Source organism: Salmo trutta, chromosome 5 (assembly GCF_901001165.1).
Source record: "Salmo trutta chromosome 5, fSalTru1.1, whole genome shotgun sequence".
In the NCBI taxonomy this organism is placed as follows: Eukaryota; Metazoa; Chordata; class Actinopteri; order Salmoniformes; family Salmonidae; genus Salmo; species Salmo trutta.
The window spans coordinates 30783325-30906697 of record NC_042961.1 but is presented as its reverse complement, the minus strand read 5'-3'; the positions used below and the strand labels follow the sequence as shown (position 1 = coordinate 30906697).

Sequence of the window (123373 nt, the reverse complement as noted above, 5' to 3'; positions counted from 1 at the left end):
AGACTTCTTCTCCGGTTGTGCTGTACAGTTTATAACTATCGCAATAAATAATACAAAGTCCACCTTTTTTAACATGTAGCATTTCACTATCCCTCGGTTGATGAGAAACCTTCGCTGGTCGTGGTGGCTGTACTTACCATTGCTTGTTCCCCACCACACGTTCCTTTACATTTTCTCACCGCCTCCAGATAAGACACGCTGGACACTCCTTACCCTTGCCACCTCATTCTCCTTCACCCTTCATAGGGCACTCCAAGAATTCAGGCGCATGTTCACCACCACAATTGCAGCATTTCTTCCATTCTGCGCACACTTGACACATGACCAAATATTTTACATTTATGACACTGAAGGGGCTTGTGCACAAAAGCTCTTACTGGGTATCTCATGAATCCTAAGTTTATATGAGAAGGGAGTTGTGGAGGCCCACATCTTTTTTGTGGGGGGCTTGCCTGTTTTGCGTGTTATTTTAGCATTAATACGTGTCACATATCAGTTTGCAACAATGTAAAAAAATATATACATAATTGAGTTACTAAAGCCGCATTGTCTCTTTTTTGTTTTCTTGAGTAAGGCAGCTCCAAAATGCAGGTGTTTCAGCCAAGCTCAGTGCTTTTTGTGGTGGTGGTGGGGCAAGCCAGCAGAAAATACGGAGCATTGCGCTGTGATTGGCTCAGTGTTTTGCCACTCATTGGGACACTACTTCACCACCAAGTCTAAGGGTAGACCTCAAAAATGTTTGCCCTTTGGATGCTGCCATAGAGTTACATTAGAAGTGCCCAGCCAAGAATGCTCAAGGTCATTGGCCACAGATAAAATTACATCAAATCACATTATATATACAGTAGCTTTGATTGGACTGATTGTGTAAACATCATACTTTCACAATCTTAGCTAGCAGTCATCATGAATCAAGTTGACAATCTACTGGCAAATCATTTTTAATCCATGTCATATGAAGATTAAAAATTAAGAGAAATTATGGATAAAACGTATCGGTTCTCATCGGCCATTGGACAATAACATTGCACAACAAGTTGGAAATTGCAAATTCAACATTTGAGTGGTTTGGAAGAATCAGTGACAGTGGCTGTGTGGTCCCAAATCTGGAATTAAGGGGCTCTTTTACAAGTTTAAAATGCAATGCTGTCAATGAAGCATGATTTGTGCCGCGCTCAAAACTGTTAACTCGGAACTGTGAAAACTTGACTTCAGTGAGTTCAAGTGAAATGGGAAGTGAGGAATAAACGATTTCCAACTGGGAAAATACGCTTTGAACAGTCATCCAACTCGGAATTTGTAAATCTGTCCTCTTTCTAGAGCTATGACCTGAAGACCAATGATGTCATCATGATTCAACATTGTTTTTTTCAGAGTTCCCAGTTGTGTTGAAAGTATCATAAATCCAGAGAATGCCAGACTTGATCAAATTTGCCCACGAAGGACCGCCGTGCCACCTTTCTGTTCAAGTGAGCACAGCACAACAAGGTGAGTCCAAAAATGTATTGTATGCTGCTGCATAAATCATGTAATATGTCGGGAGATGTGTATTCTGTAGCTAAGAAAGCGATACTACGTGTATTTTGTGTAGTAAAATGTTAGTAGCCCATGTGCCTCACCCTAATCATTTGGTCTATTTACCCCTCTTAATTTTTCCTACTCTTTTGACTTGGTGGTGCACATGTAGCCTATAACCTGTTTTAGAGAAATGTAATCATCGAATATTGTAAGAGCTTTCATTGTCTGCTTATATGCCACTTTTATTTATCCTACGGTTCTGACTTGGTGTACAGGGAGAACACTGTCAGACCGGCCCATGTTCTGAATTCTGTCGCTGTACATTTCAAAAGTGCTAAACAAATAGTTATATTGACTACGTCCGCCCTAGCTCGCTCATTAATGTTTTAATCAAAATGACGGATTGTCGTCCCCTTTAGTTTGTACATCTCAATTCTCATTAGAAACCACATTTGTTTAAGAAAGTCAGCCATATCAACTATGTTTTTTTTATAGGCAGTAAATGAGGCTGAATGAACTGTTTCGCTGCCAGACAAGGCTCCGCTGATAGCCAGGTGTAGCGGTGGTAGGATAGTCTTGAACGGAGATCATCCAGTTTATTCTCCAGTGATTGCACGTTGGCCACTCTCCAGTGATTTCACTTTGGCCTTATGTATAAAATAAGGTACAAACAATGCGGGAAAAAAACACACAAAATAGCACAGTTAGAAGCCCATAAAATGTCAGCCATCCTCTTCGGGCGCCATTATAATAAATAATGACTATTCCACTGCTCTTGCCGTCTCTGCACCACCAATGTCCACATCAGGCTTTTTGCCTCTGCCTTGCTCATACACTATACAGCCATAGTCAATTACAGATCGGATCAATGCAACATACACGGTCCTCCGGATTGGTACTACGACTGCCTCCTTCCATCTTCCTGGTTGTTTCCCCTCCTCCCACACTCTGTTGTACAACACCAATACCTTATCCAGTGCCTCATCAATAAGATAGGCCAACATAACATAGCACACTTCCTCTGCCCCTCATCTGACATGTTTGCCGAGCTATGCACTTGGACAAACGCTTTGGCCATAATCTCTGCCTTCTCACCTGTTACTGCCATATACTCCCCACTCGTCAACACTGGATAATCCCTCTCATCCTCTTAATCATCCCCCACAGGTGTCACCCTTCCAATGGTGTCACAGAACCAACGCCAACATGACCTCTTTGCCTGACAGATAGTTTTCTTCACAGGGCCTGCTTAACCTGAAAAAAATAAATAAATAAAATAAAATAAAATAATAATAATAATATTCAATTTGAATTACCCTACCAATTAACCCTATATTCATTAAATGATATCACTACTTTAACCCTATCTGATCTTTTCCCAGGCCAATGGCCTGAGAGGACGGGACACTACCACTCAACACAAGCTGTAACTCTTCTGAAGTCAAATCTTGTACCCCCAAGTACTTCTCTGCAGCTGCCACCACAACATATATTTTCTGTGATTATGTTACATTTCTGCAGTACAGTTGATAACCATTGCTATGAACACCAAGAAGCCAATCTTACTGAAGCATATATCACTCATTGGCCTATCCCTCGGTGCTGGCACAGATCTACTACTCACAGGGATCCTCTCAGAATCCCTCACCCTTGACTCATCCTCCTCTACTTTCTTCACTGCCTCAGCATACAACACCTTCTGCACTACTCTGACTCTACCCACCTCAACCTGCCTCTCTCGCACCGGAAACTTCCAATCCCCAGCAACATGTGCACCCCTACAGACGCATACAACTTTATCCAGCAAAACTACACAATCCTCTATCCCATGCCCTCCTACACCCTTCACACACCTTGGAATCTCCCTCCTACGCACTGCTGTGATATGACCATAAACGTTGCACGTAATGACAGTATGCGTTCTTCTTCTTCTTTAAGTTTTATTGGCGAATCGCAACCGGCTGACAGGTGCATACACCGCCACCTACTATACTGGAGTGTGAGGCCGGCACGATCTATCTATATCACTATACTTTCTTAACTAACCCTAATTTCTAATAAAACCTCACTACTCCCATAACCCCCTCCCAGAATACCACCCACTCCCGTCTAACCTCTCTGACCCTATTAAACAACCTCTCCCTTTCTACATCATACATTTTGCAAAACAACCGTTTCCTCTACCATACAGCCTTTACACATTCCAGTGCCATGTTTCCCTATCAAATTCAAAAATGAATTCAGTGCCGTATGCCCTAATCTCATCCTACACAACATAACCTCCTCCCTTCTGTTCCCATTATATGACAGCATCTCCCGTACAGATTTCCTTGCACATGTACGATAAAAATGTGACGGGATTACTACGTTCATTCCATTGTCTCTGACAGCAATCTAACCCATTTTTCCTAACCAATGTTTTAATTTCCCCTCTACCCAACTGCACATCCACAATACTATTTTTCACTTTTTTTGTTGTTGTTGCTATTATATAATTTCAATAAGCACCTGTATGAGCCGGAATCCAAAATAACTGAATTTCAATAATATTTTTTTGTAACCCCAACAGCAGCATCATTATTTCTAACCATAAATCCTCACGTTCTGACTTTCCAGATCTTAAACTACACAAAACTGATGCAGAGTCCAAACATATTACTACTCTTCTTGGTTGCACCTCCTCTATCCACTGCAATCCAACAATTATCGCAACCATTTCTGTTGAATATACAGATAAATCGTTTGTTAGTCTCTTACATAGATTAATATCGAATTCAGGAATAAATTCACCTGCTCCTGTCTTCCAATTTATGGGATCCTTTGAACCATTTGTATACACTGCAAAACAAGAATAAAACTGATTACTTGTCACGTCCTGATCTGTTTCACCTGTTCCTGTGATTGTCTCCACCTCCTCCAGGTGTCGCTTATTTTCCCCAGTGTATTTATCCCAGTGTTTCCTGTATCTCTGTGCCAGTTCGTCTTGTATGTTCCCGTGCTCCTGTTTTCTATTATCTTTTTCTAGTCTTCCCGGTTTTGACCCTTCCCTGTTTTTTTCTGGACTCCGTACCCGCCTGCCTGACCCTTCTGCCTGCCCTGACATCGAGCCTGTCTGCCACTCTTTACCTCTTGGACTCAGAATCTGGTTTTGACCTTTTGCCTGTCCACGAACATTCTCTTGCCGACTCCTTTTGGATTATAAATAAACTAAATAAACTCTAACCATCTGCCTCCTGTGTCTGCATCTGGGTCTCGCCTTGTTCCCTTATATTACTAATATATTGATCCACTATTGTTCCTACATTAACTTCACACCACTGTTTATTTTCTTCAGACTAAGATCAACATATGGTCTTGTATAAAACTATGGTGGCACATTTCTTAATGTCACAGATGGCCATATAACAATATCCATATTCCATATTCTTCAACCCTTTTTCCAATCTCTGGGCCAAAATCCCTCTTGATATCGTTCTTATTCCCAGCAGTCTTCCAATACTGTCAATGCAGGATGATATACTGTACTACCCTTCAGTCTTGCCCATTCTGCCAGGGCTAGCTTAAAACCTCTCTGGGATTAGTGGGACGCTAGCGTCCCACCTCGACAACAGCCAGTGAAATTGCAGGGCGCCAAATTCAAACAACAAAAATCTCATAATTAAAATTCCTCAAACATACAAGCATTATACACCATTTTAAAGATAAACTTCTTGTTAATCCAACCACAGTGTCCGATTTCAAAAAGGCTTTACAGCGAAAGCACACCATGCGATTATGTTAGGACAGCGCCTAGCCCAAAAAAACATACAGACATTTTCCAGCCAAGGAGAGGACTCACATAAGTCAGAAATAGCGATTCAATTAGTCACTAACCTTTGATGATCTTCATCTGGTGGCACTCCCAGGACTCCATGTTACACAATAAATGTTCGTTTTGTTCAATAAAGTCCCTCTTTATGTCCAAAAACCTCAGTTTAAATTGGCGCATTTAGTTCAGTAATCCAAAGGCACATTGCGCGCTCACAACATCCAGACTAAAAGTCAAAAAAGTTCCATTAAAGTTCGTAGAAACATGTCAAACGATGTTAATAATCAAGCCTTAGGATCTTTTTTATCATAAACATTCAATAATATTTCAACCGGACAATACTGTTTTCATTAGAAAGGAAAGAGAACGAACGGCGCGCTCACGGCCACGCGCGATAAACAACTCATGGCTTTCAGCTGAGCCACTTGCTCTGAGTGGTCTTATTCTCTCCCCTTTCACAATAGAAGCCTGAAACAACTTCTAAAGACTGTTGACATCTACTGGAAGCCTTAGGAAGTGCAGTCTGACCCCACAGACACTGGATACTTGATAGGCATTCACTTAAACTACAAACTTTAGAATTCCCACCTCCTGGTTGGATTTTTCTCAGGTTTCAGCGTGCCATATGAGTTCTCTTATACCCACAGACATTATTTTAACCGTTTTGGAAACTTTAGAATGTTTTCTATCCAAATCTACCAATTATATACATATCCTAGCTTCTGGGCCTGAGTAACAGGCAGTGTACTCTGGACACGCTTTTCATCCAAACTTCCCAATGCTGCCCCCTATCCCAATGAAGTTTTTAACTCTTCTAAGGGATAGTGGCATTTCCCCAGTATCTAATTGTAAAGCCTCAACCGGTGTAGTTTTAAATGCAAAACGCAACAGCGATGTAAAAGCCGCAAAACCATATACACAGCACACATTATCTATGGACGATATCATCAAAGTACAATAAATATTCAGTAAAGAGTGCCTATTTGACCCCCAATCATGCCCAACTATTGTCCTCATAAGATGCAATACTTTCTTACAATTAGTCTTAATACTTGTAATGTGACATCTCCATGTAAGCTTTCATCAAACTATAGCCCCAAATAATACAATTATGTTACCCTTTCCATTCGTTCCCCATATAATTAAACAATAACATCTTCCTTAATATTTTTGTTAGGGAGCAACATGTGGCAAGATTTAGATAAAGATATCATGAGGTTTCAAGAACCTGTTGAGGATCTTATCCCGATCTTATCCCGGTATTGGGATTCATTGTCATGTGACCATGGCGGGGAATTCAAAACTGCAAGAGTAATCATTTCAAAAAATCAAATAATCAACTATTTTCCTCCATTTGAAAGATATATCTCCTAAATCTAACCACGCTGTCCGATTTTCAGAGGCATTACGGAGAATGCATAAAGTTAGGTTATGTGAGGAGAGTACATTGACAATAGCTGCGTGTAATGTTTAGCCAATTCAAAGAAGGGCATCAACAGACAGAAAACTAGCTAGAATTATGCACTTACCTTTGACAATCTGCATCAGATGACACTCATAGGACATTATGTTATACAATACATGCATTTTTAGTTCCATCAAGTTCATATTTATATCCAAAAACAGCATTTACAGTCGCGGTGAAATTCAGAATTTTTTTCGGCTCGAATGCACCCAGTGAATCCAGCATTACAAATCACGGAATTACTATTCGAAAACATTGGTAAATTATAATATTGTCATTCAAAGAATAATATATTATCATCTCGTAATTGCTACCGAATGGCCAGATCTCAAAATAACTTTACTGGGAAATCACATTTTGCATAAACTGGGTACTATGCTAACAACAATAAGCTATATGCTAAGCTAAGCTAAGCTATACCGTTAGCATTAGCATCATCTAATATCGATAATAACATTCTAAATATCCCCTTACCTTTGATTATCTCCATCAGAAGGCGCTGCCAGAGATCCCAGGTCCAGAACAAATGTGGTTTCTTTTGACAAAGTTCATAATTTATGTCCAAATAGTTAGCGTTCAGTAGGCTCCCACAAAATGAGGTGGGCAGTGTAAAGTCACGTCGAAAAGCTAAAGAAAACCTAGTAAATAATCTATTTACGTTTGTTTAAACATGTCAAACGTTGTTTAGCACTAATCTTTTGTTCCATTTTTAACGTGAAACATCAGTAAACATCAGTAATATTTTCACACAACCTATCAAGTGTCTAGAATAAACGATAATGACAAAGGCACTCTTCTCAGATTCATGCGCAGGCGCAAAAAATGAAGTGATGACGTGTCAACTTGTAAGCTTTCTAATTCGGTCTGTATTAATCACAGATGCTTCAAACAACTTTCTAAAGATCGTTGACATCTAGTGGAAGCAGTAGGAGTTGCGAACTGAATCCTTTCTCACTGTGGTATCTTTAAAACAATGACACTAAATAGTACAGTCACAAAATTCTCTTTTTTTTATCTATTTTTCACAGGTTTTTGCCTGCAATATGAGTTTTGTTATACTTACAGACACCATTCAAACTGTTTTAGAAAATTCAGAGTGTTTTCTATCCGAATGTGTTAATAATATGCATATCCTAGCTTCTGAGTTGGTGTAGGAGGCAGTTAAAAATGGGCACATATTTCTTTCAAAATTCTCAATACTGCCCCCGTGGCCCGTAGAGGTTAAGGACCATTCCTCTACTGCTACAACAGCACCTTGCATTTTCTCTATTACATAAGGAATATTCATTCCCCTTTTCCAAATGGCACCATCATCTGCATGTAACGCTGCCCCTATACCCTTTCCGATATCCCCAAAGATATCATCAATCATCAACGTGAATAAGATAGGACTAATAGCACTACCCTGTGGAGTTCCATTTTCCACCTCATATTCTCGTGATAACTCCAATCCCAGCCTAACCTGGAAGATTCGGTCAAACAAGAAATCCATAATCCAGTTATATGGGGTAGATGGGGTACTTGAGAAGACTCATGAGACCATAGGCCTACTGGTAAAATGCACATGAGTGGGTACTTTAGGGGTACTTCGGGCAGAGCAAATTTCATATGGTGGTACAGTAACCGAAAAGGGTTGGGAACAACTGTTCTAGACAATACGTCAATCTTCCTACAATCAACTTTTCCATTCATTTACAGAGATTTGATGTACATGCAATAGGTCTATAACTAGCAGGACTGGATGGATCTTTACCAGGCTTGACAAAAGGCAAAACCACAGCACGTTTCCATCCTGATGGTAGCACTCCTGTCCTCCATATTTTGTTAAATAAACTCAAAATCTTTCCCAAAACGTATGTTTAAACATAATGTTGCATAATCAATCCTCACCTGGAGCAGTGCAACCACACCCCTCTAAAGCCCTTTCAAACATGGCGAATTCAGCATCCAATGACTCTCCAGAATCACACTTCTTACGGTTTACATCTTGATATTTTAGTATATTTTAAATGCTATATTGATATTAAATGTAGCAATTTCATGACAAGGGAACAACATTCCCAACACAGCAATGCGGACCATATTTTGCTTTTATGAGAGATTTGATACTCCTGTGTAAGGGTCTGCAGCAAATCACAGCCAGCCACCAGAGAGAAGCAAATGTAACCAGAGGACATGTGACAGAGTTTATGGACACCCTATGTTCATCAATGGACAGAAAGTTCAACAGAATGGAATATAATCACGTGCTATCAGAAACCGCTGCACTTGACCCCAAGTTTAAGAAGTTAGCCTTTAGTGATGACAGAGCGATTGATGAGGCTCTTCAAAGAATAACCTCAGCAGCAGGGAGGGACAGCCCCAGCAGTCAGCTGGCTCAGGCACCAGGGCAACAGGAAGAAGAGGGAGCAGATGGAGCAGAAGCACCAGCAGTAGTGCCACAAACATCTGCTGTTTGGATGCTGTTTGACAAGAGAGCAACTGGGGATGCAACACAAAGGAATCCCTCAGCAGATGCCATAATGGAGGTCCGATCTTATTTGGAGGATTTTGTTTTGGCAAATTCTACACTGTGCTCTAACATTGTCTACATTATTAAAATGCATCCAAATGCTACTGTGCTTCCGACTCATTTTCCAGCTATTGTTTTCACAGCTGTCCTTCCTTTGTCTCCTCGGCTGCTAAGTGTGTGACTGTGAGTGAGTTGGCTCGGCCCTCCCTCATGCATCTTAGGTTCATTGATTGACACTGTGTCTGTTTGACAGGAACAACAGGTGAGACTGTTAGTCTGAGCAGACAGTCAGAACGAATGGGTGTGCGCTTGAGCATTTAGGCCTATATTATTTGATTTCTTTTTTCGTTCTTTGAATTAGTTAATTCTATTCATTTAAATATTTTGATTATTCATGTCTTAATTTTTGTATATTTTTATAAATAGATTCGGCTCTTCTGATATGCGAGCCGGCTCTTAGAGCCAACTGGTTTCCGAACAACCCATCACTATTAATGAGGAGTATTTCTGTCTATAATAAAGCCCTTTTGTAGAGAAAAAATAATTGGCTAGGTCTGGCTCCCCAGTGGGTGGGCCTATGCCCTCCCACGCTGACTAATGGCTGCGCCCTTGCCCAGTCATGTGAAATCCATAATTAGGGCCTAGAGAATATATTTCAATTGACTGATTTCCTTATATGAACTCTAACTCAGTAAAATATTTGAAATTGTTGCATGTTGCATTTATATTTGTGTTCAGTTGTAACGCCCTGGCCATAGAGAGGGGTTTTTGTTCTTTATTTTGGTTAGGCCAGGGTATTACATTGGGTGGGCGTTCTATGTTCTTTTTTCTAGGTTGGTTTGTTTCGTTGATTTTGGCCGTGTGGCTTCCAATCAGGCACAGCTGTAGTTTGTTGTTGCTGATTGGGAGTCACACATAAGTAGCCTGTTTTTCCTTTGGGGTTTTGTGGGTGATTGTTTCTGTTTAGTGCTTTCGGTTTCGTTGTTAGTACCTGACAGATCTGTCGGCTGTCATTTTGTTTATTTTGTCAAGTGTTCTCTTTTTGTATTAAAATTCATTCAAGATGAACACATCCTCCGCTGCACCTCGGTCTTTCTCTAACGACGGCTATTACAGAATCACCCACCAAGAAACGGACCAAGCAGCGGAGGAAGGAGAGGCACCAGGAGAGGAGCTATCGGAAGTCGTGGAACTGGGAGGAATTGCTGGACGGTAAAGGACCATGGGCTCAGGCTGGGGAGTATCGCCGCCCGCAGTGGGAGATCGAGGCGGCGATAGCTGAGAGGCGCTGGTATGAAGCGAGGGAGCGCAGCAGACATGAGAGGCAGCCCCCAATTTTTTTGGGGGGGGGCACACGGGGAGATTGGCTGAGTCAGGCGGTAGACCTGAGCCAACTCCCTGTACTTACCGGAAGCAGCGTGGTACTGGTAAGGCACCGTGTTATGCTGTGAAGCGCACGGTGTCTCCAGTGCGCGTTCATAGCCCGGTGCGCTATAGGCCAGCCCCCCGCAAGTGCCATGCGAATGCAGGCATTGAGCCAGGACGGATTGTGCCAGCTCAGCGCGTCTGGTCTCCGGTGCGCCTTTTCGGTCCAGGTTATCCTGCACTGGCTCTGCGCACTGTGTCTCCAGGGCGCTGGGAGGGCCCAGTTCGCCCAATGCCTGCGTTCCACCCATGCCGGGCCAAAGTGGGCATTCAGCCTGGAGTGTGGGTAAAGAGCCTACGTACCAGAACTCCAGTGCTCCCCCACAGCCCGGTTTATCCTGTGCCTCCTCCTCGGACCAGGCCTCCAGTGGGTCTCCCCATCCTGGTCAGTCCTGTGCCTCCTCCACGGACCAGGCCTCCAGTGGGTCTCCCCATCCTGGTCAGTCCTGTGCCTCCTCCACGGACCAGGCCTCCAGTGGGTCTCCCCAGCCTGGTGAGTCCAGTGCCTGCGCCCAGAGCCAGGCCTCCTTCATGTCTCCCCAGCCTGGTGAGTCCTGGGCCAGAGCCGCCAGAGCCGCCCGCCAGTCCGGAGCCGCCAGAGCCGCCCGCCAATCCGGAGCCGTCAGAGCCGCCCGCCAGTCTGGAGCCACCAGAGCCGCCCGCCAGTCCGGAGCTGCCAGAGCCGCCCGCCAGTCCGGAGCCACCAGAGCCGCCCGCCAGTCCGGAGCCGTCAGAGCCGCCCGCCTGTCCGGAGCCGCCAGAGCCGCCTGCCTGCCCGGAGCCGCCAGAGCCGCCCGCCTGCCCAGAGCCACCTGCCTGCCCGGAGCCGCCAGAGCCGCCCGCCTGTCCGGAGCCGCCAGAGCCGCCCGCCTGTCCGGAGCCGCCAGAGCCGCCCGCCTGTCCAGAGCCGCCAGAGGCGCCCGCCTGTCCGGAGCCGCCAGAGCCGCCCGCCTGTCCAGAGCCGCCAGAGCCGCCTGCCAGCCCGGTGAGTCCTGTGCCTGCGCCCAGGGCCAGGCCTCCTTCATGTCTCCCCAGCCTGGTGAATCCTGGGTCAGTGCCACCGGAGCCGCCCGCCAGCCCGGAGCCGCCGGAGCCGCCAGGGTCACCCGCCAGCCGGGCGCAGCCAGGGTCGCCTGCCAGCCGGGCGCAGCCAGGGTCGCCCGCCAACCGGGCGCAGCCAGGGTCGCCCTTCAGTTCTCCGGCGCGGCCAGGGGCGCCACCTAAGTGGACGACGCCAAGGGTGGAGTGAAGGCCACGTCCCGCACCTGAGCCGCCGCCGTAAGAAGGCCCACCCGGACCCTCCCCTTCAGAGTCAGGTTTTGCGGCCGGAGTCCGCACCTTTGGGGGGGGGTACTGTAACGCCCTGGCCATAGAGAGGGGTTTTTGTTCTTTATTTTGGTTAGGCCAGGGTGTTACATTGGGTGGGCGTTTTATGTTCATTTTTTCTATGTTTTTGTATGTCTTTGTTTTGGGCCGTGTGTGGCTCCCAATCAGGCACAGCTGTAGTTCGTTGTTGCTGATTGGGAGTCACACATAAGTAGCCTGTTTTTCCTTTGGGTTTTTGTGGGTGATTGTTTTCTGTTTCGTTCATTTTTGACCAGACAGGACTGTTTGCTGTCGTTGCTATCGAGTATGTTTCATTAACTCCCCAAACTGAACTATAGTATAAATCCATTACAGTTTGTGATACAACATTGGAAAATGGGCAATGGGAAAAAATTTATTAAAAGTATATTTTGAATTACCCTACCAACTAACCCTGAACTCATTAAAACCCATCTTTTGTCAAATTTACATAAAAAGTATGTTTTGGGATTTTAGCTAACCCTAACCCTTTTCCTAACCTTAACCTAATTCTCCGAACCTGCTATGTTATTTATCCTAACCTGCTGTGTAAGTTCTCCTAACCTGCTACGAAAAGTCACATCTGACAAAATCTGTATCCCATCTAGTCACAACCTACGGAGAGGCTGACGTCAGAGGGAACAAAAAGACTTCCACGACAGCTGACTGACACTGGACCGTCTCAAAGATGATCTATTATATCAGAGATCTGTATGTAATGACGAAATGCTCATGTCTCCGCTCTGACAATGGGAGTCGTTGTTCCAAAGGCAGGAAGACAGGCGACAAGTTTAGGTTCAAAATAAGCCGTTAGAAACGCATTGGGTTTATTTTGGACAGATTTTGTCGAGAGTGAAACCTCTTGCTTTGCCTCTTCCTCTGATTATATAGAGTACCACAGTATGAGTCATAATACACATAAAACCTAGCGGTCAAACAGGGAAATGGTTACAATCGTTTTTCCACCATGAATTTTTCCCATTGGGGATTTTATTGACACTTAAAATAAGGTCTGTGTTTCGTGTAGGCTTACCCTGGCATGACATTTTGATAACGTTGTGACACACTTTTAGTAATCCTAATGGATCCTATAAAATTGTGTCACCTCTATCAGAATCCTATTTGACTACTTTTTTACTATTGGAATTCAAAAGTCATCCTACTGGATCCTATTCTTGTAGGATTTTGTCACCCCAATCAGAATCCTATTTTTCAGAAATGTACCCATTCAGTTATAGTTTGTTCTCATTTGTTTTAGTACAAACATTAATTACAACGTTTTTGTTGATCGGAAATATTAATTTAGGTTTTAATCACTACCACAATATGGGAGTGATTCAAGGCTGAATTCAAGGTTTTCCACTTTACATTGCTTATATGCAAATACAAATTAGAAGGAACATACATTTTTAGTTACAGTTACACAAAGATATTAGTATTTCTTTCATTTAATATATAATAGTCAGCTATGCCTACAAAAAATGGAATGTTCCCTTTACCCTCTTTATGTTGGGACAAGGTGAGGAAAATAAAAACCTGTACCACCCCCTCTCGCTCCCTACCTGCCTCCCTCCTTTCTGTCCTTCCCTCCCCCCAGTGCTCTTCCCCCATCCCTTCCTTCCATCCCTAGAAGGTGCTCCCTCCCCATCTTCCTTATCTCCCTCTTGGATGTAACTACCAGTGCTCATCTAGTGACCTCTTTGCACACCTGATCCTGGTATTGCAAAAATATACATAATACATGAACATCAGCAGCCAAGTTAACTATAGTGCATAGCTACGTTTTGAGGATAAATGATAATGTAATGTAAATATCTATATAATTCCCATCTACAATTTATAGAAATCCTATAGGAGAAAAAAAACATTGAAATCGTATAGCATCCTACAGAACAAACAATTAGAATCCATTAGAAAAATGATGTCAGACTTTGGAACCAGTCCTATTGGACTTTTATAGGATTCTATCCTATAGGATTTTATATACAAGAATCAAATAGAAATATCCTGTCATCGGCTGGAGTCTGGTGTAGTGGTCTAAGCTCCGGACTTTGGCCCATAACGTATATGCCCTCTCTGCGACGTGGTTCGAGCCTTGGCTCAGCTGACTGTGTGTGCTCTTAACCACTTTCTGTACCCCTTTCTATATTGGTCTCCTGATCTGTACTTACATCTGACCTGTCAAAACAACTCCAATCTCCATATTTTTTTTTTTACCCTAGTCAAAAAATCCTATGGGATTCCAATTAAAACATCTTATTAGAATCCAAAAGAAAATCCTATCAGATTTTGGAACCAGTCCTATTCTAGATACAATTGTATAGGGTAGGTTCTATCCTATAGGATAGGATAAAATCCTATAGGAATGGTTCCAAAATCTGATAGGATTTTTAAAATTATAATCCTATAGGATTTGTTGACTAGGTCATAGAGATAGATAGAGCCATTATTGAATCTGTGACAGAATGGGAAGTGCCATTGAGGCTATCTCCATTTTAAAGTAAGACTTTTTCGTCTTCTTCATTTGCTGATTGCTCCCAACTCATAGGAATCCCACCCAGTTGACAACTTTAAAATGGTGGAAGCCCTCAATGGCAATGTCCATGCTAAAACTGGTTAAATCCATGATGAGGCATCTGTCTATCTCTATGATAAGAGGCACAATTCCTGCATGTGGGAATTTCTGCATCCGCAGGAACACCTCTTTATACTTCTGTTGGTCCATTTTTAAACTAGGAGTCGGGGGCACTCTAGTACAGTAGCTTGCAGTAATGCACCATAACGTTGGATGTTAACCGCCGATAAATCCTACAGAAGAAGAAGAGGCGGTGGCAACGACAGTAGCACAGATAGAACAAGGAGCAGATAAGGTTAGTTATAAATATCTTTGATGGTAGCTAGGACAGGGGCGAAGGACAGATTTTGGGCCGAGTAAAACCTTGTGGACAGATTTATTTCTCTCTCAGACTGTCAATGGGGTCAGGAGAAGTGTGACGATAATTCCGATATATCAGGCCTATCGCGCAGTCATCAATAATTAAATGTGTCTTGTTGATTTCTGACTACTCTACTTTCCCCAAACACTGAATATGGTGACTGTATGTGGATACTTCTATTTACTATATTCTATTATATTCTTCAAATACAACGTTAATTTGGCACCAGACCACACTACTGTTTAATACTAAATGCAGAAAAATAGTATAATAACAATATGTAGCATAATAATACATTACTGTAATTTTCAGTGAAGTGCTTTTTCACCAGATCCACTATAACAGGGGGGCAGTGTGAAATCTGAAACAGAATGTGATCTCGCAAGATAAGGATGGTTGAACAAGGGTGCTGGTCATCTACACTAGAGTAAACCCTGCAGCTTCCTTGAGCTGCCGCTGCTAAATATGACAACACTTTTTAATTATCTGTTTTTTTCGTGTCTCCATTGTGTGATGAAACAGTGAAAAGGGAATCCAAACTGTCATATTTTTAAAACTGTATATAATTGCAAACTTAAACTCTCCTGTCTTTTTCACATACAGTGAAATGCTTTGTGTTTGTGGTAATATCTAGTATCCCCACTCCCCTGCTGTATAACCCCGATGGGCTAGTCAATACTTTCTCTCTAACACACACACACACACACACACACACACACAGTGGTTGGCAGGAGTCCAAGTCCTATTAGAGTTACAGTATTTATTAGAACAGAATGGAACAAAACCTCTAACCTCTTTGATGAGAGAGACATACAACCCTGGAAACAACTCTACCCCTTTCTGTGGGAGAACAATGAGGTGTGTTTGTGTGTTTGTGTGTGTTTTATCTGTGTGGTAAAATACAGTATGGGCTGATCAAGTCTGCTAACCCTGAAGAAACCTGTAGCACAGTTATGAGAACACAAGTTTAGGTCAGGGTTTCCAACTCTGGTGCTGGAGATGTGTGTAGCTGTAAAAAAAAGCCTGCACGCCCTGTAGCTCTCTTATAATCTGTTACAGAGTGGCTAAATTAGAAACTGGCCTTGACAGAAATGTTGCCTTTCGAGGAATGCTCAGTTTTAGAAGACCTTGACCTCTAAGACACACAGGAATCAGTATTTTACCAAAGATAGTAAACAGCAAGATCAATGGAAAGTACTCAATCATAGACAATACAGTAGCAGAAAAGTTGCAAATTCTATGAATACAGTTCATTTGCGAAGTGACAAACATTAATGCAAGATATGGCAGTATTGCATTCTTATTGCTGTTTAAATTACATTCACTACTGTAGAAAGCTTTCAACATGTCTGTAGTTTTCATTACTAGAAAAAGCTATATAAGCTATAGTTCAACTGTAGTACTACATGAAGAAAGGTCTCAGTGCTCAAACACTCCGCTTGACTTCCTCTCACTGTAACAGTGTAATGGTCCTGTGAACACGCACGCTCACACACACACTCAGACTCGGTCAGTAGTGTCAGTGATGCCCTCCAGCTGCTGTAGAATCATGGACTTCAGTGCGCTGTACCTATGGACACACACACACGGTATGGTGGTGAATGGTAGTGGCCTTATTACACTTTGACAAAAACTGATTTCCTGTTTACAGTGAGGGAAAAAAGTATTTGATCCCCTGCTGATTTTGTATGTTTGCCCACTGACAAAGAAATGATCAGTCTATAATTTTAATGGTAGGTATATTGAGAGAGTGAGAGACAGAAAAACAACAAAAAAATTCAGAAAAACGCATGTCAAAAATTTTATAAAATGATTTGCATTTTAATGAGGGAAATAAGTATTTGACCCCTCTGCAAAACATGACTTAGTACTTGGTGGCAAAACCCTTGTTGGCAATCACAGAGCTCAGACGCTTCTTGTAGTTGGCCACCAGGTTTGCACACATCTCAGGAGGGATTTTGTCCCACTCTTTGCAGATCTTCTCCAAGTCATTAAGGTTTCGAGGCTGACGTTTGGCAACTCGAACCTTCAGCTCCCTCCACAGATTTTCTATGGGATTAAGGTCTGGAGACTGGCTAGGCCACTCCAGGAACTTAATGTGCTTCTTCTTGAGCCACTCCTTTGTTGCCTTGGCCGTGTGTTTTGGGTCATTGTCATGCTGGAATACCCATCCACGACCCATTTTCAATGCCCTGGCTGAGGGAAGGAGGTTCTCACCCAAGATTTGATGGTACATGGCCCCGACCATCGTCCCTTTGATGCGGTGAAGTTGTCCTGTACCCTTAGCAGAAAAACACCCCCAAAGCATAATGTTTCCACCTCCATGTTTGACGGTGGGGATGGTGTTCTTGGGGTCATAGGCAGTATTCCTCCTCCTCCAAACATGGCGAGTTGAGTTGATGCAAAAGAGCTCCATTTTGGTCTCATCTGACCGCAACACTTTCACCCAGTAGTCCTCTGAATCATTCAGATGTTCATTGGCAAACTTCAGACGGGCATGTATATGTGCTTTCTTGAGCAGGGGGACCTTGCGGGCGCTGCAGGATTTCAGTCCTTCATGGCGTAGTGTGTTACCAATTGTTTTCTTGGTGACTACGGTCCCAGCTACCTTGAGATCATTGACAAGATCCTCCCGTGTAGTTCTGGGCTGATTCCTCACCGTTCTCATGATCATTGCAACTCCACGAGGTGAGATCTTGCATGGAGCCCCAGGCCGAGGGTGATTGACAGTTCTTTTGTGTTTCTTCCATTTGCGAATAATCGCACCAACTGTTGTCACCTTCTCACCAAGCTGCTTGGCGATGGTCTTGTAGCCCATTCCAGCCTTGTGTAGGTCTACAATCTTGTCCCTGACATCCTTGGAGAGCTCTTTAGTCTTGGCCATGGTGGAAAGTTTGGAATCTGATTGATTGATTGCTTCTGTGGACAGGTGTATTTTATACAGGTAACAAACTGAGATTAGGAGCACTCCCTTTAAGAGTGTGCTCCTAATCTCAGCTTGTTACCTGTATAAAAGACACCTGGGAGCCAGAAATCTTTCTGATTGAGAGGGGGTCAAATACTCATTTCCCTCATTAAAATGCAAATCAATTTATAACATTTTTGACATGCATTTTTCTGTATTATTTTGTTGTTATTCTGTCTCTCACTGTTCAAATAAACCTACCATTAAAATTATAGACTGATCATTTCTTTGTCAGTGGGCAAACGTACAAAATCAGCAGGGGATCAAATACTTTTTCCCTCACTGTATATTCTGCTAAAGGCATCTACAAATAAAAGCTTATTGGTTGTGTACAGAGTTTAGCAGATGTTATAGTGGGTGCAGCGAAATGCATGTGTTACTAGCTCCTGTGTTACAGTTCAGTAAAAAAGTACACAAATAATAATCAAAAACTAGAATCAAGAAATAACGAATGTCAGGACAAATCCAGTTGAAAACCCAACACTGTACCAGTTTTCCAAAATGCAATCTATGCAAATATACACCAAAAATACCTACTAAGATTGATATGTACAGCAGTATAAATATTACAGTGAGCTATGTCAAGAATCCAGTATATAAATACACGGTGTGTATAAACAGTGTAACAAAAATGCAATTATGTACAGTGGTAGATATATTAGAATGAGCTATGTGAAGAATACAGTATATTAATAAGTATCCGGTATATAATCCAGTATATAAATAAGAATCCAGTATATAAATATCGGCCCCTGAGTGGCGCCGCGGTCAAAGGCACTGCATCTCAGTGCTCGAGGCGTCACTACAGACACCCTGGTTCAATTCCAGGCTGTATCACAGCCGGCCGTGATTGGGAGTCCCATAGGGCGACAGATACAATTGGCCCAGCGTCATCTGGATTTGGTCGGTGTAGGCCGCCATTGTAAATAAGAATTTGTTCTTAACTGACTTGCCTAGTTAAATAAAGGTTCAATAAATGTTTTTAATAATAATTAGAATAATAATAAATATGCAGTGTGTATAAACAAACAAAAATGCAATTATGTACAATAGTGAAATATATTAGAATAAAGTCTCATACATGGGACAGCAGCGTTGGCTGTGTGTGTTTGTGTATGGGCGTATGCGTGTGTGTCTACGGAGACTGCATGTGTATAAGGTGTCTGTGTGTGTTTTGTGTAAGTGAGTCTATCTTTGTCTCATACTACTTACTACTCTCACTAACTACAGGATGGCTGTTCAGCAGTCTGATGGCCTGACTCTCTCCCTCTCTCTCTCTTTACCGCACCTGCTGTCTGAACCCCTGAATGCTCGGCTATGAAAAGCCAGCTGACATTTACTCCTGAGGTGCTGACCTGTTGCATCCTCTACAACCACTCTGATAATCAGTTGACCATGTTCGTCATCTATGAATGTTTGAACATCTTTTAAAAATTGTATTTATTTATTTATTTATTTATTTATTTATTTCACCTTTATTTAACCAGGTATGCCAGTTGAGAACAAGTTCTCATTTACAACTGCGACCTGGCCAAGATAAATCAAAGCAGTGCGACAAAAACAACAACACAGAGTTACACATGGGATAAACAAACGTACAGTCAATAACACCATACAACAATCTGTATACAGTGTGCGCAAATTAAGTAAGGAAGTAAGGCAATAAATAGTAATTACAATTTAGCAATTTACTGGAGTGATATATGTGCAGATGAGGATGTGAAAGTAGAAATACTTGTATGCAAAAGAACAGAAAAACAAAAACAAATATGGGGATGAGGTAGGTAGTTGGTTGGATGGGCTATTTATGGATGGGCTATTTACAGATGGGCTGTGTACAGCTGCAGCGATTCGTAAACTTCTCTGACAGCTGACGCTTAAAGTTAGTTGCCCACTGACAAAGAGGGAGATATAAGTCTCCAACTTCAGTGATTTTTGCAATTTTTTCCGGTCATTGGCAGCAGAGAACTGGAAGGAAAGGTGGCCAAAGAGGTGTTGGCTTTGGGGATGACCAGTGAAATATACCTGCTGGAGTGCGTGCTATGGGTAGGTGTTGCTATGGTGACCATTGAGCTGAGATAAGGCGGAGCTATACCTAGCAAAGACTTATAGATGACCTGGAGCCAATGGGTTTGGCGACGAATATGAAGCGAGGACCAGCCAACGAGAGCATACATGTCGCAGTGGTGGGTAGTATATGGGGCTTTGGTGACAAAACGGCTGGCACTGTGATAGACTGCATCCAATTTGCTGAGTACAGTGTTGGAGGCTAATTAGTAAATGACATCGCCGAAGTCAAGGATCGGGAGGATAGTCAGTTTTATGAGAGTAAGTTTGGCAGCATGAGTGAAGGAAGCTGTGTTGCGAAATAGGAAGCCAATTCTAGATTTAACTTTGGATTGGAGATGCTTAATGTGAGACTGGAAGGAGAGCTTACAGTCTAGCCAGTCACCTAGGTATTTATAGTTGTCCACATATTCTTAGTCAGAACCGTCCAGAGTAGTCATGCTAGTCGGGCGGGCAGGTGCGGGCAGTGATCGGTTGAAAAGCATGCATTTCGTTTTTCCAACTGCATTTAAGAGCAGTTGGAGGCCACGGAAGGAGTGTTGTGTGGTGTTGAAGCTTGTTTGGAGGTTTGTTAACACAGTGCCCAAAGAAGGTCCAGATGTATACAGAATGGTGTCGTCTGCGTAGAGGTGGATCATAGAATCACCAGCAGCAAGAGCGACATCATTGATATATACAGAGAAAAGAGTCGGCCCGAGAATTGAACCCTGTGGCACCCCCATAGAGACTGCCAGAGGTCCGGACAACAGGCCCTCCGATTTGACACACTGAACTCTATCTGAGAAGTAGTTAGTGAATCAGGCGAGGCAGTCATTAGAGAAACCAAGGCTGTTGAGTTTGCCGATAAGAATACGGTGATTGACAGAGTCGAAAGGCTTGGCCAGTTCGATGAAGACGGCTGCACAGTACTGTCTTTTATCGATGGCGGTTATGATATCGTTTAGGACCTTGAGCGTGGCTGAGGTGCACCCATGACCAGCTTGGAAACCAGATTGTATACCGGAGAAGGTACGGTGGGATTCAAAATGGTCGGTGACCTGTTTGTTCACTTGGCTTTCGAAGACTTTAGAAAGGCAGGGCAGGATGGATCTAGGTCTGTAACAGTTTGGGTCTAGAGTGTCTCCCCCTTTGAAGAGGGGGATGACCGCGGCCGCTTTCCAATCTTTAGGAATCTCAGACGATACGAAAGAGAGGTGAACAGACTAGTAATAGGGGTTGCAACAATGGCAGCGGATAATTTTAGGAAGAGAGGGTCCAGATTGTCTTGCCCAGCTGATTTGTAGGGATCCAGATTTTGCAGCTCTTTCAGAACATCAGCTGTCTGGATTTGGGTGAAGGAGAAGCCGGAGGGGCTTGGGCCAGTTGCTGCGGGGGGTGCAGAGCTGTTGGCCGGGGTTGGGATAGCCAGGTGCCAAGCATGGCCAGCCGTAGAGAAATGCTTATTGAAATATCGTGGATTTATCAGTGGTGACAGTGTTTCCTAGTCTCAGTGCAGTGGGCAGCTGGACTTTACAGTGTCCCCAAAACTTTAATGGAATTAGTGCTGCAGGATGCAAATTTCTGTTTAAAAAAGCTAGCCTTTGCTTTCTTAACTGACTGTGTGGATTGGTTCCTGACTTTCCTGAAAAGTTGCATATCGCGGGGACTATTTGATGCTAGTGCAGTACGCACAGGGTGTTTTTGTGCTGGTCAAGGGCATTCAAGTCTGGAGTGTTCTTAGTTCTACATTTTTTTGAAAGAGGCATGCTTATTTAAATTGGTGAGGAAAGCACTTTTAAAGACAAACCAGGCATCCTCTACTGACGGGATGAGGTCAGTATCCTTCCAGGATACCCGGGCCAGGTCGATTAGAAAGAACTGCTCGCAGAAGTGTCTTGAAGAACGATCTAGCCTTAATGGCTATGTACTCTTATAATCTCCACCGGCACAGTCAGAAGACGACTGGCCACCCCTCAGAGCCTGGTTCCTCTCTAGGTTTCTTCCTATGTTCCAACCTTTCAAGGGAGTTTTTCCTAGCTTGCTCTTTGGGGTTTTATGCTGGGTTTCTGTATACGCACTTTGTGACATCTGCTGATGTAAAAAAGGCTTTATAAATAAATTGTATTGATTGGCTTTATAAATAAATTTGATTGATTGAAGCTACAGACAGAATTACATAAGCATTTTAGTCATTTAGCAGACTCTCTTATCCAAAGCCACCTACAGTAGTGAGTGCAGACATTTTTCATACTGGTCTCCCTCGGGAAACAAACCCACAACCCTGCATTGCAAGTGCCATGCCTTAACAACTGAACCACAGAGGTGTGTGTGTGTGTCTGTGTGTGTGCGTGCGTGCGTGCGTGTGTGCGTGCGTGTGTGCTGCAGTTTATATCCTCCTTAAGGTATCCTGTCAACACAGAGTAATATTGTTCAGTACGACATAACATTTTGTTGGTGGGTAAAAGTCATTCTATTCAGCACAATGTTTACAGAAATAACACACTAATAACACACTAAAAGACAAACCATGGACAGACCATAGAAACAATATACAGCAGTACAATAATGACAAGATGAACATTCAACTCTTACAAGACATCTTCCTGTCACCAAACTAACTGTATCAATGGCACAGCACATTATCCAAGGCAAGTTCTGAATACTGCAGCTAGCCATTGCGTCACGTTCTGCAATGTTTACTTCCTTTGAATGAAAGTTACAACAGAAATTGTGATGTACAGTACTTTTTGCACAGTTCAGAATTGTTTTGCGAGAGGAAATGTTGCTCAAGAACACTAAAAACACGTAAAACATGTAAAAACCACCCAAACCCCTTAATTAAGTAAACTTGTGTGTTGTAAAGAGTGACATACTTACTTTCTGGTCAGTTTAGAAATCTCTCTCTCCTCTTCCTCTTTCAGTTTCTCTACAAAGCTATCCAGGACTGGCATCTCAAAATTAATGTACTGCGCCACCTGAGGAGAAACAGAAGTATTGTCATATAACACCTGCAATATTTTCTCATAACATGAAGTAGGCCTATCATTTTATTACACGTGAGTAGAAGAAGCCAAAACGAGAGTAGAATGGTTGGACTCTTGCACACTATGTACTTGCAAATAAACATTTATCAAAGTACAAATGTTCTGTCAAGAATATGTGACTGAAATGTTTCACTTGAAAGTTTTACTGCAGTGGTCACACAGTGTTCCTTGGTAGTCTTAAACAAATCTACTTTGAAACAAAAGTATATACCTCACACACATAGTTATGGGATAAAAAAAGGAAGACACCTCTACCATGTCAGATATAGAGTTCAAATGTATTTCATTTTGAGTTTGCATCCCAAAATTACACTGTATATAAACTCAGCAAAATAAGACACGTCCCTTTTTCAGCACCCTGTCTTTCAAAGATAATTCGTAAAAAAAACAGCACTTCTGGGAGACGGGACGGACAGCTGATCATCCTCGCAGTAGCAGACCACATGTAACAACACCTGCACAGGATCGGTACATCCGAACATCAGACCTGCGGGACAGATACAGGATGGCAACAACTGCCCAAGTTACACCAGGAATGCACAATCCCTCCATCAGTGCTCTGACTGTCCGCAATAGGCTGAGAGAGGCTGGACTGAGGGCTTGTTGTAAGGCAGGTCCTCACCAGACATCACTGGCAACAACGTCGCCTATGGTCACAAACCCACCGTCGCTGGACCAGACAGAACTGGCAAAAAGTGCTCTTATCTGACGAGTCACGGTTTTGTCTCACCAGGGGTGATGATTGGATTCACGTTTATCGTCGAAGGAATGAGCGTTACACCGATGCCTGTACTCTGGAGCGGGATCGATTGGAGGTGGAGGGTCCGTCATGGTCTGGGGCAGTGTGTCACAGCATCATCGGACTGAGCTTGTTGTAATTGCAGGCAATCTCAAAGCTGTGCGTTACAGGGAAGACATCCTCCTCCTTCATGTTGTACCCTTCCTGCAGGCTCATCCTGACATGACCCCCAAGCATGACGATGCCACCAGCCATACTGCTCGTTCTGTGCGTGATTTCCTGCAAGACAGGAATGTCAGTGTTCTGCCATGGCCGGCGAAGAGCCCGGATCTCAATCTCATTGAGCACATCTGGGACCTTTTGGATCGGAGGGTGAGGGCTAAGGCCATTCCCCCCCACAAATGTCAGGGAACTTGCAGGTGCCTTGGTGGAAGAGTGGGGTAACATCTCACAGCAAGAGCTGGCAAATCCGGTGCAGTCCATGAGGAGGAGACGCACTGCAGTACTTAATGCAGCTGGTGACCACACCAGATACTGACTGTTACTTTTGACCCCCCCTTTGTTCAGGGACACATTATTCCATTTCCGTTAGTCACATGTCTGTGGAACTTGTTCAGTTTATGTCTCAGTTGATGAATATTGTTATGTTCATACAAATATTTACACATGTTAAGTTTGCTGAAAATAAATGCAGTTGACAGTGAGTGGACGTTTCTTTTTTTGCTGAGTTTACATCACAGAAGACTGAAATATAACAAAACCGCTTGACATAGAAACACCGGAGTTTCTGAAATAATAACAACAGAGTTTCTGGTTTTTGAAATAATGTTGATTAATTATCAAATTCTGAAAAATATGAATAACATTCCACCTATGAGGCCACTAGGGCATTTAACTGCAGGAAAGAGCTACTACATGTTTATTTGCAAGTCCACACAGTGCACCAGAGTCCCATTAAGCTGAACATAAATACAATGCAGCCACATAACTATCATGACCCAGCTGTATTGGAAAAACAACAATAAAAGTATTTTCCTTTGAGCCTAACATTATGCTGAACAGAAGGATATATTCACTGTCAACAATACTATAGCAGCTGCAATAACAGTCTGCAATTAAACAGCTACTGCCCCAATTGTTAATACAGTCCTAACAGGGAAGTCTATCATCAGCATTCCATTAGATCAAATACCACTGATTATGTCACTGGGATATTACTATGGGTCTGTATTTGGAGGGCCACCACAACATGGAGGTCCAACCTCTTAGAATACACATACAGTATGAAAGAGAGAGAGAAAGAGATAGAGAATGCAGGCTCACGTCATGTGTGACCTCCTCCCCTAGATCTGTCTCCATAATAAAGATCTTGGAGATCTTCTCACAGGGTCCATGAAGCACACGGTACACCAGAGGATACTCACTGTCCTTCAATGGGGTTCTCTCTGCAACACACACACACCCGTACACATACACATAAATATACTTTTCCATACATACCCACGCATAAACACACACATGGCACAAAAGAACAAGATGTGGTCACTTACCACCAGACTCGTGGACCATGTAGAGAACAAACTCATCTGCTTTATTTTCAACCTGGAGACACAGACAGTCAGAAACATGACAATCACATCTGAGAAACTAGTGTGTGTGTATTGTGTGAGTGTGTGTAAAAACATGTGTGTATAACTCACTCTGAACTTTTGTAGCAGCAGGTTGAGGACCTGTAGTGTTGTCATGGAGCTGTTGACTCGGACGTTAGTGACCGACCCGAACGCTGGAGTAAATACTGATGTCTGGAGAGAACACATGCACGAGCGTACACACGCACACACAAACACACACACATACATAGCAAATATATACAGTGAAAGGGCAGTGCACCCAAAACTGATCTTTGAGGAACAATATAATTTACATTTACATTTCAGTAATTTAGCAGACTCTGCTATCCAGAGAGACTTACAGTTAGTGCATTCATTTAAAGGCAACTAGGTGAGACCTCCACATATCACAGTCATAGTAAGTAAAAAAAAGCATAAATAAAGCAGATATCAGCCAAGTCAGTGCTAGTACGAAAAGACAAGTGCGAGTGTTGGTGTGATTAATCAAGATACTTTTTGAAGAGGTAGGTTTCCAGATATTTTCTGAAAAAGGGCATATACAACTTTGGAGTCACCAGTAATGTCACGTTCTGACCTGTAAAGGTGTTATTTGTTAGTGTTTAGTATGGTCAGGACGTGGCAGGGGGTATTTTGTTTATATGTTTTGGGGATTGTTAGTCTATGTGTATAGACAAGGGGTGTTTGATTAGAGTGATCTAGAGTTTTGGTATATGTTCTATGTTAGGGCATTTTCTATGTTTATTCTAGTCACTCTGTTTCTATGTGCAGTTTTGTTCTTGACCTTCAATTGGAAGCAGCGGCTCCTCGTTGCTTCTGTTTGAAGGTCCTATAATTAGGGGTTTGTTTGTATTGTGGATTGTGGGTAGTTGTATTCTGTTTTGTGCTTATCACCTTACAGAACTGTTAGTGTCGTTTCCGTTAATTGTATACGTGTTTCATTTGTTTCTCCTTCTTCAATATTAAAAAAGAAGATGAGTATATACTTCCCTGTTGCGTCTTGGTCCTCCACACACGACACGCGTTACAAGTAAGCACAGCTATGTGTGTGTACATATGCATGTGTTACCTTGTGGTTATAGAAGTGTCCATTGATGGAGAATCTGTGTGAGCGTAAGTGCTGCAGGTCAGAGTGTGCGTGTGTCTTTGACCTTCTGGTGACCCCCATGAAGGAGGCATCACTCCTGGTCCGCAGCAGCTGGGGGACCTCCTCATCGTCCTCCTCTAGACTACCTGAGGGAGAGAACAAAGAATTAGAGCTTCCACTTCCTTCTGCTCCTCCTCCTTACCTTCATCATCCTCCTCCCCCTCATACTCCAACTCAAAAGTAATGTTTATACAGTGTCTGTACAGGCCGTAATACTTTTATTTTATTTATAGATATGTACAGGACCTTCGGAAAGTATTCAGACCCCTTGACCTTTTCCACATTTTGTTATGTTACAGCCTTATTCTAAAATTGATTAAATAAATGTTTTTCCTCAGCAATCTACACACAATACCCCATAATGACAAAGCAAAACAGGTTTTTAGAAATGTTAGCAAATTTATTTTTTAAAAAATAACAGAAATACCGTATTTACATAAGTATTCAGACCCTTTGCTTATGAGACTCAAAATTGAGCTCTGGTGTATCCTCTTTACATTGATCATCCTTGAGATGAGAGCACACACCTGTCTATACAGTATAAGGTCCCACAGTTGACAGCACATGTCAGAGCAAAACCCAAGCCATGAGGCTAAAGGACTTGTACGTAGAGCTCTGGGACAGGATTGTGTTGAAGTACAGATCTGGGGAAGGGTAACAAAACATTTCTGCAGGTCCCCAAGAACACAGTGGCCTCCATCGCTCTTAAATGGAAGAAGTTTGGAACCACCAAGACTCTTCCTAGAGCTGGCCGCCTGGCCAAACTGAGCAATTGGAGGAGAAGGGCCTTGGTCAGGGAGGTGACCAAGAATCCAATGGTCACTCTGACAGAGCTCCAGAGTTCCTCTGTGGAGATGGGAGAAACTTCCAGAAGGACAACCATCTGTGCCGCACACCACAATCAGGCCTTTATGGTAGAGTGGCCAGACGGAAGCCACTCCTCAGTAAAAGGCACATGCCAGCACGCTTGGAGTTTGCCAAAAGGCACCTATAGACTCTCAGACCATGAGAAACAAGATTCGCTGGTCTGATGAAACCAAGATTAAACTCTTTTGCCTGAATGCGTCACGTCTGGAGAAAACCTGGCACCATCCCTACGGTGAAGCATTGTGGTGGGATATGGTTCAGGGGTAAGGACTGGGAGACTAGTCAGGATCGAGGGAAAGATGAACAGAGCAAAGTACAGAGAGATACTTGATGAAAAGCTGCTCCAGAGCTCTCATGACCTCAGACTAAGGTGAAGGTTCACCTTCCAACAAGACAACGACCCTAAGCACACAGCCAAAACAATGCAGGAGTGGCTTCGGGACAAGTCTCTGAATGTCCTTGAGTGGCCCAGCCAGAGCCCGGACTTGAACACGATCAAACATCTCTGGAGAGACCTGAAAATAGTTGTGCAGCAACGCTCCCCATCCAACCTGACAGATCTTGAGAGGATCTGCAGAGAAGAATGGGAGAAACTCCCCAAATCAGGTGTGCCAAGCTTGTAGCCTCATACCCAAGAAGACTCAAGGCTGTAATCGCTGCTACAGGTGCTTCAACAAAGTACTAAGTAAAGAGTCTGAATACTTAAGTAAATGTGATATATTCTAAAAAGCAGTTTTTGATTTGTCATTACAGGGTATTGTGTGTAGATTGATGTGGGGAAAAAACAATTTAATCAATTTTAGAATAAGGTAACGTGGAAAATGTAAAATGTGGAAAAAGTAATGGAGTCTGAATACAATCCAAAGCTCAAATATTTATTGTGGAAAAAATATGATATATGTACGTATTTATGTATTTATAACAGTTTCCTAATCAATGCTATTTTTTTCAAGTGGGTATCCCCTCCCAGCTGGAAGTGCACATGGCAGCATATCTAAAGCTGTAATCCCTGCTCAGGTGTCTCTGTGTTTGTCTGCACATGTGCTGTAGCAGGTGGGTATACTGAAGATTTAATTATAGAGTAATACGACAGGTGACAGGATTGATAGAGCAGGATTACACGTGTGTGTGTGTGTGTGTTGACTGTCTGGATGTCAGCCCACCACCTCAAGCTTAACCTCGACCAGATGGAGTTGCTTTTCCTCCCGGGAAGGCCTGCCCACTCAAAGACCTCTCCATCACGGTTGATAACACCACAGTGTCCCCATCCCAGAGTGCAACGAATCTTGGCGTGACCCTGGATAAAACCCTGTAGTTCTCTGGAAACATCAAAGCAGTGACTCCCTCCTGCAGGTTAATGCCCAGAGTACGACCCTACCTCACATAGTAAGCGGCGTAGGTCCTAATCCAGGCACTTGTCATCTCCCGTCTGGACTGCTGCAGCTCACTATTGGCTGGGCTCCCCGCTTGTGCCATCAAACCCCTGTAATTTATCCAGAATGCTGCAGCCCGCCTGGTGTTCAACCTTCCAAAGTTTTCCCATGTCACACGCTCCTCCGCACACTCCAATGGCTTCCAGTCAAAGCTCGCATCCCCTACAAGACCATGGTACTTGCCTATGGTGCGGCAAGAGGAGCTGTCCCTCCCTACCATCAGGCTATGCTCAAAACCTACACCCCAACCCGATCACTCTGTTCTGCCACCTCTGGTCTCTTGGCCCTCCCAACCCAGCGGGGGGTCAGCTCCCGCTCAGCCCAGTCCAAGCTCTTTTCTGTCCGGGCACCCCAATGGTGGAACCAGCTTCCCCCTGAAGCTAGGACAGCAGAGTCCCTGCCCATCTTCTGAAAACAACTGAAACCCTACCTCTTCAAAGAGTATCTTAAATAATCCCACAGCAATAATCCCTCACACCCCCTTCTCACACTGACCTCCCCACCCACCACTCAAAAAAAAGACTCACTGTTGACTTATTGTATTTGTTGTTGCTCTGACTGCTGATAACTACTTATTGAGGACAAACATACTTATGACTGTGATATGTGGTTGTCTGACTTAGCTACACTATGTGACCAAAAGTATGTGGACACCTACTAGTCGAACATCTCATTCCAAAATCATGGGCATTAATATGGAGTTGGTCCTCCTTTGCTGCTATAACAGCCTCCACTCTTCTGGGAAGGCTTTCCACTAGATGTTGGAACATTGCTGCGGGGACTTGCTTCCATTCAGCCACAAGAGCATCAGTAAGGTCGGGGACTGATGTTGGGCAATTAGGCCTGGCTCGCAGTCAGTGTTCCAATTCATCCCAAAGGTGTTCGATGGGGTTGAGGTCAGGGCTCTGTGCAGGCCAGTCAAGTTCTTCCACACCGATCTCGACAAACCATTTTTGTATGGACCTCACTTTGTGCACGGGGGCATTGTCATGCTGAAACAGGAAAGGGCCTTCTCCAAACTGTTGCCACAAAGTTGGAAGCACAGAAGCGTCTAGAAGCGTAATTGTATGCTGTAGTATTAAGATTTCCCTTCACTGAACACTGGAGCCTGAAAAATGAAAAACAGCCCCAGACCATTATTCCTCCTTCACCAAACTTTACAGTTGGCACTATGCATTTGGGCAGGTAGCGTTCTCCTGGCATCCGCCAAACCCAGATTCATTCGTCGGACTGCCAGATGGTGATGAGTGATTCATCACTCCAGAGAACGTGTTTCCACTGCTCCAGAGTCCAATGGGGGCGAGCTTTACACCACTCCAGCCGACTCTTGGCATTGCGCTTGGTGATCTTAGACTTGTGTGCGGCTGCTCGGCCATGGAAACCCCTTTCATGAAGTTCCCGACGAACAGTTCTTGTGCTGACATTGCTTCCGGAGGCAGTTTGGAACTCGGTAGTAAGTGATGAAAGCAAGGACAGATGATTTTTATGCACTACGTGCTTCAGCACTCAGCAGTCCTGTTCTGCGAGCTTGTGTGGCCTATCACTTAGTGGCTGAGCCGTTGTTTCTCCTTCACAATAACATCACTTACAGTTGAACGGGGCAGCTCTAGCAGGGAAGATATGTCACGAACTGACTTGTTGGAAAGGTGGCATCCTATGACGGTGCCACGTTGAAAGTCACTGAGCTCTTCAGTAAGGCCATTTTACTGCCAATGTCTGTCTATGGAGATTGCATAGCTTGGTGCTCGATTTTATACACCTGTCAGCAACGGGTGTGGCTGAAATAGCCGAATCCACTAATTTGAAGCGGTGTCCACATACTTTTGTATATAGTGTATCTTAAGATGAATGCACTAACTAACTGTAAGTCGCTCTGAATAAGAGTGTCTGCTAAATGACTAAAATGTAATGTCTGTCCGTGTGTGTGTACTTACAGGTCAAGGCAGGGTCAGTAGCTCTGTCGAGTATGTTGTTGTTAGATTCTGTCTGCTTTGGAAGAACCTGGGATCTCTCATTCCTACAAACACAAATTATTGACATAACTGATTGGCACTCACATAGGCTTAGTGCATTTGTGTGTGTGTACCTGTTGACTCCTCCGTAGTGGAGTCTCTCGTTGTCGTCGTGCATCTGCAGTCTGATTGGTCGCCGCAGACCCCAGTAGATATTCAACAGCCCCTCAACGACCAGCGCTTCCTCCTCCTACACACACACACACACACACACACACACACACACACACACACACACACACACACACACACACACACACACACACACACACACACACACACGGTGTGTCTGTATAAAACGCGCTGCCTCATGCTCTGCTCATACTCTCACTCAATCACACACGGTCGTGTGGCCGGTCACACATGGTGGCTCTTTGGACCAGCTACAGGTCTGTCAGTCTCAGAGTGGATTTTTACTGTCAGTGCAGCAAGCAGAGATTTTTCTGCACTTCATCACAGATGAGCTCATCTCCAATATCGTTGCTCAAATATTCAGCTAGGTCTAAAATTTGAGGATATGTTTCAGGTTGTGCGCTACTGGTATAGAAGTCAGGTGCAGGAGAGCAGAGAGTTGTGATCAGGCGCACACTTTATTTGGCAGAAGCAACAACAGACGGACGCAACTGTGTCAACAAAACCTCCAGCCAATGGCAAAAGTGAAAAGAGCGACAACAGTCACAATGATGCAAATGTTTAACAATTAAACATACTTCGGGTTAAACACGGTACCTGGGGAAAAACCAGCCTGGCACGTCACACAGAACACGTAACAAAACAATTCCACACAAAGACATGGGGGGGAACAGAGGGAATATATATGTAGTGTGATTAGGGAATGTAAACCAGGTGTGCGGGGAAACAAGACAAAACACATGGAACAATGAGAAGTGGAGCGGCGATGGCTAGAAGACCGGTGACGTCGACCGCCGAACGCCGCCCGAACAAGGAGAGGAGCCGACTTCGGCGGAAGTCGTGGCAATATGGTACTTTTACCACTGGTCAAATGTTATTTTGTTTAGACATAAAATGTAGCTGGTTTAAAGTATAATTGCTTTTTCTGGCATTAAGTATTATTCTTTTTTATATATAATTTATATGTGCACAAAATATTTTTGGGGATTCCCTTTATACCATATTGACACAGTAGTATAAAAGGTGGGATGTCACCATACAAAATTCCATAGATCCTACTATCCATGTGAGTTTTCCAACATACGTAGATGTTGGAATATAGAATGGTAATGGTAAGGAAAAAGACACACGTGAGTCCTCGCGACTCATTGATACTATCATTCCTCTAATTTAGTAATTGTCTTACAAACACAACACACAGATCTCCAACCCTCCTGTCTCTACTGTCTCTCCTCTGTAATATGAAGCATAGATGGCTGCTTCTGCCCCTACCTCACCTCCCCAACATCACTGAGACCTCGGAGGTCCCGGCCCACCAAGCCCAGTCATTCTCCCAGTCTCCATCCCAGTGCTCCCAGTCCCTGGAGGGGTATATAACCAGTATCCAGGCCCTGGCCAGACCAGTGGCCCCATAAGGCTCCAGAGGATGGCTGTTCTCCAAGTCCCAGATGAAACACTCTGTCTCAGCTTCGCTGCCCCGCGCCATCCGTATTAGAATCACCAGCCCCATCACCCCCACAGGCCAAGCCCTAGAGCAGCTATCAGGCATGCAGGCTGAGGAGGGAGAGGGAATGTGCGGGTAGAGACCCCATGGAATGGCTGTATGGACAAACACACACACAAAAAAAGACTAGGGGCTCTATTCAATCAGGTCCGCTTTAGCCGACATTGCTTGCTCCCTTGCTTTTGGTGGTGTTGGAGGTGGAACTGCGTTAGAGCTGTCAAATCTACAAGTGACTCCTGGCATTATCCCTAAAGCGGACATTGCTATTTGCTGCACTGAGTCACAATAAGAGAATTCAACATACAGCCTTGTGCTCAAGTTTGAACACTGGAATGTGAGATGTAATCTAAACCTCGATTAGGCTGATCTACTGTATATATCAATGAATTGGCGAGGGAACTAAAACAGTCTGCAGCACTGAAGTCAAATGTCTACTGTTTGCTGATGATCCCCAACCAAGGAGGGCCTACAGCATCACCTAGATCTTCTGCACAGATTCTGTCAGACCAGGGCCCCAACAGTAAATCTCAGTAAAACAAAAATAATCGTGTTCCAAAAAAGGTAGTTGCCCAGGACCATTAAAACAAATTTAATCTAGAGACTGTTTCCCCAGAGCACACTATACTTACCTCGGACTAAACATCAGCACCACAGGTAACTTTCACAAAGCTGTGAACGATCTGAGAGACAACGCAAGAAAGGCTTTCTACGCCAACAAAAGGAACATAAAATTCGACATCCCAAATAGGATCTGGCTACAAATACTTGAATCAGTTATAGAACCCATTGCCATTTATGGTTGTGAGGTCTGGGGTCCGCTCACCAACCAAGAATTCACAAAATGGGACAAACACCAAATTGAGATTCAATCTGCAAAAACATCCTCCGTGTACAACGTAAAACGCCAGCAGAATTAGGCCGATACCAGAAAAGAGCCGTTAAATTCTACAACCACCTAAAAGGAAGCGATTCCCAAACCTCCATAACAAACCATCACCTACAGAGAGATAAACGTAGAGAAGAGTCCCCTAAGCAAGCTGGTCCTGGGGCTCTGTTCAAACACAAACAGACCCCACCGGTCTAAATTTGCAAAAATGCCTAAAAATCTATTTTTGCTTTGTCATTATGGGGTATTGTGTGTAGATTGATGAGGGAAAAAACTATTTAATACATTTTAGAATAAGGCTGTAACGTAACAAAATGTGGAAAAAGTCAAGGGGTCTGAATACTTTGTGAATGCACTGTAAATCCTCATTATTTCATAAGCCGGTCATACCAAGGATCATTTAGCTATTTTATTTAGAATTTTATGACCCCTGTTGGTACAATATATATATACACTGCTCAAAAAAATAAAGGGAACACTGAAACAACACAATGTAACTCCAAGTCAATCACACTTCTGTGAAATCAAACTGTCCACTTAGGAAGCAACACTGATTGACAATAAATTTCACATGCTGTTGTGCAAATGGAATAGACAACAGGTGGAAATTATAGGCAATTAGCAAGACACCCCCAATAAAGGAGTGGTTCTGCAGGTGGTGACCACAGACCACTTCTCAGTTCCTATGCTTCCTGGCTGATGTTTTGGTCACTTTTGAATGCTGGCGGTGCTTTCACTCTAGTGGTAGCATGAGACGGAGTCTACAACCCACACGAGTGGCTCAGGTAGTGCAGCTCATCCAGGATGGCACATCAATGCGAGCTGTGGCAAGAAGGTTTGCTGTGTCTGTCAGCGTAGTGTCCAGAGCATGGAGGCCCTACCAGGAGACAGGCCAGTACATCAGGAGACGTGGAGGAGGCCGTAGGAGGGCAACAACCCAGCAGCAGGACCGCTACCTCTGCCTTTGTGCAAGGAGGAGCAGGAGGAGCACTGCCAGAGCCCTGCAAAATGACCTCCAGCAGGCCACAAATGTGCATGTGTCTGCTCAAACAGACTCCATGAGGGTGGTATGAGGGCCCGACGTCCACAGGTGGGGGTTGTGCTTACAGCCCAACACCGTGCAGGACGTTTGGCATTTGCCAGAGAACACCAAGATTGGCAAATTCGCCACTGGCGCCCTGTGCTCTTCACAGATGAAAGCAGGTTCACACTGAGCACATGTGACAGACGTGACAGAGTCTGGAGACGCCGTGGAGAACGTTCTACTGCCTGCAACATCCTCCAGCATGACCGGTTTGGCAGTGGGTCAGTCATGGTGTGGGGTGGCATTTCTTTGGGGGGCCGCACAGCCCTCCATGTGCTCGCCAGAGGTAGCCTGACTGCCATTAGGTACCGAGATGAGATCCTCAGACCCCTGGCCTCAGACCCCTGGCCCCTTGGCCCTGGCTTCCTCCTAATGCAAGACAATGCTAGACCTCATGTGGCTGGAGTGTGTCAGCAGTTCCTGCAAGAGGAAGGTCATTGATGCTATGGACTGGCCCGCCCGTTCCCCAGACCTGAATCCAATTGAGCACATCTGGAACATCATGTCTCGCTCCATCCACCAACGCCACGTTACACCACAGACTGTCCAGGAGTTGGCGGATGCTTTAGTCCAGGTCTGGGAGGAGATCCCTCAGGAGACCATCCGCCACCTCATCAGGAGCATGCCCAGGCGTTGTAGGGAAATCATACAGGCACGTGGAGGCCACACACACTACTGAGCCTCATTTTGACTTGTTTTAAGGACATTACATCAAAGTTGGATCAGCCTGTAGTGTGGTTTTCCACTTTAATTTTGAGTGTGACTCCAAATCCAGACCTCCATGGATTGATAAATTGGATTTCCATTGATTATTTTTGTGTGATTTTGTTGTCAGCACATTCAACTATGTAAAGAAAAAAGTATTTAATAAGATTATTTCATTAATTCAGATCTAGGATGTGTTATTTTAGTGTTCCCTTTATTTTTTGAGCAGTATATATATATATATATATACATACATATATACACACACACAAAGTTTTAGAACACCTACTCATTCAAGGGTTTTTCTTTATTTTTACTATTTTCTACAGTGTAGAACAATAGTGAAGACATCAAAACAATGAAATAACACATATGGAATCATGTAGTAACCAAAAAAGTGTTAAACAAATGAAAATATATTTTATCTTTGAGATTCTTCAAATAGCCACCTGAGATTCTTCAAATAGCCACCTTTGCCTTGATGACAGCTTCGCACACATGGAATTCTCTCAACCAGCTTCATGAGGTGGTCACCTGGAATACATTTCAACAGGTGTGCCTTCTTAAAGGTTAATTTGTGGAATACGTTTCCCTCTTAATGTGTTTGAGCCAATCAGTTGTGTTGTGACAAGGTAGGGGTGGTATACAGAAGATATATTTGGTAAAATACCAAGTCCATATCATGGCAAGAATAGCTCAAATAAGCAAAGAGAAACACCAGTCCATCATTACTTTAAGACATGAAGGTCAGTCAACACGGGCATTTTCAAGAACTTTGAAAGTTTCTTCAATTGCAGTTTCAAAAACCATCAATCGTTATGATGAGGACCGTGTCATGACTTTCCCTCTTGAGTGAGGATCATAGGTGCCAGATCAACCCCCCCCTCTCTCTCCCACCAGAGTTTTATGACTTAACTGTTTAAAACCTCTCTAAGGTAGGGGGCAGTATTTTCACAGCCGGATGAAAAACATACCCAAATTAAATGGCCTACTACTCGGGCCCAGGAACTAGAATATGCATATTATTAGTCGATTTGGATAGAAAACACTTTGAAGTTTCTAAAACTGTTTGAATGATGTCTGTGAGTATAACAGCACTCATATGGCAGGCAAAAACCTGAGAAAAATCTAACCAGGAAGTGAGAATTCTGGTGCTTGTAGTCCTTTCAAGTCATTTCAAGTCAAAAATCTAACCAGGAAGTGAGAATTCTGGTGCTTGTAGTCCTTTCAAGTCATCCTTTCAAGTCAGCCTATCAAACACACAGTGACTTAGGGTTCATTTTGCACTTCCTAAGGTTTCCACTAGATGTCAACAGTCTTTAGAAAGTTGTTTGAGGCGTCTATGATGAACAGAGAGCGAACAGAGGAAGTTGGAAGTTGTTTACTCAGGAAGGTACTGGCCTTCATTGGCGCGCGTTCACATGAGAGTTAGCTGTGTTCCAAAATGTTTTTCAAGACAATAGAATCATCCGGTTGGAATATTGTTGAAGTTCTAAGTGATAAATGCCCTAAAGATTGATGCTATACAACGTTTGACATGTTTGAACGATTGTAAATAGATCGTTTTTAACTTTTCGTCGTGATATTTTCCGGGCTTCCTACACTTGGAGTAGCTAACTGAACGCGCTAACAACAAGGAGGTATTTGGAAATAAATTATGGAGTTTATCGAACAAAACAACATTTATTGTGGACCTGGGATTCCTGGAAGTGCCATCTGATGAAGATCATCAAAGGTAAGTGAATTTTTCTAATGCTATTTATGATTTTAGATGAATCCAAAATGGCGGGTATCTGTATTGCCTAGTGTATTTTTCTGAGCGCAGTACTCAGATTATTGCAAAGTGTGCTTTCCTCGTGAAGCTTTTCTGAAATCTGTCACAGCATTTGCATAAAGGAGATGTTCATCTATAATTCTTTGAATAACAGTTTAATATTTTATCAACGTTTATGGTGAGTATTTTTGTAAATTGTTGTGCTGATTCACTGGGGGTATTGGAGGCAAAATATTTTCTGAACATCACGCGCCAATGTAAAATGTGGTTTATGGATATAAATATGAACTTGATCGAACAAAAAATGCATGTATTGTGTAACATGATGTCCTAGGAGTGTCATCTGATGAAGATCGTCAAAGGTTAGTGCATAATTTTAGCTGGTTTTCTGGTTTTTGTGACGCCTGTCCTTGCTAGGAAAATGGCTGTGTGCTTTTTCTTGTGTTGGAACTGTCCTAACATAATCTAAATGTATGCTTTCGCCATAAAGCCTTTTTGAAATCGGACAATGTGGTTACATTAAGGAGACGTGTACCTTTAAAATGGTGTAAAATAGTCCTTTGTTTGAGAAATTTGAATTATGACATTTTGTGGTTTTGAATGTGGCGCTCTGATTTTTCACTGGCTGTTGAATAGTGTGAACCGTGGGTGGGACGCTAGCATCCCACCTGCCCAAGAGAGGTTAATACCTTGCAGGAACTCTCTCCCACTCTGCAGAAATGGAGTTGAAAATCCCTTTGTTACAACAGAGAGATTTTGTGGTACTGTAACATCCAAGATTGGATAATGAAACAATATTTCTGTAATCTAAACATTTGGAATGGTTCGTGGGTATTTAAAGAATAATCATGTCCAACGTTTATTGTTTTGTTAAAGACATTATAATGTAAACATTGTAACTTTAAGAGCTTTAACAATATATATGTCAGAGTTACATCTAAATGTTGTAAAACTTATATGATTAAATATGAAACTATTTGTGATAAGATAAAATGTAATTTTAGTCTTCTAAATGAGAAGTTGTATTTTCATATAAACCTGGGCCTAGTCAAGCATAAAACCCCTCGTGACGAAATTCACATCAGACAAAGTAGGCGGACGGTAAGCCGGACGTCACGAATGGTTAGACAATAGAGACCAGAAAAACGTGGAGCGGTGGCTGCATGTTGAAATGGTAGGAATTTAAATCTCTAGAGACCAGACAGCGTGAAGTGGTGGCTACGCGGCTGAGAAATGGTTTAAAACGAAAGACCAGTGTGACCAACAGCATGAGCTGAAAGGTACGAAATGGTTAGAAACTCTGAAACTCTCTCGAAGAAGAAGACTACACAGGAACATTCAGTCTGCAGCTGTTTAAGTACTTTAGTCTAGTAAACTCCACCAAGGACCACCGTGTGTTACTTTGAAGGATCCATTCTAACAAACACTTCCAGAATGAAGATCCATTCTAACAGACACTCCGAGACCAAGAAGCTATGACTACAAAGGACATGGTGAACTCTGGTGGACAACCACGGACTTACACAACCAGAGACTTTCTGATGAACTACTCTCCACAGACTGATCAAGTGATTATAACAGAGTGAGATGACAAAGACATACAAGCGTAAATATGTACATTGCATTTCTAAATCCGAATGAGCAGTTGTTAGGGTGCTAAATATCCATATTTACGATGAGCATATTATTCAATTGTATGCACGATAGTGTAACTATTGTACAAATATTGTGTAACAAGCCATCATATCGGGAAGGTCCACTAGAGACTTTTCATTGCATCATGTTAGTAACCAATGTATAATCTATCCTGTGTGTGTGTTTATGTGATCATTGATTAGTTAGTAAATAAATAATTAAGCCAATTAAGCCAATGTTCAAAATGAGACTGAAATAGGAGCAAACGACTGATGGATGACGGATAGTATATCGAGATATTCTGATATTTTTTAGTTAATTCGGGAAACGGTAACTTTTCCTTTGGTGCCCCAGATTACTACTTAATTAATTATTATATGATTAATTTAATTGTCTAATAATTGTACATGGTATGTAATTATTTGATAAAATAATCGTCATTGCATTAATGGTACCAACGTCACGACAACCGCCACAGGAATGGAAAACCCAGAGTTACCTCTGCTGCAGAGGGTAAGTTAACAGCCTCTGAAATTGCAGCCCAAATAAATGCTTCACACAGTTCAAGTAACAGACACATCTCAACGTCAACTGTTCAGAGGAGACTGTGTGAATCAATCCTTTATGATCGAATTGCTGCAAAGAAACCACTACTAACGGACACCAATAATAAGACGAGACTTTCTTGGGCCAAGAAACACAGCAATGGACATTAAACCGGTGGAAATTTGTCCTTTGATCTGGAGTCCAATTTTTGGTTCCAACTGCCGTGTCTTTGTGAGACACGGTGTGGGTGAACGGATGATCTCCACATGTGTATTTCCCACCGTGAAGCATGGAGGAGGAGGTGTTATGGTGTGGGGGTGCTTTGCTGATGACAGTGTCTGTGATTTATTTATAACTCAAATACACACTTAACCAGCATGGCTACCACAACATTCTGCAGTGATATGCCATCCCATCTGGTTTGCGCTTAGTGGGACTATCATTTGTTTTTCAACACGACAATGACCCAACACAGCTTCAGGCTGTGTAAGGGCTATTTGACCAAGAAGGAAAGTGATGGAGTGCTGCATCAGATGACCTGGCCTTCACAATCCCCCGACCTCAATCAAACTGAGATGGTTTGGGATGAGTTGGACCGCAGAGTGAAGAAAAAGCAGCCAACAAGTGCTCAGCATATGTGGGAACTCCTTCAAGACTGTTGGAAAAGCAGTCCAGGTGAAGCTGGTTGAGAGAATGCCAATAGTGTGAAAAGCTGTCATCAAGGCAAAGGGAGGCTATTTGAAGAATCTCAAATATAAAATATATTTAGATGATCACTTTTTTGGTTACTACATGAATCCATATGTGCTATTTCATAGTGTTGATGTCCTCACTATTATTCTACAATATAGAAAAAACCCTTCAATGAGTAAATGTTATAAAACCTTTGACCGGTAGTGTATATATTTGATTAAATATGCTATAAATATGTTTGATATCTTCTGTGCCCATATGAATAACCCCTATGATGTAACTGGAATGATGAGATAGATGTTCTTCTTCTATCTTTTTGTTTTATTATTTCTCTGCCATACTGTGTTCGATCTTGTCTAGCCATCTTGTCTCAAGAGGACCACAATGGAAATAAGTCCCAGACTTTATTGTGCATTATCCTCAATGATTTTATTCATGTGCATATATGGCTTTTTCAAGTTTTATGTGTGCTTGTTTTTTAAAATGGTCGAATTAATAAACTAAACTACTATTAGCCCATAGAAAGTCATTGAATAACATACTCATACATGAAGAAAAAAAATCTAAAGGAAGTATATTTTGAAGTGTCTGTCCTATATCTGAGAGATATAAGAAAGCTCAGGAAAAAAGTCCTATGACACTTTTGAGGGTCGTAGAGTAAAACGGAGAACACCATCATGAACACCATCGTGAGAGTCATCTCTCATCGTGAGAGTCTCAACTTTCCATAGGGTTATGTTGGTGTGTAGCCCAAACAATTTGGACGCTACAGACAAATGTTGGCACATCGGCAGTACCGACTTCAGACAAGTCTCGTGACTCTTAGTTTGTAGCCCAAACCATTTGGATGCTACAGATGTTTGTGACAATCAGCTCTGTAGCGCTGCCAAATTCCACCCCAAATGCGGAAGGCAGACATCTGTGGATGCGGTGAATTAAGACGCAGCCAATGGAAAGATATCTCTAGTTTAAACAGACAGATTTTGATTGGGATTTTTTTATTATGCCCACTGATGGGTTCTGACTGGGACTGGATTGAGCTGGTCTGGACTGAACTAGATGTCGTGACACTCAATTGTGACACCATGCTTGATATATATGTATTACTATGCAGGGACTCTGGTCTTACTGGACTAATGTTTACAATCTGTGGAGTTTAATTTAAAAGATCATTCTATTTTGTAATAAAATACTTTTGCAACACACCAAGATGGCGCCGACAATGGTCGCCCTTTTGCTAGCTCCAGCCAACGTTGCAGTCTTTTGTTTATTTCAGAGTTATTTTTTACTTTATTTGATCAGAAAGTTTATAGTTGATCAGAAAGTTTCTAGTACTATTTCTTATCACTGACAAGCACTTCTGAACATCAGATCGGAGATTACTCACCATAAATGTAACTTTCCGGAGCTGGATCATCTGTCTAGACTACCCAAAGCATTTCCATTTATCACTGGAGCTCTTTTATCAAAAAGATGCTGCCTGAGGAGGGGAAGGCGAGCTAGAGTTCTAGTCCGATTAAGGGAAAGGGCAAACCACCCTCTGCTTCCTAGGGTTGCTAATGTACAGAACATTTTAGTCATTTAGCAGACGCTCTTATCCAGAGCAACTAGGGTTAAGTGCCTTGCACAGGCAGATTTCTTTGGTGTGTTTTCTTTAACCTTAATTTAACTATGCAAGTCAGTTAAGAACAAATTCTTATTTTCAATGACGGCCTACCAAAAGGCAGAAGGCCTCCTACGTGGAAGGGGGTTGGTATTAAAAACAAAAATAAATTAAATAAAAGTAAAGGACAAAACACACATCATGACAAGAGAGACAACACTACATAAAGAAAGACCTAAGACAACAACATAGCATGGCAGCAACACATGACAACACAGCATGGCAGCAACACAACAACATGGTAGCAGCACAACATGGTAGCAGCACAACATGGCAGCAGCACAGAGTACAACCATTATTGGGCACAGACAACAGCACAAAGGGCAAGAAGGTAGAGACAACAATACATCACGCAAAGCAGCCACAACTGTCAGTAAGAGTGTCCATATTTGAGTCTGAATTAAGAGATTGAGATAAAACTGTCCAGTTTGAGTGTTTGTTGCAGCTCGTTCCAGTTGCTAGCTGCAACGAACTGAAAAGATGAGCGACCCAGGGATGTGTGTGCTTTGGGGACCATTAACAGAACGGGTGTTGTATATGGAGCATGAGGGCTGCAGTAGATACCTCAATAGGGGGGAGTGAGGCCTAAGAGGGTTTTATACATGAGCATCAACCAGTGGGTCTTGCGACGGATATACAGAAATGACCAGTTTACTGAAGAGTGTAGAGTGCAGTGATGTGTCCTATAAGGAACACTAGTGTCAAATCTGATTGCCGAATGGTAAAGAACATCTAGCCACTCGAGAGCACCCTGACCTGCCGATCTATAAATTACGTTGGCGTAATCTAGCATGGGTAGGATGGTCATCTGAATCAGGGTTAGTTTGGCAGCTGGGGTGAAACAGGAGCGATTACGATAGAGGAAACCAAGTCTAGATTTAACTTTAGTTTGCAGCTTTGATATGTGCTGAGAGAAGGACAGTGTACTGATTAGCTATATTCTCAAGTACTTGTATGAGGTGACTACTTCAAGCTTTAAGCCCTCAGAGGTAGTAATCACACCTGCGGGGAGAGGGTCATTCTTCTTACCAAACCACATTGCCTTTGTTTTGGAGGTGTTCAGAACAAGGTTAAAGGCAGAGAAAGCTTGTTGGACACTAAGAAAGCTTTGTTGGGCATTTAATACAAAATCTGGGGAGTAGCCAGCTGAGTATAAGACTGTATCATCTGCATATGGATGAGAGAGCTGGATGAGAGTGCTTCCTACTATCTGAGCATGTTGTTGATGTAAATTGAGAAGAGCGTGGTTCCTAGGATCGAGCCCTGGGGTACACCCTCGGTGACAGGCAGTGGCTGAGACAGCAGATGTTCTGACTTTATACACTGCACTCTTTGAGAGAGGTAGTTAGCAAACCAGGCCAAAGAACCCTCAGAGACACCAATGGTCCTTAGCCGGCCCACAAGAATGGAATGGTCTACCGTATCAAAAGCTTTGGCCAAGTCAATAAAAATAGCAGCATAACATTGCTTGGAATCAAGGGCAATGGTGACATCATTGAGGACCTTTTAAGGTTGCAGTGACACATCCATAAACTGAGCGGAAACCAGATTGCATACCAGAGAGAATACTCTAGACATCAAGAAAGTCAGTCAGTTGATTATTTATTGACAAGTTCTTAGACACTTTTGATAAAAAGGGCAAAATAGAAATAGGCCTATAACAGTTAGGATCAGCTTGATATCCCCCTTTAAATAAAGGATGAACCGTGGCTGCCTTCCAAGCAATGGGAACCTCCCCAGACAGGAGAGACGGGTTAAAAAGGTCGGAGAAAGGCTTGGCGATGATAGGGGCAGCAACCTTAAAGAAGAAAGGGTCTAAACCATCTGACCCAGATGTTTTTTTGGGGTCAAGTTTAACGAGCTCCTTTAGCACCTCGGACTCAGTGACTGCCTGCAGGGAGAAACTTTGTAGTGGGGCAGGGAAAAAGAGGGAGGGGCATCAGGGCTAGTCGCATTAGAAGGGGTGGGAGATTAGGAAATGTTGGACAGGCAAGGCGGCATGGCTGAGTCAAATAGGAATCCTGACTTAATGAAGTGGCGATTAAAGAGCTCAGACTTGTGCTTCTTGTCAGTAACAACTACATCATCAACTTTAAGGGACATGGACAGCTCTGAGGAGGAGGGTTTATTCTCCAGGTCTTTAACTGTTTTTCAGAACTTCTTGGGGTTAGACCAGTCCTTCTCAAATAGTGGGGCGCGCCCCCCTGGGGGGGCTCGGAACGATGCCAGGGGGGGCGCGTGACCCCGGGGAACACGCTTTTTTTTGCCGCGTAGTAGTTTTTTTTTTTACCGAACAAGAGCACAGAGCAGGAGATATGAAGTGCAGATAACAAACCCTTAGAGACACCATGGAAAAATATTTAACAGGGATGAAAAGAAAGGCGGAGAGAGACGGAGATAATGAGACAAACGTAAGTCTCCCGAAAGCTAAGACGAGGAAATATGACGAAGTGTATGTCGCGCTTGGCTTCACTGTGACTACGGTGGGAGACGAGGAAAGACCGGTATGTTTACTGTGTCTAAAAATGTTGGCAGCGGACAGCATGAAGCCAAATAAATTAAGGCGTCACTTAAAGACATTACACCCCAATCACGCTGATAAGCCGCTTGAGTTTTTTCAGCGAAAACGTGCCGAATATTGTCAACAATCGTCCCGCTTTGTGAATGCTACTTCAGTAAACCAGCGAGCACTGTTAGCATCATATAAGGTGGCGTACCAAATTGCTCAGTGCAAAAAACCCCACTCCATAGCAGAGGAGCTGATACTGCCTGCAGCATTAGACATGGTCTCTGTCATGCTGGATGACGCAAGTGCTGCAAAAATAAAAACTATCCCTCTGTCCAATGACACTGTCGCCAGACGTATAAATGACATTGCTAACGATATTAAAGAACAGCTGGTAGATAAACTCAAAGACAAACGTTTTGCCTTACAGTTCGATGAAGCAACTGACAGCAACAAAGACTGTTTGTTTATCGCTTATGTACGTTTTGACATGACAAACTCCCTGTGTGAGGATCTACTTTTTTGTAAATATGTCAGAGACAGAGCCACAGCTGAAGAGCTATTCAAAATGCTGGACTGCTTCCTGACTGAGAATGGGCTAAAGTGGGAGAACTGCATTGGTGTTTGCAGTGATGGTGCACAGACCATGGCAGGGATGAGAAAAGGACTTCGGGCACTCATCAAGAAGGCCTCACCTAATGCTGAGTGGACACACTGTGTTATACACAGAAGTACTGGCATCAAGGCACCTTTCCTCTGAATTAAGTGAGGTTATGACTGACATTGTAGGTGTAGTCAATTTTATAAAGACCAGACCACTAAAAACAAGAGTCTTCTCTGCTATCTGTGAGGAGATGGGAGCTGAACATCAAGCTGTGCTGTTTCACAGTGAAGCAAGGTGGCTGTCACGAGGAAAAGTTTTGTCCCGAGTTTTTGAGCTCAGAGAGCAGATAAGAATGTTTTTGGAGCAGAAGCACAAGTATGACATCACAGAAAAATTTAGTGATGAGAACTTCCTGGCAAAACTGGCCTACCTGAGTGACATATTTGGAAAGCTAAATGAACTAAATCTACAGCTTCAAGGGAAAGATAAACACCTCCCTCAGGTCACAGACAAGATCAGCTCTTTCACTCGAAAGCTTGCAATGTGGGGCAGGCGACTTGATGAAGGAAATACTGATTCATTCCAGAACCTGCATGAATTTGTTGACACTACTGACTATGATGCCACCTCAGTGATTCCATATATTAAGGAGCATATTTCATCACTGATGGGATTCTTTAAAAAGTACTTCCCTGAAAACAGTTCCCAATATGACTGGGTGAGAGATCCTTTCAATGCACCAGCTCCAACTGGTTTCAGCTCTGCAGAGGAGGACCAGTTCATTGATATGACATCTGACTCCACATTGAGACTGAGGTTCACATCACAGACACTGAGTGAATTCTGGCTGAGTGTAGAGAGGCAGTATCCACTCTTAGGGCAGAGGGCCATGGGCATTCTTCTTCCTTTTGCAACATCTTATCTTTGTGAGACTGGCTTCTCTGCTGTTGCTGCACTGAAGACCAAGTACAGGTCCCAGCTAAACATTGAGCAGGAGCTGAGAGTTGCAGTATCATGCTTCAAACCCCGCTTCGAAAAGCTGTGCTCTGCAAAACGTGCTCATTGTAGCCATTAATCCTGACTTCCTCATTTTGATTAAAAAAAAATCAGCACAAATTGTTTTATTCATTTTTGTTTTATAGGTCAAAATGTTTCATATATTGTGCTCCTGAGTTAATGTTGCTGATCAATTTGAATTTATTATTATTTATTGATTATATTTAATTGTATTTTTCAGTATCAAATGGTCAAAAAATGTTTACAGTTTAAATAAGGGTTTAATTTTTTTTTACATTTCAGGCAAATTGATGCACTTGAAGTCTTTTCTGTTACAAACTAAAAAAAACAATGTTAATAAAGTTATTCTTTGTTGTAAGTTGATCTATATTTCTTTCTTTTTTTCTTTTTCTTTAATGTTAATAAGCATACAATGTTATGCAGAGGTGTACTTATAACAATTTTATAGACAAATGATACTATTTACAGTCGCGGCGGAGAGTTGGGGGGGCGCGAAATGTTTACTTCTTCCTAGGGGGGGCGTAACAGAAAATAATTGAGAAGCACTGGGTTAGACCCACAGAGAGAGAACTGCTCCTGAAAGTTACTAACGTTGGCCTTCCGGAAAGCCTGAGTGCACTTATTTCTCATTTGCCTGAACGAGAGCCAGTCAGCCTGAGTATGCGTGTGCCGAGCCTTTCGCCAAATGCAATTCTTGAGGTGGAGTAACTCTGCAAGATCACGGTCGAACCAGGGGCTGAACCTGTTTTTATGGGGGCGTGTTTGTTAACAATACCATTGAAAATATTAAAAAAGAAGATCCAAGCGTCTTCGACAGAGGGGATCAAGCTGATTCTATACAAATTTACAGAGGCCAGGTCATGAAGGAAGGCTTGCTTATTAAAGTTTTTTACCAAGCGTCTATGACAAATCAGGAATGGTCGTTTCACTGAGCAGCCATTACGAACACAGGCTGTAAAACAGTGATCACTAAGGTCATTACAGAAAACACCAGACTGATACCCATCAGGAAAATGTGTGACGATAACATCGAGGAGAGTAGCCTTATCTGGGTGTTTGGAGTCATACCTTGTGGGATTGGTAATAATCTGAGAAAGATTTAGGGAGTCCCATTGCTTTAGAATTTAGTCAGGTGGTTTAAGCATGTCCCAGTTTAGGTCACCTAGCAGGACAAATTCAGACCTAGTTTAAGGGGCCAGGAGAGAGCTTAGGGAAGGCAGGGTACAGGCCGGTGCTGATGGAGGACAATAAAACCTAGCAACAGTCAACAAAGAGCTATTTGAAGGTTTAATCCTTAAAACCAGCAAATCAAATTGTTTGGGGACAGACTTGCTGGAGACAACCGAGCACTGAAGGTGATCCTCGGTAAAGATTGCCACTCCCTAACGTTTTGAAGATCTGTCTTGCTGAAAAAGGTTATAACTAGAAAGGTTAACATCAGTATTCAAAACACTCTTCCTTAACCATGTCTCAGTAATGACCAACACATCTGGATTGGAGCTGTGAACCCACCCTTTCAATTGATCCATTTTAGGTAATAAGCTTCTAGAGTTAAAGTACAGAAAACCAATACTTTTACAAGAGCAGAAATCAGTGAAGCAGAAGTCAGAATTGGGGCTAGCAACAGTAGATGGGCCAAGGTGTACATGCACATTTCCAGATATCATCAACAGTAATATATTCAAGGCACAGCAGAGGACAGGGAGAGCTCTGCACTATTGATATATGACATTTGAATGTGCATTAGATGGCAACACAATCCTATTGTACAGCAACCAGCAGGGGTAGCTACAGCCATAAACTTCAGCTTGATGGATCTCTTCCATGCCTTGAACCTTCAGTGTGACAGTGGCTCTGACCAGAAACAACCCTTAATCCCTAGCCCTAGTCCTATAGCCCTAGCAATTACCTCTACCCCTCCTCCATTGCCAGCAAGCAAACCTTGGCATGGGATGTCATAATTACTGTAAAAGCAACACATGATGATCAAATGAATTAACAATATTTAATTACCTTCATAGCTTTAAAATAAGCTCAACCAGCATAAAGCTACCAGAACATGTAGTTAGAATGATAGAGAAGCTATGTATGCTACTTTCGCAACACTGCTCACACACTAAGTGGGTCTGATAATGCACAATGGGCATGTAGACAGACAGACAGACAGACAGACAGACAGACAGACAGACAGACAGACAGACAGACAGACAGACAGACAGACAGACAGACAGACAGACAGACAGACAGACAGACAGACAGACAGACAGACAGACAGACAGACAGACAGACAGACAGACAGACAGACAGACAGACAGACAGACAGACAGACAGGAAGTTAATTACTACTGTCAATATAAATGAGTCTACTGGTACTTTTACTACCATCAACAATGTATGTAGGGCAATATAACTACATCACCTGACAACTGTTCAGGTCATATGAGCTTAAAGTAACAATGCACCCATGCTCAATAACACACATGCACATGACGCATGCACTCACGGACCCACCCATGCATGCACGCTAACAAGCACGCACGCACACACACACACACACACACACACACACACACACACACACACACACACACACACACACACACACACACACACACACACACACACACACACACACACACACACACACACACACACACACACACACACACACACACACACACAAAAAACCGGTTTACCTGGCAAGGAATCCAACTACAGGTCCTTACAAAAATGATTTCAGTGTTTGAGACTGTGGCGAACCATGACTATTGGACGTACAGTGCCTTGAGAAAGTATTCTTATACCCGTATTCCACTTTTTGTTTGTGTGACAGCCTGAATTCAAAGTTCTGGCTGAGTGCCCCAGCCATAGCCTAGACTTGAGTCCCATGGAAAATCTGTGGAAAGACTTTCTGTTCACTGCCACTCCCTGGGGTGGCAGGTAGCCTAGTGGTTAGAGCATTGGGCCAGCAAACGAAAGGTTGCTGGATTGAATCCCTGAGCTGACAAGGTAAAAATCTGTTGTTCTGCCCCTGAACAAGGCAGTTAACCCACTGTTCCCCGGTAGGCTGTCAATGTAAATAAGAATGTGTTCTTAACTGACTTGCCTAGTTAAATAAAGGTTAAATAAAAAAATCCAACTCAACAGAGCTTGAAGAAATTTACATGGGAGAAAATCCCCAAATCCAGACATGCAAAGTGGACACAGGCATACATAAAATGACTCAAAGCTGTAATCACTGCCAAAGGTGCAAAGTATTTCATTTTTAATACATTTGCAAAAATGTCTAAAAACATGTTTTCACTTTGTTTTTAAGGGGTATTGCGTGTAGATGAGTGAGAAAAAAAATCTGTTTAATCAATTTTGAATTCAGGCTATAACACAACAAAATTTGGAATAAGTCAAGAGGTACTTTCTGGTATATCCAATTCATTATATCAAAATTCAAAAATCAAGAAAATAACTTATATTGTATAGTTGGACCATTCTAGTGCAGACTCTAATGCAGGAGAAGCAATGCTTTTTGATGACAACATCAAACAGGCTTGAGCCGTGCTTTGGGCTGCAACTCACACAGAGACAGCACACCACATGGTCGGCTCTACGGGGTGGCAAAGCTGCCCCCCCCCAGATATAATTTGTGCCCCCCCCACAGTTTTGCTTTTCCATAAACATAAGAAATAGTAGATGAATTACCCTTCCCGGTTTTGCCAATGTAGCGCTGCCAATCATGCCAGAAGGCGCAGAATGGGATAGAGGCTATGTCTCTGCCTATCCCAGTCTGCTGTCCCCACATGCTTCAAGATGGCCACTATTGTTCCTGTACCCATGAAAGCAAAGGTAACTGAACTAAATTACTATCGCATGTAGCACTCCCTTCTGTCATCGTGAAGTGCTCTGAGAGACTAGTCAGGGATCATATCACCTCTACCATACCTGTCACCCTAAGCCCACTTCAATTTGCTTACCGCCCCAATAGATCCACAGATATTGCAAACACCATCGCTCTGCACACTGCCCTATCCAATCTGGACAAGAGGAATACCTAGGTAAGAATGCTGTTCATTGACTATAGCACAGCATTCAACACCATAGTACTCTCCAAGCTCATCATTAAGCTTGAGGCCCTGGGTCTGAACCCTGCCTTTTGCAACTGGGTCCTGGACTTCCTGATGGGCCGCCCCCAGGTGGTGAAGGTAAGAAACAACACCTCCACTTCGCTTATCCTCAACACTTGGGTCCCACACGGGTGTGTGCTCAGCCCCCTCCTGTACTCCCTGTTTACCCATGACTGCGTGGCCAAGCACGCCTCCAACTCAATCATCAAGTTAGCAGATGACACAACAGTAGTAGGCTTGATTACCAACAATGACGAGACAGCCTACAGGGAGGAGGTAAGGGCTCTGGGAGTGTGGTTCCAGGAAAATAACCTCAGGAGGCTGAAGAAATTTGGCTTGGCACCAACATTTTGCATTACTCATCTCATATGTATATACTGTATTCTATTCTACTGTATATTAGTCTATGCCACTCTGACATTGCTCATCCATATATTTATATATTCTTAATTCCATTCCTTTACTTAGATTTGTGTGTATTAGGTATACAGTGAGGGAAAAAAGTATTTGATCCCCTGCTGATTTTGTACGTTTGCCCACTGACAAAGAAATGATCAGTCTATAATTTTAATGCTAGGTTTATTTGAACAGTGAGAGACAGAATAACAACAAAAAAATCCAGAAAAAGGCATGTCAAAAATGTTATAAATTGATTAGCATTTTAATGAGGGAAATAAGTATTTGACCCCCTTTCAATCACAAAGATTTTTGGCTCCCAGGTGTCTTTTATACAGGTAACGAGCTGAGATTAGGAGCACACTCTTAAAGGGAGTGCTCCTAATCTCAGTTTGTTACCTGTATAAAAAACACCCGTCCACAGAAGCAATCAATCAATCAGATTCCAAGAGAGAGGATCTTGTCAATGATCTCAAGTCAGCTGGGACCATAGTCACCAAGAAAACAATTGGTAACACACTACGCCGTGAAGGACTGAAATCCTGCAGTGCCCGCAAGGTCCCCCTGCTCAAGAAAGCACATATACATGCCCGTCTGAAGTTTGTCAATGAACATCTAAATGATTCAGAGGACAACTGGGTGAAAGTGTTGTGGTCAGATGAGACCAAAATGGAGCTCTTTGGCATCAACTCAACTCGCCGTGTTTGGAGGAGGAATGCTGCCTATGACCCCAAGAACACCATCCCCACCGTCAAACATGGAGGTGGAAACATTATGCTTTGGGGGTGTTTTTCTGCTAAGGGTACAGGACAACTTCACCGCATCAAAGGACGGGGCCATGTACCATCAAATCTTGGGTGAGAACCTCCTTCCCTCAGCCAGGGCATTGAAAATGGGTCGTGGATGGGTATTCTAACATGACAATGACCCAAAACACACGGCCAAGGCAACAAAGGAGTGGCTCAAGAAGAAGCACATTAAGTTCCTGGAGTGGCCTAGCCAGTCTCCATACCTTAATCCCATAGAAAATCTGTGGAGGGAGCTGAAGGTTCGAGTTGCCAAACGTCAGCCTCGAAACCTTAATGACTTGGAGAAGATCTGCAAAGAGGAGTGAGACAAAATCCCTCCTGAGATGTGTGGAAACCTGGTGGCCAACTACAAGAAACGTTTGACCTCTGTGATTGTCAACAAGGGTTTTGCCACCAAGTACTAAGTCATGTTTTGCAGAGTGGTCAAATACTTATTTCCCTCATTAAAATGCAAATCATTTTATAACATTTTTGACATGCGTTTTTCTGGATTTTTTTGTTTTTATTCTGTCTCTCACTCTCTCAATAAACCTACCAATAAAATGATAGACTGAACATTTCTTTGTCAGTGGGCAAACGTACAAAATCAGCAGGGGATCAAATATGTTTTTTCCCTCACTGTACCCACCCATCCCCCACGCCACCTGCTGACCAACAAGAAGCACCTTGGTTACCCCAGTCACTAGCACCTGACGACCTGTTGAATCTAACCAAAACTGAGCTATTGGAAGCAGAGTTTATTGTGGCTCACACATTCTTGCAAAGTGAAATCTCAACCACAGCCAGCAACAACAAATGGACCCCATTCAGTGTTCCTCAAAGATATGGCGGGCCTTTGTCAGCAATGCTGAATGTGCTGTTGGCACTGAAACAACATTTTGGGGGCATCTACAGCAATGTGCAAAAAAATCGTTCTCCACCCTGAAGAAAGTATTCAATAAACACAGACTCTGAACACAGAGCATGTTACAATGTTACAATCAATGAAAAGCCCAGCTTGTCCAGCTGACATTTGAGAGGGACCTGACAAGTATATTTTGGCAGGAAGGAGAATGGAATCAAAACTTCTCATGAGTATCAACACACCATCAAGGAGGCTGCAACTCTTCTAAATGGTAAGCTACATCCTTTATCGCCCTGGCATAATTTTTTCATTGGTTTTCCCTCGTGTAAGCCTGCTGGTGGTTTGGCAATTTTTTTTATGTAATGTATAGTTTAGGGCTATGCTTATGCATCGTTTCGATTTATCTTTGATTCTTAATGTCATTACTTGCTTTTGCGGGTCTAATTGCTATTGATAGATATACAGCTTTGCGTTATTTGATGGGTATAGGGACAATGACCAATGTACCTTAATTTGTTGTGCTCTAAGTTGAGCCCTTGATGTCCCCTCCAGTGGTGCTGAAATTGGTAGCGCATCAAACGTTATCCTTTCATTGCGCTGACTAGCGGTAGCCTTCTGTCCATGGTCGTGAATCGATGGTTGCATTGTGTGCTGTTTTAATGAGCACATCTTGGGCTACCAGTCTTTGTGAGGCTTCTCTTCAACATCGTGTGCTTTCTTGTGTGAAAAATTACAGTTGTTGTGTATGGCTGCATTTCAATGTATTTTTTTTTTTTAATGTTACAGTAGTAGGACCAATAATGTGTATAGCTTACTAAAGGAAGTAGGCAAACGTTCACTCAGTTATCATTAATTTGCATTACACATTAGTTGTGTGATAGTATTGACATCACTTTTACAGTAGCCTATGAAAATGGCACATAGCCTACTTTTTTGCCCCCTCCCTGCTCTCTTGCTATAGCGCATGTCTGTGTGAAACTCTTCCACACAGAAAATATTGCACACCTGGAGAAGTAGCGGCTTGGTTACGCTCATTGTGTAGTGTGACAAATTCAAAAGTAATGTAGCCTATAGTTGTAATTAAGTTTAACCTATGAAGCCTGTAAGAATCTTAAAGAATAAGAATGTTAAAGAATAAGTAGTCCATTTTGTCACGTCCTGACCCTTGTAAGCTGTCATTTTCTATAGTAGAGTAGGTCAGGGCGTGACAGGGGGTGTTTTTGGGTGGTTTTCTTATCTGTTTCTATGTTGTTTTTCTAGGTTTCTATTTCTATGTTGGGGTTGTTGGGATGATCTCCAATTAGAGGCAGCCGGTTCTCGTTGTCTCTAATTGGAGATCATATTTATGTAGGAGGTTTTTCCATTTGTGTTTGTGGGTTGTTAATTTTTGAGTAGTGTTATTTTCTCTGCGTCACGGTTTGTTGTTTTAAGTATTTTGGTGTATTGCAAATGTTTCAAGGAATAAATAAATATGTGGAACTACAACCATGCTGCGCGTTGGTCCGATCCTTTGAACAGCCGTGACACATTGACTCGAAAATAATAAGTCACTAGATCCCAATCATAACAATCCAAAAATGTAAACCATTTAGCAATTCCAACACGAAATGAGGAAGCCAGCAAATACTTCCCATTACAAACATCTTTTAGCACTGTCAGCACACAAAATAACCGGTGATTAAAACTTCTATGGGCTACGTGGGACGCTAGCGTCCCACCCGCGGTACACACTATCAACAGCCAGTGAAATATCAGGGCGTGAAATACAAAACAGCAAAAATCTCATCATTTCATTTTCTCAAACAATCAACTATTTTACACCATTTTAAAGATAAACTTCTCGTTAATCTAACCACATTGTCTGATTTCAAAAAAGCTTTACGGCAAAAGCATAAAATTTGATTATGTTAGGACATAAACTTCACAAGAAAAACCACACAGCCATTTTCCAAGCAAGGACATGCATCACAAAAAACAAAAATACAGCTAAAATATTCACTAACCTTTGATGATCTTCATCAGATGGCACTCATAGGACTTCATGTTACACAATACATGTGTAACATGATAAAGTTCATATTTATATCGATAAAGTTCATATTCATATTTACGAAAAGATAGTCAATTTGTGCCACAGTTTAGACTACCCATAGATCAGCTTTCTATCTCCCCCTTGTGATCGTGTGGTGCAATGACAGAATGCCACCATCTACCACTAGCGGTCGCAGCATAAGCTCATAACTTTTAAAGGAAGAACCACTGTACCTAGTCAGTTGCAAAACTGAATGCATTCAACCAACATGTGTCTTTCGCATTTAATCCAACCCCTCTGAATCAGAGACACTCATGGCTCATCCATCCATTGATCTATTAATTCACAGGAACTTCCTCCCGTCACTTCTCACACTACATACATGATAAATAAACATCACTTTAGCACATAGCTTCACTGCATCAGTTGGCTACACCACAAAAGCACAAACATTTACAGTAGAACTTCTTTGCTAAGCACCTCATCAAGACGTAATTTGTAAAAAAATAAATAAATAAAATGCCTTTGTTCATGTGTACTGCAAAGTTGTGGTGAATAGGTTTCTAACTATTGCATTGTAAATCAGTAGAGCTGTCAGTGAGTGTTTGTGTGTGTGTGTGTGGAGAAGTAATAGGTAAACTGGTTCCAGTTCAGTTGGATGTCTTCATACATTAATATGACCCCTTTAAGACGTTGTTATACCTGAAACCCCATATTGACACACACACACGCACGCACGCACGCACGCACGCACGCACGCACACACACACACACACACACACACACACACACACACACACACACACACACACACACACACACACACACACACACACACACACAGCTCTAGTGATTTACAATGCAATAGTTAGAAACATATTCACCACAACAAATGAACAAAGTATTTTATTTTTTTGCCTTTAGTCAGTCCTTATCAGCATGGGAGTGTAGATGAGACATACTGATTACCTACAGCAAGGTGAGTAAACTACTCCAGATAAAAGTGAAAGAGTTCCCACTACTACAGGTGACTGATGGACAGAGTAATTTAATGTACCAGACCAGTTTACGAAGGGCTCCTACCTCTCTGTGTCTGAGTTGGAAGCTCTTCCCCTCATGGTAACAGTTGTAGGTCCTGAGCAGAGACAATATGTCTGACCTGAATATCAACACAACACCAGAGAGACAGACAGGGTTAATGTAGGTATTAATGCATTCCACTCCTGGTAAATTAACATTGGATAAGTAAGAAGCTCTGTATACGTTAGTTCATTTTAAAAAAAACTACATACATGTGGTCCTACGTAATCTGAGGTCATATGCAGGACAGAAACACAGCAGGACTCACTTTGGGATAAACTTCTCCTCATCCAGCTTCACATAGTCAGCCATTCTGAGATACACTCATACAGCTGAGAGAGAGAGAGAGAGAGAGATTTATGTTAACTAAACAACACAATAATTCGGGACGTAACCAGAGCCTTCTGTTCTATGGAGATGTTGTAGGGGGAAAAGTATACACTCTGTACAATATACACACTGTAACAACATGAATGTAGTTACTAACATTTTCATAAACATCAACTCAATTTCAGAGCACATACAGTAGTAACGTGTTGAATATGAATTACACTAACACTTTCATCTGTACAATCTACAGACTAAAAGTGTATTACAGGAGCCTGGAGGCAACACTCCTTTCACTTTATCGTGCTAGATTTCAAGATGGTCATGGTATGGAACTTAGGAACTTATTTTTCTATTTTCCCAGGGAAGTACCTAGCTCTCAATGGGGAAAGAATAGGGAATAGCTGCATGTAAATACCTGTCTGGACTAAATCATGTATGGGGTGTGTGTGTGTGTGTGTGTGTGTGTGTGTGTGTGTGTGTGTGTGTGTGTGTGTGTGTGTGTGTGTGTGTGTGTGTGTGTGTGTGTGTGTGTGTGTGTGTGTGTGTGTGTGTGTGTGAGAGAGCATGAGAAAGAGAGCCCAGCTAGCACATTTGGTTCGTTGGCAGTTGTGGAACTTCGGTAAAACGGAACGTTTTTAAACGTTCTGAGAATGTACATTTTTAGGTTGCAGGGAGTTTCTGAGTACGTTTTACTATGGTTCCCTGAATGTTTTCCTGGGAGGTTTTGTTTGTTTGTTTGTTTGGAATTGTTTGGATGGCAGGCCGGCTGTCCACATGTTGCGGATGCGTGGAAGAGGCTAAGCCACAAAGTCAAGAGCAATAGCATGGGCACACAGTGGATGTAAAGAGGCAAGGGAAAGTGCTAAAAGACAGAGAAGGTTGTATGGTGTGGAGATGGATAGAGAGGAGAAAGAGGAGTTGAGTTCCTTAGGAGACGGTGGTGCGAGGGTGAGTGGCCTCAAGTGCAAGCGGGGTGAGCAGTATTTCAGTAGAATTGGATGAGAGTGAGGATGAATTGTGTGGGGAGGAAGGTGTGGTGAAGCCTTCTGAGCCTGACCCTCGCAATGGTGGTCATGAAGCAGGCATAAGATTATATTTTTCCATCTGATTGACACTGCTGTCCTCAATGGCCACATTGTTCACCGCCAGCTCACAAGTGAGATGATTACTGAACAAGGATTTTTGTAATTGGACGTACAGTTCACATACAAATCAAATACAGTTCCATTAACTCCAAACCTCATGCACCCACCTCCCCACTCCCTTATCATCCTCTCCACTACCTCATCCTCCCCACTCTCTCTCCAAACAGTATGTTGCTTGCATACAAAAGCTGGCCTCAATCTTCGTCATGAAAGATGTTCAGTTCGAGTTAAGATGTTCGCAAATTATCTTCAATAATGTTTGTGTGTGTGGTTTCTGAAAGTATAGATTAAAGAGGAATTATTAGTAATTAGAATACAATACAAGGATAAACCAATAAAATAATGTTACAATGAAGTAACATAATAACACTGCTATAAAAATAATGAGTTGCAATTGTAACAGTGTAGGTTCCGTCCCTCTCTTCGCCCCAACCCGGGCTTGAACCAGGGACCCTTGCACACATCAACAACTGACACCCCACGAAGCATCGTTACCCATCGCGCCACAAAAGCCGCGGCCCTTGCAACGCAAGGGGAAACCCTACTTCAAGTCTCAGAGCGAGTGACGTCACTGATTGAAATACTATTAGCGCGCACCACCGCTAACTAACTAGCCATTTCACATCGGTTACACAATGACAAGATGACAATTATGAATGATATACACAAGAAACAGTAACAGAAGTGCTCCACAAGAAGGCAGGGCAGAGCAGAGCTATGCTAAACACACCAAATGAATACACAGGCCAATGCAATGGTCATACTCTTGTCTCATTCTTGACTCGGGCGAGACCGAGTCAAGACTGAGGCCAGTAGGGGGACAAGGGGTCTGAGACTGAGTCAAGACCGAGACCAGAAAAATGCGAGTCCAATTCAAGACAATGATTGCAATTTTGTCAAATCCCCACATAATAAGAGTTTAAAATATTCCTTTTTTGAGATATGGATTCTTTAGACATTCAAAATAGTGAAAGAATGCATGCTGAGGGACTAACCCAAACACAGTGGGAAACAATGGGCCTTCTACAATAATTATTTTTAATGATGTTCTGATTTCATCTCTTCAGTTTTTGTTAGAAAGGTAAGGGTTAACACTGAAGCGAAAACAAGATCCAATCAGGGTTTTTCTTTGCTGGTCACTTGGGAGATAAATCTAGCTACCTAAATCAGCCATTGGCTAGGCCATCAGAAGCTAGATTAAGGCATCTGTCATACAACTGTATTAGGGCAAAATTTGGGAGTGGCAGTGGAATCAACCAATCACATTTTGACTTAATGGGTGGGACCGTTTTTACAAAAACCTATGGAAATAAGGCAGAAATGTCCTATTAACCTCTGAATTTTACAAAACCTTTGAAGAAATAGCACCTTTTTTACTTGAAACCTTTAAGGAGGCTATAAAGAAGGGAGAACTACCTTCCTCTCTGAAGCAAGGGGTTATTACTCTTATACCTAAACCACACAAGGATCTCTTAAATATTGATAATTGGCGTCCAATCACACTCCTAAATAACGACTACAAAATTAAAGCCTTAATCTTTGCAAAAAGGTTAAAGTCTTGCTTAAATGATCTGATTGATGAATGTCAATCAGGGCTTATGAAAGGGCGCCATATATCTAATAATCTGAAGCTGGTGTTAGACTTGGTTGAGTATTGTGATCTATTAGACTTACCTGTTATCCTATTTTTGGATTTTCAGAAGATTGATACAGTAAGTTACAATTTTATCTTTGATTGTCTTAAGCATTTGAAATGTGGTCGTTTTTTTGTTGATGCTATTAGAACACTGTATAATGGTGGCAATAGCTGTATCAAACTCTGTCATGGAACATCCTCAAGGTTTAACATTTACAAAGGAATACGACAAGGTTGTCCTATTTCACCTTTTTTATTTTTGTTAGTACTCAAATGAAATGCTCATTAGTTCATAAAAGTCAATTTGAAGGCATTACATTCCAGGCCAGAGAGATCAAGATATCCCAACTGGCGGATGACACCTCACTTTTTTTGAAAAATGTGTCTAAAGCTAGATTAGCATTGGATATCGTGAAGCAGTTCTTCAAAATCTCAGGTTTGGCATTACATTTTTACAAATGTGAGATGTTTGGTTCGAAAGGAGCTGTCAATCCAGCAGATTGTAACATCTCTGAAAAAGATACTGTAACCTACCTCGGTGTAAAGATCACCAAAAAATCTTAAGGCTATGAATGATCTTAATTTGAACCCTGTAACTGAATCTGTCCCAAAAAAATTATCCTCATGGTTAGGGAGGGATTTAAATCTTTACATTTACATTTTAGTCATTTAGCAGACGCTCTTATCCAGAGCGACTTACAGTAGTGAATGCATACATTTCATTAAAAAAAATTCCGTACAAGGAAGGGTGCTTTTATCCAAAGCTGAGGGGCTATCTCGTGCATCCTATCTTTTTTCATCTATTGATATTCCCAAATCCACTTGCTGTACCTTAGATAGGCTTTTGTACAACTTCATATGGAAAAACAAGCCACATATGATAAAAAGAGATGTTATCACCAACAGGGTTTGTGATGGCGGTCTAAATGTCTTAGATTTCACTCTCTTCAATCAGATATCAAAGGTCAACTAGATGAAAAAATACATAAAAAATTCTCATAGTTTCTGGAATATTATACCTAATTTTGTTTTTCAGAAGCTCGGAGGGCTTAATTTTTTACTACAATGTCCATATATTGTGGGTAAACTTCCTGTGAAATTGGCAGATTTTCACAAGCAGGCTTTAATGTGCTGGGCTTTGTTGTATAAACACAACTTTTCACCTCATAAATGTTTTATATGGAACAATGGGTCGATATTAGAAACAAGATGTTATTTAACCATAAATGGTTCCAGAAAAATATTGTCCTTGTCAGCCAATTAGTTAATATTAGTGGGAATCCGTTTACACAGAGAGAATTTATGGAAAGATACAACTTTGAGGTTTCAAGTAAGGAATATGACACTGTTATTAAAGCTATACCTAGTGGGATAAAAACTTTACTTCAGAATAATGCATATTTTGGAATATCTCCGATTGTAAGCGATATTCAGGTGAATGGCATTGGTCTACTAGATACGAAATTCAACAATCGTTTATTAAGGGATATTTTCTACAGGAAGTCTATTCCTGGCTCACTCCACACAAATTTATGGTGACCAATAAAGTAAAGGAGATCTCCTTTAAGATAATCCATAGATTCTATCCGTGTAATAGCTTGATTTCTAAATATATACTTCATGTTACCAGTAAATGCTCTTTTTTGTGAACTAGAAACTGAATCTATTGAACACTTATTCTGTAATTGTTTATATAGTGAAGTGTTCTGGACTGATGTAAAAATATATATTTGTATAGCCTCAAATTGCATACAACCATTGACATTTTTTAAAAGTTTGACATATTTTTTAAAAGTTTGACATATTATTTTACTACACTGATTCCACAATTGAACGTATGTTATAAATCTCTTTATTTTATTAGGAAAATATTTCATACACAAATCAAAATTTATGAAGAAAAAGCCCCTTTTCTTAATTTTTTTTAATCTGATTTGGAAAACTATTTAGAGTCTTTAAAACGTATACAAAACAAAATGTCAATTTTTTTTATATGATTTGATATAATGTGGAATAGTTTTTTCTCTCATTTCTTTGGAATCCCTCTGGCTATGTTTATGTTTTGCATGTTACTGTTAAAATAATAAACAAAATATATAAAAAATTTTAAAAGGCAGAAATTTCCGCAGTAGCGAGCAATAGTTTTCCCACGGTCTTGCTGGCTAGCTTTTGTTGTTGGCTAGTTTGCAACTGCTGCAGCAGGTGTTATCAATGAGGATGTTGTTGCTAATATGTTAGCTTCTCCCTTTTCAATAATAACTTTCAACAAGAAGTTAAGTTTCAAATGATCATCATCTGGTGAGTGGAACTGCGTTTTTTATTGCAGCGCGCTTGCTGTTAGCCATCTCGTTGAAAATAATTTATGAGTGTGAAACCTTGTTCCATTTAAAGTGGAACTGACAGCATTTTAGCAACATGAAATCTTATTAAAATCTGTTCGTATACACCCCCAGGAAGAATATGACACTTAAAAAAATATTTTCTGACAATTGACCACTTAAATGGTCATTTTCACTTTTTCATAAATTCTTAGAATGTTTGGGAATTAAGAATACTAAGGCATTTGTGAAAACGGGAGTCCTCTTACATTTGGGAACTTTACAGTTCGATCGTTCAAACAACCATGAAAAGCTATGCACATCAACAACTAATGCTAGCCAGAGCAAGATGAGCTAAAATCTAGCGAAGGCACATTAGATAAACCCTCTCAAACTTTTTCAGCTAGTTGGCCATCAAAATTGCACTGATAAACGATGCGGAATTGTAGCCTCCTCGTCCTTCTGCAGCTTGCCTGCCAGTGCATGCTTGTCCAAACCAAGCACCCAAGCTAACCGGCTAAATTTGGCTAGCTTGCTAGCTAGCTTCTTCCAGACACAAATAAGAGAACACCTCACTTTGACTATTTTACTCGCCGTATCAGGGCTAGTTAGACTGTTTACATGTTATCTAGAGAATTCTTGACAAACTATTACTTTTTGTGTCTATGTTTACTGACACCGGTCATATTCAACTGATGTTGCGCGTTCGTAAATTCATCAGTTGTTCTGCGCTCCGGCACACTCTGTCGAGAGGGTTATGAAATCGGAGTAGATAGCCAGAGTGAATTTGCGAACGCAAGAGATATGCTAACTGAATAATAGTCATTCAAGTTCTTGCTAGATAACCAAATGACACCTGCATCTCTAGCTGTGTATAGCTACTGAAAAACGATATGAGGGGGAAAATTCTGTCACTAACCCACTCCTCCAATGGCATGACATGACATTCTCCTAGCAGCTAGCTATCGAGCTAATGTTAGGCTCCGTGTTTTAGCTTGCTACATAAATAGATACGCTATTCCCCAACTGGGGTACACGTACTACATGCAATGCCGTCGGGGGTACGCCAAATAAAAATGTGATTCACATTTTCAAACAGTCCATTTAGATTTTCCACCGGGGCTATACATTTGGGTGTTGTTTTTTTCTTGTCTGAGTAGCCTCGTTTCACTGCCAAAAATAAAATTAAACCATCTAGTGTTCAGCGAAATAACAACACAATGTCAAATACAGGTAGCTTAGTCAAATAATTAACATACAATCACATTAACCATTACTCTCTCGCTGGAATTCCACTAACGGTTCGTATATAGCCAAACCAACAATGCCTTAGTGTACGTCATGGAATGTTGAGTCAAATATCTATTTTTAAAACCTTATGAAGTTGGTTTTGTAGCATAAACCAACTTTTATAGTTTTGACTGATAATATGATTGTCTGTTTGTTTCATATCTGCAAAGTAGTTAAAATGCTGTCAGTTCCACTTTAAACTTTAGGTCACAAGTTAATTTGTGTGCTAAACATGACTTTTTTGCAATGGGAAGTAATAGTTCTACATCTCAATTTGGAAATGCTTAATGGATGTGTTTTGTATTATTTAGATTGGGACATACTGGCTTATTATGTCCGAGTTCATGGACTGCTTATCCTTTAACATCATATTGTTTGTGGCTGCTGTCTTTCCATCAGCCCTATGCAGTTGTGTAGTAGTGCCTGGAGAGTGGGTATACTCGAATGTTGCCAAAAAGTTCCCAAATGGCCCGTCCAGCGAAGGAATGGCACCATGTGTGAAAAATCCTGTTTTCCTGTTTTTTTTTAAATTAGTTTTCCTATAGATTTATCAGATTTTCACTCTCAAAATCACACCTTTTTTTAATATAATTTGTATTTTATTTTTTATGGTAAAAGTCCACAACAATGCTTAAACCACATCAATCTGATTGGGTGGGCCTGTCAGGGCTTGGCTCCCCAGTGGGTGGGCCCCTGTCAGTGCATGATGACAATTGCACATCACAAATAGCCTACTAACCAACAGTTCGGACAAAACATTGTCAATACCTGGTTTGCATACCCAATGTTGCCTTTGTTACTGGTAGATATCATGAATTGTAACATCTTCCCTACCCCACAGGCTACTGATATCATTCTTCTGTGAGCTGCTCCATGCCAAAACCAGTTGAGAGCTGCACACTCTTGCTGCCTGCAGATGATATCCCTTCAAGCGGGATGGCACCGACAGAGAGGGCAATTAATTTGGATAATAGCGGATGATTTTGCCACTCCTATTTGCCATATCTTCAAATTAAGCATACCAGAAAGTGTGTGCCCTCAGGCCTGGAGGGAAGCAAAAGTCATTCCGGTACCTAAGAATAGTAAAGCCCTCTTTACTGGCTCAAATAGTTGACCAATCAGCCAACCCTTAGTAAACTTTTGGAAAAAATTGTGTTTGACCAGATACAATGCTGTTTTACAGTAAACAAATTGACAACAAACTTTCAGCATGCTTATTGTGAAGGACATTTAGTAAAGCCAGGATGTCTATGTATGCGGATGACTGAACACTATACACGTCAGCTACTACTGCGACTAAAATGATTGCAACACTTAACAAAAAGCTTCAGTCCATTTCAGAATGGGTGGCAAGGAATAAGTTAGTCCTAAATATTTCAAAAACTAAAAGCATTGTATTTGGGTCAAATCATTCACTAATGATTTGTCCCAAATAAATATTGTCCCAAAACTAAATATTGTAATGAATAATGTGGAAATTGAGCAAGTTGAGGTGACTAAACTGTTTGGAGTAACCCTGGATTGTAAAACTGTCATGGTCAAAACATATGAATACAACATTAGCTAAGATGGGGATAAGTCTGCTCTGCCTTCTTAACAGAGCTATCAACAAGGCAGGTCCTACAGGCCATAATTTTGTCGCACCCGGACTACTGTTCAGTCGTGTGGTCAGGTGGCACAAAGAGGGACTTAGGGAAATTGCAATTGGCTCAGAACAAGGCAACACGGCTGGCCCTTGGATGTACACAGAGAGCTAACATTAATAATATGCATGTCAATCTCTCCTGGCTCAAAGTTGAGAAGAGATTGACTTCACCACTACTTGTATTTGTGAGAGGTATTGACATGTTGAATGCACCGAGCTGTCTGTTTGAACTACTGGCACACAGCTTGGACACCCATGCATACCCCACAAGATATGCCACCAGAGGTCTCTTCACAGTCCCCAAGTCCAGAACAGACTATGGGAGGAGCACAGTACTACATAGAGCCATGACTACATGAAACTCTATTCCACATCAAGTAACTCATGAAAGCAGTGAAATTTGATAAAAGAAACAGATAAAAAATACATCTTATGGAACAGTGGGGACTGTGAAGAGACACACACAGGCACAGACACATGCATTGTTGAGAGGCTAAGTTATTGAAATGACATGGAGCTGTAGGCCTAACAGTCCTGCTTACTGTAGCTGTTTTAGCATAACTTACTTATTGGCATAAAGGCTTACTTCAATATACAGTATATCAATCATTCATTCATTTGTGCATGTCATCACACAGCATACAAGTCATCCATGTCTTTAAATACAGTCAAGCATTTTAGTTATAAAACCAAATAACAAAGGGAGCCTTGAATAATTAAACAATGAATAAACCTAAACATGACGGCTAAAGTGATTGAATTCACAAATGCATTTGACTGTTTTTAATATTGGCTGTACTTGAGACTTTAAAACCTTTTTTTGTTATAACAGACTATATGGGATTGATTTATAATTTGTTTGTAAATTATTATTGTATTTGTTGTGCTGTTTACACTGTTAGAAATGTAGCTTAATTAAAATGATTAATATTATGGTGTTTCTATTCCAAGGAAAACAAAAATGCATTTTACAGTAGCCTATGTAGGCCTCAGGGTTTCAGGAAAATATTTGCACTGTACAATGTGACCGGTCGGGAGTAGACCTAAGCGAGTGAAGAGCAAAATAATCCTAACGTTTCCATACCCTAATTGTAGGCTAACTAATACCCAAACAGAGATTCAGTGAAAATAAAATCTGATTGATTTATCAAGACCAGTCAACATGCTGGTCTCAAAGCAGAGCGAAACGGTGCTGAAATAGTTAACCACACGTGGGTAGTCTATTGCTTCAAATCCTATTACAACAATTGGATGACTTTGTTGTTTCAGTAAGCAACACTTGCTTTCAATAGCATTAGCCTACTTTATTACAAACATTTATATCATTCAGTGATATTCATTCCCATAGTAATTTGTTATGGATCCATACAGATGTGGTTAGAAAACAGTGCATGTGGTGGGCTATGCAAAGAGATGGGTGAAGTAGCATGCCTTGCAAACATCCATTAATACATTTAAAGTTCCTAAACTCGGCAAGGGTCTATTGTCCTGCTGATAGCCCATCAAGGGTGTATGGCTTATTTTGTATTCCAATTTATTGGAAAGGCTACTAAACCTTTTACACCTGGCCCACAGCGTTGTTGTGTACTTACAGTACAGTGCACTTTCACTCCATTCTCCGCCTGACACTCTACCAATGCCACCAGATTATTATTTCTATTGTTGTTATCTATTCGGTAACATTCCACAAGTAAATGTAATAAATAAAACACCTACATTAAATATATCAGGTCTTGAAAATATGTGAAACCATTTTTATTTTTTTGTGCTTAGTGGCGGAGGCTTTATGGCTTCGCCATCAACTTGCTAATTTAGCGTACATCACTTGGTATATTCAGTAAACACATATTTTAAGAATATAACGGAATATAACAGAGCATTTTGGTTTCTCTTAGAATAAAAACCTTACAGTGTCACAACAGTTTTCATAAGTAAAAAGTTCCGGTCCAGTTACAGCCGCTTCTGACAAAGTAGAGAAAAAAAGTGTGTTTTTTTGAGTGCGCACAGGACAGAGGAAGAGTAATTCGTACACTAGTGTTCTAAATTCAAAAACTCTCCTCTTCTTCATCATCCTCATCATTCAGTTCATTCAAATTCAATTGTAATACATTTTGTCACTCCTGTTCAACAACTACAAATCACTTTTGCATGTGCTCCAAAGGGATAACTTGAAATAACATTATATAGGTTAATTAAATAATCGAAAGGAACATTCATTAGTCCAGTGGATAATTATTTTTTGCATATAATGTGAATTAGGCCTCATGTAAAATCATTGTCAAAACCGCAAGAGATACTGTTGCATGACAAACAGGTGCTGTTAGATTACAATATAATTTATCTGCTAGTTTGGAACAGTGTAAACAATACTACAAAAGTGTAAGTAATACCAGAAAGTCTGTTCTAATGGGAAAAAATGATAAAGCCTTTAATACAGCATAGCAAAGTTTAAAAACAGTTGGATTTGCAAAATTGATTTGTCCAACATTTTGCGGTGGCATGAGGCTTGGTGATCATAGAATCAGTAAGATATTAAACAAACAGTCAAATAGGCAACAGAAGCAGGAATAGCATAGGGCTGAGTGACTCACTCATTCCTGGCTTTCGTTCAAAATAAGTTATTATAATGCAGGGTTAAAGACACATTTTTTCTGATTGTCTTTAGCATGCAGTCTCTCCTCTTGCTACAGCCAAATTTGTTTGAATTATTATGTGGATTATAATACATTTATATGTTTGTAGGGGTTGATGCATTTTTCGTTACAGCAAATCTGGTCTGTGATATTGAGTTAGAAATGTAAAACTTTAGAGTAGTTAAGCATCGAATACATTGCAAGTTCACCCTTTTTTGGCCATTAGGCTACACTTCACAATATGACTCAACTCTGATTGACTGCAGCATCTTTCAGTAGTCTAAACTGTGGCACAAATTGGGGAATTTTTCACACCTAGCCGAGCTATTAGACTATCGTTTTGTAAATTAATGGAGGTTTGAACGTCTCAGTCAGTCTCTCTCCTATCGCACTAGAGTCCTGCATTAGGCAAAAAAATCAGCTGGCGGGTCGTCCCGGAGTTGAGCAAGAACTTGGGTAAATACAATCACCCATCCTCAACCCAATTGAGATGGTTTGGGATGAGTTGGACCACAGAGTGAAGGAAAAGCTGCCAACAAGTGCTCAACATTCGTGGGAATTCCGTCAAGTCTGTTGGAAAAGAATTCCAGGTGAAGGTGGTTGCCAAGAGTGTGCAACGCTGTCATCAAGGCAAAGAAAGGGTGGCTGCTTTGAAGAATCTAAAATATATTTTGATTTGTTTAACTCTTTTTTGCTTACTACATGATTCCATAAAATGTAGAAAATATATACACTGCTCAAAAAAATAAAGGGAACACTTAAACAACACATCCTAGATCTGAATGAAAGAAATAATCTTATTAAATACTTTTTTCTTTACATAGTTGAATGTGCTGACAACAAAATCACACAAAAATAATCAATGGAAATCCAATTTATCAACCCATGGAGGTCTGGATTTGGAGTCACACTCAAAATTAAAGTGGAAAACCACACTACAGGCTGATCCAACTTTGATGTAATGTCCTTAAAACAAGTCAAAATGAGGCTCAGTAGTGTGTGTGGCCTCCACGTGCCTGTATGACCTCCCTACAACGCCTGGGCATGCTCCTGATGAGGTGGCGGATGGTCTCCTGAGGGATCTCCTCCCAGACCTGGACAAAAGCATCCGCCAACTCCTGGACAGTCTGTGGTGCAACGTGGCGTTGGTGGATGGAGCGAGACATGATGTCCCAGATGTGCTCAATTGGATTCAGGTCTGGGGAACGGGCGGGCCAGTCCATAGCATCAATGCCTTCCTCTTGCAGGAACTGCTGACACACTCCAGCCACATGAGGTCTAGCATTGTCTTGCATTAGGAGGAACTCAGGGCCAACCGCACCAGCATATGGTCTCACAAGGGGTCTGAGGATCTCATCTCGGTACCTAATGGCAGTCAGGCTACCTCTGGCGAGCACATGGAGGGCTGTGCGGCCCCCCCAAAAATGCCACCCCACACCATGACTGACCCACTGCCAAACCGGTCATGCTGGAGGATGTTGCAGGCAGCAGAATGTTCTTCACGGTGTCTCCAGACTCTGTCACGTCTGTCACGTGCTCAGTGTGAACCTGCTTTCATCTGTGAAGAGCACAGGGCGCCAGTGGCGAATTTGCCAATCTTGGTGTTCACTGGCAAATGCCAAACGTCCTGCATGGTGTTGGGCTGTAAGCACAACCTCCACCTGTGGACGTCGGGCCCTCATACCACCCTCATGGAGTCTGTTTCTGACCATTTGAGCAGACACATGCACATTTGTGGCCTGCTGGAGGTCATTTTGCAGGGCTCTGGCAGTGCTTCTCCTGCTCCTCCTTGCACAAAGGCGGAGGTAGCGGTCCTGCTGCTGGGTTGTTGCCCTCCTACGCCCTCCTCCACGTCTCCTGATGTACTGGCCTGTCTCCTGGTAGCGCCTCCATGCTCTGGACACTACGCTGACAGACACAGCAAACCTTCTTGCCACAGCTCGCATTGATGTGCCATCCTGGATGAGCTGCACTACCTGAGCCACTTGTGTGGGTTGTAGACTCCGTCTCATGCTACCACTAGAGTGAAAGCACCGCCAGCATTCAAAAGTGACCAAAACATCAGCCAGGAAGCATAGGAACTGAGAAGTGGTCTGTGGTCCCCACCTGCAGAACCACTCCTTTATTGGGGGTGTCTTGCTAATTGCCTATAATTTCCACCTGTTGTCTATTCCATTTGCACAACAGCATGTGACATGTATTGTCAATCAGTGTTGCTTCCTAAGTGGACAGTTTGATTTCACAGAAGTGTGATTGACTTGGAGTTACATTGTGTTGTTTAAGTGTTCCCTTTATTTTTTTGAGCAGTATATATATATTTTCCTTCACTATTTTCCCCTAACCCTACCACCCCTCCCCTCATTGGAGTTAACTATTAGACAACAACACTTAGGCTTCATCTTTCAGCTTAAACATACTCATATATACTTTCGCTGAAAGGGAAATTCCAGAAAGCATGTGAATGCTTGGAAACCCCAGATAAGGGCGTTAGGGGGCGGAGTGTGTGTGTGTGGGTGTGTATACATAACAGAGGCTCAGGCAGCTCTACTGCTCACTTCAGTTCTCAGTTGAAATATGAACTCTGTCCTGTCTGTCTACCTGCTGGCGAGTCTGCCACTTTACTGCCTACTGCTTACAGGTAATAACCTTACACACACGGACAGGCGCACACAGGTTGGGTTAAAGTTTGTATAAGCAACATTGTGATTTTGAGTCAGTCTGTCTGTCGGTCTGTACTCTGTGGGCTGAATAGTAACTAGAGATCTGTGCACTCAAACTCTAATCTGTTTTTCTGGAATATTATTTTCCCATGTGGTGTAATGAGAGTTAAACTATGTGTGACATGATGACATGAGGAATTTCACTTGAATCACCATTTGCTGTTTCTGTGCCCATCTCTACAGTGGGTAAAGGTGAGGGGCAGTTTGTTCCAGGGAGGTGTGAGTGTTATGACACAAAGACAACTGTCAGCGGACCACTGTCTGACCTCAAAGTCACACTCAAAGGCATCACCTGCAACACTGACCAAATCATGTAAGTATCAGACCACACATGCACACACAACGGCCCACACCCAGACATACAGACATGTGCATGCACACAGACAAGCTATAATATAGTAAAAGGTTTTTAACCTCAAAGCTATTTAAAGTAACTACCCACTAGGCACACACTGGTTGAATCAACATTGTTTCCACATCATTTCAATGAAATGACCTTGAACCAACGTGGAATAGATGTTGAATTGATGTCAGTGCCCAGTGGGTATGAGTGTATGTTTGTGATAAAGCATGTGTTTCCTCCTCGTGTTGTGTCATGACAGTGTGTGTGTGTAATGATTATGTCTGTGTCCCTGTGTTTGTGTGTGTGTTAACTGTGTGTCTCTCTCTCTGTGTTGTAGAGTGGTAATGAAGAGGAACAGTGAGCCTGTGTGTGTGAATCCAATGGGACCACTGGGAAAACAGCTGCTGCGCTGCTGGAAGAAGTAAGAGACATTTTAACATCCATTACTTTATTTACTTCACTTTACTTCCCAGCTAGCACAATTGGTTCCTTGGAAGTTGTGGGAATGTAAGCTTTTGGTTTCCCATTGTTTCTGGGAACAAAACCATACAGTACGTTTCCTGACCGGTAAAACTGAAACGTTCTGAGAACGGTACAGATAATGTTACCTTTTCTGGGAACTTATATTTTTAGGTTGCAGGGAGGTTCTGAGAACGTTTTACTATGTTTCCCTGGCCATTTTCCTGAAAGGTTTTATTAACATTCTGAGAACGGAAATGATAGGTTATTTGAAGGATTTTGAATAACTTCCTTTACATTTACATTTTAGTCATTTAGCAGATGCTCTTATCCAGAGCGACTTACAGTAGTGAATGCATACATTTCATTTCATGCATTGTTTTTTTTTGCACTGGCCCCCCGTGGGAATCGAACCCACAACCCTGGCGTTGCACACACCATGCTGGCGTTGCAAACACCATGCTCTACCAACTGAGCCACTTCCTTAAAATTTATATTGAATATTTCAATAACACTTTTATTAACACTTGACAGAGTTTTGTTGACGCTGAGAACGGAATGGATATGTTTTTAAATAGCATTCTTTGAACGCTACTAATGCTTTCTTGTGTTTTTTACGGAAAGTTTTAATGTTCTGAGAACATGACTTTAATCTCTACGGGCTAGGGGGCAGTATTGAGAATTTTGAAAAAAATATGTGCCCATTTTTAACTGCCTCCTACACCAACTCAGAAGCTATTATTAACAGATTTGGATAGAAAACACTCTGAATTTTCTAAAACAGTTTGAATGGTGTCTGTAAGTATAACAAAACTCATATGGCAGGCAAAAACCTGAGAAAAATACAGAACAGTGAGGAAACCCTGCAGAAAACATCATGCTGAACTACTGAAATTCCCACAGAACCACGTTGTCTCTTAACGTTCTCTGAACTATTTGAGAACATTCCCGATGTCAAACCAGTTGGAGAACATTCCTAGAACATTAAACAAAATTGTAAATGTAACCATGTTTGAACTTTTAGGAAATGTTCTGTTAAAGTAGTGAAATACCAAGAAAATAACGTGCTGAGAATGTTACAAAGCCAAGCAAGAATCCTGCACCATTCCCAGAAAGTTGTGGGAAGTTTGTATGGAAAATAATCATTGGCAACGACGCGCTCAGTCTCACCAAGACCTAAGAAACATATGGTTTTCAGAACGTTATGTGCTAGCTGGGTTCACTTCAGCATATGTTACTGTACTTTTCTATACTTTTCTGTACTTTACTTACTTTATTGTAAGTGGGTAGATGTATGGCATACTTCCAAAAGACAATCTAAAATGTCTAACCAATTTGGCAACACAATGTAGCAAAGGTTGCTGAACGCAAGGCTGGTTTGCGATTTTAGTTGACTCCAGGCGAAAATATGCATGTATACAGTATGCTGCAGAGTAAATACTGTCTTGTGGGTTTGATAAAATTGAGTCGTTAGTTTCAGTTTGACTGTGATTCAGATCATAAAATCATGCCAACAGTTTGTGATTCAAAGATCCCTCTGTTCAGTTAGTCTCTCTCTGTTTCTCTCTCTCTCGGTTTCTCTCTCTCCACTTTCCCTCAATCTGTCATACAGTGGGGGAAAAAAATATTTGATCCCCTACTGATTTTGTACGTTTGCCCACTGACAAAGAAATGATCCGTCTATTATTTTAATGGTAGGTTTATTTGAACAGTGAGAGACAGAATAACAACAAAAAAATCGAGAAAAACGCATGTCAAAAATGTTATAAAATGATTTGCATTTTAATGAGGGAAATAAGTATTTGACCACTCTGCAAAACATGACTTAGTACTTGGTGGCAAAACCCTTGTTGGCAATCACAGAGGTCAAACGTTTCTTGTAGTTGGCCACCAGGTTTGCACACATCTCAGAAGGGATTTTGTCCCACTCCTCTTTGCAGATCTTCTCCAAGTCATTAAGGTTTCGAGGCTGACGTTTGGCAACTCGAACCTTCAGCTCCCTCCACAGATTTTCTATGGGATTAAGGTCTGGAGACCGGGTAGGCCACTCCAGGACCTTAATGTGCTTCTTCTTGAGCCACTCCTTTGTTGCCTTGGCCGTGTGTTTTGGGTCATTGTCATGCTGGAATACCCATCCACGGCCCATTTTCAATGCCCTGGCTGAGGGAAGGAGGTTCTCACCCAAGATTTGACAGTACATGGCCCCGTCAAATGATGCGGTGAAGTTGTCCTATCCCCTTAGCAGAAAAACACCCCCAAAGCATAATGTTTCCACCTCTATGTTTGACAGTGGAGATGGTGTTCTTGGGGTCATAGGCAGCATTCCTCCTCCTCCAAACACGGCGAGTTGAGTTGATGCCAAAGAGCTCAATTTTGGTCTCATCTGACCACAACACTTTCACCAGTTGTCCTCTGAATCATTCAGATGTTCATTGGCAAACTGTAGACGGGCATGTATATGTATTCTTGAGCAGGGGGACCTTGCGGGCGCTGCAGGATTTCAGTCCTTCACGGCGTAGTGTGTTACCAATTGTTTTCTTGGTGACTATGGTCCCAGCTGCCTTGAGATCATTGACAAGATCCTCCCGTGTAGTTCTGGGCTGATTCCTCACCATTCTCATGATCATTGCAACCCCACGAGGTGAGATCTTGCATGGAGCCCCAGGCCGAGGGATATTGACAGTTCTTTTGTGTTTCTTCCATTTGCGAATAATCACACAAAATGTTGTCACCTTCTCACCAAGCTGCTTGGCGATGGTCTTGTAGCCCATTCCAGCCTTGTGTAGGTCTACAATCTTGTCCCTGACATCCTTGGAGAGCTCTTTGGTCTTGGCCATGGTGGAGAGTTTGGAATCTGATTGATTGATTGCTTCTGTGGACAGGTGTCTTTTTTACAGGTAACAAGCTGCGGTTAGGAGCACTCCCTTTAAGAGTGTGCTCCTGATCTCAGCTTGTTACCTGTATAAAAGACACCTGGGAGCCAGAAATCTTTCTGATTGAGAGGGGGTCAAATACTTATTTCCCTCATTAAAATGCAAATCATTTTATAACATTTTTGACATGCATTTTTCTCGATTTTTTGTTGTTGTTATTCTGTCTCTCACTGTTCAAATAAACCTACCATTAAAATTATAGACTGATCATTTCTTTGTCAGTGGGCAAACGTACAAAATCAGCAGGGGATCAAATACTTTTTTCCCCCACTGTATCTCTCTCCATTTCCCCTCTCTCTCTCTACCTCCCTCTGTGATAACAACAGTTGTACTAAACATATCCATGTATATTCTCTCTCTCTCTCTCTCTCTCTCTCTCTCAGAACCAGCGGATTGGATAAGAAGAGGTGTCTGAGAAGGAGGAGAGGGCAGGGGAAACGAGAACAGAAACAGAGGAAACACAGGGGACAATCTAAAGAGAGCAAAAGAAGGGCAACACCAATCCCTGCCTTAGGGTGACCACAGAGCCAGTACCTGTCCGTTCTCCTAACCAGTACTGTAGTGTTCTAGCTAGTTTACACTGTAACCCTAGACCAGACCAATTCACACCAGAGGCACTACCGACACCAGAGGCACTGGTACCAGAGGCACTACCAACTACAGACACCAGATGACAAACTACAGACACCAGAGAAACTACAGACACCAGAGGCACTACAGACACTGAACCAGAATCTGGGTTTACAGGAGATGTTGAATATGGCGATTGTCCTTTAAGCCTAGGAAGCAGCCATTCAACTTGCCATTCACCAGCTTTTCAATCTTAATAATTACAAAATACGTTTGGTACTTACCAGAAAATGGAGTTTCGCTGAGCAACTATCGTCATTACTGCCGTTATGGCCTAACTAGACGATAGGCTATAAAGGCCTGGGGAAAGATGTACTGTACATCAAACATACGCTATATGGTCTACTTAATTGACTTGCATGAAATATTATTGCATTCCGTGTAGCGCGGGTGAAACAACAGATTGACATGACGTTCATACAATGTTGTCAATCATTTACCTTTCCTGCTGCTGGATCAGCCGACCTGTGCGTGGCAGTAATGAGTGATTTTATTGAAGGTGCAGGAGAGGTGGATTTAGCGCATGCACACTTGGTCAAAAACAATACTTAGATTCAGACAACACATTTTTTGGGGTTGCATGTAACTTTTTATTTAGACTTTTTTTTGGAAGTACATACTGGCCGTAAGCCCTGATTCTTGTTCATTCAAACACCAGAGAAACTATGGACAACAGAGGTTCTACAGACAGCAGAGGCACTACAGACACCACATACAAATGTGTTGTGTTGAATGAATATCATTAATGTATCATTATGTTCGGTTACAGACATTGTTGTTTCTAACTGTTTATTGTAAACACTGTTAGTATCTATGTTGCTATTTGTAATACTTTTATACTTTTTCAAGGTGTTGTTTTGTAATAAATATTAAAACTGATGCAGTGACTGACTGTTGTTCAATATGTTCTTGTTTTCTACAGTCATTATAACAGGTATAGTAACCTGTTCCTGTAGTTCTGACTTGGGAGCCTATTCTGTTATCAGTCCCTCTCTCTCTCTTTCTCTCACTCTCCAAAAACTCCCTCTCTTTCTCCAACCCCCCTCTCTTTCTCTCACTGTGTCACACCCTGATCTGTTTCACCTGTCTAGAGCTTGTCTCCACCCCTCACCTGGTGTCTCCCATTTTCCACTGTGTATTTATTCCTGCGTTTTCTGTTTGTCTGTTGCCAGTTCGTCTTCTATTGTCAGGTCGTCCCAGCGTGTTTCCTGGTTTTCCCTGCATTCTAGTTTTTTTGTTTCGTACTTTTCCGGTTCAAAACTTTCTGCCTGCCCTGAGCCTGCCTGTCATTCTGTACCTGCCTGATTCTGAACTGGTTTATGAACTGCTGCCTGCCCTGACCCTGAGCCTGTCTGCCGTCCAGTACCTGTCGGACTCTGGTCTGGTTACAAACCTCTGCCTGCCCTTTGCCTGCTCCCCGTGTTATAATAAATTATCTGACAACTGAACCATCCGCCTCCTGTGTCTGCATCTGGGTCATATCCTGAGTTGTGATACACTGAAGAATTATGTAATAGACTATCCATTTCCATGAAGGAACCTCCTTTTGTTAATCAACTAGAATCTCATATCAGCTACAGCAGGAAAGTAAATATTACACATCAAATATCATTACTAATGCTAAATATTTTACAACACACATATCCACAACCAAACATCTTCTGTAAATTATTCTGGTTTTATTGTCCTGAATTAAGTGACTGTCATGCGCATGTGTGATCAGACCTGAAGACTTTTATTATCTCCCCAAGCTAATGCCCAAACTTTACTTTTTGTGAGGTGCTGAAGACCTTGGTTCAAACCCAGTTGGTCACATCCACACCATGGCACATGACTGCAGGTGTTTTAGTGTTTCTATCCGTCTCTGAAAGATTTAACATAGAATCAAGGCAGAACAGATAAAGTTACACTGGCTGAGCTATGGAAAAACACAGGAGACATTTTTTATTTAACCTTTATTTCGACAGGGAGTCATGCTGAGACCCAAGTCTCTTCCACAGGTGAACCCTGTAAATACATCAATACACATCAATGTACACTACACACATCACTGTTCACATAACTATTCACATCAATACACGAAAAGAAAAACACAATTATAGGAAACAAACATTTTTCAGGAAAAAGGTCCTCAAATCAGCCTTTTGAATTGCCCTAGAGGCACCAATTCCTCCAACTTTAGAGAGCCTGGAGACCATTACACAAGCAAGGTGCAAAAAAACTAAAAGCAGGTTTACTTAACTCACTGGAGATTGAATTAGCCATCCCTGCGACCAGGTCTGGTGTCTAATATATCTATAAGGTAGCCCTTTACACCCGTATCTGTACACAAGTTGAAAATGACTGATTTAGACCTAAGTGCCTAAATTGGAACACAGTGGCTGTACAGTATCATGCTATACATGAGGTCAGAGCCCAGGGTCTCTGCATCACATCTCTGTATGAGTATTAACTGAGAGACGTTCTGAACTTGAGCACTGCGTGCGACAAGAAGTTGCCCCCATCCCTCCCGCTAAATGGGCAACTTTTGCAAAAAAATGTGGTTGTCTGAGTGAGGGAAATGCTGTAAATTATGAGGACTCAATGTATTTTGAAAAATTAGATATTGAGGATTATAATAAATACTGCTTTGATGTCATACAAGCAGGCCAAAGACTTGTGAGTCCAAATGTGCACTTGACATTTCCATATCATAAAACTCATGTAAGTGTTAATGTTTATCATCACTATGTTTGATGTACAGTTACAAGATGACATGGCGTTATACCCTGGGTTGTCCTGAACAGAATGAGCCTGTTTGTTGTATTGTGAATAAAATTAGCCTCGGACCACGCATCTGAATGCACTCATGACCCCCTTCTATGCACACCGAAATTATGATCTGCTTCTCTGAATTGCCTTGTGAAAGCCTGACAGTGTAAGAGTCTCGTGTGGCTCAGTTGGTAGAGCAGGGTGTTTGCAACGCCAGGGTTGTGGGTTCGATTCACACGGGGGACGAGTGCGGGGGGAAAGAATGTATGAAATGTATGCATTCACTACTGTAAGTCGTTCTGGATAAGAGCATCTGCTAAATGACTAAAATGTAAAAATGTACTTTATCATTTAACTTGTTATGTTGGCCACACAACAAGCTTTGAAATGATACCCATCTGACTCAGATTGCGATTTGGATTGCATAAACAACAATAGTGATAGCAGGGATGCAGGACTGTGTTCCACCACAGACAGATGCTGGCACTAAGACCACACTCAGCCAGCTGCATAAGGAAATAAGCAAACAGGAAATCACTCACCCAGAGGCGACGCTCCTAGTGGCCGGAGACTTTAATACAGGGAAACTTAAATCAGTTCTATCAACATGTTAAATGTGCAACCAGGGAAAAAAATTCTAGATCACCTGTACTCCACACACAGAGACGCGTACAAACTCTCCCTCGCCCTCCATTTGGTATATCCAACCATAACTCTATCCTCCTGATTCCTGCTTACAAGCAAAAATTAAAGCAGGAAGCACCAGTGACTCGGTCTATAAAAAAAATGGTCAGATGAAGCAGATGCTAAACTACAGGACTGTTTTGCTATCACAGACTGGAACATGCTCTGGGATTCTTCCGATGACATTGAGGAATACACCACATCAGTCACTGGCTTTATCAATAAGTGCATTGAGGACGTCGTCCCCACAGTGACTATACATACATACCCCAACCAGAAGCCATGGATTACAGGCAACATTCGCTAAAGGGTAGAGCTGCCGCTTTCAAGGTGCCGGACTCTAACCCGGAAACTTACAAGAAATCCCGCTATGCCCTGCGACGAACCATCAAACAGGCAAAGCGTCAATACAGGGCTAAGATTGAATCATACTACACCGGCTCCGACGCTCGTCGGATGTGGCAGGGCTTGCAAACTATTACAAACTACAAAGGGAAGCACAGCCGCGAGCTGCCCAGTGACACGAGCCTACCAGATGAGCTAAATCACTTCTATGCTCGCTTTGAGGCAAGCAACACTGAGGCATGCATGAGAGCATCAGCTGTTCCGAACAACTGTGTGATCACGCTCTCCGTAGCCGACGTGAGTAAGACCTTTAAACAGGTCAACATTCACAAGGCTGCGGGGCCAGATGGATTACCAGGACGTGTGCTCCAGGCATGTGCTGACCAACTGGCAGGTGTCTTCACTGACATTTTCAACATGTCCCTGTTTGAGTCTGTAATACCAACATGCTTCAAGCAGACCACCATAGTCCCTGTACCCAAGAACACAAAGGCAACCTGCCTAAATGATTACAGACCCGTAGCACTCATGCCCGTAGCCATGAAGTGCTTTGAAAGGCTGGTAATGGCTCACATCAACACCATTATACCAGAAACCCTAGATCCACTCCAATTTGCATACAGCCCAAACAGATCCACAGATGATGCAATCTCTATTGCACTCCACACTGCCCTTTCCCACCTGGACAAAAGGAACACCTATGTGATAATGCTATTCATTGACTACAGCTCAGCGTTCAACACCATAGTACCCTCAAAGCTCCTCACTAAGCTAAGGAACTTGGGACTAAACACCTCCCTCTGCAACTGGATCCTGGACTTCCTGACGGTCCGCCCCCAGGTGGTGAGGGTAGGTAGCAACACATCTGCCATGTTGATCCTCAACACTGGAGCTCCCCAGGGGTGCATGCTCAGTCCCCTAGTGTACTCCCTGTTCACCCATGACTGCATGGCCAGGCACAACTCCAACACCATCATTAAGTTTGCTGACGACACAACAACAACAACGACGAGACAGCCTATAGGGAGGAGGTCAGAGACCTGGCCGGGTGGTGCCAGAATAACAACCTATCCCTCAACGTAACCAAGACTAAGGAGATGATTGTGGACTACAGGAAAAGGAGCACCGAGCACGTCCCCATTCTCATCGACGGGGCTGTAGTGGAGCAGGTTGAGAGCTTCAAATTCCTTGGTGTCCACATCAACAACAAATTAGAATGGTCCAAACACACCAAGACAGTCGTGAAGAGGGCATGACAAAGCCTATTCCCCCTCAGGAAACTAAAAAGATTTGGCATGGGTCTTGAGATCCTCAAAAGGTTCTACAGCTGCAACATCGAGAGCATCCTGACCGGTTGCATCACTGCCTGGTATGGCAATTGCTCGGCCTCCGACCGCAAGGCACTTCAGAGGGTAGTGCGTACGGCCCAGTACATCACTGGGGCAAAGCTGCCTGCCATCCAGGACCTCTACACCAGGCGGTGTCAGAGGAAGGCCCTGAAAATTGTCAAAGACCCCAGCCACCCCAGTCATAGACTGTTCTCTCTACTACCACATGGCAAGCGGTACCGGAGTGCCAAGTCTAGGACAAAAAGGCTTCTCAACAGTTTTTACCCCCAAGCCATAAGACTCCTGAACAGGTAACCAAATGGCTACTATTTGCATTGTGTGCCCTCCCCCTGCTCAGGTGGAGGACACTATAGCTCAGGTGCGTCCTGTTTCCATTGATCATCATTGAGATGTTTCTACAACTTGATTGGAGTCCACCTGTGATAAATTCAATTGACTGGACAGGATTTGGAAAGGCACGCACATGTCTATATAAGGTCCCACAGTTGACAGTGCATGTCAGAGCAAAAACCAGGCCATGAGGTTGAAGGAATTGTTCGTAGAGCTCTGAGACAGGATTTTGTCGAGGCACAGATCTGGGGAAGGGTGAAAAAACATTTCTGCAGCATTGACGGTCCCCAAGAACACAGTGGCCTCCATCATTCTTAAATGGAAGAAGTTTGGAACCACCAAGATGCTTCCTAGACCTGGCCGCAATAGGGGGAGAAGGGCCTTGGTCAGGGAGGTGACCAAGAACCTGATGGTCACTCTGACAGAGCTCAAGCATTCCTCTGCGGAGATGGGAGAACCTTCCAGAAGGACAACCATCTCTGCAGCACTCCACCAATCATGACTTTATGGTAGAGTGGCCGAGAGACGGAAGCCACTCCTCAGTAAAAGGGACATGACAGCCCGCTTGGAGTTTGCACCTTGGAGTTTGCACCTAAAGGACTCTCAGACCATGAGAAACAAGATTCTCTGGTCTAATGAAACCAAGATGGAACTCTTTGGCCTGAATGCCAAGCATCCCGTCTGGAGGAAACCTGGCACCATGCCTACGGTGAAGCATGGTGGTGGCAGCATTCTGCTGTGGGGATGTTTTTCAGCAGTAGGGACTGGGAGATGCGAAGGATCGTTAGGGATCATTCAATATTCCCTTTCTTTTGTTGTTCAGTGAAATCATCCCATGTGAAGAGTCAACTCATTTAATTCAAGTTCAATTCGTAATTAAACTGTTTTTTTATTTCTATTGGAAGGATTTAATAAATTGCAATTATGTCTACTTATGATAAGGTAAATGTCATAAGCGTCGTTGTAGGGAGTGGACCAAACTGCAGCAGGTATAGTGAACATCTTTTTATTAGAAGAAAAAAACCAAAATACACTTACACAAAACAAACAACAAAAAACAGTCCTGTAAGGTGCTCAGACTATACACGGAAACAACCACCCACAAACACAAGAGAAAATTAACCCACTTAAATATGGCCTCCAATTAGAGGCAACGACAACCAGCTGTCTCTAATTGGAGGTCGTTCCAAAACCCCAACATAGAAATAGAAAATATAGAACATACACCAAAACCCCCGAAACAAACAAAACAAACACCCTCTGCAATGCCCTGACCACACTACAATAACAAACAACCCCTTTTACTGGTCAGGACGTGACAGTACCCCCCCAAAGGTGCAGACCCCGGATGCACTGAAACACAAAACCCCACAAAAAATAACCTCAAACTAAAGGGAGGAGGGTGGCTACCGTCACCGACGGCTCCCATGCTACACCCCCCCCTCCCCAATCCTCCAGCTGGAGACCTCGGGCTGAGGCGCGTCTCTGGAGACCTCGGGCTGAGGCGCGTCTCTGGTGACCTCGGGCTGAGGCGCGTCTCTGGAGATTCAGGGCTGAGGAGCGTCTCTGGAGACTCAGGGCTGAGGAGCGTCTCTGGAGACTCAGGGCTGAGGAGCGTCTCTGGAGACTCAGGGCTGAGGAGCGTCTCTGGAGACTCAGGGATGAGGAGCGTCTCTGGAGACTCAGGGATGAGGAGCGTCTCTGGAGACTCAGGGATGAGGAGCGTCTCTGCAGGCTCCAGACTGTGGGCCGTCTCTGCAGGCTCCGGACTGTGGGCCGTCTCTGCAGGCTCCGGACTGTGGGCCGTCTCTGCAGGCTCCGGACTGTGGGCCGTCTCTGCAGGCTCCGGACTGTGGGCCGTCTCTGCAGGCTCCGGACTGTGGGCCGTCTCTGCAGGCTCCGGACTGTGGGCCGTCTCTGCCGGCTCCGGACTGTGGGCCGTCTCTGCCGGCTCCGGACTGTGGACCGTCTCTGCCGGCTCCGGACTGTGGGCCATCTCTGCCGGCTCCGGACTGTAGGACGTCGCCGGAAGCACTGGACGGGGAACTGTCGCCAGAAGCTCTAGACGGGCCACTGTCGCCGGAAGCTCTGGACGGGGCACTGTCACCAGAAGCTATGGACGGGGAACTGTCGCCGGAAGCTCTGGACGGGGAACTGTCTATGGAAGCTCTGGATGGGGACTGCGCACTGAAGGCCTGATGCGTGGGACTGGCTTTGGAGGCGCCCGACTAGTGACACGCACCACAGGGCTAGTGCGAGGAGCAGGAACAGGATGTACTGGACTGGGCAGGCACACTAAAAGCCTGGTGCGTGGGGCTGGCTTTGGAGGCGCGCGACTAGTGACACGCACCACAGGGCTAGTGCGAGGAGCAGGAACTGGATACACTGGGCGTTGACTACACACTGCAGGTCTGGAGCGCACAGCCTGCACAACCCGTCCTGGCTGGATTGTTACTGTAGCCCGGCACGGGTGGAGTGCTGGCACAGGGCGAACTGGGCTGTGCTGAGGCATGATGGCTGCCGTGCGTAAAGCAGGCGCAGGGTAGCCTGGGCCTAGGAAACGCACTGGTGGCCAGATGTATTGAGCAGGCATACTTCTCCCTGGCTGGATGCCCACTCTAGCACGGTACTTGCGGGGGGCTGGTATCGCTCGTACCGGACTGTGCGTGCAGATGGGCGAGACCGTGCGCACTTCCGCAAACGCTCCCCATAATAAGCACGAGGAGTTGGTTCAGGCCTATTGCCTGACTTACTCCAACTCCCCATGTGCCCCCCCCCCAAATTATTTTTGGGGCTGCCTCCTCACCTCCTGAAATGGAGGATATAGTGCCTCGTACCTCCGTCGCTCAGCCTTTGCTGCCTCCAGCTCCTCCTTTGGGCGCTTGTACTCCCCATCCTGGTGCCATGGTCCTTTCCCATCTAATACCTCCTCCCATGTCCACGACTCCAAATAACTTTCCTGCTGCTCCTTCCTCCGCTGCTTGGTCCTACTTTGGTGGGTGGTTCTGTCACAAGCGTCGTTGTAGGGAGTGGACCAAACTGCAGCAGGTATAGTGAACGTCTTCTTTTTATTAGAAGAAAAAAACTAAAATACACTTACACAAAACAAATGACAAAAATCAGTCCTGTAAGGTGCTCAGACTATACACGGTAACAACCACCCACAAACACAAGAGAAAATTAACCCACTTAAATATGGCCTCCAATTAGAGGCAACGACAAGCAGTTGCCTCTAATTGGAGGTCGTTCCAAAACCCCAACATAGAAATAGAAAACCCAGATAAACACATAGAAATAGAAAATATAGAACATACACCAAAAACCCCGAAACGCACAAAACAAACACCCTCTGCCATGCCCTGACCACACTACAATAACAAACAACCCCTTTTACTGGTCAGGACGTGACAGTAAAAGGTTTATGTTTCTGTCTCCATACAACATGGTAAATATATCCAACGCAAAAAACTCTACAAATCTACATTTAAATGGTAATAATATGAATTTGCATATATTTCTGTTAATTTCCATTTATTCCCTTTAATTGTCACAGAAAGGTCTCTGAATATTCCCCAAAATGTGCAACCCTACATCACAAACACATATCTTACAAGTAATTATATTTTTGTTTGGTTAGCCATATAACTTTCCCTGACATCATATTGTAATTTTCAATTGACCTGATATCGTCGGATGGCTAGAATTCAATGTCTGTGGATGCGTTGTCTTCTAGCCAAGATATAAAATGCAATCATAATTGACTGTAGTGCATATAAAGCACACACGACACCTCCTGGTGGTTCCATGATGACTGAAAACATAACCGTAGGACGAACGAGTGACGAATTTCCGGCAAGGGTGGTCCATTTAAAATTAACACATTACTCTCGCCCCTTGCCCTGCAAGTCTCAACTCATCATACGTCATTATACGTCATCAGAAGTGTCCACTTAATTTCAGGACTGAGGGGAGAGGGTGTGTCTTTTGCGTGTTTGGAATGCAGAGAAAGTGAGCTAGCCATATTTAGTATTATTTTCACTTTCAGTTACTTAGCTAGCAAATGCAGCCTACTCAAAAACCCAGCTCAAACAGAGAGAGATGCTATGTTAGCTAGCTGGCTATGGCTATCCATCACTGGAACTCTTCCAAGTCAAGGTAAGCTTTTGATTTTATAAATGTATTGCCACTGAGGCCCCTCAGGGGTGCGTGCTTAGTCCCCTTCTGTACTCTCTGTTCACCCACGACCGAGTGGCCAAACACGACTCCAACACCATCATTAAGTTTGCTGATGACACAACAGTGGTAGGCCTGATTAACGACAACGATGAGACAGTCTATAGGGAGGAGGTCAGAGACCTGGCAGTGTGGTGCCAGGACAACAACCTTTCCCTCAATGTGAGCAAGACAAAGGAGCTGATCGTGGACAACAGGAAAAGGCTGACCGAACAGACCCCCATTAACATCGACAGGAGCGGGTTGAGAGTTTCAAGTTCCTTGGTGTCCACATTACCAACAAACTATTATAGTCCAAACACACCAAGACAGTCGTGAAGAGGGCACGACAACACCTTTTCCCCCTCAGGAGACTGAAAAGATTTAGCATGGGTCCTCAGATCCTCAAGAAGATCTACAGCTGCACTATTGAGAGCATCCTGGCCGGTTGCATCACCGCCTGGTATGGCAACTGCTCGGCATCTGACCATAGGGCGCTACAGAGGGTAGTGTGAACTGCCCAGTATATCACCAAGCTTCCTGCCATCCAGGACCTACAGTTGAAGTCGGAAGATTACATACACCTTGGCCAAATACATTTAAACACAGTTTTTCACAATTCCTGACATTTAATCCTAGTAAAAATTCTCTGTCTTAGGTCAGTTAGGATCACCACTTTATTTTAAAAATGTGAAATGTCAGAATATTAGTAGAGAGAATTACTTATTTCAGCTTTTATTTATTTCGTCACATTCCCAATGGGTCAGAGTTTACATACACTCTATTAGTATTTGGTAGCATTGCCTTTAAATTGTTTAACTTGGTTCAAACGTTTCGGGTAGCCTTCCACAAGCTTCCCACAATAAGTTGGGTGAATTTTGGCCCATTCCTCCTGACAGAGCTGGTGAAACCGAGTCAGGTTTGTAGGCCTCCTTCCTCGCACACGCTTTTACAGTTCTGCCGACAAATGTTCTATTGGATTGAGGTCAGGGCTTTGTGATGGCCACTCCAATACCTAGACTTTGTTGTCCTTAATCCATTTTGCCACAACGTTGGAAGTATGCTTGGGGTCATTGTCCATTTGGAAGACCCATTTGCGGACAAGCTTTAACTTCCTGACTGATGTTTTGAGATGTTTCTTCAATATATCCACATAATATTCCTTCCTCATGATACCATCTATTTTGTGAAGAGCACCAGTCCCTCCTGCAGCAAAGAACCCCCACAACATGATTCTGCCACCCCCGTGCTTCACGGTTGGGATGGTGTTCTTCACTTGCAAGCCGGGGAGGTCTGGCTTTTTTATGGCAGTTTTGCTGAGCGGCCTTTCTGGTTATATCAATATAGGACTCGTTTTACTGTGGATATTGATACTGTTGTACCTATTTCCTCCAGCATCTTCACAAGGTCCTTTGCTGTGTTTCTGGGATTGATTTGCACTTTTCGCACCAAAGTACGTTCATCTCTAGGAGACAGAACGCGTCTCCTTCCTGAGCAGCATGACGGCTGCGTTTATACTTGCGTACTATTGTTTGTACAGATGAACGTGGTACCTTCAGGCGTTTGGAAATTGCTCCCAAGGATGAACCAGACTTGTGGAGGTTTACACATTTTTTCTGAGGTCTTGGCTGATTTCTTTTGATTTTCCCATGATGTCAAGCAAAGAGGCACTGAGTTTGGAGGTAGGCCTTGAAATACATCCACAGGTACACCTCCAATTGACTCAAATTATGTCAATTAGCCTATCAGAAGCTTCTAAAGCCATGACATGATTTTCTGGCTGTTTAAAGGCACAGTCTTAGTGTATGTAAACTTCTGACCCACTGGAATTGTGATACAGTGAATTATAAGTGAAATAATCTGTATTTAAACAATTGTTGGAAAAATGACTTGTGTCATGCACAAAGTAGATGTCCTAACTGACTTGCCAAAACTATAGTTTGTTTTAAGGATTGGTTGAAAACCGCGTTTTAATGACTCCAACCTAAGTGTATGTAAACTTCCGACTTGAACTGTATATCCTAGGCGGTGTCTGAGGAAAGCCCAAAAATTGTCAAAGACTCTAGTCAGCCAAGTCATAGACTGTTCTCTTTGCTAACGCACGGCAAGCGGTACTGGAGCGCCAAGTCTAGGACCAAAAGGCTCCTTAACAACTTCTACCCCCAAGCCATAAGACTGCTGAACAATTCATGAAATGGCCAACTGGACTATTTACATTGACCCCCCCCGCTTTGTTTTTAACTGCTGCTACTCGCTGTTTGTTATCTATGCATACTCACTTTACCCCTACCTACATGTACAAATTACCTAGACTAACCTGTACCCATGCCATTGACTCGGTACCGGTACCCCGTGTATATAGCCTTGTTATTGTTATTTTATTGTGTTATGTTTTATTATTTTTTACTTTAGTTATTTGGTAAATATTTTCTTAACTCTTTCTTAAACGGCATTGTTGGTTAAGGGCTTGTAAGTAAGCATTTCACGGTAAGGTCTATACCTGAAGCATTCGGTCCATGTGACAAATAAAGTTTGATTTGTTCCCTAAAATCTGTTGATGCACTGAGCAAACGTTAGGTCTTGTAAGTGGAAATGTGAACATTGTGAGAATTTTGTGCAACTTACGGTGTTGGTTTAAAGTGAAAACTGACGCTGTACCCGTAGTTCGTCTAGGTACATATGGGCAAATCGTGAAGGAGACATTTGCATCCATATTACATTTTTCTGCAACAGTATCGTCAAATCTATATACGTGGACTTTGATTTAGATTTTCCAGTATTAGTATCCATATTGTAAGTTCAACATTTGCAAAACAACCAGTTTTCATAACTTCATAACTCTGAATATTCTTATAATTTTTGTCCAAAAGGAAAAGGCATGCTGTCACAAAAGGTTAGCAGCTACATTTTGCAACAGATACAGGGTTTCCGGATACTCCCGTAAAGGCCAGCTCATTGGCTATCTAGCTAGCTTTGTTTGACTCCGATTGGTGTTTATTTGAAAAAGTTAGAGTCGATCAAGCGTCGCTCTCTGACCAAATTTGGTGTCCTATAGGATATACCACACCTCTAATGATATAGTGAAGTCTAGTTATGTTCTAGGATCTCTGAGGAATACATACGAACGTGATTTGACTGGTTGAAACAACGTTTAGGGTTAGATATTCACAGATTCCTTTCTTTGCAAAATGAACGAGTGGAAATACAAAATCGATCATGCATGCTATATGGACCTTTTAAGGATATAAAAAAGGATTTAATCTAACAAAACGACACTTCACGTTATCTTTGTAATATCGTGTTATATCGCAGTAATAGCTACTGTAAATTGAACAATACAGTTATATTAACAAAAATGTAAGCTTTCAGCCGATATAGGACACTTATATGTACCGACATTTGTTGTTTCTCTAAAATCTGCGATCGTGACACAAGGCGCTGCATGATTTACAACTATCACGTTGACGGAATGCCTATCCCTGAGAAGATTTATGAAGTGCTTGTCATTTACTTGGTCTGTAACACCATCGGCCAAATAGGTGACTGTCAATTGCATTGTATTGTGTTGTATGATGCAAGACACCACTTTATAATATAAAACGAATGATTATTACCATACAAAGTATTAGACAATATAGACTACTCCTCGGGCCTATTGGCTTATTTGCATATTCAAGCCTGTCTCAAAATACAACACTGCCCCTTTAATTAAGGCATGAGCTTTTTACCTGACTGGCTTTTCAAAGACAGCTTGAAATGTAGCCTACACCTTTTGTGCTCTTGTAGGAAGCAGTAACACCCCATTGCTGACCTAAACCTATCTATAACTGGGCTAATAACTCGCTAACTAGCAAAGAATATCAACAAATGTGCACACGTGTGGCTCTACGCCCTGATCTGAACTGATCTGAAAAGCACATTCACTCCCAGTCCAAATACCTTCTGTGGTCCAAGGTCATTGATGACTGCCTTCAACTCATCCGCAATGTAGAGACCGGTGTGTCTGTTGTCCCTTGTGTCTGTGCTCTTGTAGAATACTGGTTGAGGGGTGGAGATGATGTAGTTAATTATTTCTTGCCCACGAACAGTCGACCACCCATCAGACTTGATTGCAATACAGTCCGCTTTCTCTATGATTTGCTTGACCTTAACTTGAACTCTGTTAAACTCTGCATCCAGCAAATGAGTAGATAAAGCATCTCTGGTTGTAAGGGGTGTATGCTGGGCAAAGAACATTCAGAAATCTCTTCCAATACACATTGCCTGTGAGCCTCAGAGGTTAAGCAGTTGCATACACTGCTCGAGCAAGACATTCATCAGCATTTCTCTGACTATGTTCCTCTATTGAGTAAAAAAAACGTCTGATTCAAGGAGGACCGTGAGCTGTTCCTATGGATAAGGTGTCTGATTCATCATTTTCACCTCGAATAGAAGTAGAGGGACTTTTTCCAGATGCTGCTTGTTGTGAGTGCTGAGGGAACTTTATGCACTTGGCCAGATGTTTCTGCATCTTTGTTGCATTTCTCACATATGATTTGGCACAGTATTTGCAAATGTACACAGCTTTTCCTTCTACATTAGCTGCAGTGAAATGTTTCCACACATCAGATAGTGTCCGTGGCATTTTCCTGTAAAGATTAGAAAAGAATGAGTTAAAAACAAATACAATTCCATGTACAGATAAATAGTTAAGCAATTAGATTAAACAACTCCTTTGTAAGAAAAACGTTTTAAAATGACACATGTATGGAAACAGGTGAATTAACACTCCCTAGTTATCAGGCTCAAGCAAGCTAAAACTCACATGGTAGCAAAAACTAACTAGCAGAAATTGTTAACAAGTTAGAAAGGATTTAGGCTATTTAGGCTACTATTTACTAGTTAACAGGAAATCATGTATGTCATGTAAAATATATTCACCCCACCCAGTATTGTAATCAAAACTTACCAGAAAGCATGTTGTCCTTGGCTCAGACGGTTTAGTAGTGTGTGCTCAATAGTGTAGTAGTGTGGGCTCATCTCATTAGTGTGGAAGATCTTGAGAATCAGCTGTACATGTGATGTAAGAGTGCGCTGCACATGTGATGGAAGAATGCACTGTGCATGCAGAGGGTTGCAATTCCATTGAATTGGGGATAGTTAACCAACATATGCCACAAGACCTAGAATTGCCTTATGGGTATCCCAGAAAAAAGGTTCACTGTTATAATGTCACGCCCTGACCAGGTGAACTCTTCTATTTTGGTCAGGGTGTGGCATTTCTATAGTTTATTTTCTATGTTTTGGTATAGCCTTGCTTTGGGGCGTATTTCTGTTGGGTTATGTCGATTCCCAATCAGAGACAGCTGTCGCTAGTTGCCTCTGATTGGGGAATCATATTTAAGTTCCTTTTCCCCCCACGATGTTTGTGGGTTGTTGTCTCTTTGATTTTGAGCAGCTAACGTTTCGGTATTTTCTTGATTTTTGTGTACGTGTTTATTTCGGTGTAAAAGAATAAACATGTGTTCGCTCCCAGCTGCGCCTTGGTCCACTTCTTCCTTCCTGCACGACGATCGTTACAGAACAACCCACCAAACCAGGACCAAGCAGCAGAGGAACGAAGAGGAAGGATGGACATGGGCCGAGTTAAGGAGGAGCATTTCCAGGGCGATGGAAGAGTTTAGGGAGACCGAGAGGCATCCCCAATCATTTTTTAGGGGGGGCACAAGGGCTGTTTGACGGGGCAGGAGCTGCCCGCCAGTCAACAGTCGTCGGAGCTGCCCGCCAGTCAACAGTCGTCAGAGCTGTCCGCCTGTCGACAGTCGTCAGAGCTGCCCGCCAGTCAACAGTCGTCGGAGCTGCCCGCCAGTCAACAGTCGTCGGAGCTGCCCGCCAGTCAACAGTCGTCGGAGCTGCCCGCCAGTCAACAGTCGCCGGAGTGGCCAGACTGCACTGAACTGCCGGAGTGGCCAGACTGCGCTGAACTGCCGGAGTGGCCAGACTGCGCTGAACTGCCGGAGTGGCCAGACTGCGCTGAACTGCCGGAGTGGCCAGACTGCCCAGACTGTCCCGAGCTGCCAGACGTCCCCAGTCCAGTCCGGCCCGTCCCTGCTCCCCGCACCAGGTTAGTGGTGCGTGTCCCCAGTCCTGTCCGGCCCATTCCTGCTCCCCGCACCAGGTTAGTGGTGCGTGTCCACGGTCCTGTCCGGCCCGTCCCTGCTCCCCGCACCAGGTTAGTGGTGCGTGTCCACAGTCCTGTCCGGCCCATCCCTGCTCCCCGCACCAAGCCAGTGGTGCGTGTCCCCAGTCCAGTCCGGCCCGTCCCTGCTCCCCGCACCAAGCCAGTGGTGCGTGTCCCCAGTCCAGTCCGGCCCGTCCCTGCTCCCCGCACCAGGTTAGTGGTACGTGTCCCCAGTCCTGTCCGGCCCATTCCTACTCCCCGCACCAAGCCAGTGGTGCGTGTCCCCAGTCCAGTCCGGCCCGTCCCTGCTCCCCGCACCAAGCCAGTGGTGCGTGTCCCCAGTCCAGTCCGGCCCGTCCCTGCTCCCCGCACCAGGTTAGTGGTGCGTGTCCACAGTCCTGTCCGGCCCATCCCTGCTCCCCGCACCAGGTTAGTGGTGCGTGTCCCCAGTCCTGTCCGGCCCATTCCTGCTCCCCGCACCAGGTTAGCGGTGCGTGTCCCCAGTCCAGTCCGGCCCGTCCCTGCTCCCCGCACCAAGCCAGTGGTGCGTGTCCCCAGGCCAGTCCGGCCCGTCCCTGAACCCCGCACCAGGTTGGTGGTGCGTGTCCCCGGTCCTGTCCGGCCCGTGACCAGTCCTGTTCCGGTCGGCGGCTCCGCTCCGGAGCCTGAGCATGCCGCTCCACCGTGGTCCAGTCCGGGCCAGAGGGGTAGGGCTAGGGTGGAGGCAGGGGGAGAAACACGCCCGGGGCCAGAGCCTCCACCGAGGGTGAGGCGCCCACCCGGGTCCCCCCCCTAATAGACTTTAGGTTGGTGCGCTGGGAGTACGCACCGTTGGAGGGGGGGTACTGTCACGCCCTGACCAGGTGAACTCTTCTATTTTGGTCAGGGTGTGGCATTTCTATAGTTTATTTTCTATGTTTTGGTATAGCCTTGCTTTGGGGCGTATTTCTGTTGGGTTATGTCGATTCCCAATCAGAGACAGCTGTCGCTAGTTGCCTCTGATTGGGGAATCATATTTAAGTTCCTTTTCCCCCCACGATGTTTGTGGGTTGTTGTCTCTTTGATTTTGAGCAGCTAACGTTTCGGTATTTTCTTGATTTTTGTGTACGTGTTTATTTCGGTGTAAAAGAATAAACATGTGTTCGCTCCCAGCTGCGCCTTGGTCCACTTCTTCCTTCCTGCACGACGATCGTTACATATAAGCTAACTTTTTTGATGAATTTAAGCAAAATTCCCCAAATTCCCGGGCTTAACTTCCCATGGAACATTTCTGGAAAAATACTGTAAATTTACCGGAAAGTTTCCGACCCTTCGCAACCCCATTGTGACGTCATATGCACTAGTAGTTCAATTTCTAACTTATTTAAATTAGTTTTTACTTACACTTGCATGTTGACTTTTCCATATTGAATTGATGTTGGTTTCAAGTTTTGGCTGACTTTCTTTTAGCGGATGTACAATCATCACGAATTGAATTATGGGGTATTTCAGGCCCCGGAGTGAATAGAATTGTATACTCACACACTCGATCACAAACGAGGGCTGAGAGGCTTACTTTGCCAACTTCCCTTGCTTGGCTAATTGTTTGGACCGACGATAAAGATGGCCGCAGGGATTCCCTCAAGGCATAACACAAGTGTAAGTGGAGGAGTGTGTGTCTTTTACGTGCTTGAAACGCAGCCTCTCTTTCTTTCGTGCTTCTTCTTCATTTTTGAAGGAATTCATTTATTTAAAACTATTGTCTTTCTCTCTCTTTGCATCAACTATTCACCATATTTTATGTACTACAGTGCTAGCTAGCTGTAGCTTATGCTTTCAGTACTAGATTCATTTTCTGATGCTTTGATTGGGTGGATAACATGTCAGTTCCCGCTGTAGGATTTCTGATAGGTGTGGAGGGCGTTGTCATAATTACTGTGTAAGTCTATGGAAGGGGGTGAGCCTCCTATGTTTTGTATTGAAGTCAATGTACCCAGAGGAGGATGGAAAATAGCTGTCCTCCGGCTACACCATGGTGCTACCCTACAAAGTGCTGTTGAGGCTACTGTAGACCATCATTGCAAAAGTGTCTTATTTGGTGACGTGAATATATTTAGTATAGTTTTATCTAAAATTCGATGGTTAATGGTTCAGTATTTACATTTCTCTGAAATTCACTGAGGTGGATGGTCCCCCCTGAGGAGCCTCCACTGGTACATATGCATAAATCATCAGATACATGTTTTTATTATTTGCAGAGTGTGTGTGTTACAGATCTATTGCGGTTCATAGGAGCCCTGTGGTTTACTAGAAACCATGTGACTGGGAGCAGACTGGATATGGGCATGCAGGAAACAAGGGGTGAGGGACACACACACACTACGAACACTATGTATGTGTGTGCCTGTGTCCCTCTCACTGCTTGTTTCCGGCATGCCCATATCCAGTCATCTCCCAGTCACATGGTTTCCAGGAAACCACAGGGCTGCTGTGAAACCTACTTGTACCTACTTTACCAGGCCATCTGGGGTCACACACACACACACACACACACACACACACACACACACACACACACACACACACACACACACACACACACACACACACACACACTACAGACAAGGCTGCAACATGGAATAAAGTATCATTAGACACTAAAGGAAAACTAAAAGAAGACAGTCTCTCAATAATTACTAATCCACATCCTGTCCCGGCCCACTGTGAGGTATTACGTAATCTACCCTGACCTGGAGTAACACTAACCAATGACACCAGTGAAGCCTCTGTGTGTCCTGGAGTCGGCTAAACTAGTTTAGAACGCGTTTTGTGACAGAGGGCAGAGAAGAGGGGACAAAGAGGGAGGAGTGAAGAGGGAAGAAAACAGAGAAGAGAGGGAAGAGAGATAAGTGGAGAGCAAAGAGAGAGGGGGAGAGAGAGAGAGAAAGAGGAAGAGAGAGTTATGCAGGACAGAGAGCGGAGTGCACAGAGGGACAAGAGAGTGACCAATTGTTAAGGTCAAATCTATGTTTGACTTTCTGAGAGTGACAACCTGGGTAATAGACAGAGCTATACAGAGTTAATGAGTTATAGTGTTGAACATTGACACCATTGCTGACATAGACAACATCATTTTCTTCTCAGCCTGTTCTCTGACAGGTGAACACAAATGAATGCCTGAAGCACACGTGCACACATGCGCACACACAGTGTGTAGAGCAGGGATGGGCAACTTTGATGGGAATGGGGGCCACAAAAATAGGGAACTCACCACAGTGGCGTACTCACATACTCACACATGCAGTCAGAGCAGGCCCTAGCCTTTTGGGGGCCCTAAGCAAAATTGTGTTGCCATGTGATACCTAATTGAGTGACTGTCGGTAACCATGTTTGCATCCACCGTTTTTATGCAAGTAAAGTCATGACAGCTGTAATGTAAACAGTATGTTTCGGTGCAATTTAATAAATGCCGACAGATCATTTGTTCGTTTGACATGGTGGGATCTTTTTACGTCAATAAAATGTATTAGAATGGGGCCAGAGGGGATGGCTGCCGTTTTACAGCCTCTTAACCAACTGTGCTATTTTGTGTGTTTTTTCACATTGTTTGTAACTTATTTTGTACATAATGTTGATGCTACCGTCTCTTACGACCGACAAGAGCTTCTGGATATCAGAACAGCGATTACTCACCTTGAACTGAACAAAGATTTTTTCTTTAATGAGTCTGACGCGAAGGATATAATGTTGTTCCTGGACAAGGCCCAAATCCCCATCATTCGCATGAAGAAAATAAGGAAATACAGGGGGTGCAGATCAGGGTGCCTTGTGAGAATTTGCCTGTGAGTGAGTAACACGCCTCTACCATCCGTTCTATTGGCCAACGTGCAATCACTGGAGAATAAACTGGATGAGCTCCGTTCAAGACTATCCTACCAACGGGACATTAAAAACTGTAATATCTCATGTTTCACCGAGTCGTGGCTGAACAGCGACACGGATAATATACAGTCGGCTGGGTTTTCTGTGCATCGGCGGGACAGAACAGCTACGTCCGGTAAGACAAGGGGTGGGGGTGTGTGTCTATTTGTCAATAACAGCTGGTGCGCGATGTCTAATATTAAGGTAGACTCAAGGTTTTGCTCACCTGAGGTAGAGTACCTTACGATAAGCTGTAGACCACACTATCTACAAAGATAGCTTTCATCTATATTTTTCATAGCCGTGTATTTACCACCACAAACCGACGCTGGCACTAAGACCAAACTCAACAAAAGAATGCTCATCCAGAAGCAACGCTCCTAGTGGCCGGGGACTTTAATGCAGGCAAACTTAAATCCGTTTTACCTAATTTCTACCAGCATGTCACGTGCAACTAGAGGAAAAAAACTCTAAACCACCTGTACTCCACACACAGAGACGTGCACAAAGCTCTCCCTCGCCCTCCATTTGGCAAAACTGACCATAATTATATCCTCCTGATTCCTGTTTACAAGCAAAAATTAAAGCAGGAAGTACCAGTGACTCGCTCAATACGGAAGTGGACAGATGAAGCGGATGCTACGCTACAGGACTGTTTTGCTAGCACAGACTGGAATATGTTCCGGTATTCATCCAATGGCATTGAGGAGAACACCACCTCAGACACCAGCTTCATCAATGCATTCATGCATGATGTTGTCGTACCCGCAGTGACAGTGCATACAGTGGAAGTCGGAAATTTACATACACCTTAGCCAAATACATTTAAACTCAGTATTTCACAATTCCTGGCATTTAATCCTAGTAAAAATTCCCTGTCAGCTAGGATCACCACTTTATTTTAAGAATGTGAAATGTCAGAATAATAGTAGAGAGAATGATATAGTTCACATACACTCAATTAGTATTTGGTAGCATTGCCTTTAAATTGTTTAACTTGGGTCAAATGTTTTGGGTAGCCTTCCACAAGCTTCCCACAATAAGTTGGGTGAATTTTGGCCCATTCCTCCTGACAGAGTTGGTGTAACTGAATCAGATTTGTAGGCCTCTGTGCTCGCACACGCTTTTTCTATTATGCCCACACATTTCCTATTGGATTGAGGTCAGGGCTTTGGGATGGCCACTCCAATACTGACTTTGTTGTCCTTAAGCCATTTTGCCACAACTTTGGAAGTATGGTTGGGGTCAGTCCCTGTGCCCAAGAAAGCGAAGGTATCCTGCCAAAATTACTTCCGCCCCATAGCACTCACGTCGGTAGCCATGAAGTGCTTTGAAAGGCTGGTCATGGCTCACATCAAAACCATCATCCCGCAAACCCTAGACCCATCCAATTCGCATACCGCCCCAACAGATCCACAGATGACACAATCTCACTCACAATCTCACTCACTCACACTGCCCTTTCCCACCCAGACAAAAGGAACACCTATGTTAAAATGCTGTTAATTCACTACAGCTCAATGTTCAACATGATAGTGCCCACAAAGCTCATCACCCTGGGAATAAACATCTCCCTCTTCAACAGGGTCCTGGACTTCCTGACAGGCCGCTCCCAGGTGGTAAGGGTAGGCAACACATCTGCGACGCTGATCCGCAACACATGGGCCCATCAGGGGTGCTTGTTTAGTCCCCTCCTATACTCCCTGTTCACACACGACTGTGTGGCCAAGCACGACTCCAACACCATCATTAAGTTTGCTGACAATGCAACGGTGGTAGGCCTGATCACCGACAACAATGAGACAGCCTATAGAGAGGAGGTCAGAGACCTGGCAGTGCAGTGCTAAACAACAACCTCTACCTCAATGTGAACAAGACAAAGGAACATGTCCCCATTCATATCGACGGGGCTTTAGTGGAGTGGGTCGAGAGCTTCCTTGGTGTCCACATTACCAACAAACTATCATGGTCCAAACACACCAAGACAGTCGTGAAGAGGGCACGACAACACCTTTTCCTCCTCAGGAGACTGAAAAGATTTGGGATGGGTCCCCAGATCCTCAAACATTTCTACAGCTGCATCATCGAGAGCATCCTGATCGGTTGCATCCCTGCCTGGTCTCCAACCGTAAAGCGCTACAGAGGGTAGTGCGTACGGCCCAATACATAACTGGGGCCAAGCTTCCTGCCATCCAGGAACTATATACTAGGCGTGTCAGAGGAAGGCCCAAAAAAATGTCAAAGACTCCAGTCACCCAAGTCATAGACTGTTCTCTCTTCTACCACACGGCAAGTGATACCGGAGCGCCAAGTCTAGGTCCAAAAGGCTCCTTAACAACTTCTACCCCCAGGCCATAAGACTGCTGAACAATGTATCAAATATTCACCCGGACTGTTTGCATTGACCTCTCCCCCTCTTTATTTTTACACTGACGCTACTCGCTGTTTATTATCTATGCATAGTCACTTTACCCCTACCTACATGTACAAATTACCTCGACTAACCTATACCCCTGCACACTGACTCGGTACCGGTACAGCCTCATTATTGCTATTTTATTGTGTTACATAAAAAAAGTTTTACTTTAGTTTGTACAGTAAATATTTTCTTAAAACTGCAATGTTGGTTAAGGGCTTGTAAGTAAGCATTTCACGGTAAGGTCTACAACCTGTTGTGTTTGGCTCATGTGACAAATACAATTTCTTTTTTTTTTTATTGAATTATACGAGAAATGGCGGTGGAAATACCTTTATGCGCAAATACTGACATAATTACCATCATATCGAAGTAAACTTGAAGTCATGCGATGATATGGTGTGTGGTCCTCCCACTACAACTCGGGAAACCATGCAGTTGTTAGGGTACAAATAAACTGGATCCAATTCTAGGTCAACACCTAGGATTTTTTCAATTTCTTGAAACACATTAGACCAGTATCTTTGTAATTTGGAACATAACCATAAACAATGTGTTTGGGGGCCTGTATCACCTTTACATTTGAGACACTGAGGAGAGGAGGAGGAGGAGGGGCTAAAAGAATGCCTGTGATTTGGGGATATATGCAATCTGTGTATTATTCTTAATTGGATTACTCTAGTACGATTACAGATAGATATTGTTTTGAGGTATTTCCAAATGTCCTCCCACATCTCCTAGTCAATAGTAACAGGCAATTATTTATCCCACACTTGTAGAAAAGCAGTAGAAAAGGACATTAAAGCATCGTAAAATAAACTTACAGACATTTCCCTTTGTAAAAAAAAGCATTCTTTCCATGACAGACACATCAAGGTGGTGCTCTTCAAAATATAATGTCTTACTTGTAGAAAGCGGAAAAAGTTCTGCTTTGGGAGTCAATATTTCTCAACCATCTGCTCAAATGACAATAAATAAATAATTTAGTCTGCCTATACCCTTAATTAAGCCAAATGTTAAAGCCAGCATCCAGCAATCCTGGTACAAAATCTGGTTTGTTAAAAATCGGGGTAAGAGCAGAGGTTATTTTTGACCTTACCAAAACATTTTGAACTGAACTCCATGCTTTGAGTATGTTAAGTGTAATGGGATTATTGCAGTAATCTTTAAAAAAAAAAGAAATCTCAATGTCTAACCAAATTGAAGAGTCATCATTTGTGATCCAGTCAGAAATATAACATAAGTGGACACACCACCACCACAACCTAATATTGGGCAGATCGAAGCCACCCATAGAACCTGGCAGCTGCAATATTGCCATCTAAAGTCTTGGCTTGCGTTTACTCCATATGACGGAACTTAACCATCATTTAAATATTTTATTACCTTATTGGAAAGTAAGACTGGGATCATTTGGATTGGGGAAAGTAGTCTAGGTAAAATATTAATTTTCAAGAGGGATATTCTACCCAACCATGAAATCAGAAGAGAGTTCCAGGGCTCCAGATCCTGTCTTATTGTATCAAATAACGAAACAAAAATGGCTTTGTACATTTGCTAGAATTTAGGAGTTACGAATATACCCAGATACATAAAACCTGAGGGAGACCATTTAAAAGGAAAGGGGGAGAGGTAGGTGGTACAGAGTGAAGACTACCAAGTGGCATAGCCTCTTACTCAGTTAAATTCATCTTGTAGACTGAGAATTCATTGAATAATTCAATAATATTAACAAGAGATATCATTGAAGTCTCAGGGCTAGAGATTAATATCAAAACATCATCAGCATACAAACTTATTTTATGATGAACGTCACCAATGAGTAGACCCTGTATGGCAGGCAATGGTGGCCTCGGCCAATGGTTACATAGCGAGCGCAAATGGGAGAGGGGACAAAGGACAGCCGCGTCTGGTTCCTCTGTGTGTGGAAAAGCTATTTGACCTTAGCCTGTTAGTAAGAACAGCAGCCTGAGGGTCATCAAATAAAACCTTAACACATTTTATAAAATTGTCACCTAGACTACATTTAGTCAGAGCTAAGAATAGGTAGGACCACTCCACATGGTCAAATGCTTTTTCAGCTATTGTCTCTAGGGAGACAATCCACAGCACTTCATTGGCAGGCTTGAATAACATTAAGAAGATGCCTGACATTATTACGTGAGTTGCGGCCCTTAATCAAGTCAGTTTAGTCCCCTTTCACAATTAGTGGCAATAAGTCTTCTAGTCGTGTGGCTAGGGTTTTAGAAAACAATTTTCTATCCACGTTCAGAAGGGCAATAGGTCTGTATGAGGAACAAGACTCTGGGCATTTTCCCTTTTGAAAACTAGTTAAATGTAGCTTCCCTCAGCGTTTGAGGGAGGCTTTCATTTGAAAATGATTGGTTAAACATATTAAGCAATGGCTCACGGATCAGGTCATGGAACTCCTTATAGAACTCAGGACCTGTCTGGTCCTGGGGCCCTACCAGTTTGCAAATTCTCAATTCCAAACATTATTTATTCCTTGGTAATAGGGACATTAAGGAGAGACCTCTGTTCTTTGGAAATAGTAAGGAGCTCAATATTAGAAAATAAGTCCTCCATTACTTTGGGTGCATAATTTGTCAGTTCTGATGTCATGTCCTGACCAGTGAAAGAGGTCATTTGCCATAGTAGTATGGTCAGGGCATGGCAGGGGGGTTTGTTTTGTATGTATTTTGGGTTTTCTGTTTCTATGTGGGTTTTTCTAGTATTCTATTTCTATGTTTTGTTTTCCATGTTTTGGCCGGGTATGGTTTCCAATCAGAGGCAGGTGTCTTTCGTTGTCTCTGATTGGAAGCCATACTTAGGCAGCCTGTTTTCCTTTGGGGTTTGTGGGTAGTTGGTTTCCGTTTAGTCTTGTGTACCTGACGGGACTGTTCTCGGTCGTTTGTTGTTTTTTGTTGAGGTGTATTCATTAAAGAAAAAGACTGAGCACTTTACACGCTGCGTCTTGGTCTCCATTTTACGACCCCTGTGACATCTGAGGCATAAATATTTACATAAAATGTCTTCAATTACTAATTTAGCCATTTATTTTCATATAAATGGTTGCCATCAGAATCAGTAATAATAGCAATTGACTGGGAGTCTGCTCTCTTTTTAGCTAGGTAAGACAAATATTTCCCTGGTTTATCGCCATGTTCATAAAGCTTTCCCCAGACAAATGTAATTTTATTTTCAGCGTCCTGTTTTAGGAGAGAGTCCAACGTTGATCTAAGGACTGATATTTCTTTAATAGGTCAGGAGTGGGAATTTTTATGTATTCTTCTTTAGCTGCCAATTCACCCTCTAACAGTTTTGCTTTTCACGTTTTTTCCATCTCTTAGTGGCTGAGTATGACATATTCAGACCCCTGGTGTACACGTTACAGGTTTCCCAAAGGAGCGAGAAGCTTATCTGTTGATTGAGAGTTAACAGAGAAAAATGCTTTAATAATAATAAATATTATATAAAATATTATGTACAGTGCCTTCGGAAAGTATTCGGAACCCTTGACTTTTTCCACATTTTGTTACGTTACAGCCTTATTCTAAAATAGATTTTTTATCAATTTGATGACAAAGTAAAAACAGATTTTTAGACATTTTTGCACATTTATTTAAAATAAAAAACAGAAATACCTTATTTACATAAATATTCAGACCCTTCACTATGAGACTCGAAATTGAGCTCAGGTGCATCCTGTTTCCATTGATCATCCTTGAGATGTTTCTACAACTTGATTGGAGTCCACCGGTGGTAAATTCAATTGACTGGACATGATTTGGAAAGGCACGCACCTGTCTATATAAGGTCCCACAGTTGACAGTGCATGTCAGAGCAAAAACCAAGCCATGAGGTCGAAGGAATTGTCCGGAGAGCTTCAAGACAGGATTGTGTTGAGGCACAGATCTGGGGAAGGGCACCAAAACATGTCTGCAGCATTAAAGGTCCCCAAGAACACAGTGGCCTCCATCATTCTTAATGGAAGAAGATTGCAACCACCAAGACTCATCCTAGACCTGGCCGCCCAGCCAAACTGAGCAATTGGGCGAGAAGGGCCTTGGTCAGGGAGGTGACCAAGAACCCGATGGTCATTCAAACAGAGATCTAGAGTTCCTCTGTAGAGATGGGAGAACCTTCCAGACAGTCAACCATCTCTGCAGCACTCCACCAATCAGGCCTTTGTGGCAGAGTGGCCAGACGGAAGCCACTCCTCAGTAAAAGGCACATGACAGCCCACTTGGAGTTTGCCAAAAGGCACCTAAAAACTCTCAGACTATGAGAAACAAGATTCTCTGGTCTGATGAAAGCAAGATTGAACTCTTTGGCCTGAATGCCAAGCGTCACGTCTGGAGGAAACCTGGCACCATCACTATGGTGAAGCATGTGGTGGCAGCATCATGCTGTGGGATGTTTTTCAGCGACAGTGACTGGGAGACTAGTTAGAATCGAGGGAAAGATAAACAGAGCAAAGTACAGAGAGATCCTTGATGAAAAACTGCTCCAGAGCACTCAGGACCTCAGACTGGGGCGAAGGTTCACCTTCCAACAGGACAACAACCCTAAGCACACAGCCAAGACAACGCAGGAATGGCTTCATGACAAGTCTCTGAATGTCCTTGAGTAGCCCAGCCAGAGCTCGGACCTGAACCCGATCGAACATCTCTGGAGAGACCTGAAAATCGTGCAGCAATGCTCCCCATCCAACCTGACAGAGCTTGAGAGGATCTGCAGAAAAAATGGGAGAAACTCCCCAAATACAGGTGTGCCAAGCTTGTAGCATCATACCCAAGAATACTGTAATCACTGCCAAAGGTGCTTAAACAAAGTACTGAGTAAAGGGTCTGAATACTTACAGTGGCTTGCGAAAGTATTTAGCAGGCCAGAGGTGGATGAGCGCAGTGCCCTCGTTTGGGTGTAGGGACTGATAAGAGCCTGAAGGTACGGAGGTGCCGTTCCCCTCACGGCTCCGTAGGCAAGCACCATGGTCTTGTAGCGGATGCGAGCTTCAACTGGAAGCCAGTGGAGAGAGCGGAGGAGCAGGGTGACGTGAGATAACTTGGGAAGGTTGAACACCAGACGGGCTGCGGCGTTCTGGATGAGTTGTAGGGGTTTAATGGCACAGGCAGGGAGCCCAGCCAACAGCGAGTTGCAGTAATCCAGACGGGAGATGACAAGTGCCTGGATTAGGACCTGCGCCGCTTCCTGTGTGAGGCAGAGTCGTACTCTGCGAATGTTGTAGAGCATGAACCTACAGGATCGGGTCACCGCCTTGATGTTAGTGGAGAACGACAGGGTGTTGTCCAGGGTCACGCCAAGGTTCTTAGCACTCTGGGAGAAGGACACAATGGAGTTGTCAACCGTGATGGCGAGATCATGGAACGGGCAGTCCTTCCCCGGGAGGAAAAGCAGCTCCGTCTTGCCGAGGTTCAGCTTGAGGTGGTGATCCGTCATCCACACTGATATGTCTGCCAGACATGCAGAGATGCGATTCACCCCCCTTGGCATTTTTCTTATTTTGTTGCCTTACAACCTGGAATTAAAATATATTTTTGGGGGGTTTGTATCATTTGATTTACACAACATGCTTACCACTTTGAAGATGCAAAATCTTTTTTTTTATTGTGAAACAAACAAGAAATAAGACAAAAAAAACAGAAACCTTGAGTGTGCATAACTATTCACCCCCCCTCCAAAAAAAAGTCAATACTTTGTAGAGCCACCTTTTTTGCAGCAATTAATCAGCTGCAAGTCTCTTGGGGTATGTCTCTATAAGCTTGGCACATCTAGCCACTGGGATTTTTGCCCATTCCTCAAGGCAAAACTGCTCCAGCTCCTTCAAGTTGGATGGGTTCTGCTAGTGTACAGCAATCTTTAAGTCATACCACAGATTCTCAATTGGATTGAGGTCTGGGCTTTGACTAGGCCATTCCAAGACATTTTAATGTTTCCCCTTAAACCACTCGAGTGTTGCTTTAGCAGTATGCCTAGGGTCATTGTCCTGCTGCAAGGTGAACCTCCGTCCCAGTCTCAAATCTCTGTAAGAGATTTCCCTCAAGAATTTCCCTGTATTTAGTGCCATCCATCATTCCTTAAATTCTGACCAGTTTCCCAGTCCCTGCCAATGAAAAACATCCCCACAGCATGATGCTGCCACCATGGGGATGGGGATCTCGGGGTGATGAGAGGTGTTGGGTTTGCACCAGACATAGTGTTTTCCTTGATGGACAAAAAGCTTAATTTTAGTCTCATCTGACCAGAGTACCTTCTTCCATATGTTTGGGGAGTCTCCCACATGCCTTTTGGCGAACACCAAATGTGTTTGCTTATTTCTTTCTCTAAGCAATGGCTTTTTTCTGGCCACGCTTCCGCAAAGCCCTGCTCTATGGAGTGTACGGCGTAAAGTGGTCCTATTAAAGCAATTAAAGGTCCTTTTAAAGCAATTAGTCAACCTCACCACAAATTCCCAACGGTTATCTTTGGTCTCTTTGTTGCCTCTGATTAATTCCCTCCTTGCCTGGTCCATGAGTTTTGGTGGGCAGCCCACTCTTGGCAGGTTTGTTGTGGTGCCATATTCTTTCCATTTTTTAATAATGGATTTAAAGGTGCTCTGTGGGATGCCCAAAGTTTTAGATATTTTTTAAAACTCAACCCTGATCTGTAATTCTCCACAACTTTGTCCCTGACCTGTTTGGAGAGCTCCTTGGTCTTCATGGTGCTGATTGCTTGGTGGTGCCCCTTGCTTAGTGGTGTTGCACACTCTGGGGCCTTTCAGGGCAGATAATTTGACACTTAGATTGCACACAGGTGGACTTTATTTAACTAATTATGTGACTTCTGAAGGTATTTGGTTGCACCAGATCTTATTTAGGGGCGTTGTAGCAAAGGGGTGAATACATATGCATGCACCACTTTTCAATTCTTTTTTTTTATTTCACTTCACCAATTTGGAATATTTTGTGTATGTCCATTACATGAAGTCCAAATAAAAATCTATTTAAATTACAGGTAAAATAGGAAAAACACCAAGGGGGATGAATACTTTTGCAAGGCACTGTATCTAAATGTGATATTTTCATTTTATTTTTTATAAATTAGCAACCATTTCTAAAAACCTGTTTTTTCTTTGTCATTATGGGGTATTGTGTGCAGATTGATGAGGGAAAAAAACGATGTAATCATTTTTAGAATAAAACTGTAATGTAACAAAATGTGAAAAAGTCAAGGCACTGTAAATGTATGGTCTTTAAGAATGGTTGTATTCAATCTCCAATGTCTTGACTCTGAGTTTTATGTCCAGGACCACCTCAGCATGATCAGATATGACTATGCTTCCTATATTAGTAGATAAAACAGACTACAAAAACATCCTGGGCATAAAAAAGTAATCTATTCTAGTCTGACATCCATGAGGTGCAGAGAAAAAAACTCTCTGTTGGTGGGATGAAAGGTTCACCATCCATCAGCATACCACAGATCATCACAAATAGCTTTAAGCGACCTAGCTTGAGGAGAGGGTGTAGCTATTCTGCTGGGAAACGTGTCAATAAGTGGGTTCAACAAACAATTAAAATCTCCTCCAACCCCTGCAGTGTCAGAGTTTAATTCTGAAATTGTAGAAATAAAACATTTTCCTTCTTCAGAAGTAGCTAGGCAGGCTAATTTTAGTTAGCTAATTAATTTGCTAGCTATCATACAGTAGGCGTATATTAATAATTCGACAGTTAATATAAGTAGACATGCAATCATAATTGACTATAGAGTATATAAATTACCCACCAGGTACCTGGCGGCTGAAAACACAATCGTCGCGGGATGAACAAGTGACAAATTTCCGGGCAATTTAAAATGAATTCCTTCCTCCCTCCACCCTTGTCCTGCAAGTGTATACTCGTCAGATGTCATGATATGTCATCAGAAGTGTCCACTTAATTTGAGGGCTGAGGGGAGAGAATGTGTCTTTTCTGTGTTTGGAATGCAGCCACTGTGTTTTTTCTACAGCACCATTTTGTCCCAATACATTTGCTATTTAACACAACAGTTTTTGTGACAAAACTATCTGTAGAGTTGAAAATGAGATGGAAACACATTGAGCTTTAGATTTTATTTGATACATGAAAACTTAAGCGAAAAAGTACATTTTGTGTTCACTACATCATCACACACTGATTTTTACAAGTCAGTTTGGTGGAAATGTTTTTTAGCTGATGTTTTTATATTCACATGAAAATCTGTCGCCAATTGGACTAACTGACATAACAAGAGAAAAACAAAAACATTTTTGAAATTGCACCTTAGTATTCTACTATTCTAACTCTCAACATTAAGTTGAGACCCCGAATGAGTTCCACAAAAGTTTGCCCATCCCTGGTGTAGAGTACATAAACAGTTAGTCCATATTTTTCATTGTGAGAATCAATTAAACGTACATGTCGTTGAGTGGTTCTCGTTGGGGTTAGTGGGAGGACACTGGCACCTAGTGGTTAAATCACAAACTGCACAGGCACTAATGATCAGTCTAACCATCTGAAAGGTCACCTGCCATCAGCTGATCTCATTAGACTCGACCACAGCTGGACTAACAACACTAACCTATTATCTAACTCATATAGAGAAGAGGTAATGTTGTAGACTGCACTACAATGTCCTATTTAAAATGTTTCAATTTACAATTTACATAATCAAATTACTTGTCCCATTTGTATCAATAATCATCCTTGATTCAATGCATTGTCACAGCCCTGTAGGTGCTGGTTGGTAAGACGATCTCTCGCTCTCTCATTGAGGTTTAGTTAGCTCCACAGCATTGGTTGGTCACAGGTTTTGATGGGAGTGAGAGATTTTACAGGACACTCCATGTGGGGTTAATCCATTAACCCTGGTCTGGGACCTTTAACTCTGTGACCACTCCATCCCCAGAATCAGCAGTGTGTGTGTGTGTGTGTGTGTGTGTGTGTGTGTGTGTGTGTGTGTGTGTGTGTGTGTGTGTGTGTGTTAGATAGGGGCCCAGTTTTCCTCCGGAGTCACTGACAGAGATGACTGGATCATCCAGCATGGTCATTCTGTCATACATATTAATAAACTTTAATGGATGTATAAATATTCCACAACGTTAAAACATCTAAGTCTGTCACCATTTACATGAATTATTAAACCCCAGCACATGGACCTTCAGAGACAGACCGGGCATATGCTGCTCACAACTTTTTTTAAACTCAATATGATTGTAGGGCACGGCAGGGAAACAGACCGGGGTCGCTGGCGTGAAAGCCAAACACCCTATGCGCCGCGCCAATAGGGTTACCCACTTGATGAGAATTATAACGTGGCTCATATAGCAAGGATCACTACAATGAACGGGAAGGCACATCCCTGTGCCCTCACACATCCAGCCATGCGTTCGGAAGGCCTCACGGCCACCATCTCACTTCTATCACCAGTGTAGGGGAAGGCGGGGCAGGGAAGCAAACCCGGGTCACTGCTATGAAAGGCACCCTAAATGCATTGCCCCAATAGGGTTAACCCACTTGCTGGGAATTGTAAAGTGACTCATATAGCAAGGATTGCTAGTACATGTTCTGTCATTATCCATCCTGTGTTAACTTTGAGGTGATGCCAAAGGCAAATGTCCACCGGTGCTTGAACAATAGAACTCATATTCTATTCTATTGATGCTCCCTCCTATTATTTATTGATGTTTCCTATTCTCTTCTATTGATGTCTCTTATTTTATTTTATATTCTATTTTATTTTATAGCTGTTTCCTCTTCTATTCTAGTTTTGTCTGTTGTAGGCTATAGATGTCTGCCGTGTGGAGACATACAGGGTCAGGTCTTTGAGGACAGTATCCCCGTGGACAAAGGCTCCTCAGACAGCAGAGCACTAGCTAATTGATTGGATCAGGCAGAGCGAGACCCTGTCCATCTAATTGCCGCTGCTCTTCCCAGCTGGGACCAGCTGGTAACTGTCTATTGTTTGTGTAAAAGGATTTCCTCCAAAAACACAAGTAGGTGAAGAGGCACAGAAAATCAGCTGAAAATGCGATTATGCTTCTAAATCAAATCAAAAAGTAAATACAGCATTTTTATCTCAGTCTGGAGTGTCGAGCTCAACTGCTTTAATATGCTTTTTTGTTTTGTTTTACTGTTCAGTGCCTCAAAGAGTTTTCCATAATAGCCAATGGCAACTATGATATATGTTTTATATTCTCCAGTTATTTATGAATGACATACTTTATTAACTATCTCTGTCTTATAGCATCATGTATCCGTGCGCTTTTTCCTAAACTCTTTTCTTCACTCAGTTGCCGACCGTGTATATCATTTGACAGATCAAGCAAAAAAACAACGAGAAGATTGTCTACAGTAGGCACGCTATATGAACCACAAAAAAACGACGACTGGCATAGGAAGGAACTGATGAGCATACATTTAACACAGCGGCTGTCACTAGCATGCTTTGGAATTATCTAATATAACAATATATTCTAACAATAACTGCAGATCTCTTACCATCACAGAGTGCAAAAGGAGGGTAGCGTTTTTTATTATTATTCCAAAACCTGGCGGTCTCAGTCTGGTATTCGCTGTATCTCGCTTATCGCGTATCTCCCTTAAAACCTCCTTGACCCTGCGCTATTCTGGTGTTGGATTGAAACCGGGTTGAGAGATTGACAGAAATATTATCCAGTAACGGGGCTGATTGATAAGACAAAACCAATAAGATTCATATGGGGGCGAGTTTACGTTGCCTGTGGATCCAGCGCTGCGTACCTCTTATATAAATATACAGTTGAAGTCGGAAGTTTACATACACCTTAGCCAAATACATTTAAACTCAGTTTTTCACAATTCCTGACATTTAATCCTAGTAAAAATTCCCTGTCTTAGGTCAGTTAGGATCACCACTTTATTTTAAGAATGTCTAATGTCAAAATAATACTAGTGAGAATTACTTATTTCAGCTTTTATTTCTTTCATCACATTCCCAGTGGGACAGAAGTTTACATACACTCAATTAGTATTTGGTAGCATTGCCTTTAAATTGTTTAACTTGGGTCAAACGTTTCGGGTAGCCTCCCACAAGCTTCCCACAATAAGTTGGGTGAATTTTGGCCCATTCCACTTGACAGGGCTGGTGTAACGGACTCAGGTTTGTAGCCCTCCTTGCTCGCACACACTTTTTCAGTCCTGCCCACAAATTTTCTATAGGATTGAGGTCAGGGCTTTGTGATGGCCACTCCAATACCTTGACTTTGTTGTCCTTAAGCCATTTTGTCACAACTTTGGATCTATGCTTGAGGTAATTGTCAATTTGGAAGACCCATTTGCGACCAAGCTTTAACTTCCTGACTGATGTCTTGAGATGTTGCTTCAATATATCCACATCATTTTCCTTCGTCATGAAGCCATCTATTTTGGAAGTGCCACAGTCCCTCCTGCAGCAAAGCACCCCCACAATATGATGCTGCCACCCCCGTGCTCCACGGTTGGGATGGTGTTCTTCGGCTTGCAAGCCTCCCCCTTTTTCCTCCAAACATAACGATGGTCATTATGACCAAACAGTTCAATTTTTGTTTCATCAGACCAGAGGACATTTCTCCAAAAAGTACGATCTTTGTCCCCATGTGCAGTTACAAACCGTAGTCTGGCTTTTTTATGTCGGTTTTGGAGCAGTGGCTTCTTCCTTGCTGAGCGGCCTTTCTGGTTATATCGATATAGGACTTGTTTTACTGTGGATATTGATACTGTTGTACCTATTTCCTCCAGCATCTTCACAAGGTCCTTTGCTGTGTTTCTGAGATTGATTTGCACTTTTCGCATCAAAGTATGCTCATCTCTAGGAGACAGAAAGCGTCTCCTTCCTGAGCGGTATGACGGCTGCGTGGTCCCATGGTGTTTATACTTGCGTACTATTGTTTGTACAGATGAACGTGGTGCCTTCAGGCGTATGGAAATTTCTCCCAAGGATGAACCAGACGTGTGTAGGTCTACAATTGTTTTCTGAGGTCTTGGCTGATTTCTTTTGATTTTCCCATGATGTCAAGCAAAGAGGCACTGAGTTTGAAGGTAGGCCTTGAAATACATCCACAGGTACACCTCCAATTGACTCAAATGATGTCAATTAGCCTACCAGAAGCTTCTAAAGTCATGACATAATTTTCTGGAATTTTCCAAGCTGTTTAAAGGCACAGTCAACTTAGTGTATATAAACTTTTGACCCACTGGAATTGTGATACAGTGAATTATAAGTGAAATAATCTGTTTGTAAACAATTGTTGGAAAAATGACTTGTGTCATGCACAAAGTAGATGTCCTAACTGACTTGCCAAAACTATAGTTTGTTAATTAACAAGAAATTTGTGGAGTGGTTGAAAACCGAGTTTTAATGACTCCAACCTAAGTGTATGTAAACTTCCGACTTCAGCTTTAAATCACTAAGCAGTATAAAAACGTGCCTGAACAGATTGACAATTATGAATTAATTGGTTAATTATAGCCTAGTGGTAAGATAATTTCCTTCTGCACTGATGTGAGAGACAACTAGACAGGTGAAAGCAGGCTTCCAGAGGGCCACTTTATCACTTTTGACCTGTCCTGCATTTTCAGATCTGGACAGATGAAGGAGAAGAAAGGTGGAAAGGAAACCACAGTTGACTGTTGAGAAGACAAGAGGACAGGAGAGGAGAGGGGAAGCCACTGTAGACTTGAGAAGCAGCCCTCACATCCTGTCTTTGAGACTGGATTTGGCATCTAGGAAACTATCACAGGGCAGGAGCTGGTATAAGAGAATCCGAGGAAGTGTGTGTGTGTGTGTGTCTGTGTGTGCACGCGTATGTGCATTTGTGTCTATATGTGTGTGTGTACCAGAGGGTAGGTCAGTTATTCCAGCAACCAAGACACTTCAACCAGGGGAAACTGTTTGTTTTAGAGGATGTGATTATGACAAAACACATTCCAAATAAGGAACGTGTTTTTGAATGTTTTTAAAGGATGAGGAAGTTTGAGGAAGCAGACTGGAAATATTGAGACTGCGTGTTAACACCTCTTTCCTGACTAACTGTTCTCATTCTTTCTCTAAATATCTCCTGAGGTTACTCAGGCAAAAAGCAAGTTTAGTTTTAAAAAACAGTAACCAAATGTATTGTATCACAGTGTCTTTCTACTTTCTAAATATTTTAACTAATTTAACTCTATTGTATATAAGAACATGAATACAGTATGTATATATGAATAGTGTATAATAATTATTTTTGTTGTCTCTTGGTGTCTATATATGACTCTATTATCTTATGTTTTATGTAATGTTATATAATCTTATGCTGTTCTTGTCTCTAGCTGTTCTGCACTGCTGCATGTGCAACAACTAATGTGGATCCTAACTCTCTTCTCCTCTCACCCCAGCTCCCCAGGACACAGAGCTGAATTTGGGACAGTTCAGTCACTACCCCCTTTCAAGGGGACAATACAGAGCAAGGTTACGAACCATTCAGCTTCCTCAGGACAAAGAGTCCCTGTAACCCACCCTAATAGCCCGTGGACAATAGTCAGAGAGACCCTGTAGAGGAGTTCTAGTGTATACTGAATTCAGAGCTCTGATGAGTGGAGCAGCCTGCTTGCAAGTGTATGAAAGAGAAAGGGAGGATGATAGGAGGATAGAAGACAACCATGAGGGGATACCACAAGTCTGGGTTCTGTCTGATAAAGGGTGTGTGTGTGTGTGTGTGTGTGTGTGTGTGTGTGTGTGTGTGTGTGTGTGTGTGTGTGTGTGTGAGTGAGTGAGAGAGAGAGTCTACCTGGAGTTCCAGAGCTCTAGGTGTTGTCTGATGAATGAGTATCTGCTTCTATTGATTCTCTTCGCGGTCTGGGTTCTGTTTGATAAAGGGTGTGTTTGTGTGTGCATGCTTTTGTGTGTGTATGTGTATTGATTAATAGCTAGAATAGAAGAGATATGTCTGAAAGCATGGATTGCTAATGCCATAATTCCTTTTGAGGTGAGTTCTACAGGGTGTATTAACAGGATGTATCTACCGGCTAGATCTGTTTGATAGCTAATTGAGAAGACACCTTTGTTGTTGACACCTGTGTTCCTCCCAGAGGAGTTGTGTCTACCAGACCTGGGTTCAAATATTATTTGAAATCTTTCAAATACTTTGATAATTTGCTTTTACCTGCGTGTAGTGCCAGATGGGAAGGATTATACCTTTTGGGACGGTTTTCAGTGGCACAACTGGCTAAGGTGTTTCAAGAGGGCGGTCACCTGTGTTTGCAAGACAGAAGACACTAGATTGAGACTGAGTACCAGCTTGTGATAGAGGAAGCTTAAGAGCCGGGCTGGAGCAAAGCTTGTACACCCTGTAGCTACACCTACCTGTGCTGCCTCTGATGTTGTTTCTACTGAGAACTCCCTGGAGATAGAAGAGCCAATTGTTTGTCAGGTTTCCACTGGGCAAAAACTGGTTAAATCAAAGTTGTTTACACATCATTTCAACCCCAAAGAATCATCAACGTAACGGCATTTCATATTTTTTTACCCAACTTTTTACCTACTGTAAATCCAACGACATGGTGACTTATTTGTAGATTTCACGTTGAATTCACGTTAGTTGACAACTCAAAAAAAGTTAATCAAAACTAGACGTTGACCTGACGTCTGTTCCCAGTGGGTTGCTTGGACAATCCAGGAGTAAACTCTTCCTGTGCTCCATCACCATGGTCACCCCACCTAGGTGTTCCGTTACAACACACACGCACGCACGCACGCACACACACACACATGCAAACAGGGAGTGTAATAAATAACTATGCACACAATCCTTCAAACACAACACGGAAGTAAGCACATATACACACACACTCACTCACTCTCACATGCTTCAACCCCCCTACCCCCACACTTCTCCAGATATGTAAATCATCCATAGCATAAGACAAAGAGGATTTGGTCCAATTACATTATAGAATAACACCATAAAACATCACGTACCGTCTGTACAAAGGGTTTTATTACTATAGAAATCTTTCTACATGTGCAAAACATTATATACATGTTCTGTGTGCAGCTAAAACAGATTCCATACAGTATATACATTCACCTTAGTGGACTGCCTCTCTGAAAATCAGACCCTTACTTTAAATTATCATCAACACCATCCTCATTATGATCATCATTAAAACCACCACCATCATCATCATCATCGCCATCATTATCATCTTCATCATATACAGTAGATTAAGTCAAACTTAAGACTGTATGATCAGCAGTTAGTAACAGCAGCCTTTCCTAAACATCTGTGTAGTGTGTGACCCTCCTACAGCTTGTGGAATGTGGGGCCCACACCTGTATCATACAAAACCAGTGTTTCTGATCTTTATATTACCATTAGCTAACAGAAATGTGTTCAATCTAAGAAAGAAGTGGGCAAGCAAACAAGTTAGTCTGTTTTCAATGAGTTAACTCTCCTATAGTATATAGAACATTGATTATATGCATTATTTGGCATTGAGTCATTGACTGATGAGAATCAGTATCCAGAAGTTAGTCACCACCACCACAATTCACCTTTAACCTCAAGGTACCTGGTTCAAACCTCACTCCAACTGTCCCCCTGCATTGCTATAGTAGTGTAATATTCAGTCAGTGATCATATGTGCGGTGTCTGAGGAGGTCCCTGGTTCAAGCCCTGCTCCAGCTGACCCCCAACTGTATTGCTTCTGTAGCGTCACACACTCACTCATCCACTCCTCCCCACCAACAAGGTTCTCCACTTCTGGTGGTCTTTGGCCATCTTCTCCACTGTGCCCCAGCTCTGCTGATGTTAATGGAGCTCAGTCTCTATTCTCCACCATATTGTCCTGGGCCTTCAATGAATAACAGTAGTGTAATGTTCAGTTAGTGATCATAGGAGCGGTGTCTGAGGTGGTCTCTGGTTCAAAGTCATGGTACTCCTCCATTTCTGTCTCCTCTGTAGCACTGTTCTGGAAATGCACATGTCTTTTCTTCTCTTTCCTCCTCTCTCCTCCGTTCCTCACTCGCTCTAGCTCTGACCCTGGCTGCTCCATCTCTACCTCCAGCATGGCCCGGCTGCTCTCTCCTCTCTCCCCCACTCCCAAGCCACTCTCCCTGGGTACGAAGGCCAGCCCTGTCCCTCTCCTGCCCATTGCCATGTTGAGGAAAGAGAAGGTATGTTCTGTCCCTCCTCTCTCAGACACACACACAGACGTTATCCCTACATTGTCCTCCAGGTCTTTAGGGGACACTGTTTCGGTATTTTTGCTGAGGATGAAGTTGAAGAAGGCTGTGACCAGGAGCATGATGCCTGGAATCATAGGGGAGAAGTTTTCAAACTGAAGAAATATAATACATTTAAACATTAGATGTTGTTTTGAATTTAAACTGAATCTAAAAGACATGTTGGGTGAGTATCAATGTTTGTGAATTACATCAACCTTATTAAATGTAATAATAGTGTGTAGTAGTACCTGGTAACAGTAGTAATGGTTAGGAAAGGATAATGCCATGGTTAGGTAATGTTGTAACCTGGTAGAGTGGTGTTACCTGGTATAACAGCATGCCACACTAACACAGGGTGAAGGAAACACACCACTGACATCATGGAGTAGTAGAGGAACTTCTGAAAGCCTCCAAGACGAGCCATCTTTCCCCACAACACAAACACACGCCACCCTGGAGGGAAACTAGAGAGGGGGGGGGGAGATGGGTGAGGAGGGGGAAAAGCAGGGGACAGAGATGGAGACAGTTGTATGTTTGAGTTTTTTTGTTCACTTCACTTATGAAAGAAATAGCCACACATTTGCTATGATTACAAAGGACAAATTGCATTCTATTCCTTATGCAACACTCTGGCCCTTTGGCTCCCATAGTAGTGCACTATACAGAGAATGAAGTACAATTTTGGATGCACACTTAGAAAAAGCCTAGGATGGAGATTATGGGTAGTGTACTCACGGCAGACACATCTGCAGGAGGGCATCTAGGAAGTAAGCTACCTCAAACACCATCATACCTGCCCCAGACACCCTAAGGGATTCAACACACAAACAGATCAAAAAACACACCCAGAACCAAATAGATGCTAGTGATCAGACAACTATGGACCAGATTAAGGGATAATGTCATACAGAGTATAACCCTTGACAATTCCTATCAGAAGACTCTGTCTCTACTGTTGATAAATGTAATAAACAGTCTTGCATTTCTCTACTCCTCAGGGACATGTTTTCCTGTGCTGTGCAGTGCGTGTTGCTTCATGGGAGTTTAGCCATGGGTCACAGACATAATGCAAAGTAGGACAGTGACCCAGGTCACTTGCCTCTCCTCCTGCTTGCCCTGCTCTTCCTGTACTGCCTCCCCCACCCTAGACCACCCCTCCCCTAGCCACCCTCCTCTTTTTCCATTATGAGTGCAGATTGACCTGAAACACACATTCTTTCCTTTATTAAAGTAGTGTGTGTGTGTGTGTGTGTGTGTGTGTGTGTGTGTGTGTGTGTGTGTGTGTGTGTGTGTGTGTGTGTGTGTGTGTGTGGGGGGGGGGGGACTACTGTGTGACTTATGGGGAACTGTATGTACCAGCAGTAACCTATTCAAGTGAAGCAGGACGTTTTTATATAGCCTGTCAGAGTTTAGCAGGAATTGTGTCTATCTAATGACAGTACTCACAGCAGGTAGATGGCCAGACTGTGGAACTTCCCCTGTTGTAACGTCTCCACTCCTACAACACAAAGCACTGGAGACAGCAGAATGGCAGGTTACACTTGAACACATACATACATACATATACACACACACACACACACACACACACACACACACACACACACACACACACACACACACACACACACACACACACACACACACACACACACACACACACACACTTCACATTTTGCATTTAAACAAAATAGTGATGATGATTTAGATTAAATCGATAGTACATTAACTACTGAATTAAGTACTTTATTCCAAATTAACTCTAGGCCTATTTGTCCAACAGGTTATTCGTACATGTAGTGGCCACTAGATGTCAGAATTACCACATGGCTGTCTTTCCTAAGTACACTATATATACAAAAGTATGTGGACACCCCTTCAAATGAGTGGATTTGGCTATTTCAGCCACACCTAACAGGTGTATAAAATCGAGCTCACAGCCATGGAATCATTGGCAAACATTGGCAGTAGAATGGCCTTGCTGAAGAGCTCAGTGACTTTCAACGTGGCACCGTCATAGGATGCCACCTTTCCAATAAGTCAGTTCATCAAATTTCTGCCCTGCTAGAGCTGCCCCGGTCAATTGTAAGTGCTGTTGTTGTAAAGTGGAAATGTCTAGTAGCAACAACGGCTCTGCCATGAAATGATTGGCCACACGTTTGAAGCACGTAGCACTTAAAAATCGTCCTCGGTTGCAACACTCACTACCGAGTTCCAAACAACCTCTGGAAGCAACGTCAGCACAATAACTGTTTGTCTGGAGCTTCATGAAATGGGTTTCCATGGCCGAGCAGCCACACACAAGCCTAAGATCACCATGCGCAATGCCAAGCATCGGCTGGATTGGTGTAAAGCTTGCCGCTATTGGACTCTGGAGCTGTGGAAATATGTTCTCTGGCGTGATGAATCACGCTTCAACATCTGGCAGTCCAACCGACGAATCTGGGTTTGGCAGATGCCAGGAGAACGCTCCATGCCCCAATGCATAGTGCCAAATGTAAAGTTTGGAGGAATAATGGTCTGGGGCTGTTTTTCATGGTTTGGGCTGGGCCCCTTAGTTCCAGTGAAGGGAAATGTTAATGCTACAGCATACAATGACATTCTAGATGACTCTGTGCTTCCAACTTTGTGGCAACAGTTTGGGAAGGCCCTTTCCTGTTTCAGCATGACAATGCCCCTGTGCCCAAAGAGAGGTGCTACCTGTTCTACTAGAGATCCTGGTTCGAGTCCAGGCTCTGTCGCAGCTGACCGGGAGACCCATGGGGCAGCACACCGCTGCCTCAATCTCCCCCTCATCTTTCCATCACTGTACTATCTCTTCAGTAAAGTTTTTACAAATACAAAAGGAGTGGTACAGCCCAACTCCTTAAAAAATGTATTCAAATAAATAAATATCTGCAGTAAAGTAGGTACCACTGCAGTATGTCTACATTACATTCAAGAAAGTGAAGTGAGAGTGAGTCAACTGTTTGTGGGTTGCTTGTTAAGGATAGACTAAATTACTTTAAATGGTTTAAATAGGGTTTGTGTGTGTGTGACTTTAAAAGGGTTTAAATATTGTGTGTGTATGCACACATGTATGTATGTATGTATGTATGTATGTATGTATGTATGTATGTATGTATGTATGTATGTATGTATGTATGTATGTATGTATGTATGTATGTATGTATGTATGTATGTTTGTGTGTGCATTTGTGCATGTGCACATATGTGCGCACTTGTGTGTGTGTGTGTGTGTGTGTGTGTGTGTGTGTGTGTGTGTGTGTGTGTGTGTGTGTGTGTGTGTGTGTGTGTGTGTGTGTGTGTGTGTGTGTGAGTAAGGTGACAGGGTTGAAACGGTGGTCACTACTGACATGTGGAAGTCATTGGTCAAACCTGTTTACCAGAAATGCGGTGCTGGAATCTGCACCAAGGGATTATGTCTAGATCAGGGGAACGAGACTAAATGGTTAGTAGGACTTTATGGATTGTTAGGAGAATTAACGCTGCCTGTAGACTAGACCTAGTGGAAAATGACATGCTTCTCAAAGGGACAATGTAGATCTAAAAGGTAAGTGTATGTGTGTCAGCGTATGATCAAATTAGCCAATAAGACAGTAAGAGATGAGTTCTGTGTGATGTGAGACTAGACACATACCACCCAGCTCAGACATATAGAAGTCCCATGTATATTATACTGTAAATACCAGACCTTTAAAATGGATATTGCAGGAGGTAGAGAGTGTACTGTAGCTGAAACAAAGCACTATGTGATTCATGCTATGATATAGTATGAGAGTAGACTGAGGGAGCTCTGTGTCTCCGTAGCCCTCAAGGAGCACTAAAACACAGTTATATATGATACAGCAGGGTTATATACAGTACATATTAGTCTAGACTGTTTAGCCTGCTGTTCTCACTAGAGAACAAGAGGAGATAAACCTCAAGGTTCATGATTAATCCTCTACACTCACTCACTCACTCACTCACTCACTCACTCACTCACTCACTCACTCACTCACTCACTCACTCACTCACTCACTCACAACCTCTGTGATAGATGACAAAATTGCAGGTCGTCTCACAGTGTCATTTTAAAGTCCAGGCCTACAGTCTGTCTCCTACCTGATGTTGTGTGAATGAGAAAGAGATAGTGTATGTGTCCAGTCAATTACGGTCCTGCAGTCTCCTACCTGCTGACGTAGAAATACCCAGAATCCTGCAGGCAACCTCTACCATGACCCACCAGGCTGTCACCGTGCTGCCCATCGCGCAAACACTTCTCTCCTCTTTTACAACTCTTCTTTCTTCCGCTCTAATCCACCTCTCTCCAGTTCAAACGTCAGTCTTTGGGTTCTATTGGATCCTATATTAATGTAACATTCTGCAGTACAATCTCACAGGTGAGCTTTAATAGCTACAGATACACTATTCAATTTCAGATCCAGGGGTTACAGTGGTAACAGAGGCAGCATCCACACAGCTCCATGGTGCTCAGTTTCTCTGAGCCGCTCAGTGAGTGGCTGGGTACTAATCAGTCTAAAGCAGCATTGAAACACACACACACACACACACACACACACACACACACACACACACACACACACACACACACACACACACACACACACACACACACACACACACACACACACACACACACACACACACACACACACATTACCATACTTAGTCGGTTTATACAGCATTCCACACACACAAGGTGAGTGTGGTCGGTCGGATCATGGTTGTGTGTGTATCGAGTGTTAGTGTGTGTGAGCGCTACAGGTTGGTGAAGGGTGTTTGTGCCAGAGTGTTCTTTCTGATGGCTGGTTAAAGATTACCTGGTTTGTGAATGACATTAAAAATAATGCTGTGGCTGGATTGCCCTTCCCAGAGATGGTCATAAACACAGACACACACACACGTACGTACACGCCACACATGCACGCAAACACACTCACACACTTTCTGTTTGACTGCACCAAGGTCAATGACCTTCAGAAGATAAGAATCCTAGCTCCCTTCACCAGCAGCATACCACTCTGCAGCCCACTGATGGCTTGCCTTGGGAGCTAGGCAGGGTTGGTCCTGATCAGTCCCTGGATGGGAGACCAAATGCTGCTGGATGTGGTGTTGGTGGGCCAGTAGGGGGCACTATTTCCCCTGGTCTAAGGAGATCACAATGGCCTAGGGCAGTGAAGTGCACATAGCTGATGTTACTGAAATTCTTTTACCTCACTTTGCATCTGCACAGTTCTTCCAGTAAATGTGTTTTTGTAAAATATTCAGTGTAAATTGTTAAAAGTAGTCCTTATGCATAGAGTTGTATGGTTTGTTCAACTTTGAAATTAATGGTTTTTGTATGGCATACATTTTAGGGAAAGGGAAAGGGGGATACCTTCCGCAATTAACCCAACCCCTCTGAATCAGAAAGGTATGGAGGGATGCCTTAATTGACATCCAAGTCTTTGGCGTCAGGGGAACAGTGGGTCTTGCTCGGTGACAGAACTTTAAGTGGAATTGCCCCTTGTCTCTTTTTTTATTCATGGGAATACTTGGGAACAAGTAACATTTTAAGTAACATTTTAGCTGAATTCCTGGTTATTTTACAGTCTTTTTTTAAGCAAAAAAAAATCACTTGTGGCGCGGTTTTGGCCCATGGGCTGCCTGCTGTCGACCCCTGCCCTAGATGTTTAGAACATACCCTAGATGTTTGTAAAATGGCCTAGCTGTTTAAGCCCTGAGGAACTTTGAGTGTGAAAATGCTGTGAAGAGTGGAAAACATGCTGCCGCCGCCAACAAAGACCCCTTGACCAGCGGTGACACACACACATGCGCACACACGCTTACACACCCACATACTGTAAGCTGGCACACACATTGAGTACCGGACCTGTGTTAGTCCTACTGGCAGGAACACAGACAGAGCTGGAGCTCAGATTGACTCCTGTTGTGGGCTCAAGTATGTAAATCTCCTTATACACTTACAAGCACACACACACACACAAGCAAATGCACATGCACGCATTCACAAACTCACTCACAAAGGCACCTTTGTTTCCCACTCCAAGTCCACTTGTTTCCAGCTTAACAGCCAGGTTATTTGTGTGTGTTTATCCTACTGTGATGCAAGGTTCTAGCAATAATCAACTGTTTAAATCCAAATCAAACACAACATTCTGTAAATCTGAGAAACTACGGAGGCTAACTACTGCTGGAGAGACTAAGTTTGTCCAGAAATGTTAATCAGAAAAACACCAAATGTGAAGAATAATATATAGGACTATTAAAGAGAGCAGTTTAAGTGGAGCATGAATACATGGGGTTAAATAGCAGAATTTATGAGAGTGTTTTTCTCTGTTTAAGAGTTTTATATTTGTTTTGTCTCGTGGGTTTCATAACCACGTCTTTATAACAATTCAATAATGATGAGACATTTATCTGAAACGTGCTCATCCACAACATACAACCCCAATACATCGCAAAATTATTCTCTGTGACCTAGGACCCAGATGACCATGGTCTGCAGCTGCAAGTGGAAGATACTGAACTGAACCACAGCAAATGTTGTAGTAACGGCCACAATCATGTGTCCTAGAAACAATGCCGTTGTTCTATAGTTCTATTAAGTAGAGTTAGGTCATTGAAGCACACGTTATGCTGCAATACATGAACAATTTTCAGCTTTATATTTTTTCTCATTGCTGCAACTACCCAATAGGCTCGGGAGGCAAAGGTGGAGTCATGCATCCTTTGAAACATGACCTGCGAAACCTCGCTTCTTAATACCCGCCCGCTTAATCTGGAAGCCAGCGCACCAGTGTGTCTGAGGAAACACTGTTCACCTGACAACCAAGGTCAGCTGGCAGGCACCCAGCCCAAGGAGTCACTAGAGCGAAATGAGCCAAGTAAAGCCCCTCTGGCCAAACTCTCCCTTAACCCGGACGACGCTGGGCCAATTGTGCTCCGCCTTATGGGACTCCCGATCACGGCCGGTTGTCATAAAGCCTGGGATCGAACCCGGGTCTTTAGTGACACCTCTAGCACTGCGAAGCAGTGCCTTGGATCACTGCGCCACTCGGGAGGCCCAGCATTGTATGTTTTATCATAACCTTAGACCACAAACACCCACACTGGGGCGTGTCTGGGGCGTGATGCTCTAAAACCTCTAGTCTCTCGTCTGCCTCGCCACCCTCCTCAGATGAGAGTGATAAAGGGCATACGTGTTTACATCCACATGTACAGACATGTACAGGAAATCACAGAAAAGACCACCCACTTATAATGCCTACATTTGAATGAAATGGCCTTACCACATTAACAAACAATGAATACCACAACAACAAACAGTAAACATCACATTGCAGATACCGCATAATAAGAATATCAATGTGTGCCTTCTACCCCTATGTCTATCAACAAGACTGGCTGGTGTAATCACTGCACATTTGTTTGGTCTGTCAGTCTCCAATCTCTCTTACACAACAAACTAGGCATAAATAAAACACACACATGAAGATACTGTTTGTGAATCTAAACCGTGATAGCCTGACCAAAATGGGAGGCGTGTGTGCGTGCTTGCATGCTTGTGTATGTGTGTGCGTGTATGCCTGAGTTTGTGTGTGTATATAATAAAACATGTCAGACACTAACCCAGTTGCAGTCTGTTGTTGAGGTGATTAGTGGTCGTTACTCTAAGAACAGAAAATTACATTACAGTGTACAGGTGGTGGAACAGACAGACTGTCAACTGTTACTGTCACATCCTCTAATCCTCCCTCTGCAATAACAAACTGGGTGAGAGATGGAGAGCCACGGGTCAGAGCTGGCAGACTACTTTTCACTACACACACACACTCTCAGGGAATTGGGCAGAGAACACAGTCTAGTAATGGGAACACAGACAGGTCTAGATAGAGTATGGTGTGGGTGAAAATAACTTGTGCAAGCCGACAGATATCCAGTAAAAGTGTGAATGTAGTGTTAGAGTGTAATTACAGTTCAATGTTTTAATTTGGAGAATTGAGCTGTAGACAGAGGATCTGACACATCGACAGGCCCACTCACACAATCATGCATGCATGCGACACATACACATACTCACACACACACTCTTCCCATATTAGCCAGCGCTGAGACATGAGTCCTGGGCCTGTAGTCTGTTACTCATGAAGAGTTACCCACGTGGGCATCTGTTACTCATCTTCCTACAGAGAATACAGCTCTAATGTTAAACAATTTTCAGACATGCTCAGTAATTACCCTTGTATAGAAACAGTCAGACAACTATAGCAGTGTACTTCTCTAAAGGCTTCACTGAGTGTAAAGTGGGATTTGTTTCTGAAAATAGACAAAATCACAATGATTAATGACATATTCCAATGTGGCATTAGCTAAACCCGATTGTCATACTGATAGCAGAGGTACAGTGTAGTGGAGTATTCACTACTCTAGAGTGCCACCTTGTGGTGGGAGTGCTTCACTACACTAAAGTGTTGTAACACTACAGTAAGGCAGTGTGAAACAGAGACTGATGCAAACTGATGTAAAAGCAGTGGTGTGTATTCATGGTAAAGTAATACTGCAAAAAATGTGGCAAAGCAATTAACATATTGTCCTGAATACAAAGTGTTATGTTTGGGACAAATCCAATACAACATATTACTGAGTACCACTCTCCATATGTTCAAGCATAGTGGTAGCTGTATCATGTTATGGGTATGCTCGTAATCGTTAAGGACTGGGGGGGGGGGGGGGGGGGGTCAGCATAAAAAATAAGCACAGGCAAAATCCTAGAGGAAAACCTGTTTCAGTCTGCTTTCCACCAGACACTGGGAGATTAATTCACCTTTCAGCAGGAAAATAACCTAAAACACAAGGCCAAATATACACTGGAGTTGCTTACCAAGACGACATTGAATGTTCTTGAGTGGCCTTGTTACAGTTTTGACTTCAATCGGCTTGAAAATCTATGGCAAGACTTGAAAATGGCTGTCTAGCAATGATCAACAACCAACTTGACAGAGCTTGAATTATTTTTAAAAGAATAATGTGCAAACATTGTAAATTCCAGGTGTACAAAGCTCTGATAGACTTACCCAGAAAGACTCATAGCTGTAATCGCTGCCAAAGGTGATTCTAACATGCATTGACTCATGGGTGTGAATACTTATGTAAATAAGATATTTCTGTACTTAATTTTCAATTCATTTGCAAAAATAAATTAAAACATGTTTTCACTTTGTCACTATAGGGTATTGTGTGTAGAGGGGTGACAGAAAAAAAACGATTTAATCCATTTTGAATTCAGGCTGTAACAACAAAATGTGGAATAAGTCAAGGGGTATGAATACTTTTTGAAGTCACTGTAGGCTTGTACAGAGACACACAGCTCTTCTCCATAGGACTCCCCTACTAAAAGGTCATTAGGGGAGAGTAGGAAGATGTGTTAGGGAGAGAGGAGAGAAGAGAATCTTGGTGGAATAACAATGTTTTCTGGGTAATGTCTGTCTGATGTTTAAGCTGTTGGGATGTTCAAGGAGTTCATGTGTGTGTGTGTGTGTGTGTGTGTGTGTGTGTGTGTATTCATATATGCACATGTATGTGTGTGTGTGTGTGTGAACCTAGATGTTGGAGAGTTCAGACCGCCAGGACAAAAAACAGCAGATCCCTGTTATTCTATTGGCGTTGCTATGCCTTTCTGTGTTGGAGGTGTTTTAATAACTGGGACAGATTCGCTTTGACTATATAGCGTGGAGGTTTCACCTTTTTGTTTTACTGCTCACATGTTGCTCACAGGAAGCCACCCAACAGAAGTTCTTCATTCAGGCCTCTACTGCTTTCAATGTGTAAGGCATGGATATATAGTAGTATGCCTCTCTCTGTAACAACAGTTTCACTCTATCTCCTCCTTTCTTGGTGTCTGTACAATTTCTATTCCCTGGAATATAAATTGTCTCACTGCATTGAAGTGTCTGGCTACAGGGGACTTCTTGTAAACAGTTTTGATGTTGCTCTTGTGCTCTGTAATATGAACTTTCAATTATCATGAAACTGCTCTTCCGATGTGTTTTATAGTTGTAGTATGAGAATATTTTGGTGTCGAATGAGAATGCTATCTTATCCAGCCAGGAATTAAGTTAGGTACTGTACCATGAAAGCTAGTCATTGTAAAGTTCTATGTGGGCTGTGCTAGACTGGCAGACATGATGTCTAGCCAGAGAAAGCTCATCAGAGTTGGGGTAGCCTGCTAGCCTCTCTAGACCAGGGATGTCAAATATACAGCTCATTCAATCCGGTCAGCAGGTGGTTAGATTCTTATTTTTTTTGTTATTTAAAATGATCTCAATCAACATTGAAATGACTAAAACCAAATCTAATCTGTGTAGAAATGATAATGAACCTACATTTATAGTCTCATCACTCTACCCAGCTTGCTAACAGTCATCGAAACGAAAGCAGGAAGCACCGAAAAATCCAAAAGCTATGGATAGAGGACAATTTTCTGCACATTTTGGCGACAAGGAAATACAATACCTTTTTTAGTGCGGCCCTCCGGACCTTGTTCAAGAGTGAATGCACCCCTGCTCTAGACCAATGAGTTTGCCTCCCACAATGTACCAATGTTCCAGCATACACGTCTGCACAAGTACCTGCGTCAATTGGGACAGAGAGGAGTCAGAAAGGGACGAGCACCTCCACCTTATCTGGTGACGTCACCACCTTATTCGCTTGTTGCCCTAGTCTAACGTAAACATCCCTGCCGGTCAAAAAGTACACAGAGTATATTTTTTATGAGTGCATTTCACAAGTGTCAAGTTTGCATGATCTACCTTCTCTAAAACCACTGCAAAGGTTTGGCCTGCAAACTTTGGTTTAAAATCGCAACATTCTGGCATGTCTGCCTACAGGCTACGGAAAGAGTTGGTCCGCTGGACCAAACTTGTGATTTGTTGGGAAGAATTTGTTATCTGTCTGAAAAAGGACCCTCATCTGAAATGTTTTTTCCCCTTTCAAAATGTCAAAGAGAATCCAATATCTTCCCTAGGTTTACTCCCAAGATCTGGGATTTTGAGATTAGAAGCATGCCTGCAAGGAGCAAAGATGGATCTTCAGCCTCTCTGCAACATGTGAGTTTCCAAAATAAACTGCTCATGCACAGCATTAATAACCAATAGGATCAAATGTAAACTTATTTGTTTTTGAATAAATTCACAATTGGAATATGTTCTGTGAATGCCCTCATGACCACATTTCCTCTGACCACTCTCCTGCATCCCATTGCTGGCTTGCCTCTGAAGCTAAGCAGGGTTGGTCCCTGGAAGCAAGACCAGATGCTGCTAGAAGTGGTGTTGGAGGGCCAGTAGGAGGCACTCTTTCCTGTGGTCAGAATAAAAGATCCCAATGCCCCAGGGCAGTGATTAGGGTCGTTGCCGTATGTAGGGTGCAGTCTTTCGGATGGGATGTTTAAACGGGTGTCCCGACTCTCTGTGGTCATCAAAGTTCCCATGGCACTTATCGTGAGAGTAGGGGTGTTAATCCAGGTTTCCTGGCTATATTTCCAATCTGTTCCTCATATCATCATGGCCACCTAATCATCCCCAGCTTCCAATTGGCTCCAATTTAGGAAGAGTCTCAAACACATCTTAATGAGAATTACGGCTAATAGGGATTGTTTTGCAAAGTGATATGTCTACAGACACACAGTCGCATGCACACACAAAACATCTACACACATTCTCAGTCATACACACTGAAGCTCACACACTCGCCCAACACGTCACCTGACTTGTCCGAGTTTACCTGCCACGTGTAGACTCACTACATACTGGTAATACAAAACTGAAATTGCCACGAAAGATCAGTCTTATTAGTCTGCAGCATTCTGGATGGAACTATCAGTATTCGCATCAGCAGTTTTTGTCTTATGTCAGTCACTAATAGTCAGTCAATAAACCCATGTCAGCTAACATTTTTTTGATTTCTAAATTATACTGAATAAAA

General features: G+C 42.9%; 3 protein-coding genes across 6 annotated transcripts; 1 reads left to right on the top strand and 2 right to left on the bottom strand.

Annotated features, from left to right (window-relative positions):
• Positions 1-15747: 15747 nt before the first annotated feature.
• Positions 15748-105814, bottom strand: rassf4a (Ras association domain family member 4a). 4 transcript variants are annotated; one of them, XM_029753352.1, is made up of 11 exons: positions 105664-105812; positions 55186-55249; positions 54921-54996; positions 30964-31079; positions 30812-30894; positions 26500-26663; positions 25503-25604; positions 25353-25404; positions 25126-25247; positions 22897-22994; positions 15748-16578 (listed from the first exon to the last, which is right to left on the bottom strand). In XM_029753352.1, exons 2-11 carry the CDS (start codon positions 55227-55229, stop codon positions 16509-16511), a joined length of 927 nt encoding a protein of 308 aa, XP_029609212.1. In that variant the 5' UTR covers positions 55230-55249; positions 105664-105812; the 3' UTR covers positions 15748-16508. The 4 variants fall into 4 exon arrangements, with proteins under 4 accessions (XP_029609212.1, XP_029609209.1, XP_029609211.1 ...); XM_029753349.1 differs by having other exon boundaries at positions 30812-31079; positions 105664-105814; XM_029753351.1 differs by lacking the exon at positions 105664-105812 and having other exon boundaries at positions 30812-31079; positions 55130-55229.
• cxcl-c13b (CXC chemokine 13b) lies at positions 68445-73891 on the top strand. Its single transcript, XM_029753354.1, has 4 exons — positions 68445-68552; positions 68818-68947; positions 69315-69398; positions 72753-73891. The coding sequence occupies exons 1-4, from the start codon at positions 68489-68491 to the stop codon at positions 72886-72888; spliced, it is 414 nt and encodes a 137-aa protein (XP_029609214.1). The 5' UTR covers positions 68445-68488; the 3' UTR covers positions 72889-73891.
• Positions 105815-110134: 4320 nt separating the features above from the next.
• tmem72 (transmembrane protein 72) lies at positions 110135-115857 on the bottom strand. Its single transcript, XM_029753348.1, has 5 exons — positions 115561-115857; positions 112832-112898; positions 112121-112192; positions 111710-111849; positions 110135-111470 (listed from the first exon to the last, which is right to left on the bottom strand). The coding sequence occupies exons 1-5, from the start codon at positions 115634-115636 to the stop codon at positions 111040-111042; spliced, it is 786 nt and encodes a 261-aa protein (XP_029609208.1). The 5' UTR covers positions 115637-115857; the 3' UTR covers positions 110135-111039.
• Between the last annotated feature and the right edge of the window lie 7516 nt (positions 115858-123373).

Bases quoted from the DNA above. Each gene is read 5' to 3' on its own strand.
- rassf4a (XM_029753349.1), bottom strand. From the start codon at position 55,229: ATGGCTGACTATGTGAAGCTGGATGAGGAGAAGTTTATCCCAAA. The intron at 26,664-30,811 runs GTAAGTACACAC...TCTCTCCCTCAG, and splicing joins TACTGACCCTGCCTTGACCT to GTAGTCTAGAGGAGGACGAT. The intron at 25,605-26,499 runs GTAACACATGCA...TGTTCTCTCCAG, and splicing joins GACACTTCTATAACCACAAG to ACATCAGTATTTACTCCAGC.
- cxcl-c13b (XM_029753354.1), top strand. From the start codon at position 68,489: ATGAACTCTGTCCTGTCTGTCTACCTGCTGGCGAGTCTGCCACTTTAC. The intron at 68,948-69,314 runs GTAAGTATCAGA...TCTGTGTTGTAG, and splicing joins TGCAACACTGACCAAATCAT to AGTGGTAATGAAGAGGAACA. The intron at 69,399-72,752 runs GTAAGAGACATT...TCTCTCTCTCAG, and splicing joins CTGCTGCGCTGCTGGAAGAA to AACCAGCGGATTGGATAAGA.
- tmem72 (XM_029753348.1), bottom strand. From the start codon at position 115,636: ATGGGCAGCACGGTGACAGCCTGGTGGGTCATGGTAGAGGTTGCCTGC. The intron at 112,193-112,831 runs GTGAGTACTGTC...TGAATCCCTTAG, and splicing joins AGTCTGGCCATCTACCTGCT to GGTGTCTGGGGCAGGTATGA. The intron at 111,471-111,709 runs GTAACACCACTC...CTATGATTCCAG, and splicing joins GTGGCATGCTGTTATACCAG to GCATCATGCTCCTGGTCACA.